Source organism: Myiozetetes cayanensis, unplaced genomic scaffold (assembly GCF_022539395.1).
Source record: "Myiozetetes cayanensis isolate MyiCay16 unplaced genomic scaffold, myiCay2020 scf13, whole genome shotgun sequence".
Taxonomy (NCBI): Eukaryota; Metazoa; Chordata; class Aves; order Passeriformes; family Tyrannidae; genus Myiozetetes; species Myiozetetes cayanensis.
Genome location: NW_026086937.1, coordinates 18,701,721 through 18,807,581, shown reverse-complemented (window position 1 = coordinate 18,807,581; position 105,861 = coordinate 18,701,721). Strand labels below are relative to the sequence as shown.

General features: G+C 41.6%; 2 protein-coding genes and 2 long non-coding RNA genes across 7 annotated transcripts; 2 read left to right on the top strand and 2 right to left on the bottom strand.

Moving 5' to 3' along the window:
• Positions 1-20,943: 20,943 nt before the first annotated feature.
• NCEH1 (neutral cholesterol ester hydrolase 1) lies at positions 20,944-40,419 on the bottom strand. Its single transcript, XM_050308096.1, has 5 exons — positions 40,243-40,419; positions 31,715-31,949; positions 29,765-29,834; positions 27,186-27,357; positions 20,944-25,704 (listed from the first exon to the last, which is right to left on the bottom strand). Exons 1-5 carry the CDS (start codon positions 40,378-40,380, stop codon positions 25,087-25,089), a joined length of 1,233 nt encoding a protein of 410 aa, XP_050164053.1. The 5' UTR covers positions 40,381-40,419; the 3' UTR covers positions 20,944-25,086.
• On the top strand, positions 40,097-44,497 carry LOC126636173 (uncharacterized). The gene is made up of 4 exons (XR_007627925.1): positions 40,097-40,320; positions 42,261-42,345; positions 42,952-43,034; positions 43,797-44,497. It is a non-coding gene; the product is annotated as an uncharacterized LOC126636173 (long non-coding RNA).
• Positions 44,498-47,526: 3,029 nt separating this feature from the next.
• ECT2 (epithelial cell transforming 2) lies at positions 47,527-71,342 on the top strand. 4 transcript variants are annotated; one of them, XM_050308083.1, is made up of 24 exons: positions 47,527-47,666; positions 48,656-48,735; positions 48,837-48,929; positions 49,794-49,976; positions 50,509-50,598; positions 51,160-51,267; positions 52,359-52,432; positions 52,557-52,687; positions 52,835-52,950; positions 53,142-53,204; positions 53,583-53,805; positions 54,639-54,775; positions 55,408-55,527; positions 57,215-57,283; positions 58,228-58,338; positions 59,290-59,386; positions 60,111-60,192; positions 61,127-61,205; positions 61,394-61,513; positions 62,851-62,989; positions 63,585-63,739; positions 65,646-65,753; positions 66,367-66,513; positions 69,839-71,342. In XM_050308083.1, exons 1-24 carry the CDS (start codon positions 47,537-47,539, stop codon positions 69,926-69,928), a joined length of 2,745 nt encoding a protein of 914 aa, XP_050164040.1. In that variant the 5' UTR covers positions 47,527-47,536; the 3' UTR covers positions 69,929-71,342. The 4 variants fall into 4 exon arrangements, with proteins under 4 accessions (XP_050164040.1, XP_050164042.1, XP_050164041.1 ...); XM_050308085.1 differs by lacking the exon at positions 69,839-71,342 and adding an exon at positions 68,183-68,845; XM_050308084.1 differs by lacking the exon at positions 48,837-48,929.
• LOC126636175 (uncharacterized) lies at positions 53,546-105,611 on the bottom strand. The gene is made up of 3 exons (XR_007627927.1): positions 105,489-105,611; positions 105,150-105,262; positions 53,546-54,010 (listed from the first exon to the last, which is right to left on the bottom strand). It is a non-coding gene; the product is annotated as an uncharacterized LOC126636175 (long non-coding RNA).
• Between the last annotated feature and the right edge of the window lie 250 nt (positions 105,612-105,861).

Here is a 105,861-nt window from a genome sequence, read left to right as displayed (position 1 = left end):
CCAAGTCCTGGATGTTTGTGTAGTGCTAGACCAAGGCAGCTTCCCATCAAAACCTCTGATTCTTACTGGCTCCTTCATCCTGTTATAGCTTACTCAGTGAACCATCTAATTAGAGATAAACCTTAATCTGTCCTGTGGACTTAGGATGTGTCACTTGGCATGACGAGGAAACACCTGGCAGGGGACCTGCCACACTTGTCCCCCAGCAGTGTGACTAGTTAGAAATCTGCAATGGCTCTGAAAATGTGTGAGAATGAAGGGAAGAGTGTCTTGTTAAGGTTCTTAGTTCTAATTCCTTACCTACTGCAGTGATGTGGGGGTTGAAGATGATTTCAGAGGAGGACAGGGGTTGACACGTGTTTTTGTATGTCCTTCTCCTGCTGACTCACGTGGCTGTTGTTACCACTGCCATCACTCCCTGCCAGCCCTGGCACTGCAGGGCTGGGCTTGTTTTCCATGTCAGAGAAAGCAAGGCTGACTTTCTGGTACGCAGCAGTTCTCTTTGCTGAGTAGCAAAGGTCATGTTTTTCATCACAGGTATCACGGCACATAATTGCAGAGGTGTAGCTGTGCAGAGGGAATGTAGCCATGCCAGAGAGGAGAGCAGCCCTGTGGCTGTGCTTTCCAGGTGTAGTTTTCCACCCTCTGGGAGCATGGCTCTGACCGATCTTTTTGTCACCAAAGATGCTGTGACCACTTAAATCTTCCATCACAATCTAACACCTGTCTTAGGTACCAGACTCCCACCTGAATGGAGTGGAAGACACCTGAATGCTGTTGGTTTGGGCTTTGCTACTCCAGCTGATTAATTTACTGGGAGAGCACAGTAAGAGGTTGCTGTGTCCTCTCCCCTTCCTGAAGGGAAAGGGAAGTCCCTGCCCACCTGTGCAGCCTCCCAGTAAATGTGTGGGACACTGCCATTCTCAGCCTCAGGATATGGGTCATGAACAGCCTCATCCTGCCAAGCCTCCCGAGGCACAACAAGCCTCCAGCCAGCACAGAGTTAACTCTGCACTGTGGTCCTCATCCCTGCACATGTGCTGGACAGATCACATCTTGGCTGCTAAGGATTGTTGATTCCTTCGTGGTCCATGGGCCAGATTCCTACGTTATGTTTTGCTGTCCGTTGCAAACCATCTCGTATCCACGAGTTTGTTGTGATTTATACTGTCATGGGATCGGGATGAGGATCTATTTGTCAGTGCAATACCCTTTTGGCCTATGGTGTTACATAAACAACAGCAATGTTCTGCCTGGCCCAAAACACACCGATGAGTTAATTTATTCAGACCTAATGCCCCAAGCAGTGGATTTGATAAATAGAGCAGGGAATATATGTGCCTGTGCATGCCACACTCATGTCCAATGATGCTGTAGCAATAGCATTCCAGATCTAACTTAGGATCTCTTATTTTTACTTAAGAAATTACTTAACATTTTGCCTGTTAATGTAGTGTATATATTTTAAGCTTTTTTATTACTTTTGTCAATTATATAGGGGCACTTCCAAAAGTGCCCTGTCCTTCATGAGTGCTTATTACTTAAGAGAATTAGTATCATAGAATGCTTGAATTGGAAGGGACCTTCAAGGCCACCTCATTCCAACCCCCCTGCCATGGGCAGGGACACCTTCCACCAGACCAGGTTGCTCAGAGCCCCACCCAACCTGCCTTCCAGGGATGGGGCATCCACACACAGCTTCTCTGGGCAACCTGTGCCAGTGCCTCACCACCCTCACAGGGAAGAATTTCTTCCTACCCTCTAATCTAAACCTGCCCTCTTTCAGTTTGAAGCCATTCCCCTTGTCCTAGCACTAGTATTTTTAGCTTTCAAACCTCGGATTGTCACCAGGCACATTCCCAGCAAAGCACCCAGATGTTACCCACTGAATGAGCACAATTAGTTTCACTAAGGTGGCTTGGTCTAAGATTCCATGGTGGTTTTTTTCCTCAATGTAAATGGCTTCTATGTCATTGTTTCGATCATTATTTTCAGTGCTGCAACTCAGAATTTCCATTTCATGGGAAACTCTCACACTTCAACATTTCTGTTTCTCTTAGAGTGAAAGGTTTTGGTTAAAAAAAAGTTCTTAAAGACTTCATTTTGGAGTAGTTTAAATTACTTTATCATTAGAATAACACATGTATCCACTGTAACACATCTAGATACCTCCACAACGTTTCAGAAAGAGGAGGAATTGTCCCTGGCACACAGCAAAGCCTTGCTAGGCAATCAGCTTAAGCCTTGAAGCATGAAATTTGATTTTTTACCATAGCTGAGTGCTTTTAACCTCCACTGAAAATGCAAGACAAATACTTCTCTTTAGGGCTCCAGATGTGTATGCAAAGAAATTGTGGGGGTTTTTGAGGCTTCTTCATGGTAAAACTTCCATTACATACCTGTCTATCTTCATCTGGGCTACAGATTCCTCCTGGGACAGATTAAAATCAGTAATAAGGTAGAGAATTGAATGGGATTTTGCTTCCTCACTGAGGGAACCTGCCATTCCCACTCCTCTGTGCTGCCAGCGTTGCATCCAGGAATCTGCTCGGATGTGTTCTCCCACCTGGCAGCAAAATGCTGTGGGTGCAGAAGAAATGGAGAGAAGACAGCTGGGTATGATTTTTACTTACATGAAACCCTTTTCCTCCTCCTGTAACTGGCAAAAAAGGATATAATGGATTAATTGAATGGGCTGTTTCCCCTCTTGTCATTGAAAAAACATGGGGTGATTTAAATCCTCGGTTGTGCCCAGAAGAATCTGTTTTCCCTCTGTCAGCGTTTGGTTTCTTCTACAATATTTTTAATCTGCATTGAGAATGTGAGGACTTGGTTTTGTATTTCTATCAGCACAGCCATCATGAGGACACACTAATGCAACTGGGAAAGAGGTTTGTTTGTATCTGCATCTACTCGTCTGCAGCGAGAGCATCATGTCATGTGAGGTGATACCCATTGCTGTGGGGCTTACTTGTTGTCTGCCTTGTTTTGAGGAGTGATTTTGGTAGCAGGTGAAGGGGACACTGCACATATGGGTCTCTGTTCGCACTGGCCTTGAGACAGACACTGGGAAACCTCGCGGACTGCTCTGATCCGTGGCATGTGGATCTGGCTCCTGTATGATTGTGCTGCATATTTCAGTTTACACGCTAATTATTTTAAGAGACAAAGGTTTTTCTGCTGTTTCTTTTATGCTTATTGAAAGACTTAATGCCAGTAACTAGAAAGACTCATCTGCTCAGTCTTTCCTGCTGTGTGATTAGTATAAAAAACAGGGAATAACAAGAAGAGAATATGGCCACAAACATATTTAGCCCTGAGTGAGGGACATGAGAGGGCTTTCTGCGAGTGGGGTGTAACGACTGTCACTGAGGAAACACTTTTAAATCCTTCGGTGTGGTGGTACCTGCACCATCTTGAACATGGCTCTTTTCAGATTAACAGGTCTGAATTCAGGGGTAGCTCAGAGAGCTCAGGGAGTAGCCAGGTTAGTCAGGGTTAGCTACACTGTCCAGAGGTTAGTAAGTAAGCAAGAAACACGTGACAGTAAAGTCCATGCAAGACTGGAAGAACTTTAATCACCTTATGCAGATTGCTGGGTTGTCAGTTAGTTGAAGCAAAGCTGAAAGGAAACCTTGGCCTTGGTGAATATGCCAGTCATATCATGGGGGTGATAAAAAAATACGTGTGCTTTATGTTATAGAAGGTATTGCATGAATGTCATGCAAACATTATATTGGAATTTTGTGTATCTGGGTCTTTGGTGGCCAGTTTGTGTTTTCAGTGACAACTAACTACAAAGGCATTTGCCCTCTGTCCTGAAAAATGGGTCATTATAGAGCAGGGAGCAGAAATTCTCCATACCTGATGCCAAAGAGAGTATTAAAACAGCTCTGTGGGCGGATTGCCACAAGAACAGAGTCTGAATTGATCTGGTATTGATTATAGAGGGCAAATTTTGCCAGGTGCAAGATGTTTTCTTGGGCCTGTACAGCACTGAAAGTCCATAAACAGAAAGGGCCCAAGGAAGAATAGAAAGTGAAGCAGTCTCTTGGGTCAATATGTGTTTTAGTTTCACCATTCCTACTCCAAAGTTGTGTAATATTTAACTGAAAAAAATATTTATAACTGTAACAATATTTAACTAAAAGCAAACTGCAGTGTGCTTCATCAAGCAGCAGAATATTTACCCTTGGGGCTAAGGTTTTTGCTTTTCCTCACTCAAATTTTCAAGTTAAACTCAAGCTGACATCGATTTGCAAAACAAGTACTTGAATGTCTGGGAATAAAACTCATAACAAACACTTCCCTGGCCTCTTCAAAGCAGGATTTCCTTATTTACTTGGGAAGGAAGCTGGAAAAGATTTCTGACAATAAATAGATAATGCAAAAAATCTTAAAGTGGAAAACATAGCAATTTTTTAAAAAAAACAACACAGTGGTTTAGAGCTACTGATTGGTACGCACAACCCAATTGCTTGTTCAGGGCAACCCACAGAACTTGTATTTTCCCGTTAATTTTTAGCTAGCCCTGAGATGTGAGTTAATACAGGAGTACTCCACCAAACAAACCCTGTAGACTTTTTCATGCCTTAGCAAGCAAAACATTCCCAACCTGTGCTTTCAGCTTTGTTTGGTCATTACTCTTATTGGTCTGAACACCACAACAATATCAGCAGATTAACTGCTGTTCTGGCTGCACAGAGTTGTCATGTAATTTTTTAACTAGAAGGGTGATTCAGGGAATGCAAATAAAGGCCATCTGGAACAAAATGTAAGATGTCAGCACTTAAAAGGAGTGAGATTGCACAGAGGTGCTTTGAGCCCATCAAAGCCTCATCCTTCATTGTTCCAGGTGCCTCCTCAGACCAGAGTGTGCAGGACTCAGGAACCGCTCCCATTTCAGACCGTGCTTCCAAGTGGATTTTTAGGGTTGTTGGGTCTTTCTACAGCTGGAAATACAAGCCCCTCAAAATCCTGCCCTCTCCTTAGTGCAGGCAGCATTTCTGATTTGGGAAAAGGACAGATGGCCAGGCGAGGGAGAGGCTGTGAGAGGTAGCAGGTAGGGTGTGCACAAGGGCCCTGCAGTGGGTAGGGACCACCAAGCAAAGGTAGATCACAGAAGGACGTTACCCCCACCACCACTTTTTAAAAGGTTTGTGTTGATTCAGGGTGTTCTGGGAGCTGTTTCGCAGCAGTGACACCAAACCATGGCAGGGGCAGAGCTAAAAGCATGACAAACTGCACAAGGGCTGCAAAGAATGGGAGGAAACACTTAAAACAGTTTTTGTGCCAAAGAAAGCATCTATATGATGACATCATCTTGATATAGTTGACCTTTTTTAAGGCCCACCTCCCTTATAAAGATTTGTAGATGTAATACAGAAAGGAAAATATTAATTTTTCAGATTTTACAGTGAAGGAGGAAAGACTGGAAATAGAGCAAAGATATGTCCTATGAGGTTCAAACCTAACACCAGACATTAACGGAATCCAGAATTGCCTGCGAAATATTTTGCAATAGCAAAACCATTTCAAAAATGTTACTGATGAGTGTTGGAAACTTGTTCTGGCAGAATTAGTGGATGAGATTGCCACGGAGAAGGCCGGGGAGGAGGATGTTTGTGTCCTTATTAAAGATACATGGACATACATAGATAGATATGGAGAAGCACAGCTTGAAGTCTATGTTGCATGCCAATATTACCTGACTGGGTAAAATTTTGCACTTCTTTAGTCTTCTGCATAATTTTGGTTTGTGGGCATATACTGGTTAAGCTGGTTAAGGATTTGTGGGGTTTGGGATAAGAAAAAAATTGGAAACTTGCAACAGAATGTTTACAATAAAAAAAAACCCAAAAGTAATTTCTTTATAACTAGGAAGAATTATCAACAAAAGGTGCTTGAAAAATAGTTGATAACTGCAATCAGCCACTAAAATAGTTCTTCAGCACAGTTAGATTATAAAACTACCTCCATGACTGACAATTAAAACAATTACCAAGGGCTTGCCTTGGCTAAAAATAATATGTCCTTTTCTATGACTTTTGGAGGCAGGTGAACTTGATTTCCTTGTTTTCTGTAAGGCTCCAGTCCAGTAATATATTTGAAACAAACAGGTCCTTAATCACCTAGGGAAGAAATACCTTTCCATAAGAGCTCACCTGGCTGCAGAGAGCCATTCCCAGCACAGAGTGCTGTGTCAGACAGCGGCACTGAAGCAGAGCGGCCACATGGACTCAAGGGTTTAATTTAAGAAAAATGGAATTTAATGTTGCAGATGCAATTCAGTGAAAGAAAATCACCAGGAGATGATGATATGGCATGACAAAAATAACTGCTCCCCATCAACCAGCTGCTGTTGGTGTCAGTGGTAGGAGCAGGATGTGATAATTGGGTAGGATATGATACTCATCTATCCCTACAAAACAGAAATGGTGAATGATGAATGTGAGACACACAGTGAGGTGTTAGATGTGTTAACCCCTTCTCAAAGGAAAAAGGCTGTGCTTCTGACTTCTTCCCTTCTTGTTCCTGGCTCCATGATCTTGCTGCTTACCCTGGATCAGCTCTGGTGCTCATCAGAGCCACTCCAGCTCATTAATGCAGCAAAATGCCAGACAGTTCTCATCTGGGCTAGCAAGGACTGGCTCGGTGAAGAGCCCGGGGCAGTGCAAGGAGAGATGGGAGCCAGTGCCAGGGTGAGGAGGACCCTTCCCTGGCCATGAGAAGAGCTCAGCTGCCCATCCAGCACCAGCCTTTTCCACACTCCATCACCCTTTGCTTACACTTTGCCACTCCAGTGTGGTTTTGTCAGCGCAGAGGTTGGATCTGGCTCATCTCCAGGCTCTGGTTTCTTATAAGCTGATAGGTTAGAGAAAAAAAAAGAAATCTCAGTGACTGACTTTCTAATCACCCCTGCTTTGTATTTGCATAGAATACTTTCAGGCTGTCGAAACTCTCCTGTCAAAGAGATTAGTGGGAAAGATCTTACCTGTTGTGTAACGCTCATTTTGGAAAAGTACCACTATTTATGAGAAACACAATACTTATTTCCTCCAATGAGATTTTCGTGGGTTTTGCTTTCATTTTCTTTGTTACCAGCAGTTTCATGTTCAGCTTCAAGGTTCTATGAAAGAAACTGCAGGAAAAGCCTCAGTTGAACCCACTTTCTGTTTCTGCAACCCCTTGCATTTTGAGGTGCTTTCCATGGACAGTATGTCCATGCCATGGTACCTCTGGGAGGCGAGGGGTTGGTCAGACACAGCTTGGGAGACATCACCAACACCTTCTCTGAGCTGGTGGTTTGACCATCCCGTTGGCAATATCAATTTATAGCTCCCAGCTTCTTTTCACTGGGTTTGAAAGGAAAATTCGGTTCCCCAGACTGGTTTGTGGTGTGGTGACACAGAGAGTTTTGCTGATCTATTTAAGGGGTGAGGAGATTACAGGGGAGGGCGAGAAGCCTCCATCCAAGGCTGTGGCCTGAGATGTCCTTTAGTGAACAGACAGCTGGGCAATGGGTCAGTCATGCACACACCTCCTTCCACCAACTCTTCCAACCAGATGTGAATTGTGCTGATGTTACTCCTGCCAGTGCCCAGCTGTGTAAAGGACATCTGCCCTGCTTAGGGAAACACAGGTCCATTTTTCCATGTAACATCTTTTGGAGAGGTGCAGTGGAGCTTGGAAGGTGCATCCTCTGGCTTAGCTGTGAATGTCATGAGGTGGATGTGCATTTTAAACAGAGACCTTCTGAGAGTGCAGCTTGGCTCTTAAACCAGAAAACATGGGACCTTTGAATTCATTGTTATCAACTGAAACAGGAGAATGGAGTGTGAAATTGCAATCTTAATGTGAGCAGTGAGACTGCTGTAGAACTCACCACAGTTTGCCAGTGCTACTGTTCTGCTGATTGCTGACAGATACGCAGATTTTATTTAAATTACAGGATAGCAGAAGACAATGAGGTGCTGTCACAAATCCAGACTGAAGATTTATCAATGTTGACCAAGAGGAGATGTTGGGCACCCAGAGCTCTGTACATAACTTTATTTTCTTTTACTCAGTGTGACATCATTTACCACCACTGCCTCTCTGACAAAAGGAAGAGGTGCTGTTTAGTTTGTGTCACTTAAAACTGCTCCACTGTTTATAAGCAAGAGATGCTTGTTTAGAGAATCCGGGTTTTTTGCAGCTGGTCTGTGGAATGTATTATTAAAAAGCAATTTCCTCATCTTTGCAAGACATTAATAGGGTGGAAGTTAGAAATATTTTATAATTATTCCATACATAGCCTATTTTTTTTATAGTTATCTCCTCTTTGTTGGCTCAGAAATTTTTTCAGGATCACTTGAGGCTGTAACTGAAGATGCACAGCAGCTCTGCCCAGGCTGCCATACCTGCAGCAGTCTCAGATTTGCCACCTATGCCCACACTCAGAATGAATCTTTTTTTTTTTGAGAAAGAATTACACACACATTCCTTAAAACTGCTGTGTACAAGTATGACAAATCAGATAGGTCCTGATAACCAGTTATCTGTTTGTTTTCTTGTGCTTGCCTCCTACAGCTGCATAGGCATTTGTTCCCCAGGGAACACAATAGGTGGATGGGGACAGCAGAGATTGCAGATAATATGCTTACAAATAATTAGTAGGACAATTCACTAGACCCCTTTGAAGTTTCCCACAAAGAATTTAGGACTGGGGTCTGAGTCTGGAGGAGGACTAGGGCAGCAGGAGATGGAAGCTGGCAGGCAGTGAAGTTTTGGTAAGAGGGAAAGATGCGAGCACAGTGTTTGTTCAAACTCCCTTTTCAAGCACTGCTTCCTGCCTGCTGACGAGGCACTGTTTTGTTTTGAAAGAGCTGACTCAAGTCCCAGTGTTACAGATTGAAGCTCCTGAGCTGGGTTGTGATGCTTTATCTGGTTAAGCACAGAGAGGAATCCCCTTCTCTCCACCAAACTAGTGCCATCTTTCCTGCCTCTGCTGAGTGCTGTGGAGGAACACCCTCCAATCCAAACTGGACCAGTGCAGATGCCAGCCCAGATTAAAGTCCCAGTGTAGATTAACAGTGGTACATCTCTGCTAAAGATGTCCCTCAAGCTGGTCTCTGATCCCCAGTATCAAAAACAGCATTGCAGAAAGAGCAAGAGTAACACCAGAGTGACAGGAATCAGGTCGATTCTGTTGCCTTTGGGAATTTTAATGCCGAGTCTGCCACAAGGAGAAAGAGCTGGGAGAATTTGGTGCAACCACTCAGCAAGTTGCTTTGGATTTTAAGTTTCTTTGTGCTAAAAATGAATCTGTTTTCTTCAACACTGGATCATTTTGAAGGCTGGAGGCAGTGATTCACAGAGGGCATCATTGCCTTACTCAGAAAAGAACCTGTTGCACATCAGAATAGGTTTAACAACCTCTTTTCTTTGGAAAGTCTCTGCTTCAATCAGAAAGAGGCAACACAGCCAGCCAGCCAATTGCCAGGGGCTCCAGAGAATGGCTCTTCAGATGCAATACTGGAAATCCCCAGAATTTAAAAAATGTTCCAGAGGCAAGATTCGTAGGAAAAAGCAATAACTTCTGCTTCTTTTGCACTTTCAAATCAAAACAAGGGCCTGAAGGGTAAGTTGCATTCCTTGCTCGTTATCCTGGTTTGCTATGGGTCTGACTCAGGATGTGTCTGATGCTCCTGGCCATGCAACAGTCTTAACTCCAGACTTTTACGTGAGCAAAGCAGTTCAGTGATGCTCTACGTTGTAGGCATGACTTGCAAACTTACAACAAGTGGGTAGTGTGTCCTCAGTGTGACCTTTAAACTGCTGGTGTTCACCTGCATCCCACTAGATGGGTCTGTGAGTTATTGGTTCTCTTCATTCCCCTCCTTAGAGCCAGCCCAGGTGTCACAGCCTCCAGAGGCCCACAGCTCTTGTCACTGCTCATGATGGAGTGCATGGAGAGAGGAAAAAATGCCCTCTGACCTCATGGTTTCTTGGCCAAATCTGGCTGAAGGCTGAATGGCCGCACCTCCCTTGGAGCGACAGGCTGGCAGGTCCCCAGAGGTCTGAAGAGAAAGCATCTGGTGTTCCCTTCCCTTGCCTGTGGGATTTTCTGTGCTCTGAACTTCTTATTACAGGTTTCAGGGCTGGACACTTACTTTAGTTTTCTTTAAGAAGTAGACATTTATGATTATTCACCTATTTCTGTGAGGATGTGTTGCTGCAGAGAGTGAACTGCATCAGACTGATGGATATGTGTGGTCCATGGAGAGACCTGCCAGCCCAGAGCTCCTGAGAGCTACACTGGGCTCTTGGGCAGATTTCTTCTCTGAAATCTTTAGCCAGCTTGTTCAGCTTTTCTACCACAGTGTGTCCCTGTCTTCAAGGGGACCACCAGGTGGAAGAAATCCCAGCACCCATTGCCCCCACAGGCAGATTATGAAGAATTATGCCTGAAAAGCACTTTGTGGGAATTGACTTTTATGACTGAATTATTGATGCCTCAACAAACCTCTGCTTTCTTTGCAGAGGAAAGGAATATCATGAGAAACAGATTACTTAAAAACTCTACTAATCAGATAATCCTTGAACATGGTGCTGCTCCAGACTTAAAGTCTACATGTCTGCATAAATATAGGGGTCTATTCTATGAATGAATGCACACTATTATCTGAACCTGCACACAGATATTAAAATATATGTATATATTACAGATGTAATTCCTCCAAGTGTACAGTAATCCTGGTGTGGTGCATTTAACAAAATTTTGATTTATTGTGTGCTTTAAATACTCTGGATGACATTCATCCCCAGATGGAGTGCTGCTGCAGCTGAGCCCATTGTCTGTTTTGTATGGAAGACACCTGCTATTACAGTTTCTTAACCTGGAGAATGTTAATTTTTCAAGCAAATGTGGTGCATTATTTGGTAAGCATGTAGCTCCCCAAAATCCCTGCCAGGTTACTTTGCTGTTTCTGACAGCCTGGAGCAGAGGCTTGATGTATGTTTAGTGTGTATTTACACTGACCTGTAGATTTTGCTGTAACAGCTGAGACTCCATCAAAATTCAGAAATCAGGTAAGAAACTTTGGAAGCCAATTTGAATATTAAGCTTTCTACCTACATAAAACTGAGAAAAACAAAGAGGTGACTACAATAGATTTTGCAAGAACTGCAGAGTACAAAAGTTTTGTAAAGGTAAGAGAAAGCAGGGTATAAGTGTTGGGTGATGAGGGACATGATATGTAACCTCTGAACAGAAATTTTAAGGTTCAGCAAGCATTGGCTCAAGTAAATATAAAAGCCTTATGTTGTGTTCAGCTGAAGACACTATTAATTAATCTAGCAGTATCAATGCTGCCAGATCTGTGTATTTGCAGAAGGATGTGTGCTTTATCCTGACAGAGGCAGCATCAGCAAAAAGGTCAGCCAGTGGTCATCTTCAGGCTCCACTCAGCACGAAGCTGAATGCTTCCACAGGCTGAACCCTGGCGCCCCAAGGAGCGGTCTTAAAGCACGTGCTACCTGTTTGTGAAACCCAGTTTTCAAAAGGCAAAATATGTGTCTTTCTGAAGCATTTCTTCCTAGTCATGGTAATTTAACATTCCTGCCACTCAGTTCAGAGCTGTGAGTGCGCCGAGCAGAGGGAAAAGAGCTTGATGCTTGGGCTGCTCTGTTGGCAGCTGAAATAATCTAGTCATGACTTGCAAACTAAGTGTTATGAAATCACTGATACTGGATAAACACGGAACATCTGGCTTTTCAATCCTTTCTAACATCACCTTTTTGACTGTAAATAAGTGCTTGCAGTAACACTGATCTGAACTGAAAATTGTAGAGTAAATATACGAGTAAAGATACTACAGGCCTTTGCACTGAGACATCAGCAGGTAAATGCACTGAGGCTCAGGCACAGGAGTGATCCCTGCAGAAATCACAGAGGCACGGTTTGTGCTGGAGACTCACTCAGCTAATGGGATTATCCTCAAGCCAGGGAGAAATGTCATGGCCTTCAGGAGCATACAATGAGGGATCTATTGGAACAAGCACTGCAATGTCAGGGTTCAACCTTACAAAGATAAGGTTGCAGCCAAGACAAAGTAATGGCTTGTTGATGCTGAAAAGAGACTGTCCTGTCACTCAGCTTCTTGCTCCCACTGTCTCCCATGAATTTGCACTCACTCACCTGTCCTTGCCCTGGGCCAGCCCACAGAGCAGATCAGGAAATAAAAACAACTGTGCGTAAACAAAGAGTGATTTTTTTTGGCAGTTTGCTCCCTGATTGGAGTTTCCCCAAATGTTTTGTTTTTACAGCTGATGATTTTTCGGTTTGAAATACGTGTGTGTGTCTTTGGGACCATGCGTTGGATGTGGGCCTGCCCTCGTTCCAGTTCACAGCAAAAGCCTCATGAACTGCAGCAGGAACAGGCTTGTTTTATGGCTTACAGCCTGGAAATGCTGTACTCAGCACAGCGTGGCTTTCCAGAACTGGATGTGATCAACAGCATCACTGCAGTGTTTTGTTAGGTTAGATGGCCAAATAATCTGTAGAGTGGCCAAATAATCTGTAGAGAAGCCAAATACAGACATGCTTTTCTTTATAGTTACTAAAAAATGCTAAAAAAAAACCCAGCGAAGAGTTGCAAAATTTTTGGAACTCTGAACGTAATGCACGTGCAGTAGAGTCAACTGTCTACTGGCGTAAAGGGGTGAAACTCTTTCAAAGTTCACAGAAATATTTCAGGTAACACCAGCAGGGAATTTGCCCAGCTGTGTTTCAGCTGCTGTCATGCAAAGCACTAGAGAATCAGAGCTTTCCAAAGAAACCATGTGAGCTCTGCAGTGTTGATAAGCAAAAAAACCCCTATTTATTCTGTCTTCAAACAATAAGCACATAGGACTTAGATGAGTGAATTATTATCCTTAGTGAATATCTGCAGTTCAGAAGTTATTTACTCTGGCTGGACTTGTAGATCAAACAGGAGAAAACCCACCTTGACTTAAAACTCGAGGAAAAGTACTTGTCTTTTTACTTATTTCACCTTGCAGCTCTGATAGACTTAAAAACAAAGCTCTGGTAATGTGTTTGTGTATTCCACCAAGCCCATAAAGATAATCTTAGCCCTCAAGGACTTACAGTCAAAATCATTTCCTTACAGCTCCTTGGGTACATAAAACCAGCTGTGCAGCACCCATGGAAGTAGTGTGATAGTTCACCTTCATGTATTTGCAAGGCTGTTGTCTTGAAAAAAAAATAACTGGGCGTGGATGATTAAATCAGTTGCTGCCCTCAGGTTTGTAGGAATGACTTTTTTTTTCAAAAGCCTTTTATAACTGCACCTGCAATCACAGAAGAATCTTTCAGTAAAGCACCTCAGACACGCAGGGAATGGAGAGGTGCACCCAGCAAGGTGCTCTGTCTGATCCTCTTCCTCCCCAGTCGGTCTGCTTACAAATCTTTCTCACACTTGTGTGAAACAGTAATGTGGAAGGGGGTTACTGTGGCTTCAGTCCTTCCTGACATTTTCAATGCATTTCTCATGTCTGTTTTTCCATCCTGCAGTATAAAATTAATTTTGACAAAATCTCGAGTGAATTAAACTGAAACATAGTGATCTCCTTGCTCAACTCATATTTGCTGTCTGCCTGATTTATGTTGAAAAGAAGCACTTGGGCATTTATCCTACCTTTTATTGGCCTTGTGCATTGAGCCTTTGGCTACTAGAATTAAACTGGAAAATGCAATTAAAAGCATTAGCTGTGGCAAACATACAAAAAATATCATTATATGCTTGACAATGTTCTCCTTCATATTGTTATTCCCTGCAGATCTACCTGTGCTATTAGGTTTCATATACAGATTTTATTTTTCTCAGAAGACTACATTAATTGGACTGAACAAGTTGCATTTCTGATTGTGTAAGGAAAGAAAAGGAAGATGTCACCGTGGTGGAAAATCTCACCTGACTTTTCTTGGTGAATATGGTGTGAACTTGAATTGAGCAAATATTATTCAAGCTTAAAACATTTGCAGAGACCTGTACAATGTCACTAGGTAATGTGTTTGGCTTGACACACCCTGGAAAATATTTGTGTGTAAACACAATTTTGTGTGTAAACAAAATTGGCTTCAACTGTGATGAAAAGCAGAAGGAGGAAGCTCAGGTGATGGGGATCTGGGCAGATCCTTCCTACCTATACACCTCAGCAGGGAGCACAGGCTTGAGAGCCGTGATGGAGCTATCCTGCAAGGACCAAATTCCTGCCGTTCTTTCCCTGTGAAAATATTTTGGAGGGGGAAAGATAAGAAAGCCTGAAATGGTATCGACATTGACATTGTAAATTCAGGTTATTTGCCTTATCAGTGAAACTGAGAATCCAAAAATGCCTAATGCTATTGCCTTTACACACATTGAGTTTTATGGCCTTCTTTCTGGTGAGAATATGTACTAGAGTCATGGGAATTGCTCACAGAACACTGTAAAAATATACTCCTTAACCTCTAGTAGAAATACACTATTACAAGATGGACATTATCGTAAAGACTTCACATAAATCAGTTTAAACTTTCTCTCTACCTGGGGCTGCCTCCAAGAAAGTGTTTCCACGGAAAACAAATGTTTAAAGAACAAAGAGGTACAGGCAGGAGAAGAAAAAAAAAAAAAAAAGGTGAGAAAGATAAATCTGGAGAAGTCCAGCTCTGTGTGACATGTCTGCATCTCCAGTTAGGTGATGGAATACAGGCAGGCTGACACCTCTGCAGAGTTAAAACAGACCAGGCTGGAAAAGGGTGACTTTTCCTTACCCAGGGCCTGCATTTCCAGCCCTGCATGTTGTGCTGCATGCAAACCTGTTAAACACCTGAGACATTACATCCTAACAATTAGAAAAAGCTGTAAATAGAGGCACGTAGTGAAAGAACAGCGTTTTTAAGAATGGTAGTACCAGGAGAGGTGATATCTCTGACTGTGGGCTGTTTGCAACATTTTGTCATTTCTTATTAGTTCTGATAAAGGTTATAAAAGAGTGTGTAAACCAGGCAACTTTGCCCAGCTGGACTTATTTAACGATTATTGCTCAAGGTAGACCAGAGAGAAAACATAAACGAAACTTTCTACACTCAGGGCAAACAAAACTTCAGATCCAAGGCACGTGAAAGTACTCTTTTCCTTAATTGTCAGGGGCTTGGTCTTGGCTGGTGAGACCTGGGTACCCCTAAAAAGGCTTTGATGAGGGGCAAAACTGTCGTGATTTGCACAAGTCCCTGACATTTCCCAAGATTTCTGTTGAACGCCCTTGCCAGTGTGCTGCTGACCTCCTGGTTAAAGCAGCTCCAGAGGGGCAGGGCTGAGTCGGTAAACAAGCAGGGCGTTTTGGCCAGCCTCCTTCCTTATTAGTTATGAGCAGCAGGCTTGTTTAATGTTTGAAGTACTCTACTGAAACCACACAGGCTCATTTATTTTCAAACATTTCAGGGAAAGGGAAACAAACTGAATGGCCGGGTGGAGCAGATAAGGGCCAGTGATCTTATGTTCTTCTCTCCATGGCTGATTCATTTATTATTGTGTGGAAAGCACCAGGTCTAAAAGCTTTGACCTTACCTACCTGTATGGTAGTTTTGCCTGTTGGGAAGAGTGCAGTAAAATCCCATTTACACCCTGTTTGTTTGCTCCAGACACTGCTCTCCTTGCTCTCATGTCAGCAGTTCCTTCACCAGCACATTAGATGAAGCAACTACAGATAACATGGGCTTTTAGAATGTGAGTTAGCTGTATCCCTTTCAAACCTCACTGTGACAAAGCTTAGGAGATACTGGGTGCTCGTAGATCCTCATGGCTGGGGCATCAGCTCCCTGCTGTGCTCCTGGGGCTCCCTCTCCATCAGTTTGAGGTTCAGAGCTCCAGAGGATGATGTCAGTCTGTTGGATTCAGCAGGCTGCAGTTAACCTCCTAAAGTACCAGTGTGTCAGTGATCTAATTTCTTCCTTTCTAAATAGCTGAATCCCTTCAGCTGCTGTGAGGAGTATAATGTTTTCAGAGGTCTCTCCGTGCTCCCAAGCCTGCAGCAGCTTGGTGTTGTAGGAGCATTGTCAAGGAAAAAAACAGCAAACCTGCTCAGTTAGGGCAAGTGCCAGCTCATGGTGGTGTTTGCCTACTAGAATCCTTGCCTGAGTAAACAGTGCTGACACTCTGGTGAATTCTGCAATGCCTTGCACAGGCTATAGAAATCATATGGTGTCAGTGCCACACATGTTGCTGAGCACAGGGCTAGTCGTGAATCCCAGCTCACCAGGCTGCCCAACTCTCTGTTTTGATTAAATTCACAATCTCTTCCTGAGAACCTAAATGAGGAAACGCCTCCATTGTTTTACCTCACCGTTTATGAAGAGCTGGCAAGTGTCCAGGCCCGCTCAGTAGAAAAGCCAGCAGTGGCACCAGGGGTGGAATTCCCCACTGCCCCACCTGGGGTGAACAACTGCCCCTGCCCCCTGGGACCGGCTCTGCCCATGGGAGCTCTCCTGCTCCCAGGGCAGGTGGGGGCACAAAAGTTTAGCCTAGCTGATCTTCAACCCTTGCCAGCTTCACTGCTCTTGAAACTTTCCTCTCCCTAGTGCCCTTCTTTCCACACAGTAAAGATCCCCTGGCTCCTGAGGCGTCCCTTCTGGAAAGGATGAAGTATTAACAGGAAAAGCGCCTTCTGCTTTAACTTGTTTTTCATCTGGAGAATAAATGACTTCAGAATTTCGTTATGGATCCTGGCACAGATTAGCTTTTAATGATTCCCATGCCCTGATTGATTTGTAAGTTGAAAGATAGTTGATTTTGCTCCCAGCCCCAGCTCCGGGAAATGGGACTGGGTCAGGGTGAGTTGCTTGGAAGCCTGCAAGAAAAGTGTGGTGATTCTGGTCAGCTTAAAGAGGTGCTGAGTTAACCCTGCTGCCCTTACCCAACTGCAGGTTTGCAAACAAGTCTGTTGGGGAAGTTTTAGAAGGAAGAGCACCCAGGTGTGTTGGCTCCGCTGGGTTAACATGTAAACCGTAATTGACTTTTTACAGCTCAGGAGATACTGTTCTGGGCAGGCATAGGAGGGTGACACAGTAAAAATAAACTCTACTCAAGCTAAGGTTGCATTTCAAAGTGACACTGAAAACTAAGTTAGAACTGGGATTTACATTTTCAAGTGAAGGCCCAAAGAGATGGGATGGGTGGCTGATGTAAGCATATGCATCTGCCTCAAGGTGACAGGTCAGCAGACCTTTTTAGATCTTGCTTAAACTCGGACATTCCCTTGGAAGCTCAGTCAGGTGAGAAGATCACCAGCCCAAGAGGTCAACATGATGACACTGATTAAACTAGAAGGCCTGAGCCCAAATTCATGCCAATAGCATCATTTTAACCTGACTTAAAGGACCATGTGCCTTTTTCACGTTTGTAGCCCTGTCTTTGATTTTCATAATTCTGCTGTAGAGTTGGCCAACACCCAATGAAGTCTGTGTCTGTGTCCATAGAAATTCCTTACATACCAGATGCCCTGTCTGTATGCAACCACTCTGGTGTTCAACACGAAATACAAATCTACAACATGATCTCTGACTAATCACCCGGTATCTTAGTAGATCACACAGGGCCTGAACTAAGTAGTTGGCTCTTCGTGACTGTAAAATAACAACTGGCATCTTCCCTCTTTTGACTGTCCACACAGATGACCAAAAGCAGGATTTGCAGTGTAATGCTATGGTATTTGGGAAGGCTGGTAAGCTCTGCTTCACTTTTGCAGAGGAAATTGTGATGACAAGTAGGAATGCAAAGGGAAATTCAGAGGTTTTTGGAGCCCCAGGGCTGGGTGCAGGCCCTGACCCCTCACACCCAGCCTCTCCAGCTGCACAGGGGGGTGAGACTCCTGCCTTTGCATGCTGCTCAGCATGGGATTTTTGGGGAAGAAGAAAACCCTTATAAGTAGACACAGTCATACTAAATATATGTAGACACAGTCATACTAAATATATGCTGCTGCTTTGCTGAGCTGTTCTGCCTTTGCAGTGCTCCACAACTGACTGTGTGTTTGAGGCACAGGGAGGAGGAAAGCACTGGAGCAGAGAATGTGAGGGCAGCTAAGGCAGTGTGGAGTGTCTGCACATGGCTGAGTGTGGAAAACATCAAAGGGAACTCCTCTGACAGCTAAAATAACCCAAACAGCTGCTGGCTGTGCCAAGTAACCCAGGCTCTCACAGGCCCCAGAGCAGAACATCAGAGCTGCTTTGCCACTGGGGCAAAAAAAGGAGGGGCCCTCTCTTCCTCACAGAATCAGGAGCAGGGTGTACAAAGGCTGTAAAAACTGCCTCTTTCAAACAATGAGTTGTGTTATGCACCATTAAAAGAGCAGAAATGCCATGGCATAAGGCCAGAAATAGCCCCACTTCTCCAGACAGTACTCTTGGGCTCTGAAATGCACCATTTCCAGGGGCACTAGCAGCTCTCCGTAGGTTTTTGGAGATGCTGCTATGCCTCTGTGCATCCCTCACTGACACAGCCAGGCATCTGTGAAGGCAGTGGAGATAATCCTACAAATACAGCCCTCCACAACCACGTAGCCATGCCCTGGGCACAGAGAAGCAGACATCCTCTTGGTGCACTCCACCTTCCAGCTCTGCAGACAGCAGACATGTACGGGCAGCTGCGGTGAGACCCAGATAAGCACACACACCCCAGCTGGGTCACAGAGTCTGAACTAACAGCCAGATTACCTAAAAAAACCCCTTAGGGTGTCCTGAGGGCTGAATGATTCATGCTGACCAATCATAGAATCACAAGATCACAGAATGGTTCGGGTTGGAAGGCACCTTAAAGCTCATCTTGTTCCAAGCCCCCTGCCATGCGCAGGGACACCTTCCACCAGACCAGGTTACTCCAAGCCCTGTCCAACCTGGCCTTGTACACTTCCAGGGATGGGTTATCCCTGGCATGGAGTGGTTATAAGGAGGTTGTTTGTTTGGGTTTTTCTGCAAGAAATCCGAGTAAATCCCCATTAGCATGACTCTTCTGCCTTGCCCGTGCATGAATTCACAAGTCACGGCTCGGCTGCCACAAATATTTTGGTGCAGTTCCCACAAAGAACACTTTCGATTTTACAGTGTGGTTTTTAGAAAGGTGCTGCACCTTTTCAAGCCAGTCTTTGCTTTAAACGCTCCCTCTGCTGGCTATAAGTGTGAATTATTGTCTCTTAATTAAAAACCTCAGGTTGAAACTGGATGGTAATGAAATTCCTAGGTTAACAGTAAGAATTCCCTTTATTCCTCCACCGCACCCTGAATCCCACATCTCAATGGCACTGAGTGTACTGCACCTGTCCTGGTACTGGCACAGCATTTGTGAGAGAGGTAGTTTTCTATAGCAGCAATTATTTTTGCTGGTTTAGGTTTCTCAATATATTCTCTCCTTTAACAAACTCTGCCTCCCCTATATCCCTAGAATGTCTTACGATGGGAAGTGCCGTTGTTTGTAGAGATTCTGTTTCAAAATAGAAAAAGGGGTTGTAATGGAAATATTTAGTGTTCTCTAGATTATATAAAGTCAGAAAAAGTTATTTAAAATAAAATTTCTGTAGAAACGGTTTTAAAGTAGTGATTGCAAGATTTATTGTTTTCTGTTTTCTTTTGCTTGTGTTCCTGCCGAACAGTTGATAAACACTTTAGAATGATGTAGAAAATCATTAAGAAAAAATACCTAACTTGTGTCAGGGGTAAATTTAGTCTTATATTAATGATGTGCTGCCAGGCATTTAGACAACATTTATAAAACAAAAAAAATGCCACTGGATTAGCGCCAGAAAAACTGGGAGTAAGAGCGAGGAGCAAATGTGTGCCTCCCCTGAGGATGAACAAAACACAGCTCTGGCCCAGCTCCAAAGAGTTTTCTAAGTGTGAGGCAAGGAGCAGCACCCAGCCAGGTGGGATGCAGGAGAAGGCTGGGATTTCTGGATGCACAGGCACGAGGCTCTGTGGGCTGGAGGGACACCTGGGTCAGTCACGGACCCACCAGGCCCTTCTGCTGCTCCAGGTGAGGGTGGGAGGTGGGAAATAGGGAAGGTGCTGCAATGGGAACAGGGACATGCAGCTCCAGCACCACCAAGGCACGGGATGCGCTGCATGGCCGCGCCCTGCTGTGGGAGGCACTGCCCTGGGCTTGCCAAGCCCTGCACAGTCAGATGTTTTATGACATCTAAGAAAACACAACTGGAAAAAAATGTTCTATGATGAGGCCCAGGCTATTTTTAGTGCTTTCAGTTTAATGCATTCAGTTTAATGCAAGCAGGAGTATGACTCCTGCTGGCTTAAAAAATAGGGTTATAAGGTCTTTGAAGCTTTCCTCCCCCACTTTTTTTCAGCAGGTGGAAAGCTTTATATTCTGTGAACGTCACAGGAGCCTGCTGGACAAAATGGCAAACCCCCACACTAGGATATTTCAAAAGCATTGCTCCTGTGATCACCAATAAATGAGAGAGCTGGGACAGAAAATGGGTTACAGTTCAGAAAGAAAGAATGTGAAAGGAAGGCAAATAGGAATGAAAAAGGAACCTGGACTTTCACTGGCTAAAACAGATTTCAAACATAGGCATAACCTATAGACATATAAAAATTATTATTATGATAATATATATATTATAATATAATTATATTATTATGATGATTATAAATCAGAATGGAGAACATGAGCTCTGCTGTTTATCTGGAAAGAGAACAACAGCACTGGAGCAGGTACAAGCCAGACGTTAGCACCAGCAGATGTGGTCACCATTAATCATTTGGCAGAAATAAAGAAGGAGGAAGTGACCCTTGCAGCCCACAGACACACAAGCAAGGTTTCCTGCCTTGAAAACAACCAAAAATCAAATTGGAAATGTTCAGAAATACAAAATCAGTGGTCCTGTGAAAAAGACATAAATCACAGATATATTTCACTTTATTTATTTGTTCTTCATTTTGATAGCACATCTCAAATCACACTGGTAATTAGATCTTACAAATCTTTCCCCTGCTCTGGGAAAAAAAAAGCAAAAATCAGTCATGCATAAGATATTGAATGCATTCACATCAAGTATGTTGTACTTTGGAGTTTTGAACATCATAAATATGAGAACATTAAACCAGCTGTTTTGTTGGTGGTTTTTTTAACATCATTGTTACAGATCATAGCAGCTTAAAAGGTTTAACTCAAGTTTATCTACTTCTAATGTTTTTACTTTATTTTAAAAAGTTTCTAATAAAGTTTGGTAAGAGATTAAAAAAATACAGAGGCCCAAATGCTACAAAACAACATTTTAAAGAAAAAGCATTTCTTTTTATTTGTAGGACTTAAAACCCACAATGGCCTTTCTGCTTTGGCTGTGGATGCAATTTTAGAATTATTTAGATGAAGGTTAGGAAATTCAACTTATTTGTGATTTTTACGCATTATGAATCATCTTTAAACAGGTCAGAGCTTCCAGAAATGCTGAACACCCATACTTCAAGAGGTCCTAAACTAGGGAGACAAAACCTCAATTTATGTCTCAAATATTGGCCAAAATACCGGGAACCTACTAATACAGTGCTCAGGCCTATGAAAGTAGGATATGCATGACTACAGGTTGTTATGCAAGTTGTCTTTGCTTTTTGTATTTTTATTTTTATTTTTAAAGCTTTCTTGCAATAGAGAGACAAAGTCTAATTGTAGGAGGGGAAGAAAAGCTATCTTAAAATGGTAGCTAGCCATACTCATCGATGTAAGGAAAGGATAAGCAGACAAACTTACTGAGTATCTCCTTTTACAAGGCTGACTCTACCGTGCACAGGTGAAATATTGCTACAAACGCTTGGTCTGATCCTACAACGTGCAAAGTGCCCTAAACCGCTTTGGGAAATAACCAAGGGATGAAGGTGCTAGTTACGCCCGAGGAAACACTTGGGGAAGGAGGAAAACACATGAACAAATCGAGATGTTGCAACGTGGATTAACCTTAATCCCTTGCTATCGGGCACCAGCTTCCCCTAATCCTGAGTTAGTGCTGTTTCTAGGATTTTGCCGCAGCAGGGCTGGAAACAACCCTAAACTTTCAATTCCAGGCACGGGGACTGCGTGCAAAGGAGAACAGAGCAAAGGAGGAGGAAAGGCAAGTTCGGACTAACGCTTCAATGTTTACAGTGAATGTGATCAGTTGTCTTGTGCAGCTGTATACTAAAGGTCTCTTCAGAGCTGGAACTCAGACCTCTTCTTTCTATGTTGTAGGATCCATCAAGTCTCTCTGCAGCTGTCATGTTTTAAACCACATGGCTGCAAGACAGAAGTAGTCAAGGTACTTTGACAGAAGTAGTTAATACTGTAACATCCCACCCACGCTGTGCTGCGATCTCGGGTGTCGCACCAGGCTGGTGATGACTTAGTAAACACGTTCCCTCCAGTTATAAACTTACTACCATTTCTTGTGCCAGGACTTAATTGTGCTTCAGTGCATGAAATAAATTTACAACCGATTCTTCCATGAACATATATATATATTCCAGCTCTCCCTTTCATTTCAGCTAAAAAAAACCAGCAGCAATTATAAGTTCATAGCAGATATTCATAACTTAGCTATAAACAAATGCTGAGCTAAAGCTTTGCAGACAGCTCTCAGGAAAACTTAATTATTATAGGATTTATAGAAATAGTAACCACTTTTTTTCCAGTACTACAGCTATACTATCTTTTAATGACAGCGAGTAGATATAAATTGCATCTTTTCTGACTTGGTTTACTCTTCAAGTGGGAAATTCAGGAAGAAGCCTGTTGTCAGTATTTTTTTTTTACTATTTCAGTGATAGTTTAAAGTCAGGCAAATGTAACTGTCTCCATATAATGGAAAAGGACTGTGGGGCAGATTAGTAACTTGTCTTTTGAAAAGGCATAACTTTGGTTGCTGTCTGTTTTAAGAATAAATTCTATCCATTTTAGTTGCGTTTATGGGGAAAAGGAGGAAAGAGGGTTTGAATCCAGATAGAAAGCTTGAATTCTTCTGCAGTGTTAATTGGATATCTTGATCAAAAATTTATTCTGATTCAAATTGTCACTTGGTTGCTCTAATTCCGCTGAGTCTTTGTAATGAGCTAAATGGAAGAAGAATCTGGGCCACTGTTGAAAAAGCTTTGTCTTGTGATCTCCGTGTGAACCTATGCTGGGAATGAGTTCTGGCCTGCATGACTGAGCTGACAACCAGGCCTTGCCTCCTTAATAGCCTTTCTTAACACATACAACCACATTAACAATCTGATTTCCTAGGAAACAATGATTCAGCAAAGCCATTTTCTTATTTTAAATCCCAGTGAAAATGGACTGGTTTATATATTTTAAATGTCAGAAGGCAGTTTGATCTACCAGTACCTCGTTTGGTTTTTTTTAAAAGGTCTCTTCAGAATCTTGCTGTAAGAAATGCTCCGATGAAATTTGTTATCATCTCGAAGGGCCAAGAAGCCTCATCTTGGGGTACTTCTACAGGAGCCAAGACAGGGATGAGCCAACTGCCCAGGAGGACACACAGCTCCCAGGAGGAGCCCAGCAGCATCCAAGCTGTGGGACAGGCTGTTCCAAGCACGATCTTGGGGAAGAATGAAAGTCAAAAGCTGTGTGAATTGTTGCCTGCCAGTTACATTCCCACACACCTGTGAATTCAGCTTCACAGCTCCTTTGTGAGGTAGGAAATTACTACTCGCTCCCTTGCAGAAGTGGAGCATAAAGAGACTGCTTTTGTTCTCCTGGGGTCCCACAGGGAGTCCTCGATAAAGCTGAGGATGAATTTAATCTACCCTTCTGTCCTCTTTGCCCAGGAACACTGGGCTTTTGACACGACTATCATTGCTGCAAGCCATAAGCCCCCTGGACAATACACACTGACACAAGTGGGTTCCCTCCCCTGTCCTGCCTGTCTGAACTTTACAGGCTGGCTCAGACTGTAGAGATGTGCTGCTCAATAGCAAGATTAGCTTACCCAGCGTTTTGGGTCAGTCTACAAGACAGACAAAGCTCAGCTGCAAAGCTCAGGTTTAAATCTTCCCTATATATTGGAGCCCAGTTCTATTTGCTTGCTTCCCTCCTTCCAGGAAGCAGGAAATACAATTAAGACTACAAGCACAAAGGAAAAGTTAATGAACAAAAACTTCTACTAATAGTTACAAACATTAGTGCAAACCACACAGCAGATTATTTGTAGTAAGCTCAGTCTTTTCTCTAAGGAGTCATACAACTGAGGCTTTAAACACAGATGAAGTCACATTCTTTAGCCAAATAAGTAGCAGCTTTGAAGGTCACTCACCTAAGAAATCTGGATTCTGCTGCTACAGAATTTTATTATTATTTTATTTTACCCTACATATTTGTGTGTATTCTATAATAATTTTTATTGAAAATATATTTAGTCCTTTTTAAAAATATAAATAACTAAAAGGTAGTAAAGACCAAATTCCAAAGCTGGATTACATGTTTGGCTAAGGGACTTAGGAGCATCACCTCAGCTGCCTAGAAGAGCTTTTTTTTTTTTTTATTTTAAATTTAAATGAGCCATTTGTCTATGTGCCTAAAAGCCAACACCTAAATCCACGCTTGCCATTCAAATGCATGACTCTGCTGTCAAAGGTGAGTGCTCACACTGTAACATAGGATGCTCAGCACTGCTGCAAACTAGCTCCCCTTTTTACACATTGAGATGTAGATGTAGGTGTTTGGCTTTATCTCACATCACTTGAAAACCCCACCCTTTGTGCCTAGTTAAGAGTAAGAGCTTGAAAGTTGCAGCCAGCTAAGAATCCTACAGGAATGCTGATCTCCCTGCTCAAAATATGTTTATGTTTGGCAATAGCCATCTGAAACAAGGTGGAAAAAAAATTGAAGTTTGAAAAAAAAGTATTTCTCAAAACGCTTTTCTGGTCAAGGCCAATGGAGCTAGTAAATGCTGCAGTTAGTGGTCTGCAGCTGCAGCTGAACGATGAAGTCAGGATTTTGGAAAAGTGCACTTTCTCACTGTTTGCTCTCCTGCAGGAGCAGACACCTCACGCCCCGTTGCCTTCCAGGGGGACCCCTCTCCTCAGAGGTTCTCATCCAGCCACTTGATGTAGCTGCTCCTGGTCTGGAAGGCCGCAGAGAAGTCAGTGGGCCAGAGGGTGAATATCATGCAGCCGTGGAAGCAGTTGTGGAAGTGGTCGAGCGTGACGTCCACGCCCGCGTTCTCCAGGCGCTTGGCGTACATGGCGCCGTCGTCGCGCAGCACGTCGTTCTCGCACGTCAGCACGTACGTCTTGGGCTGCAGCTGCAGGGTCTCGCCGTCCGCCAGCAGCGGCACCGCCCGCACGTCCAGCAGCGCTGGCATCTTCCGGACGATTTCAGCCTTGCCCGTGGTTTGCACCACGGGCTTGTAGTCCTTTTTGAACGACGGCGGCAGCAGGGACGTCCAGTTCAGGCGCCCCCTGAAAGAGAGGGCTTGGCCGACGTCCAGGGCGGTGTGGTTGTTGATCAGCAGGGCGTGAGCCAGGTCGTGGTTACCGTTGAAATAATACAGCCAGTAGTTGATCATGACATGGCGAGGAAGAACGGGCATATTCCTGTTCTGCTGGTAAGAGGGTGTATTGAAGTCAAATGCCTGAAGGACTGGATAAATTAGGGCCTGCAGTTTCGGTCTGACGGTCAAATCCTCCTCCTTGCTAAGCTGTGGGGAAAAACACAGCACAGAATTGGGAGTATGAATAAACATTTATCAGTGTAGAATTTCATACAAGCAAACATTCATTTGACATTTTTCAGGCTGAATTCTGCTCTTATACAGGTAATGAGGCTCTTTGGTCTGAAGTATCAACAGCCTGATCTTCTTCTCCTCTTGTAACAGGGCCATCAGGCAGACCCAGTATCCTGTTCCCAACAGAAATCAGGGACAGAAGTTTATTGAAGGGTGTAACAAGATTAAAAAAAAAAAAAAAAAAAAAGAGTGTAAAGTGGCATTTCTCTAACACAGTGCCCAGTTTAACAAGTGGCAACTGAAGGATTTCCTGAATTAAAGGATCTGCTCATGAGCTTAACAGCTTTTCATGGATTTTTCTTCCATGAATTGATCTGGTTTTTGTTGGTTTGTGTTTTTTTTTTTCAGCAAATGTAGATTGCTGGCATCCACGGTTTACTCTAGCAAAGGCTCACCAAAGTGCAGAAGTACCTCTTTGTGTCTGAATTGACCCTGACAACTGCATTTGATTTGAGTCTACCAATTATTCATTTGGTGCCCCTAGTTGTCTTTCTGGAAGCCAGCAAACTCTTTGTTTCATCTTCTACACAAGATACCCAATTCTCTATCATATCTTATCTTGTTTAAAAAGAATTATGCATCAGAAAATTGAATTAGGAATGCTTTTTCCAAAACATGGTACTATCATGTTTATCAGTCCTCAACAATGAAACTCTTATTGTAATTGTCTCATATTAATTTTTTTACTCTAATTCAATATTGCAAGGTTGTCATGATAATTAATTGTCTGGACATGGTATCTGCTTTCTTATCACTAAGGGTTATGGCAATAGGAAAGTTAGTAATAATAATATTTCACTCAACCATGAAAAATATTATTACTTGCCCCAGGCTGCCTTTAAACTCTTTACTAGATCAAATTCAGATTTAATTTACATTTAAACTGCAGATATACAAAAAAAAATTCCTTAAAATTGCAAAATGCTATGGGAAGACAATTTAGCAGAAAAATTAAGCTTCATTTATTGTAGTTTTCTTGTCCTTCATTTGTATCTGAAAGAAATAAAACCATATTTTTAGATATAATTATCTAAAAATAGGAAGCTATATTGATAAATTACGCCTACTTAGAAAAACAAAGAGTTAAAAAAGCCAAATGGGTAAAAAAAAAGGTAGTTTAGATACTTGCTCTTAAAATCTGATCCATAACAACTCGTAACTGTAGAAAGGCAGAAATTTCTCAGAATACTCTGAGGTGGAAGCAACCCTATGTGATTCATATTGTGATTGAGTCACTTTACAGAAGAAAAATTACCAGCTGCTGGCTTTGTACCATCCTGCTTTTAGGTCTGACACATCACCTTGTGTTGATGCAGCACAAGGAACCTGTCAGTCCCTCTGCATGGCTGACCTGGGCTGTCGTACTGTAACACAGAACAGACACTGGGTGTTACCTGCTGACACACAGCAGCTGCCAAATTTCCTCCTGCACTGTCACCAGAGATTGCAATTCGACTCGGGTCAACTGAATACTCAGCTAAGACATCAGGCTGCAAGAAATGCTTTGTAGCACGAAGGGCATCGTGGTATTGCTCGGGGAAGCGTGCCTGTGGAACCAGTCTGTATCTACAAAACAAAGGGATGAGAGACAATTATTACCAGCACCATACCTCTCCTTCAGAATTAACAGGTTATATCAGGTAATCCTGACTGGAAATGGCTGTTTCATTAGGATAAATACTACAGGGAGAGTAGGAGGTGTGCAATACTTATGTAAGACCTAATCTTATAATTAATGTTAGATTAATTATAACTGTTCAGAAAGATTAAAGTGAACCTACTAGATATGAATAACACCAAGATAGTATAAAACTGTGCAGCACTTTCCTAGGATTTCCCAATAGAGGATTTCATTATGCATTATAAAAATTAATACTTAAAACACCCTTGGCAAGGGAGCCATTACACTCAGTCTGGTGATCCAAATTCCCACCTTAGTGAGTACGAAGGAGAGTAAATCATATATATCCAGCAGACTCTGCTGAGCCAAACCCCTAAGCACTTCTGTTACCCAAATTTTTACCTATGCTCAGGAGAAAATGAGCCTTGTATACACCTCTGTGCCATGAAATGAACAAGAGCCAAGACATTGAGTAATACCAGTTTGCTCCAATGCAACAGATCTGATAATTCCTTTCCTTTGTCAAGGAGAGGAGCAGAAATACACCCACTGGGCAGGTGGGGAGACTGAGGCAGAGAGAGAGCAAACAGTCTGCCAGGAGGAGCCAGCAGCTGAATCCCAGGCACGAGGTTTTCTCAGCTTTTGAACAACAGTGCAGGAGAAGTCTGTTTGTATTTACTGAAGAACTTGAAATCTCAGAGTTGTAACCAGGCCTTATGCTACAAAGCACGTCTTCTGTTTGTAGCTTTTCAAACAACAGCTTTTACACATTCTCAGCAGAGCCGAGCAACCCAAAATTCAGCTTTCTGATTCAAAGCATCTTTAGACTGTAAGCCAAAGAAGTCTCATACACAGAATAAATTTTAAACTTAGATTACAAGTTTCACACTCCAGTTGTGACCTGCTTTCAGAAAGCAATCTATATCTTATGCATATATAGGAATGTGAGAGAGTCCTTTGGGAACTCCTTGCAAAACTGTGTAACACACTGTGCTGAGATTGTGAAAGTGAGATGAGCAATCAAACCAATGAGACATCTAATTAGACTTGACTAATTCAGTACAAACACCTTGACTGAAGGATATAATGGCTAAGTTGAAGAGGTGAATAGTAACTCAGAGCAATAGGCAGAATTAGACCAGCATAAATCAGAAAAGGAATAAATAAGGAACTTCTCAATACTGTGATCGCCACTCGTCTGGAATAACCAGCAGCTGCTTTTTTTAGTTTTCATTGCTTCTACTAATAAAAAACAAAGTAGAAAAAAAATAAAGAAAAAGGCAACCCTTTAAAGTACACTATAGTAAGTATTAAATGAGTAACATCAACTCCATATAATTAAGTTGCAATTAGATCACAAAGCTTGGTATGTAACAAATTGCAGGTGGGAAACTTGAGTAATTATATTAACTGATTGGGTTTGCAAAAGAAAATATTGAAGTTGACAATAAAGATGGCCAATCAAGTTGGAGTCATCTAGGTAATGCAGTTAGCTCATTGAGAGATTTGTTTACCTTGGAATTGTGCAATGTGTTAAAAAAGCAGCCCTGCTTCTCTGTTGTCTGGCAGTTTTCTGATCTTGAGGGAAGCACAAGGCTTAGAAGAGGTGACTGGAACAGTGGGAGATTGAGAAAGGAACAGGAAACTGCCAGACCCCAGAGTGTATTCTGGTTAACGAGCAGGGGTAAAATGATTTGCTAATTATTATGTGGCAGACCCTTAGAAACTGTGGGTTATAGACAGACTTTTAGGGGATTTAATATGGATATATTTAGTATGATACATATATAAATATTACTTTAAATATATTTATTAATAATATACTTTGCAGCAGTGGGAGTGGCCACTGAGGATGGCAAAAGTCCCTGTTTCTATATGAGGAGGCACAGAAATGTGGTTCAGCCCTCTTTCAGGTGCACATCATGTCCAAATGAGTTTGATTTTATTTGTTTGATTATTTTTAAAGTTCACAAGTATTTACAGAATCATAACTTGGTACTTGAGTGATCTCAGGTTTTAGCTACACTCTTTACATGCAGATAAAACTGCAAGATGCACTAACACTGCTTTTTAGTATTTGTCCAACTAAATTCAGTGCTACTTTCTTTTCCCAGATTTCTGTCTTCTAAAATGACCTCTAAAATAATTAGAAACCCAAATGATTTTTTTAATACCATGCCATTTTGTTGCAATTTTAAAAGGATAAGAATATCAGACTGGTATAGAGAATTATTGTCCAAGTTAAAGCCTTATGCACAAGCCAGTAACAAGGGAAAAGCTAAAAGAACTATGTTACATATTTCTAATGCCTTAAAATTAGTTTAAAACTATGATTAGTTTTAGATTACTCACTCAATAGAGACAACAACAGCTTTCAGAGAGTCAGCCATGATTCTGCAGAGGTTGATGTAAAGGCTTGTTCCTGGCATGAAAGGACATGATGTTAGGGACATAAGAGTCAATAGTCATAACGCTGTACCTGAGCCTTCCCAGAAAATCTACAAACATCACGCAAATATAAGCAAAGTAAATGAGATCAGCTTGCAAATGATCAAGTGCCAAATGCATGCTGTAGCAGAGGGAACATAATTCATGTCTTCAGAAGCCCTGCAGCCTAATGCTTCCTTCCTCATCTGTTTCTTGGTGACTTGAGGCATGTCATTTCACCCACCTATCACAATTCTCTCAGCTGGGCAAAATTTAAGGTACCCAAAGGTACTTTGGGAGCATTAGCATCCAGAAACAGTTATCGCTGTATGAGTCACTGCTTGTGGTTCATTTTATGATAGCATGCATTGCTTTGATTCAAATGAGTCGCCCTGTTAATGTCAGCTGAGCTACTCATATAAGGGAGTATTAATCAAGGCTATCCTATTTATCAGAGGACTGATTATCTTTAATTTTGTTCCTTTCCAGTTACTTAATCGTTGGTTCCTGGTACTACAAAATATACTGAGGCACTAAATGTTTCCTAAAGTATCTAGACTGAGAATTTAATATTTAGGTGTAGCAATTGTGTCATTAACTTCTGTGCCTTGGACTCAGGATACATCTGACATAGCCGAGTTAAAATCACCCAGACAAAGCACAGCAATTTAATATGAACTTTTTGCACAACAAGAGTCATATGCAAACTGTTAAAGAACAAATAAGGCAGGCAGGAAGTTAAACATCGCTTAGGCAGGGCTAAGAAAACCCATCTCAAAGCACAATTCCTCCGTAGGAAGAGGAGTAAAATGTTTAACTGCTACAGGACAAAGAGACTGGGATTTCCAAGGGCAGGTAAAGGCCAGATTTTAAACTTATTCAGGAACTGTCACTTGAATCATGGTCTAAGTGACTTGTACATGCATAGTTCAAATGCAGTCAATATAGTCTGTGCTTTGGATCATTTCAGAAAACCCATAAAATATTCTTTTCCTGTAGAGGAAGCCACAGAAGGCATCAGGGCTGTATGGAATTCAGGATGTCACACGAGCAACGGGGAAGGAAAAGGGAGAAGAATCCTATCAGATCTGGACCTCTGAGCAGCCACAGGAACCACATTGCCCCTTCTCCTCCAAGGCTGTTTTCCTGCAGTAGGGTGTGGAAGGGTTGAGTGGTTACCTTATCATTGCCTATAGCTGTACCTTACTTTCTCAGATCATATTTGTGGTTACCAAGCTAATTGCAGTAAACAGCATTAATTTTCAAGGTAATTATGTAGTGGTGGCTGTGGTCCCCTAAGGCAGGAGGCCAGACCATGGGACAGGAACCAACCTCTACGTGTTTCCCTTGTGCTGCCCATTGTCTGTGCTCAGCAGTGTGTATTCCCAGATATGTGTTATTTAAGAACCAAATATGGTATTTAAGAACCAAACATTAGCAAGGCTGTTACATGCAGTGTTGATCAGCTCACTCTTCTGCTAATGATTCTGTGAAAATGGGGCAAGTCCCTTACACTAGATAGTCACTGGATCCTGATCACCAAGGATTGACTCCTGCACACAACCACAGAAAGTGGGGGATTGGCTCAAGAAGCCCATTCAGGCACCCCAGGAATTTAAACAATAAGCTATTCTGTCCTCTCAGGATGTAACAAAATTAACATTTTCGTCCTTTTACAGCTCACGTGCAGGTAAGATATTTTACTGTGTGTTCACGATGTTTTTCTCCCTCTCTCCTAAAGAACTGATCTACCAGTTACTACTGAATTCAGGTACTCAGCATACTTGTCATTCCTGGCAGGAAAAAGAGCTTTTGGCTTTCTCTGCTTGGAGAAAAGCAGACCAGAACCCTATTTAATTACTGGCAGACACCTACTTGCACTTGCCAAGGCCCAGCCCCCTCCATGGATGTAAACAACACCGCGCTTGAGGCTTTCATCTCCCCTGGCAGGAGGTTCAAACACTCTGACTTCCACACCGTCAAAAACAGCATCCGTGGCTTTAATGTCTTCAGAGGAGATAGACTCCAGCTGGTACAAATCAAAGGTATTAATCAAATAATTCAGAACTATCAAGTGATGGCTGAGTCTCAGGTAGTGAATCAGGTGTCCCTAGGGGGGAAAGAGAAGAAGAAAAATTCCTGTTACTTCAGACCATATCACATGATACCACATTGATGTTTAATGTAGCTGTCTTCAAAGGGCAGGTCCTACATAAAACTGAATATGGATTCTTAGACTATTCACTGGAAAATGAATTATTATCAAGGACCTTTAGTGCTTCTAAAGCTCTATTAAAACAAAAAGCTGTCCATACAAGATTTTCTGTTGTCAGAAAAAATCAAGCCATGAGCATTTGGTTGATCACAACTGTGAAGGAGCACTCAGGCCCTCTGAAAGACACCTTGGAAGGGGACAAACCTCACCAACATGTTCCTCTGTGGGACCTGTGAAGCTCCACAGACCGGTGCCAGCAGAGGGCAATACCACACAGGCAATGCTTTTTGGTGGAAAGGCATCCAAAATTCAGAGCATTTATGTTGTTCCACCCCAAAGCATATGTGTTTCTACTTCCAAATTAAGAAGGTTCCCAAAGACAGCAAAGACATTTGAAAACAGGAATGGTATTAAAGGAATATATAGGTGCCTTGTCCTGTGTTTTCCAGATGAACTGGGAAAGATCTGAAACACTATCCAAGAACAACAGTAGGTTAATGATACTTTTCTCCAAGAGCCTTCCTGCACACAACCACTGTGCTGTTTTAATTCTGCCAAGTCCCACTGCTGCAGTGCAACTGCTCCAATGAATTAAAGATGCTGAGCGATGGGGTCACCCAGATACCGGTCTAACCACATTCACAAGGTGAAGAACAGATAGTTGCACAAAAACTGCATGCACATACACACACACCCCTCCAGAGGAAAAGCAAGTTTTGAAGCACTCATCAGCATCCCTGCCAAAGAAGGTCTGCCTCCTACAGCCACAACCTCTTACATGTAATTTTTTTTTCTCTGTCCTAATTAGTTTGAATGTAAAAAACCTGAAATATTTGCTTTCAGAAAAGGCCCTGCACAGCCCCACTTCCACTTTCTACATTGCTGTAGAAATGAGACAAGCTTTGATATTTATTTATTTTTTTCTAAATCTATGCCAAATACAATGGGCTGTTATGTGAGCTGGGAGTGGAATCCACTCCCAAACCCAGAATTTGCAAAAATTACTTTATTTTCTTCCTTTAACTTGTAGTAATGTCACCCTGCTGAGATGGTTTGGTGGGAATCCAAATTTTAAAATGTTTGCTGCTTTTTGGATGGAATATCATTTCTTCGCATTGCAAGGCTTTTCTCTTGGAGAAGAAACACAAAGTATCCACCTGGCAGGAAGAAATCCTGAATTCACAAGGCTGTTTGTATCTCATGAATTTCAGCCCGTGCTTTTCTCCCACCATTACTTAAAACTCCCACAGGAAAACCCAGTTCTAGTTTGAAATCTGAAGAGCAATACATCTATTAATAATTTGGCACACCATTTGCTAGGCTGCCACCGATGTAACCAGATAAAGGTCTGATCCTCCCTGTGCCCTATGGATGTTCCAAGGGAAGGTAAACACTGGGAAGCAGTTTCAGAAATACTGCTAGGGAAAACAATGTTTTAGTAGATTTTTTTTTTAGCCTGACTGTGCTGCAATAGACGTCTCATTTTTGTTTTCTCCCACTTTAGTTCACATTCTTTGTAGACAAGATTACCACATGTTCCCTGGAATCAGGAATGTTTTGTTTTCAAGGCTAGTTAGTGGTATTTACCGGGAAGTGTTTTGCCCTGCTCTTCAAACCACAGAGCACCCTGGTCCTCTGCAGGTTAGCACGCTCTTTCATGTCTGTTTTTCCTGAAATAGACCACTCTTTCCAAGAATCCATAAACCTGGAAGAGATGCTTTCTACATCAGGGCAACAGTCCTAATTATTTGTCAGGCATAGGCAGTTTTTTTGCCAAGCACTTATTACACAGATTATTTGTAAGTAGATCCATCTAATCAGCCTATTGGCTTGTTGTTTATAAAGGCACCAGGATTGCACTTTTTGCTGGCAAACAGCTAGTCTTGGCCAAAGCTCTTAAAATAAAATCCTTTTTTCCCCCCTATAAATATTTTAAAATTATATAAAATATCTTAGCACTCTGTAATACAAATATAATCCTGGCAGAAGATATGCCCATCCCAACAGCTGTGCTTCCCTGGCACCTTTCTTGTGGTGGCACTAATAAACAGAAGCCTCACAGCATGACCTTGCTGTACCAGCTCAATCTGAACCCAGCAAAACCAGAGAAAAAATTGGACTTCAGCCATGTCACCATCCTACTTATACCCCAAGGCAGGGAAGAGGGAGCAGGGCAAAAGATGGGACCAGCTCTTTTGGCAGTAGCCCACAGCTGGATTGCCTTAAATCCAGTATAAAACTGGAATCTGTCATCTCATGTGAGCAATTACGGGTTTGATCTTTCCTGGTATTTGTGATTTTTACCACCCTTCCTGTTACAACGTGCAGGGCTGTTGCAGGCTATCAAATATAGCACTTAAATATATTTGGGAATTATGAGTGTGGATAGGGGGGAAGGGAAGGGGAAAACAGTGATGTTCCCTGGTGAAAAGGGAGAGAAGACAGTGCTGTAATACCAAAAGCTAGAGAAAAAGAAGATAAATCAAAAGCACAAGGGGGAAATTAAGAGACTACAGAAAAAAGAGGAGATAGTATAAAGATGAAAGGCCTGTGGGCAACTGGCCCAGAACTGCTCTGCCAGCCACAGGCACAGCACACCGCTCGCTCCGGGTCACAGCTGCAAGTTTTCCCATGTAATGACTGACTTTATGCATTTGTCTGAAAAAAAAATACTTTTGTTCTCTGAACAGGTAGTTCTGGGGAAGCTTAACTGGTGAACTTCACGTTATGGGCTGGACTGAGTAATGGGGTGACACACACCAAGACAGCTCAGCTGCTGGGAAGCGAGGCAGAGCGGGATGAGCAGCAGGACCCTGAGAGACAGGGCTGGGCAGGTAGCAGGGCAAACATGAGTATTTTGCAGGCATTTGAGCCAATATGGCAAAACCCCACTATGGACATATTACAGTAGCCCTAGTGACTGACTGTTGCTCATTTCTGATTGCAGCTTTTCATTTTGGTGCTGTTGGCTCCCTGTGACCCATGTCTGCCTTGACACCTGTGCGATTTACACTCACACCGCAAAGCTCCCCATCTCTCCACCAGGTCAGGCAAAGCAACTACTACAGCCCAAACTCCTTCTCTTTCACCAGGACATTCCCATAACTGAGGTTTTAAGGTAAGAACAACCCAGAGACTCCCTAGAGACTGAACTGTTCAAGACTGCCACCTTCCTTCTGGTAAATTCTTTGATGAGGGGTACCAGATACTGAAAGATTTAGTTGGTGCAGGAGAATTTTTTAAAAAATGAAGAAAGGAGTCAGGGCTGTGATGAAAAGCAGGCAGAATGAAGAGCTGCTCTCTAGCTGCTCTAGAGAGGCACCATTACTTCACCTTTAACCACAAATATCTGTGCCTGAACTGGATTTTTCTACTGGCTCCTCAGCTGGTAATTTCATGGAGAATTCCAAGTGCTCTCTGTTATTACATTTACATCCCTCAAGGACTGGTACTCTATTTCTGTCATTTGCAAAAAAGTAAACCAAAAGTTGTTGTTGCTAATGTCTAGTAACCTCTAGCACTACTCAGCCCATTGGGATTCTCTGTCCTCGTGTGACTTCCATATCTAACACTGCCTCTGACCTTTACCCATGGAATTATTTCGACATGTCGTGTTCAGAATGCACAAAAGCCTCTAAAACTGAGCCCAACACATCAGCTGTTTCCTCCACTCCCCTCGCAGCTGGTCAGGCCCAAGGTCCTGCACTGATCTTTCGGGCCTCAGGAGGATCAGGAATTAGGCAAACAGCTAAGGCTCTTTTACATATAGCACTACTCGTGACTGAGCCAAATCTCCCTCATGACTCAACTGAGTAATGATGCTGGAACTGGGAGGCTGAACTATATAAGTCTAAACTTCCTACCTTAAAACATGCAGACAGTATTGTCAGTTCTGGCATCATTTGCAAAACACATTTCTATCAACATTAGAGGCCACAATGCCAACTACAATATCTGTCGTCAATAACAGAGATTAGTGAAAAACAAACAGGATCATTTCCCCATTTAGCAATGTGCACAACATATTGGTTTTTGTGTATTTCAGGCAGTTCACCCTGTTTCAGGGTGATTTTACAAAGTGATTTCTCAATTCAAGCACACTGTTGCTCAGTAAAGAACATGTATTTTTAATACTGTTAGATAAAGACAGTCCTCAAAGACAAGTGCTCTTAGTTGCATAAATTTCCTTTAGAACTCAAAAAACTCCAGCAAGACTGTTTTTCAGTTTATTAATTAGAAGCAAAATCTAGATTACATTTTAATGTAAGGTTTTGGGCACATACCTATTCACCCATGAGGATCTGCTCTTACACCAGATAGCAAAAAAAGTTATCTGTTACTGCTAACAGGACTTCCAATGTGGTTCAGTTTCTGCTGAGGTGCCAGTGTTGTGAGACCTACTTGTAACAACTAACAACCTGGTTTCCAGTAAATCAATTGCAAAACAGTTCTTGCATCCAGAAACATCAGCAACTTACTTGGCTGCCTATAACTATTATTTACATCTGTCCAGAAGTCACACACACTGAAATATATGGGTAGAAAAATATTAAAACATAAGAAAGAACTGCTTTCTTTACTCCTGAATGTTGATGTCCCATGATTGATTTTATTCCAAAAATGAGTGAGTGGCAGAGAAGCTTGAAGGAAACACTTGGCTGATGAGGAGTTTTCTGCCCTGCACAGCTGCCTACCTTCTTCCAAATATGTCTCTCTATGGCCTCTATGCCAATCCATTTATCCTTCCAAACCTTTGCAAACAGCTGTCCCAATTCAAAATAAACCAACCAAACAAAAACCAACCAACCAAACAAACAAAAAACCACCAAATACTTTCTTCCTTGCCATGCACCAGAACACCAAGTATCTTGACAGTGGTATTCAGAAATAACTTACTTCAAAGGGCCAATAACAAATGCTGCTCTCTTTACTCCTGTAAGAGAGAGTGGTTAGGGGAAGAAGTGAAAAATGCCTGTATCAATCCTGCTGTTACAGCAGAATTATGAAATGTTGCTTTAGACACTTCTTAGCAGGCACCAAATGAAACAATAACTATAGTTAAATCTATTACTCAATGCCACAATTAATATTACGTGGGTTTCCAAATTTCAGTGAAGCCGAGTTCTGATGTACCTGTATGCATACGTATGCACATATTTTTTAGTTTCTGATGTCAAACTGTGTTACACTACAGATTTCTGCAAAAATGTTACCATTCCCTATTTTGAGACAGGTGAGGGGCAAATTATTCTCATTTTTTGTTAAGCACTTTCACAACAATTCATCAATATTATTAAAGCTTCAGTTCCTCTGTTTTGATTCTGGGGCAGCACAGGGCATTAAAGAGGGCACAGGAACAGGGCTCTGAAAACCCAGATCAGTATCCTTCACTGGAATTTTTGTGACTCAGATAAGGCTCTCTTCCTATCTCTGCTCCTCCCAATCGAAGACTAGTATCAGTTCCCTTCTGTAGTACGTTTTGAAACCTACTTAGAGAAACTGCCTTAGAAGCATTGTGTCCTCTCTAAACAATGTGATTATACTTGAACGTTTGTTGAAGCCTCACACTGAGCCAGGACACTGACTCAGTCCCAAGCTTGTAAAAAAATTTGTAGCTGACTGGGATAAAACTCTACATGCACACGTAAAAACCTTATCATTAATATGCTGAAAGCCAGTGACAGCCCTATTGTCTTTTATTCACAGTGATTATTAATGCACCGAGCAAACACATTATCCCCAACAAGAAATTATCACACCTAATCATCAGAGTCCTCACGAATCTACTTCAAAATAAGCAAATGACAATTAACTGTATTTGAACCACGTGAAGTTTGTGGGGCAGAAAAAAGGATAACAGTACATTTCAGAGATTTTAAAGTTAGAAAGGTATTTCTGTCTGTTATTAAACCTACAAAGCAGAGTAATAAACATCATGCTGGAAATACATTCAGAAGTGGGTGAAAGTTCAAGTCACATCGAGAGAAATGTTAAACCACCTGACCTTGCAATAGCTGTTAGAAAGAGGAAGCTGAGCTCTGTGAAAGGACATTCACTTTATTTTATAGATACACACACAAAAGCTGTCTAACAAAGTAAACACCCAAGCTTAACTTTTATACTCCTACCTCCGGTTCACAGAGTTCCTTCTTAATGGCAGCCACTTATTCCCGACTGTGCTATTTCAGTGTTAGAAAGACTTCTGAACACTTGGAAAGCACCTTCTCTCTCTTTCCAGAAATGAATGCCCCAAGGTTCACCTGATGTGTGATTCGGGTACCTGTAACAACTCACTTCTTTATGTTTCTGTGTAAAACTCACTTATCCCTTTGATATGTAAGCAACAGTACAGGAACTGTTACTTGTTTAGTAATTTTTCTCACTACAGAAGTTTTTATTTCTAAGGACAGAGACTTAAACAAATAAGAAATTGCCACTTCTCCCTAACAAAGACTTCCTCACCCCAGAGAGTGGGACAAACGTGCACACCCCAGCCCTGCCTGCCAGCCAGCTTGCTCCAGCTGCCACCCACCAGGCTTTGTCCTGCCAGCTCCTCTTAAATTATGACCTCTACAATACCCCAAAAGAGATACTCTTCAGCTCCCAAGCTAGAGACACCAGAATGCATCTATGCCCAACATTCCACTTAAACAAACTGAACGTGTACCTGAGGCAGCAGCAATATACATATATATAGTCACAGTCATATGATTTTCTAAAGATAGGTCTCCTTCAGCCAGAGGTTCTGGCCTTGATTCAGGTGTTCCTGAATGAACTGTGACACTGTGTTTTGCAGGCAGGGTTCTGGGAAGGCACCATGGCCCTTCTGTCTGTACTTATCAATGAACTGGGCAAGCTGAGTGCTTGCAGTTCAGTTACTTGAGTTAAAAACATGGAGCAAGTGAATGTCAAGCCATAGATTTTACTGAAGAATTAAGCTATTGTAGGCCATTTCTGCATAATTTTCCTATTAGACGTACGTGAGGGTATACAAGTGCACAGGCTTTATCCTGTACAGAAAATAGGTTTTATCCTTTCATCCTAGAGATAAACTGTGGTTCAGAGATGCAGCTGGCCCAGGAGAAGATGTCCCAGTGAATCAGATGAGAGATCTATTTAGTCCCAGACTCTGTCTCCAACAGCAGCACCCAAAGAAGCTGTTCAGGCAGAATTTACAAGTTTGGACACTGCATGGTCCACTCTCCCCATGCTTCCTACCATCCACAGTTAGTGTATTAAGAATGTAGCAGGTACATTCCCACCTAATCCATTTATGAGTCCTCTGTCCATTAACTCATTTAATCCCTTTCTGAAGGGGATCCTCATCTGCTCGAAATACAAGCTTTTGCACATTTCAGAACCAGCTTAGTAAACTGAGATACTGCTAGGGAATTAAAAACAAAACAACTTTCAGCTTTCACATACACAGTGCCTTACATCAGTCCTGACCATGACTGATGAGTCCTTGTAAAAGATCAGATCACGCTAGGAAAAAGCAAAGTTCAAATTTTGTCATCTCTGAGATGTTTCATGTCAGCATAAAAACACTGGCACAAAATAAGGAAGAAATAGTGAAGTGACGACTGCCTCGTGCCAAAAAAAAAAACAAAAAAAAAATCCAAAAAAAAAATAAAATCAAGCATTCAGAGAGTTTTGTTTAGTAACAAGGCACCAAATCAAGGCAGATTAATATTTGAAAGAGCTTTATATGTGATCTTTTCCTAAGGCACGTGTAATGCATCAGATTAAATCCCACCAATTCTTTTTTTTTTTCTGACCACGAGCCGGCAAGTTGGGCACCAGACCGAGCCCTGGCGAGCCTGTTCCGGGAGCCCCGGGGGCAGCGCTGGCACCGTCAGTGCTCGGACGGACGGGGCGACACCCGGGGCTGATCAGCCCGGTCTCGGCGCGGCAGCCAGGGCGGCACAGCGGGACCCGACCCCGCTTCTCCTCCTGGATGCAGGCAACGCCCGCTGCAGCGGGACCGACCCCAGCGATGTCAGCGATGCGGGGGACTCGGCTCCAGCCACGCACGGGGCACGGCCGGGAGGGCTGTGCGGGTGCGGGTGCGGGGCCGGTCCCGGTGCGCGGATGCCCCGGGCGGGCACCGCCACCGCGGCCGCGCTTCCCCCGTGATGGGGGGTGCCCGCCCGCCCCTCCAGAGCCGCGGGTGCCGGGACCGCCTTACCATCTGCTGCGCCGCCCGGAAGGTGGCATCCAGCATCATCAGCTTCCAGGGGTCGGCCACGGCGCCGGGCAGCGGCAGGTACACGTAGTAAGCGGCGAGCGCGGCCAGCGCCGGCAGCAGCACCCAGGCGGCCCGCATCGCCCCCGCCGCGCCGTGTGCGGCCGCCTCGCCGCGGCTCCCGCGGGGCGCGCACCGCCCCCGGCCCGGCCTCCCCCGGCCCGGCCTCCCCCGGAGGAAGTGCCGGCGCTTCCTCCCGGCCCGCGGGCCGAGTGCCCGGCCCGGGCCGAGCCCCGCCGCCCTCCCAGCGCCGCCCCGCCCGGGCCCGCCCGCGCCGCCGCCCCGCAGGGTCCGCTGCGCTGCCCGGGGCGGCCCCGCTGCGGGCAGGGATCCCCCGCGGGAAGGGGATGTGCAGATACAGGAGGCGTGGGCTCGTGGGGCTACCCTTCTGGCACCCCGCACCCGCTCCTGACACCTCGCACACGCTCCAGCACCTCAATATCCTTCCTGAATTGAGCGCCCCAGAACTGGACACAGCAGCTCCCCTCATTTTCAGGAAGGATATTGAGGTGCTGGAGCGTGTCCAAAGAAGGGCAACGAGGCTGGTCAAGGGATTGAACACAAGTCCTGTGAGGAGAGGCTGAGGTAGTGGGGTTGTTCAGCCTGGAGAAGATGAGGCTCAGGGGAGACCTTATTGGTCTCTACAAATTCCTGAAAGGAGGCTGTAGTGAGGTGGGAGTTGGTCTCTTCTCCCAGGCAACCAGCGACAGGACAAGAGGACACAGTCTTAAGCTGTGCCAGAGGAGGTTTAGGTTAGACATTAGGATGAAGGTCTTTATAGAGAGAGTGATCAGACATTGGAATGGGCTGTCCAGGAGGTGGTGGATTCACCGTCCCTGGAGGTATTTAAGAGGAGACTGGACGTGGCGCTTAGTGCCACGGTCTAGAAGACAAGGTCATGTTAGTTGGCCTTGATGATCTCAGAGGTCTTTTCCAACCTAGCTGATTCTGTGATTCTGTACCCACACTCAAACCCACAGCCCACCTTGGGCTGGCAAAAGCACACAAGTGGCTTTGGGAAGACTGACCTGGCAGCAGCTGAACCCACAAGCAAACCTCTCCAGTTTCATGGAAGCACAGAATGGTTTGGGTTGGAATGGACCTTAAAGGTCTTCTAGTTCCAACCTCCCTGCCACGGGCAGGGACACCTTCCACTAGTCCAGTTTGATCAGAGCCTCGTCCAAGCTGGCGTTGATTTTCCATTTTTAGGTGTTGTAGCACTGGAAGATGAGCACAGTGGCAGCTCTTTACCAGTAAAGAGCGGTAGTATCAGCGTTCAGGCAGGCTGGCCCTTCTTCATTGAGCCCTGAGGCTGGGGAGATTCGAGAGGAAGGCAATGGGAATCAATTCAAGTCAATCTGTGAGGATCCCAGATCCAGCATGTTTCCAGGAGGAACTCAGGGACTCCCTTATTTTAGCAGAAAAAAACATACTACTTCTTATATAACACATCACAAAACAATTCCAGAAAGATTATTTTTTAAGGCATGTTTATTTTGTAATTTTGTCTTAGGCTGTCTTAGACTGGGAATTTGTTGGGCTTCCCAAACACTATATGGTTCAGGCTTCACACAAATCTCTACTTATTCACAGTTCTACCTTCAGAAAATTAAAATATTTATTTAAATAGTCAGATTCATGTGCATTATGAATTTAATGCAGAAAAAGGAATGAGCACTAATTTTAACAATGACATTGCTTTTAAAAAATGAATTCATAGTACTAAAAAGTCACATAGAAATTATTTAGAGTCCTGGAAAGCACAAGTTTCCTTTAAAAATTGACATGGAAAGGTAATAAAAGAAAAATATGTTTCTAAGAAGTAAAAGGTCAGCTTTTTGTCTAGCTTTCCTGGAACTGAAGTACCACCTCACTGATTCTAAAGGTTGCAGAAGAAAGTTTCTGGAATTTGTGAGGAAATCAGACACTCAAGCATCTTTAACCTTTTTTCGTAACAACAGCAGATGGAGTTTCTGTGATTTTCATGGTCCACTTGGGTAGACTACAGGTGTGAAGAAACAAACTATGCCAAGAAAGCAGCACAAGGTGAGATTCCTGAGGTCTCCAGCTTTTTATACCGAGTTGTCCCTTTCTGTATTATTTTGTGCCCACACCTTCTCTTTTACCTTGTGCCCTGCTCCCCTGCCTCCCTTGCTTTGCATACTCCCATTCCCTTGCTTTCCCAAGCTCCTGCCCCTAAAGCCCACACCCAGCATCCTGGAGTGTCATAACTGATGCCTGTCTCATTGTCCCCAAACCTTTGGCAAAACTGGCTCTAGTCCCAGTCCTCTCTCATCTAGTCATTTCCTCAAAAGAGAGAGAAGGCTGGATGGGATTTTTCTGAGGTTTCTCATGCTCCCACTGACCCCTCACATGCATCTTGTGCTTGATCTCTCCTCTTCCTCACATTTTGAAAGCTGCTGCTCTGGCTGAACTGAATCGATAGCTCTTTGAGGAATCTGTTGTCTTCCAGGTGCTTATAAAGAAGTCAGTTGGTAAAAAAAAACCCAAACACTGTGGTTTAGGAAAGGTTACTTTCTTTAAAAAAATATAAAATAGATAAATTAAACATGAGAGTGCTTGCAAGTTATCTAGGGACCATCAGGGGTTCCATCAGCTCTTCTGATGTGGCCTCCTTGACTTCTTCCACAGGTCCTACTGCTGCGATGTAGCTGTTGTGACAGGATTCATTTATCGACTTAATCTCCTGAAACCCAATCCCTGTGGGTGTCACGGTGAGAGGAAACTGTTTAACTACTAGATAAAAGTTATACTCCTAGGTTACTGAAGCCTAGCTCTATCTGGAAGGAAGAGCAAGTTTCAGCTGCATGTTAGAGTTTACAAAACACAAAATAATGGATGTTTCCATTTCAGAGCCTTTTATAAGAAAAGCACTTAGATTTTCAAATGTCAGATGTACAAAGAATAGTAATTGTCATCAGTCCTGATCTGAACTTTTGGGAGAATAAATGTACTGGATTAAAAAAACCCAAACAACAACAGAAAAACCCAACCAAATAAAAACCCCCACAAACAACTCAGTTACTTTTCTTAAGTGATTACTGCCTAAAGGTTCTGTCAGTCCCAGGAAGGACAGTTTAAGGCAGTTCACCAGAATATCTGAGTTGGTTTTTGAGATAATTCTGGATTTTCAAGTAAATTAAAAAAAAAAAATGGCTTATGCAAGTCCCTCCTTATATGCACAGGGAGCCTCTATTTATATTTTGATATTTATATAGTTTATATTATTGATATCCAAACATTCAGTATTGGATATCACCTAAATTCTTTTATAAACCTTTAACCGAGAAGTGAGGCATGTATCATCTGACAATTCCCAGCCCTGATAAATACATTTCTCCTGCCTTTGCACACACAAAACTTTAAATAGAATTTTTTTTTCCAAGATCTAGAAGTAAAGTGGAAATCAATGTGCAATCACCAGTATCTTTTCCAGAAACTGTATTGCAAAAGTAACACGGACTCCTCTATTGCAGAACTTGTTCTAAAATGTAGAAGAAATATGGTTCCAGGTTTCAGGTGTGGGCAAAACTGAACACCTGGCTGAAAAGAACTTTGTAAGACTGCGGAGAAAGAAGAGAACAGGGGAAAAGCCAATGAAGGCTGGCCTGGCTTGGAACTGCAAAGTGATGGCCCAAATAAGTACTTAGATGTGGCAATAGGACGTCAGGCTGTGTTTTGACTGTAAGTCATTGTTGCAATTACTCAGTCTGAAATAAGTGTAGGACCGTGTAATAGTTTGAGTTGTGTCAGCATTGGAATGAGCTCCTCGATTTCCAGGCTGTTATTTCGAAACCTTTTCCTCAGGAAAATAGTTCTAATTTACATGTACACCAGCAGCAAATCTTTATTCACATAAACAACACCTGTAATCGTCTCCTTCTGCTTTTTCCTATTCCATTTTTCTTCCAAATAATAAAAAGTCAATGGAGTTTTACAGCTGCTGGATCAGCCATGGAAATGCCTGAACTGATAAAACTGTGTAGTATAAAATAATCAAATAATTAAAAAAAGAGGGTAGGATTTAAGAACTCAATTTGACATACAATCAAAAATTCTAGAAAGAGAAAATATATCTCTTGTTGTTTTTATATTGAGGCAGTGACATGACTGAGCCCCTACGACAAAATTCCCTTCTGGACCAGTAACCTTTAATATAAGGAACAAGTGAAAATAAAAGGGCAGTTAAAGCATTTGGTACGTTTAATTTATTTTGTGGTTGGTGCCATGGAGACAGCGGTTGATTTTCACCTTGACCAGTCTTATTTCGCCCCCCCCCGCCCCGCCTTTCCCCCAGCAGCACCTGTTTCCTACGAACTGGTTACTTCGAAACTCAGATGCACACCCAAAACCCTTTTTTAATTTTAATTTATTTCTTAACGGTGACCACGGTGATTTCTCGCCTGGTGTCCCGGCTGGGGCTGAGGGGGCTGAGGGGGCTGAGGGGGCTGAGGGGGCTGAGGGGGGGGGGCGCCCCGCGCTCCATCCGGGTCTCTCGGCGCGGCCGTTGGGAGCGTTCAAACCCCCCCGCCAGCCAATCAGCGCCCGCCGTGTCCCTCGCCCCGCCCACTCAGCGACCTGCGCTCGGTACCTCAACAAGCGCTGCGCGTCTGCCCGGCAACCACCCACCGCCAATGGGAGAGCGCCCAGCGTGAGCGGCAGGCGTAACGCCCAATCAGAGAGGGGGGCTGTCCCGAAAGGGGAGGGGAGGAGGCGGGACATGTGGCGGAGGTGGCGAATGAGACGGCGGCTTACGGAGGGGCGGTGGGGCCGGCAGCCAATGGGCGTTGCCGGGCGTGCGGCGGCTCGCTTTTTGAATTGGCGGCGGCCGCTCATGGCGGATGGCGGCGGGCGGCGCCGGCGGTGAGGGGGGACTGGGGGCGGCTCAAACCGAGCCCGGTGCGGGGCAGCGGTGGGTGCGGGTGGCCTGGGCGACCTGTGAGGCCTCGGGGCTCCTCAGGCTGTTCCCTTTAGGCAGAGCGGAGCCCCGGGCCCGCCGGCACCTGCTGGGAGAGCGGCTCGGGCACCTCCTGGGCGGCTCCTCGGGAGGGCAGCGGCGGCGTGGGAGGTGTTTAATGTCCTGCTTTTTGCGTTAACAAGCGAGTTTTGGTGAGCGGGTGCTGTGTGCCCTTCGGTGGTTTCTGTTCGATGGTGTGAGGGCATTAGGTGTGCTCTTAGGTTTCCTTTCGTCCTGTGGTGATGGTGGTCCGCCTTTCGCCCTTCATGTGAGGGAAAGCTGCTGTATTCGTGTCTCTGTGTGCTGTTTGTTCTCCTCTGTGTCCTGGCACCTGCAGTCCTTAAGTTTAGTGACCAGTGTAATGTTATTAGTTATTATGCGACCATCAAAACAAGGAGTGTTTTTTCAAATGCACCCAGAGGGAACGCCGTAAATAAATTGGAAAAGCCATAAAGGAAATCACTGCACAGGCCAAAATACGGGCTTATCCCAAAGAAACAATGAAGTTCTCTGTAAGTTTGTATACACCTTATTTGATATGACAATAACAGCATGACAGGAACCATACTGATCTGTCAGACTTTTAAGAAATAGTCTGTAGGATTTAAGTTTAATTGTAGCCTTAACTAGAGGATTTGTTTTTGTCTGAGTTTGCCTATAATTCTTCTGTTGGTAATCATTATTAACAATATGGTTTGAATCTTCCAAGATTATATTTCCCCCGCCCTCACTGCCAAAAATGCACTTGTATAACAGTTCCTGGTGGTAACATTATAACCTGGGCAGGTGATCCTAAAACACTTTTTGTAAAGTTAAGGTTACTTTCTGCTCTTGCTCTGTCTTAAGCTGTTCTGAGGTAAACAAGGTGGGTGACTGGGACTTAATGAAGGAAACTTAATTCCGTGGAGCCTGCACAGCTGTGTGTGACCTGGAAATTGAAGCTAAGATGGCAAGTTTGGTAACTGACTTTGTCTAGAATTATGATAGATTGGTAGTGTTGACTTACTACTCATCATTGTATTAGGAACTTACTGATGTGTTATGAAGACATGAACCCTTTCCAAGAGTCCTAAATGTGATCTCCTACACTCTAGAAGATAAACTCTTTGCTGTATTGCCATTATGCCAAAATGCCCATTGTGATTTTTTTTTGGGCCTTCTGACTTACTTTGCTGTGTAATGGAATGGTCATTACACAACTTGAAAAATAGCATGTGCTGTTCTCCAGGGGTTTTCCTACCTGGAGAGTCCTCTTTCAGCCAGTGCTTTAATGTAGCATTTGGGTGGTTGCTGTGTTGCAACTTCAATTAAAGTGCTACAAAGGGTTATTGTGCGACAGCAGTTCAGCTGCAGTTGCTGGTTTGGGTAACTTGTGATATCACTGTGCAAATACTGGAATCTAGGTGTGTGATGAATCACAGGAAATGCAGCCTGTTGGCTTCACGTGCCACAGAAAATGTGCTGTGCGTTGGGCAGGGCTCTCAGAACAAACCCTCTGGTGCAAGATTCAGGTGGGTACCTGCACAAGGTGTGAGAGGATTGGGAATTCTGCCTTTTTGATGGGCAGGGAGAGCACAGATACTTTGTGTCTGTGAGAAGCTTCTTTATCTGACAATGGATACTTCTACTGTATTACAGTTAATGTAGAACAATAGACTAGACCATACAGATAGACATATATATGCTTATTAGCTTTGTAGAGACTCTTATGCATTTTTAATTTTTCTGTGAGTAAATAGTGCTGTTTTGCTCTCTGGGTGCTCATTTTTGCCTGCAGTATCTCTGACCAGTTCACCTGAAAAATTAAATTTTATCAAGTTCCTTTGCCTACCCTAATTCTTCTGCTAATGTTTCATTTCAGCAACGTTAATCTTGGTCTCAGCTCTAGCTTACAATAGTTTGTCACTGAAGGGAACAAATGCTTTTGTTTTGCTAATGCTTTGTGGTTAAGCTTTTTTAAATGAGCACCAGTTAGTTAGTGCTTCCCTGCTGCTCAGATCTGCAGCTCTCTGTGCAAATGAATTACAGAACCACTTCTGGTTTGTTGTCGGTCCTTTATCAACCGTGTGGCTCCTGATGCTCTTTCAGAACTTCCCTGTCAGTGTGAGTGGGAGTTCAGTAAGTGTCTGAATGTTTTCTTTTCTGAGGTCACTTCCAGCTGCCCGAGTAACAGGACTCTTACTAATGAGCTTTCTGCAGCTGTAACTCAGTTTAACCCCTCTGCCTTCCAGCTGTTGAAGAGAGAAGCGAGGCATAATCATGGCTGACAGCAGCACGCTGGTGTCCGAGACCGGGAGGAGCCTCTTGGCTGATTCTTCTGTTCTTGATTCAAAAATTATAGAAACCTCCAAAGACAATGCGTTTCCTGGGTCTGTTTTGGATGTTGAAGGTAATGGGGGAAGCTTATTTTAATGATTATTGTGATGATTGATTACTTTGTAGGCGTTTTGTAGTTTGGAAAAACCAAAAGGGATTTGCTGAGCTCCAGAATTGTAGAGGACACAGAAGGGTGTTGATCTGGTATCCTTTCATCAACAAAGGGACTGTCACATTTTTTTAACTCATCTTTTTATAAAACTTTGGGGTTACAGCCCAAACTGAACAAGTCTTCTGGCTGTTGTGCAGAAAGCTGTCAGTTCCATTTGATGCCTCTTCTGTGGAATAAATCATTTCAGGTGACATTCTGACACCAGTGTTTGAAAACTAGAGCTGCTCTGTTGTGTACATGTAGACAGATTAATAGGTATTATGAGGTAGACAGATTAACAATCCCGAGCCTAAAATTAATTCAAAAGCAATTATTGAAATTAATAAACCGACAACAACAGACATTCTTGTTTTCCTGCAGTGTAGTAGCCAAAATTTAGTGGTGCTCCTTTGGTGCAAATGACATGGAGGCAACACTTGTCCCTAATATTTTGAAGGCTTATTAATACATGGAGACAAAGAACAAGAAATCTGATTTCGGTTCTGGTGTTTCTAGTAACTGCTCAGTTTCACCAAGGAAGAAATGAAACTTGTCAACCAGGAACACAGAAGAGATACCAGCTATCTGTTTTCCAGCAGGTGTTGGTATCTAATTCTGCTGGAAGCATTAACTCAATAATTTTTTTGGGTTTGACTGTAAGGTAACTGGATGTTGATTACAGGATGTTATTTTACCTCATACTAGAAAGTTTAGGCTCTAAACCAATGGTGTGCCTTAATTAAAGGACAGACTTCTTGAGGTAACACTTATTTTCAGGCTTGTTCCTGATAAAGAAGGTATCTTAACAGGATGCTGGCTGCCTGTATTCTTCTATACGTTATTGCTTGATTTGGAATTAACATGGATTTTTCTGTTAAACACAAATATTATCCTTGTTTCTCTATAAACAGAAGAAATGCCTCAAATAGAAACAAGAGTGGTTTTGGTTCAGGAAGCAGGGAAACGTGAGGAGCTTCTGAAAGCCTTGGAGGTATGTGGGTCTGAGATAAAACAGTTGGTGGAATGACATGTTATGCCTTTAGACTTCTGGTAACCAGTTTGCTTCTGTACTAAAGTTCTCCTCTTCCACAGAGCATTAAGATAATGGAAGTACCTGTTATAAAGATAAAGAAAACTAGTCCTGATAAATCAGAAGAAAAATTAATAAAAAGTATTATCCATATGGTATGTCATGCAATTAAGCACATGTAATTGCATGCAGCATGTTCACTGGGACTGAAATGTGCACACACTTTAATTTGGATTAATTGAGCACAATGGTGACAATATATGCTAATGTTTCTCACGGTGTCACAGCACTTTTTTTTTACAAACACTTTCTTAAATATGGAGATAATACCTGCACCTCTTACCTAGTGGTGTTTTTTAACAGGGGAGTAGAACTATCCATGGAGACCTCCAACTGCATGCTCGTATTCAGCCAGCACATAAGTTTTTGCTATGAACTGACTTTGTAATGTCAATTGACTTCTTTTTCAATTGAAAGCTGCATTTAAACTGAAGTATGAGAAATGCTTCTCCATCTCTTGATGTGAAAAACATTTTAAAAAATTTAACTAAGGACTGAAATTGGAATGGACTGAATTTTTAGACCCCTTAAAATACCAAGTAGTGAACAAAATCTATTTCTATTCTTCAGATGTTCTGCAGTGCTGAGGTTGCTGTTGTAAATTGGATGCTGACAGTCTGAAATGTCATTTATCCTTTGAGCTTAGGGATTTTTTTTCTATCTGGCTATTTCCAATCCTATATTATCAATGTGAACTGATACACAAACTACTAAAGCAACAGGAATTGCTTTAAGACATTCAGTCTTAAAGCATTCAGCAGTTCATAGCTATTCTTATGCTGGAGATATTCTTATGCATAGATATTCTTATACATTCAGCTTTCACAAATCCTGAGTCTGCCTCTGAAATCTGAATCATACATTTTTCTAATGATCCGAAGTAAAAATCAGTTGAATTTTGACACTAATGCAAGTGCATTGCCTGAATAATGCCTTCCCTTTCATCCCTGTCCATTAAGGAAATTAAAGTGCCCTACATAAAGATAGACACAATAGAAGAGCTTGGAGATTCTGATTCTCCAGAGTTTGAGACTGTCTTCGTTGTATCAGACTTCCAAGATTCCATCTTTCCCAACCTCTGCAAAGCCGACTGCCGTGTCATCGGACCGCCAGTCGTACTGCACTGTGCACAGAAGGGAGAGGTATGTGCTGGCTGGTGAAATCAGCTGAGTTCTAAATATTAAGTGTTCACAATAAAATCTCTCTTTTCCAATCAATCATAAACATTCCTAGCAAGAGAATTTCAAGAACAAACAAGTTTCTAGTACTGTGTTAGAATATTGCATGTAATGAGTAAGTGCTGGCAGACAGCAGTAAGGCTGCAACTACTGCAGCAGTTGTGGGAGTTGTTGACTACCAGTTGCTATTAGGAAAGGCAGCATACAGGTGATTCTCCAGCAGACACTTTATATTATATATATTTCCAAAAGCTGTCACGTAGAACAGATGGACTGGGGAGGAAATAAAAGGGTGGAATGCTACTTGTGGAACTTGGGGATGCTCTAGTTGCTTTATCAGAACACTGACAGGCCTGCAGCTGAGGTATAACTGAATACTTGAACTAGTGTCTGGTGCATTTCTAATGCTAGAAATAGCAGTACTGTATTAAAGGTGATGTGAAAACTTTATTGGGAGCAGTATCCTGTTGACTAATAAACTTACTTTTTATTTTAGCCTTTACCATTCTCCTGTCGTCCACTGTACTGTGCGAGTATGTTGAACTTGGTACTGTGCTTTACAGGATTCAGAAAGAAAGAAGAATTAGTAAGACTTTTTTTTTTTTTTTTTTGATTGGTAAAGCTATATATCAAGTTTCTTTTCAAGATACTCTCCTGTTCTATCACCCATAGGGTTTAACCCTGACTTGAGATGGTAGGGAGGAGAAATATGGCTCCATGTCTTTGTCTGGGGTAAAGAAAATCCCAAAACAGAAGCCTATGCTCAGTGTTAGGGTTAGCTAAATTTGATCAAGAATTGACTAAATCAATGAGAAAAACATGCTTCAAATCTATTATGTGTGAAAAGGTGAAGGCATTGTGTGGGATGATCCTGAGAGTACTGGTGACTTGGACAGTCTTCATACACTACAAATACAAACTACAAAGCAAGGCTGTATTAAATGTTGAAATAAAAAGAAATGTTTATAGCTCTTTTGACATATCAGCTATATCTTCTCCTGCAGATGTGAACAAGTTGTTTTAAGAACAGATCAGAGTATTTGTATTCCTAGACATTTAATGTAACCTTCTGTAGCTTGCTTTGTAAACTGCTCTTTATACTGCTCTCACTCTTCAAAATGTACTGAAAATTTTTCATCTTTTTCAGGTTAAGCTGGTGACCTTGGTTCATCACATGGGTGGAATTATCCGAAGGGACTTCAGCTCAAAAGTTACTCACCTGGTGGCGAACTCAACACACGGAGACAAATTCAGAGTATGTAAGCTTGAGTTCATGGGAACTTTTGGAATTTGGCTATCGTAGACTAAGTTCATTAATTATACTTCAGCTCAAAAGCTGCTGTTTTTTCCTGTACTAACAGCAATAACTTGTAATGGTGAGTTGATCTCCATCTGGTGTTGAGCTCTGGCATATTTTTCTCTCTGTTGGAGATCTAAATAACATAAATTGCCTGAATGCACAGGTTTGGAAATAGACAAGTATAGTAAATTACAAGATTCAAAATGCTTAAGTATTGATGTTACCAGTACTTTTAAGACATCGAGGAACAAGTGTTTATGTATCAACGTGCCTGTTTTTTTGTCTGTCCAAACAATAAATTTCGAGGTAACTTGCAATAAACTTAGTACTAAACTTCTTTTAAAAATGATTTTTGACATCACAGATAAGGAATCAAATCTTCTTTTATGTATAAATAGACACAAGTGTGCTTTTTCTGATATGAAAAGGGACTTCAGGACATGTATGTTTGGTTTAGAAGTAAATAAATTTTAATAGGTTTTTACAGTGTTTATGCCTCTTGCCTCTCCCTTGTTTGAAATGTTAGTAGGCTGTTGCTTTTTTCTAGTTTCTTTTTAAACTTCCAGTTGGAAGAGAAGTCCTACTTTCTGTTCAAACACTCTTTTCTACCAACCCAGAGGGGAAAAAAGTGTGAAAACTCTACAATCTCTCAAGCAGTCATGACAGTTACCTTTGGAAGAGTCACTTTCTCTTTGGTACAACAGGCTGGGATTTTTGTCTTCATACAAAGTATCAAAAGCAAAAAAGAGATCTCATATTCCACTGGAACAGAGATTTGATTTTGTGTTTTTGTGAGTGATGAAGGATATCAGACTAACAAAATGGTGCACTTCTGAGTAAGTGTCAAAAGAGCTATTGATCTGATCTCTTACTGAATTCATACATTCTAACTGAGGAGTTGCAGTTGGATATGACTCTTGAAGGAGTGTATTCACTTTTTGTACTATCTGTCTTGAAAAGTAAAAGGAAGGTTACAAATTTTTCTTGACATGGGAAAGATTTAAAAGGAAATATTTGGTTCAACTTGTGCTTTTCCTGTTTTGTAGATTGCTGTAAGCCTTGGTGTTCCTATCATGAAAACTGAGTGGATTTATAAGGCCTGGGAGAAAAGAAATGAAACGTAGGTGTTTCTTTTCCTTCAGCCTTCACCTTGCATCCTGTTCACCTGCAGTGTGTGAGCTTCTGCTTAAACAGTGACATAGCACTGATTTAGTGACTTTTTTTGTGCATCCTTTTTCTTTCAGTGATTTCTGTGCAGCTGATGATGACTTTAGAAATCAGTTCAAGGTTCCTCCCTTCCAGGATTGCATGCTAAGTTTCCTGGGATTCTCTGATGATGAGAAAGCTAACATGGAAGAAATGACAGAAATGCAAGGTTGTTGTTTATGAAAATTGACCTGTGTGAAGAATGGGGTGGAGTTCTTGATAATGATAGGTGCCACAGAACTATCAAGTGAGATACTAACTTCTAACTATAACATTTCTGCTCTTGCTAACTTACCTTTCTTTTTTTTTTATCTAGGAGGACATTATTTACCTGTTGGTGATGAAAGGTGTACGCACTTAGTGGTTGAAGAAAGTACAGTAAAAGATCTTCCATTTGAGCCTTTACAAAAACTTTATGTTGTAAAGCAAGAGGTTAGTGCTGGAAATTCTCAAAAGAATCCTGCTGTGTAGTACTTTGTGTGATAAATACAGACATGTGGCTTATTCTGAAAAAATCTCTCTCTTGTACTGACTGTGTTACTATTATATACTATTTTGAATATTTTAAACTTTGGGTGAAGCTCTGTAATGTGTTCTTAATGCGTGTTTTCTTTTTCCTTCAGTGGTTTTGGGGAAGCATTCAAATGGATGCCAGAGCTGGAGAATCCATGTATTTATTTGAGAAGGTGTGTTGAACTCTCTTCCACAATGCACAGCATGTGTTTGGTGGTAAAATTAGCATGCACAGTAGTATGTGTGGGGCCAGAGATCACATGTCTTAATGCACCATTTAAGTTCCAGATAATCCATTTTAAACTTTATACCCAGAATGCTAATTTGGGAAAAATTTCTTTCTGCTTCCCAAAGGTGGGAAGTCAAACAAGATCTCGCTGTGGTTTTGAGTATAGAAGAGGGAGGGGAAGGCTTTACCCATTTTCCATCAACTTCTCCTAAGGAGTTTCTTTTTGTGTTGTGTGCTGATCTCTGCAATTAACTTGTCTTTGCACTGCGTTGAACTGGACACAGTGAATAAAAGCACTAAACTGAGTTTTCTCTTACTGCAGTCAGAGAGTCCTGACTTCAAGAAGTCCGTGTCTCTGCTTTCCCTGAACACTCCAAACAGCAACCGCAAAAGGCGCCGTTTGAAGGAGACTCTTGCACAACTGACCAGGGAAACAGACGTGTCCCCCTTCCCTCCCCGCAAACGCCCCTCAGCTGAGCACTCGCTCTCCATTGGGTCCTTGCTGGATATTTCCAACACTCCGGAGTCGGGTGCTACCAATGGAGGTAGAGCTAAAAACTTCCGTTCAGACACAGAATGTTTAGGAGCTCTTGCATACAAGCAGAAATGGTAGTGCAAGGGAAGTCTTACGGGTTTTGCTACGGATTTGCTCAGTAATTCCGGGCTTTTGCCTTCTCGAAGTGTGCAGAAAGAATTGGAGTGAAGAGTTCAGACAGAGGCCTCTTGTCATCACAGCGAGCACATTCATATCTGAAGGAAAAGGTATAGACTTGATAAATAGGAAGTACAGTCCAATGTTATTCCAAAATGCTTCAAATGCTCTGCTGGAAGTCTGTGTAGCAAATAAGCAACATAGTCAACTGTAAATAATCTAAAATACTCTCTAGTAGGCTACTTGGAGCAAGGAGGGCAAAGATTCTTTTCTAAAGGAACTAAGGGGAAAATTCCTGCAGAGCCCATTCCTAGGTCTTTGAAATGTTCTGTTGAGGTAACACTATTTGTGCCAGCAAACTGTCATGTCTAAAACTTCCCAGGAATGTAAGTCATCAACTGATAATGGGGCAAAGTCATTGACCTGACCATAAATGGCTTATTAGTTTCAGTCTACTTTCGAAGAATAATCTATTACTGTTGTTGTATAATAAAGCTGTAATAATAAAAAAAAAAACCAAACAAACAAACAAAAACATTTTCTAGAAAGAGTCCTGATAACTATAGAATAATCCACAAAATAGCCTTTAAAAAACCCAAACTTATCTTCACTTAAAAGTTCTGAAGTGGTTTCTTATCTTTTGAGGCTGAGCTTTTTTTAGGGACTCTATTGTAATAAAGCTCTGTTTTTTTGTTGTTTTTTTTTTTGGAAATATCTCTTCATCAGAAACACCAAAATCCTGTGCAAGGCCTTCCAAAAACTCAACTCCTCTTCCACTAAAGCAGTCTGCAAGATGGCAGGTTGCAAAGGAATTGTATCAGACAGAAAGTAACTACGTTGATATTCTAACAACAATCATTCAGGTAAGTGTTTACATCAATTAGTGTTTTCAACCTGTGATCTCTAGGTTTTTGGAAGAGGGGGCTTGGATGCATCAAAGATTCATAGAAAAATGGCAGTGTAAACAGTCTCATGTAATTTTTCAGACAAAAAAATGTTTAGTGTCTGTTAATAATAAGAGCTGGAAAATACAATTTCTAATCTGGCATCTGCAGTGGAATTGCAATTTGTATGGAAATTGCAAGCATTGGGAAAACAGTATCTTCACTGCACAGATATTTTAGATATTAGTGAGTAGAGAGAGATGGCAGGGGAGAAAATTTTTTTTTTAAAATTATTTCAAGAAGAGTAGAATAGCAAACAGCTTACAGGAAGAGCTTAATTTCTTGAAAGTTTATTTCCATTGCAGCTGATTATCTGCTTAAAGAATGAGCCAAGATGTATGTGAATAGAAAAGGAGATGAAAGGGGCTTATGCTATAGCAATGTATCTTAAAACCACTCCTCCATAACCCACTCTGGCTAAGTGGGGGCATCTCAAGCTTGTGACTGCAGGAAGTTTTGATGTGGAAGGAAAACACTGTTGCTTTTATAACTTTCTAACACAGTGTTTGGCAATTGGGAGGGCATTAATATTTTTTCTTTTAATTCATCAGTTATTTCAAGTTCCGTTGGAGAAGGAAGGACAACTTGGAGGACCAATCCTTGCACAGGAAGAGATTAAGACCATATTTGGCAGCATTCCAGATATTCTTGATGTGCACACTAAAATCAAGGCAAGCTGCAACTTTTCCCCTGTGGGAGAAGCTTTCACAGAGACTTTTAATCTTTTCTGCACATTTCCAGTTGCATCTGCTGGACAGGTGTAGATTCTACCTGGTGTTACATACTATTCAACCTATGGAGATTATGTGCAAATCCAAAGTATTCTTTAAGATTTAATGCTTAATTAAAGATATCTGAGGTCTGATATTATGTAACTAATACATTCACGAGCTGGCTTCTCCTCTCCCCGTTTCAATGCCTTTTTCTGTAGGAGGTTTTCTGTATCTGATGCAAAACTGGTCAAAAGGGCCAGTGGTATGAAATTGTAGTCTGACTTAAAAGTGCTCATACACCTTTCTATTAAAGCTGTAGGCAAGGACTCTCGGAAGGATAGCTAAATCTAGGGAATTAAAAAGGAAAAAAAAAAAAAACCCCAACAAAAGCAACAAAACAAAAATTTGACTTTAGGTATGATAGTATAAGAGACTTCTATTATTTGGTAGGAAATCCTAATCCCTCCTTAAATGGCTTTGAGCCAGTTGTCAGAAACTACCAGCCCATTAAACTGTCTTGCACTTCAATCTCTGAAAGAGTTGACCTGGTGGTACTGAGGCCTAACAAGAGCTGATTAGAATTCCCTATAAGATTGTTTTCTTGAGAGTTTCTTTATAGTTGGATTTGGATTATAAGTGCTCTCTGAAGCCATCTCTGGGTCCCACAATAGACTATGATGCAAATCTTCCTAAAATATGGATCCATAAAATCTCTTTCAAATAGTGGCATATGTCTGTTCCTGACTGCATATCACAGTAGGCTTTTAAAATAGAGAGACTTGCAGACTGCCTGCAACTCAGTGGTTTGTTTGTGGGGTTTTTTTGATTGCTTTTTTTCCAACTGCTGGGATCCAGTCTGGTTAATCACACTGGTATTGATGTGTGCCCACTGAGACTGAGATGAAAGTAGAACATGTGTGTCCATGTGCCAGGTGGGATTCACCTGCAGCATGCACTGTAGGGAGAGTTGCTTAAACGTAGTTGTGCTTTCCTTCATCCTTGGTGTCGTAAAGATAGGAGCAGCAACAAACCAATATTAATGATGAATCCTTTTCACTTAAGTTGAATCCTGAACCTTCAGCTGTGTCCTCCTGTCCCTATTATTAACTGACAGTGAATAAGCTTGATCCTTATCAAGCTGATACAGGCTTAGCAGCTTGGTCTCACTTTCCTTGACACCCTGGTATAGCAAGTGAGGAGACTGATGCTAGTTCTATTTCAATCCTATCTCATGGACTTAAAAGTCCTAGATTAGTTGTGCACTCTTAGTTAGAACTGGGTCAACTGTGTTCTGTGTATCCTTTTTCAATATTCCTTTGGGATGTGTTCTGTTGTGTGTTGGATGCAGCAGTGTCATCTTGTTGCAGAGCTGGCTTATGCTGATACACTGCCAGGCTCTACCTGCATTGATTTAGAAATGTATGTTCAGTAAAACTCAAGATCCTTGTTTTCAGCCCTCAGTGGACTGGAAGGGCTGAATGCGAAGTTGTACAACTTTTAGAATTGTCTGTTTTGTCAACATGAAAACTCGCCTAATTATATGTGTTTGGCAAAACACTGATCCTGTTCATCAGCTTTATGCAGTTCATGCTCAGCTTGTTTTCTCTCCCCCCACCCCCCCTCCTCATTCCTGCATGTATTCTAGGAAGACCTGGAAGATCTTATGATAAATTGGACCGAAAGCAAAAGCATTGGTGATATCATTCTTAAATATGTAAGTTCCTGTTTCTTTTTTTTTATACTTAGAACTATTATCTTGCCTTACAAACAGTCCACGTGTAGGAGCCAGCAAACACAAGCAAAGCACTACTGAGAAAAAAGTCCAACTTGTGTCATTGTATTTTTTGTTTAGACTTTTCAGTTGAGTCAGATGATATACTGAAACTTGACCTGGATTGTATGTGTCTGTCCACTGGTATGAGCAAACTACAAGTAGCTACAGTTCAAGAACTATAATTTGCAACACTACAGGCATGAGTTTTACTCAGAAATTAAAAGGCACTTCCTGTACCCTTAGCTATCTTCTGCCTCTGATCAATAGTAAAGAACTAGGAAAATAACATTTCACAGAAACTTCTCATCTTCTTCCTTCAAGACTTGAAATGTGCAAGTGGATAAGGACTCCTTGTTTTCCCATGTACAGAATGCATAGAACAGGAAAGCTAGGTGTGGGACTGCCGTGCATTTGAACATAAATATTCTGCTAGGTGTCTTGTGCTTTTGCTGACCGGATGATTTTGAGTTAAATTGTGCTTGTCATTCACAAGTTTTCAGTCTAAGGTATAGCTTCTGGTGGTTTGGTGATTGCAGTAACTGGAGAAAATACCTGTCTGAAACTTCCACAATTCTCACCAAAAGCCTCTTGCTAGGTGAGAATCTGCTTTCCAATTGAGCTGCTCAGCAGGATCTAAGATTGTCACATGTGTGCTTGATGCTTGTGAGAACAGGCTGCATTTAATCAGCAGCACTGAATCTTGGGCATCTGGCATGCAGAAATGTCTCAACTTGTTCTGTGAGCACGCATGGGTTTACAACACATTTTTTATTATTCTTTATTGAAATGTGCCTTTGAGCAGCTTTGTATGGCTCAGGGCATATGAACATATGTACAATGCTGCATAATATGTAAAGCAGAGCCCTAACAGTTGTTTCTTTCAGTCAAAAGACTTGTTGAAAACATACCCTCCATTTGTGAATTTCTTTGAAATGAGCAAAGAGACTATTACAAGATGTGAGAAGCAGAAGCCAAGGTTTCATGCCTTTCTGAAGGTAAGTGTCTGCAGAACCAAGTCTATGCATAGAACATGGGGACCAGTACCATGTACTGCTTAATGCAGTAGCTGGAAGAATGTGAAATTTTGAAAGCTTGGAGGAATATGAACGTGACACAGAAATAGGAAGGATTTGAACTTCAATCTCTCAAACCCCTCATAAAATTCTGTCATAAGAGGTCTGAATTCCTCCTCTGTTAAACAGCTTTCAAGGTAGTTTGATTATATGCATTTGTTGCTGGAAAAAGTTCCTCCCTGTACATGCCTTCTCTTTTCTGTAAAGATGACTAGAGCTGCTGCTTTCATGGGTTCTCTCTGTGTTTGCAAGACTTGTATTTCTGAAGTAGCTTTTAACTTGCTTTGGGCAGCTGTGAAGCTCCAGGGAGGTAGAACCTCTCAACATTCTTGTGACTAATGAATAGGAGCCCAGCAGAGGAGATCTAACAGGAAGATGATCTTCAAAGAAAGATGCTAGAGCTCTTCAGTTATGTGTGTACAGTTGATTAATAGTGCAGGGTAGATTTAACTCCTGTATCCAAAAGTCTCTCAATCAAGTAATCAAACTGACAGGTTTCAGCCTGTGTTTTCCGAGGGACTAGGAATTGCATCCCAAGTACTGACATCTAAAAGAGGGGGAACGAATAAGAGAAGAGGCTGTCCCCTGTCCCACCCCACATTAGCAACTGAAACAAGGACTAAGGGGTTCATATGGACACTTCAAAACTAGACATTCTGAGAACTTAAGCCACTGACTAGTTTTGAATATAACGTGTTTTTTAACATTATCTGTTAATGACTATTTGTGGTAAACAATTCTCAAATTTGTACAGCAATGCTAATTTCAAGGAAGGCAGTGTTTCTCCTGAGTTGTGCTTTTCTTGTGTGTGTCTGTAAGAATAATAATTAAAAAAGGAAATAATTCCTACCTTCTGCCTATTCTTTTCCCCAGATAAATCAAGCTAAACCTGAGTGTGGCCGCCAAAGTCTAGCTGAACTCCTTATCCGTCCTGTTCAAAGGCTGCCCAGTGTTGCTTTACTACTAAATGGTAATCTAGTGATGTAATTTTTATTAATTTGTCTGTGAAGGTGTTAAAACCAAGATAATGTCTACTTTTTGTCATTATGAGCAACTGCTTTTCTCATATAAAACAAGTGTGATTATATGAGTTAACTGTGCTTGCTGGCAGTCAATGAGACCCACTGCTGCAGAAAGCATTCTTATGACTAAATTTCATTTCTTCATATATTTGTGTGATATATTGATACAGGTACAGGAAGAGTTTGCACTGACAACAATTCTCTCTCTTCAAACAAAAAAATAATTTAGATTCAAATGAAACGAATATAAACTAGAGAGAAATTCATATTGGCAAGGCCTACAGTTTCATGTGTTCTACTTGGTATCAGCCACTTGCTGTAATATTAAGTTAATAAAAAATTATAAAAAAATCCACATCATCACCCTTTGCTTCAGGTAGAAAAAGACTTCTGTGCTGGTCTCTGCACTTCAGCTTGATCTTTTTTTATTTTTAATAGCTTGATGGTTTGTTTTTTGTATTGTATATGGGTTTTTTTCTTAATGAGATGTCAAGACAATTGCTGCTCAGCCTAGTTCCCCACTTCATTGGGGCTATTTGGTCTCCAGGACAGATGTGATTTTCTTCAGTCGTTTTATTTGACTTACAATTTAAACCTGAGTTTTTCATATTTCTTTTCAGACACTTGCAATGTGTGATGAGTTCTTATTTTTAGTTTTTTCTTTAATTGTAGATATTAAGAAACACACAGCAGAAGAGAACCCAGATAAAATAACTCTAGAGAGAGCTATTGAATCATTAAAGGAAGTGATGACGTAAGTTGTGGTTGTTCTGTGAAACACGGTTACGCATTTTGATATCTCTGTTCCTTCTAAATTGCTGTTAATGTTTTGTTGCCATAAGTAACAGTAAGTAAACATAACTGTATGTGTTCTTCAGCCTCCCTTTGACCTCTATTGTTACTTTGGTGTTCTGTGCCAGAACTCTGAAGGAGTCTGATGTTGTTACTCGGCACTTGCACCTGAATCTCTGCTGACTCCGTGCCTCAGAAGGGAGCTGAACCTCCAGAGTCCTCTGTTCTGTTCCAACTCCTCTTTCTCTCTGTTCCCTCCAGAATGGAAGAGATGTGTTTTGTCTTTACATCTTAGTTCTCTGCATATATCCACTGAAAGGACACATTATTGGTGGGAGATTCAACTTCTCCTCTGTTCCTGTATTAGCTCTTCTTGGCACTGTTCCATGAGTTAATTTAGATTAAGTTATTTAGATTAAGTCTCACCTCTTTTGAAATGCAGTGTACATCTCCAGCAGTGAGACCTCCTGTATTAACTGGGTAAATGTCCAATTTTAACTACAACTTTTAAATTGCAATCATTCTTACATCTTCTGCTTGGTGAACCTGCAGTCCTGTTTTGGGGGATAAAATGCAGGCTGCAAAGAACTGCATTGTATCAGTCTCTAGTTCAAATCTTACAGGACATGGGTGGGGAATTCTATACTAACTGGATGGTCAGCTGCTGGTAACATCACAAGAACAGTGTTGTAGGTCTGAAGTTTCCTCTGTGCTTACATGTGGTATTTGGGCAAGTGGGGCTGATTTTGGTTTGGTGTTTCTTTTTTTTTTTTTCAGTGCTGCTGTATAAACTCTATCTCTGAATGTTTAGCTTTGTTATGTTTGTATGTCTTAAATGCAGTACATTCACTTACTGTTGCTTGATATTGAAGATAAATATAATATGCTTTCCTTAGGCATATTAATGAAGACAAAAGAAAAACAGAGGCACAAAGGCAGTTCTTTGACGTTGTTTATGAAGTTGATGGATGCCCGGTAAGTAACTCCTCTGAAGCTGCAAACCCGTGAAACGACCGTGCACTTCTTCGCTCCCTTTGCGAAAGTGTGTGAGGTTGCAATGCAGTGGTGCTGGTTTAAACAGATTTCCAGTGCTAAGCTGTAAGCAAGCACTAATCCAGCCCTTGAACTAAGTGCTTAATGAGATTTTTCCTTGTGTCACTTAGGCCAATCTCTTGTCCTCTCACCGAAGCTTAGTTCAGCGTTTGGAAACCGTAGCACTTGGTGATGACCTCTGTGACAGGGGAGAACAGGTCACACTCTTTCTGTTCAATGACTGCCTAGAGGTAAGATGATTATATAAGTACATCTCATGAACTGAGTTATAAAAGGCTTGACACTACACATGGATATAAACAAGTAAAATTTAAGAACCCTTGAAGTAGAAGTCACAGATTGCTGATAGTTTAACATGTTCCTTTCCATTAGCTATTGTATAAGCCAACACAAATAGATAGTCATGTCTGAATGGTCGAAAGGTGTTAATGTAGCCTTTAATGGCTTGCAACCAGAGCAAAAATACAAAAGCAGCTTAATATGTGAAGAAATCAATGTTTATCTGAACAGGAGTTTGAGTAGTACCAAGGGATGCAAAAGTGCTGGAGTCCTTGGCTCAGAAGATTATTTTGTCTTTTTAAAGTTTAGTCATATTTAATGGAAGTAATGGACCTCTGGCATAGATCTGTCTGTGCTTGGGCTACCAAAAAAAAATCCAGATATTAAATGCCTTAGACTGAAAATCCTACTCTTCTAGTAGGAAGAACTAGAGGGAAAAGTAACCTAATTGGGTTTTGGAGACTTACGTGGAGAAACTCGAAGTCGTAAAGGACACTGTATGAAAGTTCTTGTTACTGTCTACAGCAGAACATTGTCTTCATAGAAGACCAACTCTAAAATAATTCAAAATGAGTGCAAAATTGAATACAAAAGCCTGTTGTAGTGACTAGTGAGTGTAGTGACTTCCTGGGAGTCGAGTCAGCTTCATCACTTTTTGTAAGGGCAGGATAGGAAAATAAAGCCACTTTTAATAAAGCTTCTTTCTCGTCTTGTCTCTTGTACAAGAGACAATCAACTGAAGATGCCTTACTTTAACACACAGGTATCTTGCATGTTGTTTTTTTATGTGACCTAAAAAACTGACCAACCTCCTCTGCAAAGCCCCACTCAATGGCTGCATGCATAAGTAACAGATGTTTCTAGAACATAACACATCACACCTTAAGATGGTTTAAGATGGTTCGTGCATATAGATGTTTTTTCTGCTTAAATCTAGACTTTCTTGTGCTTGATTTCAAAGGGCCCTTATTTGTTATGCAGAGTAGTGTCTCTAGTGCAAAATTATTTCCTCTCTAGATATGTTTTTTTAAAACTTATATTATTTTTCAGCTGGGTGTATTGATGTTAAGTAACAAATATTGCTGGACCACTTGAACTGTAGACAGTGAATAGTGAGATAAGTGAGTTTCTTTAATATTTATGTGGTAAATAGAGTAAAATACTCTTTAGAATATTCTCAGTAGCAAGATTTTCTGTGCCTTCCTGTATAGTAGAAGGTAAAAGAATAGAAAAAGGAAGCAATGCCAAGAGATCTTCCAGCTCTGACTCCTCTTCTATTTGACTGCAGATCGCAAGGAAACGACATAAAGTCATTGGAGTCTTCAAGAGTCCACACGGCCACACAAGGCCTCCTGCATCTCTCAAGCATGTTGTTCTCATGCCCCTCTCCCAGATCAAGAAAGTCCTGGACATCAGAGAGACAGAAGGTCTGTGTGCTTTGAAGTGCTGTGGTAGCTAATGAAAACTGTTTCAGAGTATGAAGGATGAAGCTCAGCTGTTGTGGGATAGAATGCAGGTGTATTTGTTGTATGGTATGTTAGGTATGTGATTTTAGTAAAGCTTGTGCTTGAAGGTCTGTGTGAGCTTGAGGATTCCTTGTACTGGTACCTTTTTGGCTTTTCAAGAATCACTGCAACTGAATTTGGCAGAACTACTAGATGACCTTAGCATAAGCCAACCAAATGACAGTGTGAGTCAAAGAGTTAAACGCTTGACAGCTCTGGATTTACAAAACAGAAACCCAAACTCCAGCCCAGAGCATTAGACTGGCCAGAGACAAGTGCTGTTGGTGTGAAACCAGATTTTCATTTAACTAATATTGATAATGCTCAGGGGGAGCTGTGCTTGGCATCTTAAAAGATAGATCTGTGTAAGTAAAGACAATCATTGCACAAAATCATACTGTCTGTACCTCCAGCTCCTGGCAGATGGAGGGTCAACCCTTCTGCAGGTTCTTTCTTAAATTATATGAAAATTTATTATTCTCTGTCTTAACCCCTTGCTTTTTTCCATAAACTGTAGATTGCCAGAAAGCTTTTGCCTTGGTTGTGCGGCCACCGACGGAACTCAACAACAAGCTGCTCAGTTTCCAGATGACAACTGAAGAGCCTCGCAAGGAGGACTGGCTGAAGACCTTGTGTCGGCACGTGGCCAACACTATTTGCAAAGCAGATGCAGTAAGTGCTCTGGAATCACGTTGCTGACTGGAAATATTTTTCTCTTTTAGACTTTAAGCTCCTGAAGCTAAAGAGTGTCATAGTGGACATGCTTGAGGTGAAGTAGAGCAGAAAACATTAGCATGTCTGCAACTGAGTGGTTAAAAGGTGGATAAAGAAAAGCAACCTGGAAGTTAGTTTCTGCAGGAGCTAATAAGTACTTAAAAATCAAGAATCATACCCTTTCACCATCACAAAATAATTATAGATAATTTAAACTCTGCACTGTAGATGTAATGAGTTGTATTCAGCTTGCTTCTATCACAGCTATGTTTCAATTTAAAATCCCAGCATTATGAATCATTTGGTTTGGTTTAACTGTGAGTTAGGTTGAGTTCTTTGTTCTGCACCTTATCTGTAGTATAAAGAGACATGAAGCATCTCCCTCCTATAGAGAGAAGCCTACAACCTTAAAACAAGGAAATAAAGAAAACAATGAAATAAAGGAGGCACTGGCCTCCTCACATTTTTAGAAGTTCAGTGTGTGGGCTTTTCACAGCCAGAAAACCACTGATTTGAAGAGAAGATCACTGCCAATTAGGGCAAGAGGCTTTCAACTGATGTTTAATTATGTAAAAATCTAGGCATATCAGTCATTTAAATTTGCTGAAAATGTGTGCAGTACACAAAGCTGAAACTACTTGGCTTAAACTAGAAATGGTTTATGTTCTGCACTGTACTCTTAGAGTACAATATTTGGTTGTGATTTTTAAAGACTTGTTACAGGAGAGGTAACTAAGCAATGAAAATAGCATCTGAGTTTTATTTTGTTTGTCTTGTGATCTAGGGACTTAGGAATAAGAGACTTGGCCTTGTGGTTTTCCTTCCTTTTTAGGTACTGAGTAGTAAAAGTACTGATTTTGAAGTGTTAATTTACTTTAATCTGTCTGTTGCCTGTCTTCAGTCTCTTGTGTTGCATCTTAAACTTGGATTTTTAATAGATATTAAACCTTTGTGTAATAAATGTGTCATTCCCCTAGACATTTAGAATCATATGCTGACAAATTGTAACCTATTATGCTGAATGCATTAGTTATACTTTCTGTAACTACTGCTTTGTACTAGCTATATAATACTTTCTTGCTGCTTTCAATGTCAAACTGAGCTTCAATTTAAGTGCTTTTGCCTGGTTTTAAAAAGTTCTGTAGCATCATGTGCGAGTGAGATAACATTGACTTTGCCACCTGGTGGCAGCAAAGGCTTTGACTACTCTTTTTTAGAGCCTGGGAATAACCACGCAGCTGCTGTCTGGGGTCCTTTTGAAATTTTATGTAAACTGTCTTTTCTCAAAATAAAGACATGAAACAGAAAAAAAAAATCACCCCAGCAACCTCCCACTCCCATGTGTGCTTCCCCTGCCCCCCAAGTTTTGTAAGTAGGTACCCAAAGGTTGCTTTGCACGTGCTGGAGTTTAGGAATGAGGCATGAAAAAACCCTCCAAAACTTCTGGCTATTCTGCAACATGTATTGCCCTTAAGCTGAAAGACTTAATGTTTGACAGCTGGAGCTATCAAGATTTCACTTCAGAAGTGTGCTGGATGTGTCAGTGAAACAAAGTGGTGTTTATCTTGGAAGCTCCCTAGGGATGCTCCAGAACTACCACTGCCTTTAATTTGATCAACCCTGCCCTTGGAACTGTATCAGACAAACTAAATGTAAAACTAGTGATGAAGTGGTTTCACAAACTGATTGCACCAGCAGTTTATCTAATGATATGTCTCAAAGACAAGTAGTTGCTGAATTATGTATGAAAAGTTAAATATGGAGGAATATGGCAATTAAAACTTCTAAATCTGTTCTAATGAACTGGAAAATTATATTTTGACAAATGCGGATGTTTGACCCTTAAGACTGTTTTTGTCTTCAGGAAAATCTCATTTACACTGCTGACCCTGACTCGGTTGAAGTAAATACTAAAGATATGGACAGTACTTTAAGCAGAGCATCCAGGGCAATAAAGAAAACATCCAAAAAGGTAAGATACTATAAAACCATTTTAGTCAGAGACTTGTGCTAGTATTCCTGTTTCAGGTGTTTTGTAGTGTTTACAGTAGGGACAGGAGAAACTTAATCTGAACTAAAACTCTTAAGTATAAGCTCCTTAAAGAAAGAAGGTGAAGAGTGTTTAAGGTTTTGAAATATCTGTATATAGTCTTAAGTATTACAGTCATAAGTATTATGTAGTCATTTATGAGTCTGTTGTGGAACTTATTCTGCTTAATACTTCAAATCTTTTAAATAAAATACAAAATTGAGAGCAACTTGAAGGAAAGGGGCCTGACTTTGCAGGACCAAGGGATGTGGGGAAGCCTAGCTGACCAGACCTTCTTTTGACTTCTCTCTGAATCTCTGCCCTGCTCTTCCCCCCGCCATGTTCTCGTATTTGGGCAGAGTGAGAAGAGCAAGGATGATGTGGGGCCTTTCAAAGTCAGGCCATTTGGGTGTGGGTGTTTGGTGGCTGTGATACAGTCACATGAACGTTTGATACACGTCCTGTGGACGGTCAAGATTGGATTAAGTAGCCTCTACGGTAGCAGTCATTACAACCTGCTTTTTGCCAGCCTGTAACTGCTTGTCAAACTCCTCAGGTTACGAGAGCGTTTTCCTTCTCGAAAACACCAAAGCGAGCGCTCCGAAGGGCTCTGATGTCCCACAGCGCCACAGAGGGGAGGAGTCCCAGCTCAGCCAACGAGAATTACATCGGCAGCCGCCTGACGAGCACGTCGTCGTTAGCGGTGAGTGACTTGGCTGCACGGGCCAAACAAATCACCTTTTTAAGATCACAGGTACTAAATGTCTGGTGCTGATCTTCCTGGAACAACTTCAAGATCCACAGTGGGGAAAGAAGTTAATGTTAACTGCATTTGTAAATGTTTTATTTTTAAGAGCTCTTTAATGAGAAGCCTTACGAGCTGAAAAGGCAGAAAACTACTGCATGGATTAGAAACTGGGAGTAGCCATGTATAATTAAGTTGAAAAACCCCACCAATCTCTTTTGCCAGGGATGGAATATGTTTCCTCTCCTGGGGGTGAGAAACTTCCAACCCAGTGTCTTATGTTGGTTTATGCTTTTGATTTTGAATACTGTATAAAATGTGGTGTACGACTTGAATAATATGTTCAACATTTCAATCAAAGTAGTGAGATGACAGACATCTTGTGGGGAAAAAAAAAAACCACACCAAACCCAAACAACTGGGAAGAAAGGGTAGAGAAATACAGATGCCTGCAGTCTGCAAGTTTTAAAAAAGTCAAGGGAATGATATCCTTATATATGTTTAAGAAAACCTGGTAAAATAATATATTACTCTACATACTGCAACTCTTCTGCTATGCCTGGCTGCCTGTTGCAGCTTTCTTCTGCTACATTAAGCCAAACTCAATTTTCCAGTATAATCTAGTAAAGCAGACTAGATGTTGAGGAAGTGTTTTTTTCATCATCTTTGCTTTTATGCTAGTGTTTGAGTAAATCTGATGAGTAAACACCTACTTCGTAGTTTGTAGTATGGAAGGCCAAGAAAGGAAAATCCTGTTCATCTTTCTACTACTGGCTGATATATCACTACCTTAGTATTGAGATAATTCAGTATGTTTGAGTGTCCATTAAATTGTACAACATAAAGATACTGCCCTGCTCCCCCACATGAGAAAATAGGAATTTATAAGGGAGGAAATACCACAGTGGACTCCCTTTCTTTAGAGGAAATAAAAAAATCCACCAGGGGGGCTATAGCCCATTTCTCTGTAGAGAAATTTTCTTCCTTTTATTATGATTATGCCAACAAATGTTTTTGCATTCTAATTGTCTTCATTTTGATACAGCACCATATCTCATTTCTCATGAATTTGCAAGTCATGTACTTTTATCTTTGTGTGTGTCTACCCCAGACAAAAATACTTTTTGGTTTTTTCCCACAAAATCATAGAAACTTACAGTAGTAAAACTATGTTCCTGTTCCAGTTTATTCCCAGAGTTCTTGGGCCTTTGTGGTATTAAGCTGCAGCTTGGCAGCAGGTCATGTGTGGTGGTGGTGGTGTTGTTTTTTGGTTTTTGTTTTGTTTGTTTGTTTTTTTAACCGATCCCACACACCACTGAACTTGCATAAAGCCGTTTTGGTTGAATGATAAGGCTGAGGGGAAAAGAGGTTTGGATTCCAGCCCCTCAAGTTGGAATACCAGTGCAGTTGTTGAGTAAGAAACTAAAACTGCAGGAAACCTGTCTGAGTCCATTAAGAAAGTCAAAGCGGTTATTCAGACATTGTTTTATTTAAATTGAATCCTGGCCTGTGCTTATGTGGAAATATTTTGGTGTAGAAAGAACACTAGAGTAAAAATATCAATAAAGGTTGAATGCTTGTTATTTTTCTTGTTTGGACTAACCCTTGAACCTCTTCCTGATTGTAGATGGCTCGTTCATCTTCTACGTGCAGCCTAAATGGATCTGCCAAATGTGCTGTTCATGTTCATCGCTCCAATTCTGTTGATTGGAGCTCTCAAAATTCCAAGCCTCGACCTGTGCTGTGTCCTGGCTCTCCAAATATTCACCTTTCAAATGCTGCACAAGAAAAAACCTCTTCCAACTTGGAAAGCTTAAATGGCCATGCCTTGGACAGACCATGTCCTATCCCCATTATTACCACCACTTGTGCTGATGCTGGAGATAATAACCAGTATGGTGCTGAAAAATTCTGTACATCAGATCCTGACTGAAGTGAGCAAAAGATCTTGATTCCTCTAAATTAAGAGAGCACGGTACAGTTATAGAACCCTGGAAGCCACATGGTGCTTTAAATGGTGTTGGGCTCTTCTTTGACACATCCTGATGCACAGGGTTGGAGTCAACACTCACACGTGGTGTAGTTCTCTTTTTGGTTCTGGGTGTAAAGTTTATTCTTTCACAAATCCTCTTAAATCTATTTTTTCTGTGGTTTTCTGTGTTTTTCTTAATTTGTCTACAATTGAATTACTGTTTCAGTTGTCCAAGCTGCAGTGTAGTTCATTAGCCAGAGTTCTGAGGACTTTAACTTGGTTGCAGGGAAGTCTTGAGCAGCTCATTTTACCTATGGTAGCAGCCTTATCTATAAAATGGAAAAGATACCTGGTATGAAATACTTGAGAATCTAATAAGAGCTGTTCTATAAAGAGGAGTTTAGGATCTTATTTTCAAATATTCCCTATGAGTGCAAATAGAAGGCATGCCATAAACAGGCATAAAAGACTTGTTCAGAGTGAAGTGGTATATCCTTACCTGCCCCAAATATCCCTGTTTAACAGGTTCCTGAAGCATGCAGGTGCACGAGCTGCCTGACTGCTGTGACCTGTTGATATGCTGAAAAGCTTGGCTGTGCTGTAAAGAGCGACAGAGCATTGCTTGTGAAAGTATCTTGAGGTCTAATGTGAAAAGAATATAAAATCTCAGCTAATCCAAAGAGGTTTACTTTTAGCGCTACATATTGATGTGTTGGTTTCACTGTAATTTTAAGTGTCAGAAGCAGCTTATTCTCCCGGCATCAGGAAAGTCAGCTTTTTGCCTGGTGTGTGCCCATCCAGGCACAGCTAAAGCAAGCTTTGACAAATCTTTGTGATATCTGTTGCCTTCTGCAGCCAAGGAGATGCTGTGTTTAGCATCTCATCTGGGGCTCAGAGCTGATGATAATACAGAAAGTTGTAGGATCTGAGGGGAGCTCTGTTTCTCTAAGAGATTATCATAATGTATCTTGCCTTCAGTTTGGAGGGAGATTATTATTGCAAAAAGATTGATGCAGGATGTATGCTAATACTTAGTTAACAGCTACTCTTCAAAAACATGTTCTTGCATTCCAAATCTCTCAAGGCTGATAACAAGGAAAAAAAAAAACTTTCACAGTTTTTAAAACGTGTTTAACTTTTCTAACTCTAGAAATGCTGAATCGTTAAATTCAAAAGCTGCCGATCTTAAAGGTCTTCTGCACTCTCGTATTCCTCGTGTGATGTATCAAGGCTGAGAAATGACTACTGCACTATTGACACTGGCTAATAAATGATCAGTAACTTTTTTTTTTCTCCTTTCTTCTCCAACAGGGTGTTCCGTCTCCTTCCTTGGTCAGCCTTCCCTCAATCTTTGAAAGGAGGAGTCACACATTAAGCCGGTCAACAACCCACTTGATATGAAGCAGGTTGAAAAGACACTGCTGTGTGGAAGTGACTGACAAGCTGCTGGCTGGTCACTGACCTGTTACTGACATTAATGGTACCTTAGTCATTAGCACTTAGCCATGATTAGCAAAATGTTAGATAACACTAAGTTAATCACAAGGGGCTTTTAGTTGTATTGAAGCAGGTCAGCCAATCAGTGGAATAAGTGACTTGGCCTTCATTTAAACTCAGTGTTCCCTTGCACAAATTTTATTTTCTCACCAACATAACACTTTCTTTCGTGGAAATTGTCCCCTCTTGGCAATAAACTAGTTTGTCAGATCTTGAAATGAAGATGATGATCACATAATTTACTGCTAGTTTGGATGACTCTTATGCTTGCCTAACTTCATCAATTGGCAGAGCACTCTAATGTTTGAATTGTGGATTTCTTAAATGGAGATGCATTATGAAGTACCTGACCTTTCAAGTATGACAGTTAACCTGTTGTACAGCTGCTTATTCCAGATATTTTATAAATGTAGTTGTTTATAATTAAATAGAATTGAGTTCTGTGATTGTGGTCTCCTGCAGCCTCACTGTAACACAGTGGTATGAACAGTAAGTTTAAAGGCCACGAGGAGATTTGACCACCAAAAATGATTAACTGAATTCTTTGAATTGCTTTGAAGTGGAAGTCTGAGGAAAAGAATACACTCCCTTGTAGTAGGTAGGGCTGTTAAAAAACCAAGCCCCACACCATCCCCATAGTTGGTTGATGAATCATTATTTAATGCATGGGATTATTGGTGTGACATTGTAACTTGAGGGTCCAATTCTGGTGTGCCAAATTTCAGGTGTAGTACTCCTAAAGGCTTTTACCTGGCTTTCTCCTGTATTTATGTCTTCCTTCAAAACTGTGTGTTCACCTCTTTCATCTCTGAACAGTTTGTACAATGCAATGCTGTCCCACGAACTATCTAAATATGTATATTTCTGCATTTCATTAACAGTTCAACTGTCGGTATTAGCAGGAGTTCCCAACTTCTGGTAGCTTTTTAACCACCTGTGTTTTGTCTTGTATCTATATGTAACTAGTGATGCTTCTGAATGTGTCAGACTACACTGTTTTTTATATCTTTTTTTGCGAATTTAAGCAATGTAAATAAAACTGTTTAAAGTAACACTGCTTCTGGCTTTGCTAAACAAGCTCTTGTGAAAGTTTACTTTTTTACATGGGAAAAAAAAAACATTGTTGGGCTCCAGCCTACACATCTAATCTGATTATCTATGTAGCTATTCCTAATAAAGTATACCACTTGGCAGGCCTGAATCTTTTTTATTTTGTTTTTCTTAAAATATTCACATTTCTCCCCTGGATATATGTATCTGTGGGCTGGTTTTTTTTGTCCTTATCCACTCAAAATAAGCACCTGAGCTAAATATGCACTGACACATGATAAAGTGGTTCTAGAAAATAAGCTATTCAATAAATACTGTGCTAAAAATCAACAACAGCTCTTGATTTCTGCTTTTTTCCATATTTTTGGAATAACCTCTCATTCACTCTACCTCTGTGCTACACAGTCACCCACCACAGGTCAGCATAGGGACTTGTTTTCATTCACAAAGAATGGAATTCTGGAAGAGGAGATCAAAAGATGGTCCTTATTTAAAACACAGCCTTCTGCTGGGCTGTACAGAATCCAGCAGTTCAGTGAGCTGTGCTCATGGCTACAAGAATCCTTACTCTTAACCATTGCTTCAAGTTGGTGCCTCTTGTAATTGAAGAGCAGCTGTCAAAGGAAAGGGTTTTCTGTTGGGTCGGTGTTTGGTGGAGTGGTGCATAAGGAAGCAATAACTTCTGTGCTTGCTAAAAAAAAATTAGAAGAACCCTCTGAGATATTCAAGAACCAGCAGTTGGCCAAGAGAGCGGAGGAAAACCTGGGACACAGGTTGGAGCCATCGACAAACCTGTACCTAGAATTCATAAACATGCTCTCATGGCAAACTATTGAAGCATTTATGGCCCAACATCATTAATCTTTTATAGGTTTTTGTTCAAAGAGAAAGGGTGTGGAGAGTTTACAGCTGCTTGAAAGTGCCTGTTTGCGAATCTGTAGATTCAGTAGGACGTCTTGACCTGCGTTTTGCAGAAAAATAAGTTGCTGTTTCAAAAATAGGAACTGAAAACTCCACTGCGAGATGGATGTTTACAAGCTCTGAAAGGCAGCCATCAGAGACAAAGCAGGGGCCAGCTAGAATGTACTTTAAAACCACAAAAGCTGTTGAAAGCTGAAAATGTTGGCTGAGTGCTCCACGCAGCTGACGTTGGAAGCGTGAAGGCAAACTGGTGCCACGTCCTTTGCCTTGGGACTGGTTTTAAGCACAGAGCCAGAAACCTGCTCTCTCCCACCACTAAGGAAAGCTGACATGGAAATGGGAACACAGTGAAAACAAACTAATTAAACATCTAGTGAAATAGATGTAATGCTGTCAGATGTTAGGCAAACAAAAGTCATTTTTCAATGAGAACATTACCACTATTTAGGGCTGAATTTTCAGCTGGCACAGGGTACCCTGTCAGCCTCTACACAAACGCAACCAGGCATTTGTTTGCCTAATTTAGGCAGTTAGAAGTGCAATTACCACCCTACCTGCAAATTGTAATTAGTTTAAGCTGTGTTGGTGCCTTTATCAGCTGATCCATACATTGACTTCAAGTACAGAGCCTGACTACAGTAGGACCTACCCTCTGCTTTTGAAGCTGGCAATTCTATATAAAAATACATATGTGTATTTATTTATATATAAATGGTACTTAGATAAGCAAAGCAGCCTTTAACTTTTACCCTATATAGGGAGGCACAATGCACATACTTTGTACTGGTGAAATTAAGCAATTAAAATTCTTTATATTACTGTGGATAAAAAGAGGAGAAAATCTATACCCCCTCATCCTCTCTCTTCCCCCCACCCAGCACCTCAATTTCTTTGAGGGCTGAGGAAGAAGGAAGAGGCTCTTGATCTAATGCTGAGAGCTCAGCTTTGCTGCTCAGTTTTCCAGGAGCACTATAGATCCCATCCTGCTTTGGAGGAAATAAAACCCTGTGCCTACCAAAGCCCAGAAGCAGGTTGTGTTCTGCTTCACCTGCTCAGGTTTCCCTGGTGCCTGTGAAGATCAGATAAAGAAGGACTTCATGCACTTCTCTTCCCTCACCTCCTTCTCCACCCAGAGACTGAGGGAAGCGCAGCAGCCTGGTAAGACACTATCAATTTGTTAATGGATTCTTTAAAATGAGGTTGACTGGAATATAAATAGTGCTACCTGACCTCTTGGAGATTTTGGGTTGTGTGCAGTTAACAAAGGTATTGTTTAGTTGTCAGTGCCTGGAGGTATCAATTGCCTCTCCTAAATACTCAACTTGTGTCTTCCTCCAAACCATCAGTGGTGCATTGGCTGTGTTGGATTGTGAGCTCCTACATGCTTTCTGCTGCTTTGTGATGGCAAAGATGGTATTTCAGTAGTTCTTCCAATGTTTCAGCCTGGAAGGAATGTAAATATAAGCAGAAATGATTTTGAAAATGTGCCTCTTTTTTCTGTGTTTCAATGGCTCGTTCATTAGAGTTGGTATGGCTGACAAATCAGCACTGATTGCTAATTAAAAAGCAGAATATATTAAGGAGTTTCACACTTCCCCTTCTCCCTCGGATTGAAACCCTGGCTGTATGAGTGTGTGCTAGTGAAGCTCTAATGGATACAGTCTAATTACTTGCCATTTTTGCTTTGGCTTAACAGTTCATGAATTACAGTAACTCTGACTGACAGATCATTGTTGATTACTAATGAAATGGCTTTTATGCACCTCCAGATTTTACCCCCACAAAAAGTGATACTCCTCATCTTAACAGAAAAAGCTTTATCTCAGCTTGTTTGTTGATATTGTGTAAAAAAATTATGTTCTTACCCCTTTGGAAAACAAAAATTCTTAGGGTACATTTTACAATATGAGCGGATAAATATATTTCAAAAGTAAAATTACTGATGTGTTGCTATAAAGGAGGCTTTGGGGAGAGACTGTTTGAGGCAGCTGTGCTGGTTTTGGCTGGGGTGGAGTTAATTCTCTTCACAGTAGCTGGTATGGGGCTGTGCTTTGGATTTGTGCTGGGAACAGCGTGGATAACTCAGGGATGTTTTCATTATTGCTGAGCAGTGTTTACACAGAGCCAAGGGCTTTTCTGCTCCTCACCCCACCACACCAGCGAGGGGGCTGATGGTGCACAAGGAGTTGGGAAGGGACCCAGCCAGAACAGTTGACCCCAAGGGATATTCCAGACCATGTGGTGTCATGCTCAGCATGTAAAGCTGGGGGAGAAGAAGGACGTGGGAAGACAAATGCCATCACTCTGAGCATTCCCAAGTCACTGTTACGTGTGATGGAAAGTCACTGTCGCAGTTTTCCTGGGTATGGCTGAACACCTGCCTGCCCATGGGAAGTGGGGAATCAATTCCTTGTTTGGCTTTGCTTGTGTGCACGGCTTTTCCTTTCCCTCTTAAGCTGTCTTTATGTCATCCCACAAGTTTTCTCACTTTTGCTCTCCTGATTCTCTCCCTCCCACCCGGGAGAGCAAGTGAGTGGCTGCGTGGGGCTGAGTTGCTGGCTGGGGTTAAACCATGAAGAGCAGCACAAAAACTCCACATGGTTCCTGGCACCCTCATTCTCTTAGGGGTCACCTCAGCCCTCATTTAACGAGCATAAAGAAGGGAGATTTTAATCCTTTAGCTGTGGGAGGGGACAATTCATTTACTGCCACAGGGACTCCCCAGGTCACTTGAACACACACTTGAACAAATGCAGAAATGGTTTGGCTTCCTTTCTCTTCATTTGCCTTTTTTATTCAACATACCCAGAATTTAATCTGATTCTTGACAAGACCAGTACTCTCCTAATTTGTGATATGCTTTAATTTGTGATAGTGATCTGTAGAAATGAGCTGTTGAGGTTGGGAGTTCTTCTCATGATGGTGTCTGTCTAGTCCTAAACAGCAGTGGATAGAGTTATGAAGAGCCTGTAAATGGCATAACTTCTATAACTTTTCTTGCTAAATGCCCAGAGATATTCATTTCTATTCCAAACTTTAAACCCAGAATTAGCATTAAAATTGCTACCAGTCTTTTCAAGTCAACACATTAAAGGTATTGCAGCCTGATAAACTTTATGCTGGTTTCACTGAAATTGTTACAAAAACATAGCAAAACTTTTAACCTAAAAAAAAAAAGACTGCTCTTCTGGAAGGAAATTATGCTTCCCTAATCTCTTTCAGTTTGCGAGCAGGCCCCTAAGCGAGTGAATATTTCAATGTGCAGTTTATAAAAATCCATCAGAGATTGTGCTCAAGAGCAAGGGTCAAAAGAAATGGCATGTTACTTGAGATCCCATATATCAAAAAGTACAGTGTAAAAATCCTTGGCATATAGGTGAACTTAATGGTCCCTTCTGGACTTAAAATGTATTACAGAGAGAAACTATCAAGTCATTTTTATAATTTAAAGCTTTATCTTTTCTTTGTTAGTAATTCTTCCTGTCTGAATATCGTTGTTCACCTTAAGCAAAATAGAGAATATATTATTACTGTGAGGTAATAAAAAAGACTCCACATTATTGCGGTCAATACCCATAATAAATGTAGAATTTGGTGTTCTAATGGGTGGTGAAAAGGTCTCTTTCTCTTTTCTCCCTCTTCCATCCAAAGTATTTCATATCACTGCTAGTTATAGCAACTCAGAGTAACACATTTCTCCAAAGACACGAGTGTGGTAGTGTTTGAAAAACAAACTACCCCAGGTCATCACAACCGAACCATCGGAGTGATGGTTTGAAAATCTTAACAAGCAAAAGAAGCTCACGGGGAGTCTTGCAATTAGGCCCTTTAACTGCAAGGCTTCAGAAGACATTTTCAGATCCTTACCTATAACTCTGTGTCATTGGTGGTGTGATCTTTCATTAAAAAAAAAAAAAAAATGGAATATTTTAAAGGTGTGTGGAAATGCATGGAAACGGGGCAGTTGCTTACAGAAGGGCACTTCTGGAACTTCACCAAGACCTACTGTGCCTCATGTTCTACATGTGCCTGAACATATGAGATGAACCTACCCTATGAGTCTTGGTGAGAACTGAGATGAAGTTTTCTGCAGCTGACAGTCCACAGGATGTAAAAATCCCACCATTTCCTCCGAGTAGGAAATGACTGGAATGGCTCAGCTGGTGTAGTCAGCGTAGCAAGAGTGACCTTTGAAATCACGTTGCCGTATGGAGCTCCTTCGCCTCTCCTCTCTCCAATTTTCCTTTACTCAGGGATGTCCAGCTTCAAAGAAAAAGTTCATCACTCTGATTGAATATTCTCCATATTGAGAGGAGTAAAAATAAGCACACTTCTCGCTTTATTCACGCATACTCTAGAATCATCCAAGTGTGACATCTGCAAGGAACTACATGATTACAATCTGAAATGAGAACAAAGTTCATCTTGTGCGATTTCTTATTTTTTTCCCTGCACACTTTGAAGGAGGAAAGAGATTGCAGAATCTTAATACTGATTGAAGCTCAAGAAAGCCGGGGCTGTGAGCTCCTGCGTTAACCTTTTTAGCATTCTGCTGGCTAATTGTCTGTCCGTTCCACCTTCTCATCCCAGGTTAATGGGGTGGTTAACAGGGGAGGACAGGAATGGCTGGCCAATCACACTACAAAGCAAACTGAAAAGGTCAAAGTAATGCACTGTATTATTCATGGACTATGCCTTGCTGAGGTATCTTAGATCTCACGTCTTCTCATGATGAATTACAACAAGAACAAGAAATGGCCCAACGTGAAATTGGCTCTTGTGACAATAATTGCAGTTCAAATGGAAAAATGTAAAACTGTGGCCCGCTGTTGCTCTGGTTTTTGAGATTGAAGATGTGTGATCACATCTAGCAACTGATTAAGCAACAGGTTACATTCGTATGACTTCTTAGCTGAGTTATAAGTCTAATACACTGTATGTAGATTCTACTCAGTTTAGTCATGGACTTTGTCTTAGAAGCGCTGTGTGGTGCCTAACATCCTTCCTGTGTCTTCTGTGTCAGTAAACTCATGATTAGCTTATAGATTTGCTAATATGAGACTTTTTTTGGTGTGTGGTTAGACACTGGAACGGGTTGCCCAGGAGTGTTCAAAACCAGGTTGGATAAGGCCTTGAGGAACCTGTGGTTCTATGGCATTTTGTTTAAAAGTATTAGTACACTAATTCCCAAGAGGCCACTGTGACTGGACTATTAGACAGTCCTTGTTCTCAGGAGTTTTCAATCTGTAGAGTCAAATCTGAAGGAAAACTTGATGTAACTGTTCTTTTTGCCTTCACCTTGGATGCAAAACAGAAGTAGAGGGAGATACTTGCAGAGCAGGAGCGTGACTGAGTTGCTCCCAATCATTTGAGTACTGTCCCTCTCATCGACTACACAGGGATATCAGCCACAAACAGACCGCTGCTCTAATCCCTGCCCATGAATCACCCTAATGCATGTCCTTGTTAGTCCCTACTAATCCATCTTGTCCTCTTCTTCTGGGGATGTGTTTAATGCAATACTTTAGGTGTAGACCCACTCTCCATCACTTTGAACCACAACCTTGTATTTTCAAGTTTCTTTACCAGAAGAGGCTTCACAAATAGTGAAAAATATTTTAAGGCCAACCACTGCCTGGTCTACCTTATCCAAATAGTAATTAGTGTTGTAACCCAAGAGTAAACATACACCTAACACCTGGAAGAGTTGACTCTGCTTGTACCTCTTCCAGAGAGGAGTTACAAGGCAGTCTTACAGGAGAGGAGTATTTGTACTTTATTTTTTTCCTTCCCCTTCTTTAAATTGGTAATAGTGTTCTGTGCTTTTCATTGAGTGGTTTCAACTGCCATCAGTTGCCTGGGGGCAGTGAACCTGGCTGTCAACAGATAAATCATTTTTGTGACAAAAAAATTTCTGTGATGGAGGGAAACAACCCCCCATTATTCATCTGGGAGCTAGTCTTTGAAAGAGAAGTGACCTGAAAGTGGAACTCCTGGGGAGTGGTCTCAGAAGTGTCCTTGTGTGTGGGACTAAAATATCCCCAGCAGCCATGGGTCAGGCTGCTTTTAATGTGCCCTTAACAAAAAGGAGGATGAGGAAAGAAGTCCAACTTGTAATAATATTTTCTGAATGAGAGAAGCTATGGTATACGTCTATACCCTATAGAAATTGCCAGTAAGAGGCCAGAGATTCATTGTGACACGGTCTGCAGTTTCTTTTAAAAAACAAGTTTATCTGCTGCCCCCCAACTTCTTCCTCATTGTCCAGCCAAAATGTAGTATATGCATGGAGTAAATACTTTCCTTTTGTTTGTTTTTTTGTTTGTTTGTTTGTCTGTACAATTTGAAGAGTCCTGAGTAAAACACTATGCACATTTGGGCCTGGGAATCTATGCATGTATTTTTGTATGTGTATTTTTGGAAAGCAGCAATGTCCTTCTCCATGACAGAGGCTCCTTTCATGTTTGCTTTGTGTTGTTTCCTGGCTGACTTCATCTCCTGTCAACTGCTTTAGTCTGTGGCTCTCAGGGGGCTAAAGGGCACTGTAGCCAGGTGTTGGCCTAGATGTTTCCGACACCTTACAGATTGATTTGGGCTATGGCCTCCCTCTCCCTTTCTCTCTCTCTCTCTAAGTGATGTATTGATCTGCAGTGTAAGACAGGTTTTCCGCCCTACTTGATATCTGAGAAGTGAAATGTCACATCTTGCCTTGGATCTGGGTCTCTCACAAAGCTCCACGATGAGACTGGTACATCTCTCTCAGTGTGCTCCGATCAACTTGCAGAGACAACTGTTTTTCCCTGGCAGTGCTCCTTTGCTGTTCCCAAAGATCACCTGTTTCCCGTGCACTTTACTCCTTTCCATCATTCTAGGTAAAAATACCCGATTTTCATTAAATATTGCGGAATTGTAGGCCAGCTTGCAACAAATTAGGAGTATTTATTTAAGAGCCCCATGATTTACTAAGCTGCGTGCTGTGACTCGATGATCCGTGGAGAGCAGTCTTTCTGATTTAGTGCATGTCTGCTCATCAAAGATGGATGATTGCCACTATGTGTCATAAAACTTCATCTGACAAAACTAACTCCATGGCAAAATAATGTTGTCTCCAAAGGGCAATAACTCTTCGTTTCTCTGTCCTACATCTTTAAGGAGCTCAGATTTTCTCAAAAAGATTTCTTTATTCTGTTAACAATGAACAAAGGACCATCAAAGCTTTTGCCAGCTCTTTCTTATTTTTCAGAACTCTTTTATGAGAGCCTAGGAAGATGGTCTCTAGTAGCTGAAAATCTGTAGGATTTAGACTCCTCTCTGTGATAAACAGATAATGGGAATTAAGTGGCTAAATGCCTTTGAGGTCTTGGATTTTTAATTAAATCTTAGAGCTGGGGGCTGGATTTTTTCTTTCTTTCTATCCTTTTGTTTTAAAATCACCCTTGAAAAAGCAAAAGCAGTGCTGGTTTTATAAGGGTGAGGTTATTCTCCTACAAAGTAAACACGGTGCACCAAAAGGCACTGCCAGCCTTAGCAGAGCCTGTGCACATCAGCTGGGGGTGCTGGGCAAGCGTCACCTGCTCAGGGGGTCTCTGGAGAAATCTAAGTGTGCTGTTTGCTCCCTGCTGACAGTTCTGAGGGCTCTGGGAACCTGCCCACCCTTGCAGACCAGAGTGATGGAAGATGTGCCCACGGGAGGCAGAGATGTGGGGCCGATCCCTGACATGGCTCTGGAGGAGGCAGGTGCAGCTCTTCTCTTCCCTGGGGTGTCTGTGCATTGGGGGAAAAAACCCAATTACCTTCTAATGGGGAAAAATCATCCTTAAGGCACAGAGGAGAGTGAAGACCTTTGTACTCTTAACCACGGGGCAACAGCTGGGCTCCTTTCTTTTCTTTCTCTTTTCAGTGCTGTGTTTCTTGCACTTGCTGCAGCCATAAGGTGCAGGATGCCAGTTTTCACCTACAGATGGTTCCAATATCAGTAGTGTAAGGCACTAACATGGAGAGAAGGCAGTGTGGCTCTAAATCTTTCTTAGCTGAGGATTGAGGGATCCTTGTTTTCAGTGCTGCTTGGCTGATAATCAAGCCAGCAGGAACTTAGAGTTTGGGTGCAGAATACTCTCAGAGCAGAAAATTTTTGGCTGGGTATTACTTACAGTTTAACATGTACTACAAGTTAATACAATTTAAATTTAATACAAATCAATACAAATTAAATTTAAATTGATACAATTTTATTTAGCTTATGTAACTTAAAGTTAATTCAATTTAAAATAAGCCTTTCACAGAAATCTTCTCCAGACAGTTCAGACTAATGAAGTACAGGATAAAGTCTTGCTAAATGAGGTCTTGCTAAAGATAACCTATAGAGAAGTAAAGGAGCATTAAGTAGAAAGGTGACTTTTACTGACCTATCTATCAAATACCTATAAAATTTATAAATCTTTTTGGCTCTGTAGTCAAACTGTCAGGGTCAGAAATGTACAGGTTGGAGTCAAATTCATGTTTTCCATCCCAGCTATTCTCATCTTTTTTTTTTTCTTTAGAAATTATCTTCTGCTGTGTGTAAGTAGTCTTCAATTAGTCCAATATGCAATTATAAAGAAGTGGTGTCAGAAGCGTGTCCCTTCCCCTCTATAAAAATTTTAAAAGCTTTTGCAATTAGTTTATTTCAAAACTAATTGTCATTAGAAAGAAAAACACATGAGGGCACCTCTCATACAATTGGCTGAAGTAGCAGTACCTGACTTCATAAGTTTGGTTTTTTTCCCCCTTTCTATTTGAATTCAATGACTTTACTGCTGTGGAATAGACTCTTTCATCGAAATCCGTACATTGAAACCAGGGATTTATCAGAACTATGCCTTTAAATGGCATTGAAAAACAGACGCTTTACAAGGAAGGGCTGATGAGGAAATTAATCTCAGGCAAGTTTTTCTTGATAAGGAAAGAGAACAGAGGCTCCTGGCATTTATATGCCAAAAATCAACACATGGAGAAAAATGAGTATTCCACATCGCTGTGGCAAGAACCATTTTTCTATTAAATCAAAATGAAGTTTTGAATAAATATATTTTCCCATGAATATAATACACTAGAGAATACAGTAAAGGAATGGATGACCTCAGTGTCCCCCCAAAACAAAAACATAATTATCCTAATAAAGAGCATATTCAGATAGACACATCTTCCTTGCAGGGGTGATTTAAGAACAACCAAAAATATAGATTAATAGTACCATGTACAGGTATTCTGTAAATACCAGGCATTCATAATTTTATGGCTCTCTCTCCTCATTCCTTACCTTTATTCATTCTCTTGGCAGCTCTCACGATACACAGCGTCTCTGTGAGGTGAAGATGAGAATCATCTCCCTTCACACTGAGTTATACTCTAGACCCAGACCCTATATAATGTGAGGATCTAAAGAATCAATCTTCCAATTGCATTTTAAGCTGAAATAATCTTAAAAAAAAAAAGGTGGGGGGGAAAGTCCAAATCTATCATTCTGGCACACATTCCATGGAACGTTGCTTCCTTAGGCACAACACAGAGCAGTTGACTCGGAATTAATCCGAGCGTGGCTTTCTATTGTAGTTATTCATGTACTGAGCTGCTACCAAAGTGCCCCTCAGCCCTGAACCTGGAGCTGTGCCCTGTGCTCTGGCCATGGTTTGTGTTGGTGAGGGATGTGTGTGTGTGTGTGAGAGAGAGAGAGAGAGAAATCAAGGCAAGCAGAAACGTTTATGGACAATTCCATCCCTCCCTTTGGGCCACTGAGGGCACAAGGAATGGGTCTGGGAGAGGAGCTGCCAGAGAGGAGCTCTGCCTCCTCCAAGGATCTTGCAGGGGGCTCATTTGCAGGGGATCAGCTGTGCTTAGCACCAGGCATGCTGCTACAGAAAAGAGCTTCTGCTGCGCTGGTGGACCTTGATGGGCACTTGCACATGGGCTTGTGCTCCTTTGTTGCCAACAGATCCTTGCAAGAGGAGCACAGGGAGGTTGGGGCTCTCTGAGGAGCTTCACAGGCTGGCTCTGCTGTGATGTGCTCACCATATAAACATGGGGAGGATTAGAGAAAGGAATCATTATGCCAGCCTCATTTTTAAGAAGCTGAAAATAAAAGCTTAGGAAATCATTGATCTGGCCAAAAGCACACGGGAAGCCTCAGAAAGACTAATCACTTAGTGCCAAGCTCCCATCCAGGGGCTTAGCCATATTAAAAACAAGCACTAAGCCCCCAAGGCTCTTCTTCAACAGACCAAAATAAAATGTCTACAGAACTTTCTTCTGCAGTTAAAAGTAAATGTTTCTATTTTGGGGGTAGTGCTTCTGTTTGGGTGAGCGCAAATCGTGGTAAGAGGAAGAAAAACAGGTCCTGGATGCTGTGTAGGGTGTGGGGTGAGGGCAAAGGGGACTCCCAGCAACAGGTTTTACAGCAGCTCCTTTAGGAGCATCCAGCAGTGCTGCCACTGCTGGTGATGCCCCCAGAAAGTCCCAGTGGAATGATGTTCCTACCTGGAACCGTAGCTCGGCTGCTGTTGTATGCATTTCATATTGACAGAACACCTGTCAGCTCCAGCCCCCAAAATAAGTCCTAATATGGCATATCAGGGGTGGAAATAATAGTCACTTACATAATTGCAATGTTACTGACACAGCTGATGAGCTGATGATGTTATTTGCACAGCAGTGATGGCATTCAAACCCTTGCCGACTCACGATTACACGGTACACGCTGAGCCCGAGCGTGATTTAAATTACCGTGCGAGCACAATGAAAATACAGTCTCTTGACAAGATAAAGGAGGGAGGGGGGGTGGGGAACGGCTTAAAAATCTCTTTTCTGTGGCTGCAGCGTTCAGTAGTGCTAATTCATGGCTTTTTAGCTTGCACATTTCATTTTAAGAAAGTAAATTGGAAGCATTATGTTCTGCCTTTTTGCCTTGATTTAAAACCTGCCTGTGCCCGCTCCTCTCTGCCTGGCTGCGACGAGGCACCTTCGGGGCTCTCACTGGGAAATGCAAATTTCTTGAATCAATAGCTTCATTTTTTCTTTTCTTTTTATTATTATGTTTTTTCCTTTTCCTCCCACTAACTGTTTAAGTAAGAATCCACGTGGATGGGAGCAGGTAGAAGGACATAGTTTGTAGCCAGCCCAAACGTGATTAGTGTCAGAACAACAGCTGCTGTAGGAAAATGGATTTTGGAAAAGATTTGTGACTTGTTCCCAAGCAGAGCAGTAACTGGCTACAGGCTGGTGCTGAGACTGAATCCCAGGGATATATAGCTGAATCCTGCACCTACCATATGAAGCCCAGGTGAAGAGCTCTGCAGGGCTTGGTTCACAGAAGAGCATTCACTACTCGTGTTGCTGGTGATTCACATGAGGCTCATTTTGGGCCCAATCCCAGCCCCCACAGAGATCAACAGCGTCAGGTCAGTCCTTTACACTGTTTGTATTTGGATTATGTTCCTCACCTATAATCCCCCGATCCACACAGTATTCATGTGTGTCACAGTCTGTGCTTGAGAGCTGGGCAGCAGCATCACATCCCATCTGCAGGGACTGTGCTCAGCTCTCTGTAGCTGAACTTGCTGACTGACATCCTTGGAGTGAAGGCCCTTAAATAGAGCCCTGAGCATACAATACCACACTGGTCCCATCAGTGCAGGTGTACAGTGCCTTCACGGTCTTCTTTCTCAAGTGCCTGGTGACCTGAGAACTTGGGAAGACAAACTGGTCTTTAAACTATTTTTAAACCTCTGCTGCTATGACACCTTACTTTCAAGATATTCTGAGTATTCCCCTCTCCCAGCAGTTACTCACAGCATTTCTGCTTTGGATCAATGTCTGCAGCCCTGGTCCACCTAGAGTCTTCTTGGTGCATGACTGCTAAATTTAGTCAAGTTCCTCCTCTTTCTTTCTCATTAGTTCCTGATTTCAGACTGCTCCTGACCCTACTTCTCTTACTGGATTTTTCTCTCTGTCTTTAGTCTGGCCCCTGTGATCAGATCAGCTGGAGGGAGCAGGAAAAGGGAATGAACAGAATGAAGATCAAATGGAAAGAGGGAAGAAACAGAAACAAAAGATGCCTTTAATGCTACTTACAGGTTCAGTCCACAGCACAGCTGTGTGCTACCTGTAGGTGCTTTGGGATCAAGCTATGTAGAGAAATGTAGGGTTCTGGGGACAGAAACCTGAAAACAAACCAGGTACTCACTGGAGTCTATTTTGTGCTTTGGATCTTAACACTGTATTTATTTTACATTGCCTCAGAATTCTTTGTGCTTCAAACTCCTGTATTGATAATGTTGTGGAAGATACCAGTGGTGGGAATTGTTGTTTTGGGGAGGGGCAGAACAAAGAGCAAGGGAATTAACATTGAGAAAACACCCGGGTTTCTACAAGAGCTCACATATGTAGTGCTGGTGTTTTCAACTGTCTGCCTTCAGCTTTATACCCATGAGTTATTTGGGGAGTCAAGCCAGCGGGTTACTCTGGGTCTGTGTACCTAAGGCTTCGTGGTATTAAGTCAGGGCAGAGAGAGATCTCTAGGCTGGTGGCTGAATGAAAACATGAAACAGGACAATAAAAGCCAACTTGTTTGACCCACACAAAGGAAATGACACTATTTTTTCAGCCAGATAAATGCATGGGAAGGACAAGGCCTCCGTGTGCCCTTGGACCAAGAAGCTCCTGGTCAAGATGGCACAGCCTTTGCTGTACTGCTGAGACATCAGAACAGACTTGCAGCACCGACAAGTCATGTCTCAAAAGTACTGTTGCTCTTTTATTCTTGGGGAAAATTAGCTGAATGAGTGAGGTTGTGCCTGCCTTTTCTCAGTGCCACAAGTCAAGGCATTTCTATTCCGATATGGAGTGAGAAGGTGAAAAGAATAATTAGTGCACCTGAAGTAGCTGGATGGACTGTAAGTCAATTATTCTGCTCTGAATTTTACTTCTGAGTTTGTTGGGAGAAGGAAATGATCTGTGGCCTGTGCAAATACTGAGGTGATCTGCTCTTTCTTAACTGAAATGGTTTTATATTGTTCTCTAAGGTTGGGTGGAATCCAGAAATACTTTCGGTTTTGTTATGTGTCTAATGCAGTTTATGCCTGCAATGAAAACACTGGGCTCTTTGGGTAACAGGCACTGAACAGGATTAGCTGGAGGGATGAACTGCAGAGGGTCTTATCAGGTGAGACAATATATGATGTCCCTTTGGCTTAGGGTTTGATTTGAACCTACAGGAGTTCTTGAAAATGACATTCTATAGATCCACGCAAAGATGAGGAACACACGGGCCTTGTTTGGAGGATATAAAAATATTTCTAATCCTGCCCTTTTGTACATGCTGTCCAGTGATGGATAAAGGGGAGCCACTGGCTGCTGTGAGTGCTGAGCCCTGCTCTCTGGATGCCATCCTGATTGATTCGCTCATGGCACGGAGGGATGTGTAAGCAGCACTTGCTGGCTGCAGCTGAATTACAATCACTGCAAGATTTCAATGTAAGGGCCTCTGGAGGTCATCTGGACCGACCTTCTCTTCAAAGCAGGGCTTTGTGGGGAGTTCAATTCTCCTTTTCTGAAAAACTTACTGCGTTTCTGGTAATGCCCTGTCAGTCACTTCTGAACTTGCCTGGGTGCATCTGGCTGGGCCCTGAAATACCTCAATTCGAGTATATTTCTGCGCTCATCGGGATAAGACATCCCACATATGGTTCCCAACCCAGTGATATGTACTGACTGTGATGAGGGAGCACTGTGAGACTATCCATCATTCAGCACGGCTTTGTCCAAGTCCTGATGGGCCACAGATGTCACAGAACTTGTCAACCTTTGCTGTAAGGGGCCGTTCCAAGGAACAGATGTCTGTGTTCAGTGACTTACTGACTGTCCAAAGGAAGCTTCACTGCTTATTCAAAAGTGGGGGATCTGTCCTCATCACAAGCTAAGCTGAAAGCACAAACATCTTTTGAAAGATTGGCGTGACTTTGAATGCAAATGCAAAATATCAGTTATAGTACCTGCTAAAGAGTTTAGAATAAAATGAGAAAAAACCAGAATACCCCAAGGACGAACTCCTCTAGGAAAATAACGTTGTTTAGAAAAAAATTTAGTTGGATGAGCAGCAAGCAGACTCTGTAAAAATCATAAAAGTATGTCTCGCAAGGGCGTGTGTGCGTTCTCTGTAATGCCTAAACATCCAAACTTCCTAAACCCCAATACAAATCTGGGGAGTCATGCTCAAAGAAGGTGCTTTTGTAAATGTATGCAGGAGCTATAAATGACAGATAATGGCAAGAAGGATCTTCTGGCATACAGACTCTAGTTTTATTGCTTGTGAGTTATAAGTAACAGAAGGCAAATAAGCTGCTTTTAAACAGGAAATACCTCTCAATGTTTTCCTTTGTCTCCTAGAGCTACTTGCTAAAGTGTTCCTTGGAGTGAATATAACCAAAGGAACAGCACTTGAAGGGCCTATGAGTAAGTAGGAGTGGCTATGTAGAGGGTGGAGGAAAAGCTTGAGAAAAGCTACTCTTATTTTAATAAAAATTAAATCCTGATCCATTAAAGTCAGAGCAAAGGTTGCTCAGAATTGGGGGGAAAAAAATTATGTTTTTACTGTTTGTGTGTGTGTTAAGTGAAGCACATTTGGACTGCTGTGGTTGCTTTTGGAAGGAAGTAGGTTTGCACAGAAGCTGCCATGGACAGGGCAAAGCCACTTCCCTGTGTTTGTTTGACCACACAGCTCTTGCCTTGAACCTGCCACGGGAAGTGTTCATAGTTCAGATGCCATGCAGAGATAAATCTGTCCCTCACACTCTGATTCTGTGTTCTCACGTGCCTCATTTGTATGCACTGCCTTTCCTTAAAGAGAGAATTCTGACAGACAGCTCCGGTGCGCGTTTCCACTGGTAAGGGATGAGTTCAGTGAAACAGAAACCAGAGTTTGCCTGTAGGTCCTTAGCACAATAACAAAGCCCCAGTGCATAAAGCAGATGGTGGAAAGAGTCTTTGTGGACGAGGAACAGAACAAAAAATAACATTGATGCTTATTAACTACCTTACAACTCAGACAGTCCTTTTGGTACTTCCTAAGCTCTCCTGAAATCCCTGTCCAGCACAGTGTTTACCATGAGCAACCATGTTGGCTCACACTATCTTTTACAGCAGTAACACTTCCTGGTAGCAAGCATTTATAGGGCTGGAGACCTTCAGTGGCAGAGGGCACCAGGTGAGTGGACTGCCCGTTTATAACTGATGGCACAATTAGCAAGTGCTGGGGAAATGTTTACCTAAATCCTTACGTGGGGGCTGTTAATGCCCAGAATTGCCTGTGATTTAACTGCCAGGCAGCTACAACCACCTACATTATTCCAATTTTAGGACATTTACTGCTCAGTTGCCAGATTTGCTGCTATTTAAAATTATTCCAGTGACTTATCACACCCTATAGTTTGGTGGAATAGACCAAAGCCTTTCTCAGCACAAAACTCCTTCCTGATAGCATTGTCAGTGTTTTGTTGGAGCTGTCATGGCCTAAGCATCATGGATATAGATGATATGTGTTATTAGACTGACTGATTTAGCTGGAATAAAACCACGTTTTTGTGTACAGAAATTTCCTTCTGATGTGAAGCAGCAAACTTAAAATTTTCTAAAATGTCTCCTTCAGGTTTGAATAAAACCTTGTATTGTTGAAAGTTCACTGCTTCTTAGTAGCCACAGCCTCTGTTCTTTATATTGCAATGGTGATCTATCACGAGTCAGAGCTGTTTAGTGTGTGATCACTAATCAGCTTTATATTAGATCCTGGTGACTGGAGAGTGAGAAATGGGTAGGATTCAATTGCTTCTTCCAGTGTAGCCAAGGGCCATGTAGGCATCTTGCTGGGGCTTCTTTTATTCTCTTGTATGGAAGGCACAAAGAACCAGAGACTCACAGGGGTGGAAATTGATTTTAGAGACCAGGAGTATTGATAACTGCTGAAATCCCACTGTCACCTCGCTCTTACACAAAGAACTCCGTGAGTGCTGTTGTGCTTTTATTGTCCCTACAGGGGGGTGGAATGTATTAATGGGACTCTTTAGTTGTCTATGATTCTTTTGTATCACCTGAGATTCAATGGGGCAGATCTCATTTTCTGTTCACACACCCTCCCTATTCCCTCTGCCTGATCTAAAAACTTCACTCGGTGCCAGGTTATAGAACCTAAGCCACAATTACTTCTTATTCCTCTTGAGGCTGTTGCTTATTCAGAGTTAATCCTCCAGAATGTCTCAATATGTTATTTGTAATCTTAACGTGAAGCCAATCTTTGGTTAACTCTAATAAAAATTTTTACATTTCTACCTGGTTGCTCTGCTCTTTGGTTTCCTTCACTCTGTCTACCTGAATCAGTATCACTAACATTGTTTTCCTTTTGCATTTGCACTTTTCTGACTTCATTACACATTAGACATTACATATTAGACTTCCACTCCTGTTTCAGAAAAGGCTTTTCCTACCCTTTCCCATACTCTGCTTTCCCTTTTCACAACAGGTCCATACGTTCATGAAACACCTGGCTGCATCACAGCCCCAAGAAGAGAACAAACCAGGAACCAGTTTCCTTCTATAGTTTAGGAACAGCCAAGTTTGAGCCAAGAAAGTGCAATAAAGCAGGATTTTTGAAGCCTGCATTTTCCGAGAACAAGCACAGGTCTCAGTGGCTGTGGCGTGGGCTTGGATGGCTCTATAAGACGTTACAAAGTCATATCCATCAAATAACTGTCCCAGCAGCCAGCACAAACTATTCAGCAACATGTCCACCTTCCATCAACATACCATGAATCTCCCTCCTTGCTCTTCTGGCTGACCAAAATCCCAGCAAGTCTGTGGCCCTTTTCCATGGTTTGACTTTCAATTAAGAGATAATGTGAGTGGAAGAGCACAGTTTATCAGATAGTGTTCCCCTGCTGCTGCAGAAGGCAGAGGCGCAGTAAGCAGAGGTCAACTGCTGAAAAATCTACGTGCCTGGTTAAAACATTACATAATATGTTAGGCTAATTTTACCTCATTTCATATTCACATATATTAGTGCAGCTTTTGTTATATACTTATCCTTATGTAAGTTACATCTGTTCTTTTATTCACTCATCCATGTTTGCTCTGCTTTCAGATTTATGAAACAGGCATTCCACTGAGCTCAGCAAATGATGGGCATAATAACTTATCTAAATTGCAAAGTACGTGATGCCCTTGAGGTAAACTCAGTTGTGAAGGTTTTATGAAGTGTCTCACATGTGGAAGTGCAGGAAAGTGTTTATTTGCCAGCTCCTGTCTCTCCTTTGGCTGTTCAAATGATGTTAAGAGAATCCTGTGAAACTGCTATGAAAGCCTAGGGGCGAAATGGAGGAGAGAAGTAGAGCTGCATTATTATCTTTGTAGGGGAAGCAGAGCCATTGTGGCACTTGCACTTACACAGCTCTTCTCTCTTTGGATGTCAAAAGTTTCTGGTTGATAGGCTCTAAAGTACCTATTTATTTAATGAAATGCCTCTCACTGTAACAATATTGTGAGGACTTATTAATTAATTTATTGTTATGAGATAGGAAAGTAATCTCTTTTATTTCTATATTTTTCTGACTTACAAGGCTGCAGAGAAGCAAAGGCTCTGTAGAGGAAAGGGGGGGGCCTTCCTGCTGTATCTGAGATACTCTAAACCTCTCTGCCCATCTGTAGCTGCTATAAAGTCCTGCAAGGTCCATGCAGAGACCTGATTCCTTGAGTTACTCAGGGCTGAGCTTTTCCACTAGTTACAGCGCTGATGTGCATAGTATATGTCATCTATGTTGTGTTAACTCTGTCAGCAAAGATCTGGCTATGAGGGAGTGTCCTCACCTGCTTGAGACTAAGTGCCTGGACTGATATTTGTGAGACTGAGCTGAATTATCATCCCAGTTTTCCCCAGTATCTCTTGGAAGTCTCCTGTTCATTGCTGCTGAGCCTTGTGCATCAGAGAACATTGCTTAAACCACTGGGCTAAATCAGACTTGCTAAAGTAATTCAGATTACATTTGAGTTTATTAAGAAGAGAATTTACACTTTAAAATCCAGTGAGCAAACCCACATTTCTACCTCTGTGACTGGTGAAGAATTAAAGCCCCCTTGGACGAGTGGGTTTGATTCTCTTTCCCTTAACGTTTCCTGTTGGCTGCTTTAGATACTATGCATAAGAGGAGCTTTAGAGAAGTCCATTCTCATGCAATGCTGATGGTGTGATATTTATGTACCTTCAAGACTCAACCTTTAACACAATCTGGACAAAGGCAGTAACTAAAAAAAAGAATTCCCAAGCCCTAATATGGTACCTCAAACCCTCTGCAAGCCCACTGGTCTGGCCACCAGCAAGTTCAGTTTGGGAATTTCTGACGACTATAAAAAGAAGGATGGTGGTAAAATTTTTTGGGAAGACCCATAGTCCTGAAATAGCCTGGGTATCAGTCCCTCTGTTAATTGCTGGTAAGGTCTGAGGGTGTTTATTTCCCCAAATTTCTAATATAAAGCTCAAGTTTTATCCAGTGGACTGCAAGCACAACTGTTGGTAAAGTCCTGAAGAACAGGCATTCTGGGAGACTGACCAACCTATTTTTCTGCCTCTCAGGCATTCTTCAGGGTTATCTAGTGCATGGGTAAAGGCTTTATAGGAGGATGTTTCTTAATCTCCCAAGGTAATCTAGGCTTTCCTGGGTCAGCTCTCCTTGTGGCTGCAGTCATAGCCCAAGGAAGGCATCTTCTGGGCAGTGATGTTCTCTTTTCTCCAGCTAATTATGAGATAATATTTCATATCTTTGTGTTTAAGCTTTCACAAACAATTAGCCCACTTGATAAATCAGTTGGCTTAAAAACGTAAATCTGTCAGTGAATTGGATGAGAGGCACAACACCCAAAACACTTGAAGCTACACACTTTGTCAGTCCTGCAAATTCAAAATTGTCCAAATTAATTTCAAACTAATTTGATAAACCCTCCAATGTGACAACAGGAAAAGTGTTTGGGTCTCAGGCTTTCTGCCCTTCGGTGTCAGATTTCAGCCTGAATGAATTTTTTATGGCTGACTCTGGAATATAAAACTCTGAAAACAGTGGTTTGTAACGGCAATTCTGACAGACCCTTTAACCATTTGGAAAATAGGCACTGCTATAACTCTGCTGCATTAGAGAAAAATGTTGAGTGCTTTCATTAGGTGCAACAGCTGTTTCTACTGCAAAAGCCAAACTTCACTGGAGGGAGCATCACTGACAGCTTCCCAGAGTTCTGCGCTTATAGCTGTTTGTATAAATTCCTTTATGCTCTTTCACAGTTTCCAGATAAGTTAAATCAATAGCAAAAATACAAATAATTGCCTTGTAACTAGATGTGTGTGAAGGTTCTTTCTCCTACAGTCAGTGTCACATAATGAGTGAACTGAGAAATATGAACTTTTGGAAATGGTTCCAGCACAAGTGATGTGTTAATCCACACGACATCAATTTTTAATCATCAGATTTAATTCTCCTCCTTAGTAACGTGTTAGAGATCTTTAAGCTAGTGTAATATTCTTAATTAGAGCTGATTTAGAAAACAACCGCAAACCACCAAGAAAATCCAACAACCCCTATCCCCCAAGCTCTCTGAGTGCTCTCCTGTCTCCTCTATTTAAACCAGAATATGCTGAAATGCACTTCTTAAAAAAGCAAAGTTGATGATGCTTTTAATTTCTCTGTTCTGATATAATACAGAAAAATATTATTGCATTATGAAGCAAACAGTGAGTTCTGTTTGGAACAAGATGCCTCAAATCAAATAGTTATCTGAGTTGTCAAAAATTAAATGCAAACATATGTTCAGAACGCGAAAAAATTTTGAAGCATCAAATTTTACAAAAGCAGAGAGCAGATTTTAATGGATTGAGTAAATTTTAATCCCAAATATTGAATTATGCACAGATTCATGTGGCATAATATGGGATACCAGTTGGGTTTTAAACGCTAGTTTGATTTCTGTTAAAATTATATTCAGAGAAATATAAAGGACATAGGTACCTATAGACAAATACACAAAAGAAAATACTTTTCTTTACTGAATTTACAATGAAATATGGGCCGCTTCCTATTGAAATATGTGGGAATAAACAAAATTTTAAGGATTTATTAATAAATAGGTAAATAATATCTGTGTCCTTGGACACAACTGCAATCCATTCTCAACAGCTTCTGACCTGTGATCATTCAGAACTGTGAAAATTGGGCTGGTTGTTCAAACATCTGACAGTGAATTAAAATCCTGAGTTTTGGAAAAGCTTTGAAAAACTGCCTTTTATATTTAAGTCTACTGTCTGAAAACGGGAGGGCTAAGAGCTAGAGAAGTACAGGGAACAGCCTATTGGTAGATATATCATTTGCATTAATCTAGTTATCAATGTTTATTACATGTGGCAGGAAAAATGTATGCAATTGTGTAAATATATATAATAATTATCATATATAGAATTTGTGTTGCCAAAGATTATCCTCTGATTTGTAGGCAGGTGTGAGAGTTTTAGAGACTATCCCTGTGCAATGTCAAAAAGGTAGGAATATTTATCCTTTGTTTAGCCTCATGCACATTTGAAAGAGATGAGACCCAGTCTATCCATAATTTGGGGCATTCAGGATTTGATTACTTTCTGAAAACATTCTGTTCTTGGAAAACTTTATTAAAAGCCACTGATCTGACAGCTAACTGAGGCAATGCACACCTACTCAGACTTTCTCTCAGAAGAGATAGATACTTTCTGAAATTTTAATTCAAGTAACTTAGAAATATACCAAATACAATCACCTTGAAATATCTCGACCCTCCACCCCTGTGGTTTCTTTCAGACATCAGTACCTTATTTGCTTACTCTGGGTACACTGACTCAGTGCAGGAGGGTTTGGGGTTTTCAGTATCTTACCTGAAATCCGTCTGTAAACCCCAAATCCCAAAGAAGGGCAATTTCAAAGTCCTGCCAGTGCAGAAATGCAAACCCTCTATTCACCACCCTCCCTTTGTATCCACAATTTAGAGCGAGTGTGCCTCCCTCTGGGATCTGGTGGAGCTGTAGGAACCATCAATAACATTTTCCCTTCCTGGTGACGCGTTGCTCACGTCCTTTTCCTCACGAGTGGCTGAATGTCGATGGTGGTGAATGCCCAGAGCTGTGATTTGCTCTGCTTTGAAAGACTTAGGAGGATCTTATATTTTTACAATTACAACCCAGCCTGACCTATTATTCATTCTGTCGGGTCAGATTTGTCTGTACAGAGAACCAGCACAAGACTCCCTGCATTTCACAAATCCTTTCAGGATTAAATTGACCGGTTGCTGTGCAGAGAATCCAGAAAGGCATTTACATGTCTTTTACCTCTCACATCACCAAAGCCTCATTTGAGCTCCACTAAGAGACCTAATTTGCTGGGTTGAATTTTATTCCCCAACAATTTTCCCCCCAACATCCAATTAGCACAGTACTGCAAATGACAAAGATGGAAGAGAATTCTAATTATCAGCAAAAAATAAGCTAGTCAGGTCAGATTTTTTCCTTTTTTTATTTTTTTTAATGTGTTAAACAACCCCATGAGACTGTTGACGTGGACAAAGTTCAATGCAAGGGCTAAATCAAATAATAAATATGTATTTGTGCTTAGTGCCTGAGCACCAGTAAAGTTCCAGGCCTGTGGTCAAGTTTCAAATGGCACCTACTTTCTTTCTACCTTTCAAACAGGTATGACTGAGGTATAAGTTACTCCCCAAGGAATGATGCACCCTCGTGCCCTTTGCTGCAGGTTTTTACCTTCTGAATTTTACTCCACACACAATCTTCTTCACTTCTAACTTCAAGGGTGTCCATGCCACCAGCCATTAGTGACTGCAGCTGTGGCACCGAGATAAAAATTATCAGTGTGGAATTCACACAGAAATAACTTCTCTAAATACACAGATTAAAACCTAATTAAAAAATCATTTGTACGCCGATGATTTTATTACTCGTCTTTCACACAATGAGCACTGCCACCTCATCTCTGCTTCTGCCATTACACTGTTATTATTGTGGGTATAAAATACTTCACAACGGGAAAAAATCCTCTGGAAAATTTGTACTTAAGTCTATACATTTTAATGCAGTCAATGTTTATATTTAGCAAAGGAGGGCTGGGGTTGTAAAGAATAAAGGCTCCGTATTTTATTCTTCAGCTGTCTGAGCTATTCTGTGTCGTACATGAATGCTTTTTAGTATTTTCTCCCAAGGCTAATGTATCATCATTTAAAGTAGCATGTAAAACCTCACAAGAGGACGACACTAAAGCTGAGATGCTTTTACTGTAGCTGGAAGTATCTAGCTCATTTTCCTTGCTTTTACTGCCCTTTTCCTTTGGCAAACCATTCCTTCTCCCCATCATTCAGCATAACAGAGCATAAACCCAAGGCTGACAATTTCTAGTGTAAACTATAAAAAGAAGCTGAGGGAAAATACTTGCTAATAAGTCCTTAGTGTGAGAGGGGAAGCTAAAATTCCAGATAGCTGTAGCATTGCCTCACTCCAGGACCCTTCCATGGCATTTCCTCACCCTGCACCCTTCCCAAACACTTGGAAATACTTCAGTTCTTCTTAGTTCAGGCAGAGAGGCACAAGGGTCTGATTCTTGAGCAGCCATTGGCACTGGTGTCTAGGACAAACTGGGAGAGAGTGGTGTTTAATACCTGTGGTGTTGCTGTGCTCCAGTAGGTCTGTTCCAAAATGTTTAGTTGGTTAAAGTGAACCCAAACAATGGTTTTTGGAGTCTCCTCCCAACTATTTTACTCATTACAAGGAATTGGGTAATATAAGCATCAGAATTCATGGAGAAATTGTATCTTCCCTTGAGAATTTGTCTCTTCCATCTGTACCTAGGTGGGCAGCAGTCTAATATGAGTACATAGGTGATGAAAATGAAAACATCAGCATTTAGGGTCATTGCACAAGGTACGAAAATGCTGCCTTGAGATTCAAGAAGCAGATGTGCATTTCCTCAAATTATTCTGTGCACTCAGATATTTGAAGTCAAAATTATTTGTCTGTATCCCAACATTGGATAAAGGATGTAGGAATCTTCTTTTGACTCACTTAAGAAATTTGCTATGCTCAGTCACAGCCTGCTTCCTCTGTGCTTGTGCAGTCATTAGGCTGGATCTTGTTGGTCCAAACACTTGATGAAAACTTTCTGGTGTTTTTAAGTCACGTATCAGCATTCATGAAAAACAAAACTGCAAATTCCTGCCTCTGGCTTCAATGGGAAAAGAGTTAACCTCTCAGAAATCTTCCATCACAATACTTTTATGACACATAATCTCCTTCTATGAATCCAGAATAGACACATCCCAGAGATTAAGGGTATTAAGGGCAGAATGGGCAAAACACAGGTTCTGCATCCAACCAGGCACTGGAGGAGCTGGTCAGGGGAAAGGGAAGATGTTTCTGCTGCTTTTCATGGAGTAATTCTCTCTGAAGAACTGGTTGAACAGCACCCACTGGGGTGGGGACCAGGACATTGGTCTGTCACCCATAAGGGGCTGCTCTGGTGGCCCAACCAGCCTGCAGATTTCACTGCTTTGGGCAAGAAGATAAAACAAGAAATCTTTACAATCAAAGTTTCATTGACATTGATACATGCCAGTGAAAAGTGCTCAGTGTGTGCTCTGGTTTTAATTTTTGTCATCCAAAGTTTTTCACCAGCTCTATTGGAAGGTAAACCAGGCTGCTACAAGAGAGGGCAGTCGGCAAACCACAGTAATTCTCCCATAGCTGATATTTTTTGGAAAATCCCCCCAAAGAGAAATGCTGCTTTAAAAAAACCACAACAAACAAACTTGTCCTTTTTTTGATTTTAAATGAAAATAGATTTTTTTTCCCTTTTTTTTTTGTAACAACCTTTCATCTTGATTTATGGTGTACAAATATGGTGACAGAGAAGTCATAAACCTTGGAAAGGTTTTCTTCGGGGTTTTTTCTCCAGTTGCATTCAACTGTTCAAGCAAACTGAAACCACAGAATCTTCATTTTCCCAGGGTCTCTGAATAAATACTGACCTAAAAAGGCATCAGTTGAGGTTCTTTGTGCAGTATATTAGGACTCTATTTATTTAGTTACAGGAAGACATTTACACAGAAGAGTTTATAACTGAAATGCCTTTGGGATCCTGGTGAATTGCACTATTATAAATTCAGCGTGTTTTAAACTTTATACAACTTCTTCTGTATGTGAAGGCAAACATTTGGCATCTTTAGCCTTTTCTAACTCACACAATTTAACTGCCTTGCTTGGTCATAAAGTCTTATCTCAGTTTTACCAGTGTAAAGTCAGAATGACCTCAGAGGAATTATTTTAAATTTTTATTAGTCCAAGCGAGATTAGAACTTGGCCAGCTCAGTTTTCTTCAAAGGAAAAATTTAGATCTCTGTGATTCTGACCCCATGGACATGGGGTTGCCTCTGTAGCAGTCACTGAGAGGTGCTGAATGACACCAGCACAGCCCAGTCCTCCAAACATTGAATCCTGCCTGGACCCCTGTGAAATGAGGAGGATGACAGGTGGGCTGAGCAAGTGAGAATCTCTCACTGCCTGGGTGATTCAGGTGTGCAGACCCAACGATGGGCAGGGATGTTCTGTGCCTGATGATGCTGGGATGTGGTAGGGAACTGATCCCTACTGGCATAGTAAAAGCCTGTGCCATGTGGGCTGGTGCCACCAGGAAAGATAAAGCCCATTAATCACTCCCTGGTGAAGTTACTCTGCAAGTTCTTGCCTGTAGTCTTGTGCCTCAACACTGTGGTGCCTTAAGTTTACTAAAATATTCCAGTTTAAAAGCAACCGAGCCTCCATTTGCAAAGAGAGAATAAAGATATATTTTACAGCAGGATGGCAGAACAAAGAAAAATAAATGAATTCTGAATTAATGCAGTGTAGCTGGTAGAGATTTTCTGTCTTTATTCTTTTAAAAAACATTTTTACCTTGGGCTCAGTAAACAAACAATGTGTGTTCCGTTGAAAGATTTAAAGTCTGTCACTTAAATCTCCCAGCACAGACTCTTGTTCTGCCCAGTCCTACCCTTAAGAGACTGAAGACCTATGTCTTGGGTGGCCTAAAGCCTCCCCAGAAAGCTTTCCAGGGAGGTCAGGCTTATGATTACTACATGACAGGATACAGACAAGAGAGTAAGAGCCTTTGCTGGACGCCTGATGTACTGAAAATATTGTGCCCTGGAGAAAAACCTATCGCTGAAATATGTACTAATAACTCAAGACCCTTTAGTCAGCCTTGAAATGTGGGCCTGCTGAAGTTTAATACTAGAGAACTTGCATCAAAAGGAGAATGTCTTTTAATAACAGAGTTTCTTTGCAATGTCGTTTCTCCTTATCTCGAGCCCAGACTTCAAAGTCTGGCAACCACCTCCTGCAGTTGCAGGCTGCTGCTCCTCTTCCCTAAAGCAAGCTGCTGTGAAGCTTTAATTCTGCAGAGCTTAGGAGATTTTGCAGGACTGCAAACAAATGGCAAGGGACTGGCTTTGGGAAAACCACGAGTTTTTTAGTTGGATCATCAAAATTGAACTGCATTTAAATGCAGGGACCGTGGAGGGACTTGCATTTATTTATTTATTTATTTATTTATTTTCTAGAATGAAATGCTTAAAATTTGCATCTGCCTGAGTTCCCTCCTTCCCCCATGGTAAAACCTGACAGCCTTGAGGAAGAGTAATCATATGGTGCTTTCTGATTGCAGCTTATTGATGTACTATCAGGTTATTAATGACTGGCATCACTGCCCTCCTTTCACAACGGGAAAAACAAAGCATAGCAGGCACACAGGATTATTCAGGTACAGAGAGCAAGTTGTGGATGGAAGCAGGAAAGAAAACCTTTCCTCTCCTTTCCCTCAGCTGTAACTAGATTGGGCCTGTTTTGCCGCAGGTGGCTTCTGATGTTAGATAACTCAAAGTAGCACGATCTGAATAATTGCAATCATTTCCCCAGACTGATTTGGGGAGGTTTGGGGGAAAAGAAGAGGTTTTAAAAATATGCCCACAGATGAGTCATGCTGGTTCTATAAAAGTCATCCTTGCAGGTGATCAGCACCTCCTCTGACAAAGCACTGAAGGAGGATTTAAAAACTACTTCAGGTCCACACACTGGAAAAATGACTTCCAGAGAAAATTGAAGTGCAAAGCTCTGTCCCAGCCCTTCCCTACCTGGCTGCCTCCTTCTAAAGGCCAAAATAAGTGCTAGAAATAAGAAGTGACCAGTCTGGCACCCTCCCAAGAGATTTCCTGTAGGTATGGAAGGGTGGCCAGCTCAGCCATCACTTGATTCATCACTTGGGGCTGTTCCTCCACTCTCTCTGCAAGCAGCCAAGGAGGCAATGGAACCTCTCCATCACTCTTGGACGTGATCTGTGCTTGTCCTCTTTCCCCAGCAAAAACAAATGGATTAGAGGAGAGTCATAGGAAAAAACCCTTATCTTATAAGCCCTATACCTTGAAGCTTATCAACCTGTATGTTTGTGCTGGTAATGGGTTGAGCAATATGGCATCCAGCACCTTTAAAATGACATTGCTGACAATCTTTAGAGAGGGTTAAAAACCCCAGACTTTCTTGCCACAATCTCACTAGCAGTACTAGAAAAATAAATATGCAGTCATAACATATGGGAAGGGGGACAGCAGATAAACTCAAATGCAATTTTCTCATTTGGAAATGGCTTTCCCATCATCTCCTCTATTGGATATTACTTGACTTTTATGGATTGCTTCTAAAGTTTCAGTGAAGAGGTGGAGGAAGCACGCAGTGTGTCAGCTTATGGTTTGTTTGCAGACTAGGCAAATCTAGAGTTTTCAAATATATAACCTTGAGGGACTAAAACCTGCAGAGGTGGTCTGTGATCCTCCAGGCAGCCAGGCACATGGTAAATTTTAAGTGTGTGAATACAGAAGCTCAGCCAAGTGCTTGCATAAAATCTCAGCACCTGCTGAAGTGTTTGATGGATGGCAGCCTTGCCACCATATTTTCAGAAGTATTCTGATGCCAAAAATGCAAATAAGCACCCTACTGAGATTTTCAAAAGCAATTTGGCCTAGATTCCCGACGAGATGGAGCCATTGCATATCTGAATGCTCAGCCCTTCAGAGTGAAATTTCCATTCATCTAATCAGGGTTTTGAATGCACTTAAGTGCCTGAAATTCCAAGAATTGGCATCAATTTTCAAAACCACTTCCAGTATTTTTAGCAGACCTTTGTTCTGGCAGTTCCATATGGTGGCACCCTGATGCTGCCATTTCCATGCACTTCAGGTAGGTGATTCTAGGTCCAATTGTATATTGAAGAGAGTGAAAGGAAAGTTTGGAATGAGACTGAAAGGGAAGTTTGAAATGACATTTATTTTTCAGTAAATGGTGTCCTGTTTTTAAATTGAACTTCTCTTCACAAAGAATCTTGATCACAAAGAATCTCGACCATTTGGTTTGCTCTTGATCTTGGTTTTGCAGAAATTTTCACTAGGCAAGCATCAAGTGTTACCAAAATGATTATAACAGTGGTTCTTTCATCAAGTCTAAGAATTTAGTAACAACTCTAATCTTTCCATACATCTTACAGGAATAATAATAGAAAACACCTCAGTTTTCTTTAACTCTAGAAAAACACAAATAATCCTGATACAGTTAATTTTATCCCTTTTAATATAATACCAAAGACAGTGGTAAAATAGTCTGAAATAAAAGACTGTGCTGGAGACCAGTGGCAGGACTGGAGCTGTAGTCTGAGAGCTCCAGATATGAGAACAACTGGAAAAGAAAGAGCTGAGCCAATGAACTGGTATTTCCATTAGCTGAAGGAGAGAATCAGGCACTGCATAGGGAAAGGGAGCTCTGGTCAGCAGTTCTCTGAGTATTGCAGATAGATCCAATCAGCTGTGTTTGGAGAGGTTAATTTAAACCCAAGCATCATGGAGCAGAGAAGCCAGCACGGTAGGAGATACCTCTTTTGAGAGAAGTGTGCTTTGATTAGTCTATTAATGAAAATGCCAAGAGCTTATTATTCTTCTCAATAAACATAATGCAGGGCTAAATTCCAAAGAGAGCAAACAACTGAAAAGGGAAGGAGACATAAAAGACAATGATAGCAGAAGGACCATTGTGTATAAATAGGTACAAATAAGACTGGGGTGGCAATTAAGCTTCTGACAATTCAGGTTGAAGGTCTGCAGTGTGTTTCACCCAGAGCAGTAAAGAAAGAAAGCCTAACTAGTTCTAAGAAGAATTTTACTCAAGTTATGAATAAGATATATGGTGACACAAAGGTGTATAACAGCAGGTGATTTGACTTGAGGAGCCAGGAGAGTCCTTCCGGACCCACCTTGTCATGAATTTCTGTTGACCCATCTCTAAGAGCAGACCAGGACAACCTTCTTACAAACTATTTTTATCACTTGAGGAGTCAGTTTCTCAGGACCTGATCTAGTATTAGTGGGAGATATTAGCAAGAAAGGAGATTTCTGGGCTCTCTGATATGTGAAATTGTAAGTCTGACCCAGTCTAGTTAGAGCAGTGCTGAAGCAAGGAACAAAACAGAGCTCTGTCTCCACCTGATCTTCTGTGTCCAAAAACCATCCAGCTGTTTTCCCAGGTAGAGATGTGTGCATTAAAATAAGGAGAAGCCATCAGTTCACGAGAAAGAGAGCTCTTATCAACATGAAATAGTCTCACAACATCTGAGGTGCAGCAAATGGTTCTTTCTCTGCTATTCTTGAAATCCGCCCAAACCCTTTTTGTGTGAGCACTAAGAAATGAGTACGCTGAGTCATCAGCTAAGAAAGCAGGTAACAATCCTCTCTCATCGTGCTGTGTCTGTTGGGGGCTTCTCCAGTGATTAAGAAAGCAAAGGCTAAAAGAAAACAATTCTTCCTCTGCTTGAGTCTTCAGAAAAATATGAGAGCAGAGCAGGTAGCCATGGGAAACAAATTGGGTATCTGAGACAACACACACTCCATGGACACAGCAATGCTATGTGAGTTTAGAGGAGGTTGGAAGTAAATAAATAACCAACAACCAGGGTTTTTTTGAAGGGATTAAAGGGAGTTGAATATTGTCAGAGGTGGTGTTGCAATGACAATGAGAAATGCAGAAAGAGGAAGTAAATAACTGCTGCTGGCAGGAGAAAAAAATTCCACAGGGAGCTGATGCACATGATGAGAATTACATGAACTATAGCAGAATTCAAGGGGCTACTAAGCTGCAGTAAAAAACATAATAAAGTTACCTGGCAATCAGATGAAGATGGAATCAGCTCAGCTAGGCACAGTGAAGGTTAAGCAAATAGCAAACTTAAATTGAGACTCCAGTGGAAAAGAATCAGGTAGCAAAGGAATCAACAAATGTAGTATTATGGAGTCACAGTTGTATCCTGGTTAGAAATGCAGTAACATATTCAGATAATAAACGATTAAATGATGATGATGTTACTTTCTGGGTGGATCTCATCCCTATTGTCTGGTATGCCAAGAATTTAAAGGAAAAAGTAAAAAGGAGCAATTGATGGACTATTTCTTGAGGAATTACTTCATAACGGGCAGTCTTGTCTGAGGCAGGGGTCCTCCCAAGTGGGAGCATTCTCTAGAAAACTTCTTGCTGTTCAAGTTCCCTTTAAGATAAAACAAAAAAGGGTGTTTGTTCCCAGAGGCATCTTTGAAGACCTTCCTGCTGGGAGAGAAATAAGGTCCTGAGGCCCGAGGATCAGCCCTGTGACATTCTCCTTCCTCTGACCTTGGGATGAAAGAGCACCCACACAAAGCAGATCAGTCAGTTCTGGAGGGAGCTTACCTGCTATTTCTAAACACCCAGCACTAACAACCAGAGCAAAGCTGGGATGGGCTTTCACTGCAAAAAAGGAGCTGGAGAGCATGTGAGAGGAGTGAATCATTTGTCCTTTCATGTATTGAGAATTTCAGCACGATACCCCCACCTTTTGCTTTTCTCTATACGCAAGAAAGGAGTCATCCCTTCTGCCACTTCTATTTATAAATAAAGCTAAATTGCTGAGTGCTAAAGAAAAAGAAAAGCAAAGAGGTTGGTCAGCCTGGATTTTAAGCAGGATGTATCACATCCAATATGCCCGGCATGTTTAACTCTCAGCTTAAAGAGCACCACTTTGCAAAAGCCTGGAATGCCCCCAGTAGTTCTTCTTTTCTATTGTGGAGTCTTTGCCACTATTTTTCAGCTCAGAAATGTGAATGAAGTTATGCCTTGCAAGCAGCTCTGTAGTGTATTGCAGTAACAAGCGGAAAAAATCCATCATAATGTTTCTTTAATGCCCTTGGTATCCTTCAGAAAGTCTGTGTGCTGAAATCTGTGTGAAATAAACACTTTCCCTCCACTTAAAAAATAGACAACAAAACAGTGAGGTCTGTAAATATAAGCATCATGCTGTGAATCATATGGTAGGTTTTGTTCACCTTTATGATACGAGCAGTATAATAAGCCCCTCTGGCCACTGTTTCTCCTCTTAAGTAGCATCATGTGTCATCAGCATGGGATTACAGCAGGAGAAAGGCAAACTTGATGTATGCAAAGTAGGAAAAATTACCCCAGTGAAATAACCTTGATAGAATAACCACTTGTCAGTGCTGGCAATCTTGGCTGGGAAATGAGTAGTTGAAGGTCTGGCCAGTAGCTATTTTTTTAGGGCAAATAAAATAACCTTTGTGCCGTGGTATGTATTTCTGGGTAGAGGAGGTTTATGGCATTTCCCCACCAGCCACAGATGATGCTGCACAGGGACCAGACTGTGACATTCTTTCTCAAATGCTTCTTGCTTTATGACACACAAATGTCCACTTGATTTAAATGGGACTGGCTGTTCTTTATGAAGAATGGGGGAGGGAAAGAGAAAATCCTCTGCTTTTTTAACATGAAACTTCACGTCTTGCTGACAGTGGTGTGTGTATAAAGCATACAACTAATTCTAGGTTGCGTGGCTGCAAAACTGGCAGAATTGACTTGAGTACTGAGTGTTGCCATGGCTTAATAAGCTCTACTTTAGCAGTGAGGTCTTTGTTTCAAAAAAATCTGATCAGGACAAGAATTTGGATTGTACTTTTGCATCTTCAAATGAAAAAGAGGACGGAAAGGAATGTTAATTCTATTAAAAACCAAAGATATTATTTTTTATCTTCTGTTGTACAGCTCAAGTCTGAAATTTGTCTTACAGAAGTTTATAATTTATTTTGTGTGTGATGGAAATAAGATGGGTCATATTTCTAGCTTAAAGGAAACTTTGGAATACTTTCAAGGAAGCAAAATTTGCCATATCTGTCAGGTCCATAAAGAGATGTTCATCCCCAGTAGGAGAGCAACTCTGGCTCTGTGCCTTTCTGTATTATCAGGTGTAATTGGCATTGTCATTTGCTCTTTGGGTCAGAGGTTCTGTCTTGCTTGGATCTTGTAATCCTACGACAACTGAAAGGAAAGTGGATGACAATGAATATGGAATTAGTAGGTGTTCTAACTCTGTGGTAACTCCTTCTACCTGGGAGCTTCCCTCCTCTCCATTAAAGCTCCCACACTGACCCCCAGGGCTGGTTATAAATTTGCAGGACCATGGTTCAACCATGTTATTCCTTTCTTTGTGTTGCTGGAGGTGGCACTGGGGTGGCCCTGGCCTGAGCCCCAGGGATGCTGTGCCGACCTCCTTGAAAAAAAAGGCAAGTTTGCTGCTGCCTATGTAACTGTGGTAGAGGAATTTCACCTCAAAAAGCTCTATGTTATACCCAAAGAGAGAATTGTGGACTCTTTTTTTTTTTTTTTTAATTGCTGTTTTACTGGGGCTTTTGGAAAAAACGGGTTTATTCTGTATCCAGTACCAAACCCACTGCCTGTTTGCACCTGTAGCTTCTTGAAGTGCATTGAAGTGCAATGCCCACAGCAGGAACAGATATTTCACTTTCTCAAAGATGCCACTTCTATTAGCCTGCACATCAATAACTTGGGCTTTTGGTCATTCAAAGCCAACAGCACAAGGCCTCAGGGAAGAACTGGAGAGAAGCAGCTGTGTTTCCTTGGGGATGTCTGACCTCAGCCTGCTTCTCCTGCCTCTCAGCAATGCAGACACTTTGAGAGCACCCGTTTTGGAAAAGTACTAAGCACCTTTACCTCCCACTAAACATGTGAGTGCAGGCACTTACTGTTGTTTCAGCAGCTGCTCTCTGAGACTAAAGGAGATAGAGCTTCTCCAAATATCTAGCTAATGTTTCTTCCTTGCTAGGGGTTGCTAAGTAGCAGTTTTTGTCAACCTCCTATCTAAGAATATAAATTCTGTGATTTGCTAAGACACCCCTGACGAGAAAATGGCTCTGATTCCTTCAACGTGCAGAAAACTCGAAACCGGTTATTGCTGGGGAAAAAGCATTAACATTAGCATTCACAATCTGGGGAGGAGAGGCTTCTTCCTCCTATTTTCAGAGGAATAATTTAAGAATTGCATTAAAACAGTCTAGTCTACATGCAAATTTGATTTTTGACCTTTTGTGCTAATCAACAGCCACGGTGCTGAAATGCTGTGTACATTATTGCGGAAGGTATGGAGTAGAATTAACTGCTATACCTTTAATATGTTTGCAGCAGATCTGAAGGTTATTTCACATACTTCAACACATAGGGTTCAGGATCTGAACCACTAGAAATGCTTCAAGTAGCAATTACTAACACCTAATGGAGATCCTGGTGGTAGGTGTAGTATACTATGAGTATTAAACATATTAACAATAGTTTTGGTGGTTATGTGAAGAAGGGCTATAATAAAATAGGCCATAAAGATTTGAGAAAATTTCATGTAAAGGCATTTTAAATAAACTGGGTACACTGTTAAATAATTAAGACTGCTTCTTAAAGGTATGTAAACCCCATTTGAATTCATCTCCTAATAGAATTAATGGAACACAATTTCTGGACACAGGAGGAGCACGTGCAGCATGAAGAACCCACCAAAAAGCACGGGTCATTCACACACACACACACACACACACGCACACACAGAGGCTTCTGCCACCACACACACTACACACCAGAAAGGAATCTTATACTCACACTTATTCTGGTGCTTCTTATAAAATCCATTACTGGCACAATCTTGTTCCTACTGCTTTCCCCCAGTCTTTTTGTTTCTTCATCCATGGTAGGACTGGAAGGTTCTTTCTGGTCTAGGAAATGAAATCACAAAACCATAGACTGTGTTTATTCCATAGAGGATCCTTAAGGCTGAGGGTAAACTGGAGGAGGAGTGAAGGGGATGGGGAGAGCTGTCTGGGCAGTCAGAGCTGCCAGCACAGAGAAATGGGCCCCAAGAAACCCCTCAACTCTCCTCATCCATCAAGGATCATGGAGACCACCACTGAGCTATTTCAGACGTTAAACAAGTTGGTGTACCTGAAAAGATTGGCTGTTTTCTACTGGGTAGAGTCAGATGCAGCCATGTCTGGCCACACGTAAATTCCATGATGATCTGGAATAGAAAACTAAAGTAGTTTCCACTGCATATTTCTTTTCAGTTGTAAGAGAGGTTGGTTTTTTTTGAGGAAATAAAAAAAAAAAAAAGGAAGTCTGAAAAGGAGTGAAATGGATTCTAGAAAGCTTGACAGAAAAAAGGTGGCAAAACCAACCTATTCAGCTCTAACAGTGTTTTGAAATTTCAGACTTTGCAACCTTTTGCATCTACAGCTTCAGTTTTGCTGACGCAAAAGATAAGGCATGTTCTTCCCATCTATGCACTTTTCAATGCTGATCATCCAAAGCATTAATA

Excerpts from the sequence above, each read along its gene's own strand:
- NCEH1 (XM_050308096.1), bottom strand. The coding sequence starts at position 40,380 with ATGCGGGCCGCCTGGGTGCTGCTGCCGGCGCTGGCCGCGCTCGCCGCT. Across the intron at positions 31,950-40,242 it reads TCCGGGCGGCGCAGCAGATG|GGACACCTGATTCACTACCT; the intron begins GTAAGGCGGTCC and ends TTTCCCCCCTAG. Across the intron at positions 29,835-31,714 it reads CTGGGCCTTGGCAAGTGCAA|GAACAAGCCTTTACATCAAC; the intron begins GTAGGTGTCTGC and ends CTTTCATGCCAG.
- ECT2 (XM_050308085.1), top strand. The coding sequence starts at position 47,537 with ATGGCTGACAGCAGCACGCTGGTGTCCGAGACCGGGAGGAGCCTCTTG. Across the intron at positions 48,736-48,836 it reads AGCTTCTGAAAGCCTTGGAG|AGCATTAAGATAATGGAAGT; the intron begins GTATGTGGGTCT and ends CCTCTTCCACAG. Across the intron at positions 52,433-52,556 it reads TGGGAGAAAAGAAATGAAAC|TGATTTCTGTGCAGCTGATG; the intron begins GTAGGTGTTTCT and ends TTTTTCTTTCAG.